This window comes from Drosophila grimshawi, unplaced genomic scaffold, assembly GCF_018153295.1.
Source record: "Drosophila grimshawi isolate 15287-2541.00 unplaced genomic scaffold, ASM1815329v1 contig_848, whole genome shotgun sequence".
NCBI classification, from domain to species: domain Eukaryota; kingdom Metazoa; phylum Arthropoda; class Insecta; order Diptera; family Drosophilidae; genus Drosophila; species Drosophila grimshawi.
The window spans coordinates 20,873,453-21,011,628 of record NW_025063692.1 but is presented as its reverse complement, the minus strand read 5'-3'; the positions used below and the strand labels follow the sequence as shown (position 1 = coordinate 21,011,628).

The 138,176-nt window shown below is 41.7% G+C and overlaps 23 protein-coding genes and 1 long non-coding RNA gene across 28 annotated transcripts in view; 11 read left to right on the top strand and 13 right to left on the bottom strand.

The window, feature by feature from the left end:
* LOC6565376 (carbonic anhydrase-related protein 10) overlaps positions 1 to 16,703 on the top strand; it is an 18,889-nt gene extending 2,186 nt beyond the window's left edge. For both annotated transcript variants that reach the window (XM_043216264.1, XM_001991275.3), the window contains 7 exons: positions 9,713 to 9,760; positions 12,158 to 12,294; positions 12,402 to 12,593; positions 12,720 to 12,882; positions 15,071 to 15,225; positions 16,102 to 16,233; positions 16,487 to 16,703. In XM_043216264.1, the coding sequence (XP_043072199.1) occupies positions 9,713 to 9,760; positions 12,158 to 12,294; positions 12,402 to 12,593; positions 12,720 to 12,882; positions 15,071 to 15,225; positions 16,102 to 16,233; positions 16,487 to 16,573 (914 nt within the window). In that variant the 3' untranslated portion in view covers positions 16,574 to 16,703. The remainder of the gene's footprint in view (positions 1 to 9,712; positions 9,761 to 12,157; positions 12,295 to 12,401; positions 12,594 to 12,719; positions 12,883 to 15,070; positions 15,226 to 16,101; positions 16,234 to 16,486) is intronic.
* A 14,244-nt stretch (positions 16,704 to 30,947) lies between these two features.
* On the bottom strand, positions 30,948 to 32,233 carry LOC6565377 (mitochondrial carrier homolog 2). The gene has a single exon (XM_001991276.2). The coding sequence runs from the start codon at positions 32,164 to 32,166 to the stop codon at positions 31,021 to 31,023; it is 1,146 nt and encodes a 381-aa protein (XP_001991312.1). The 5' UTR covers positions 32,167 to 32,233; the 3' UTR covers positions 30,948 to 31,020.
* Positions 32,234 to 37,272: 5,039 nt separating this feature from the next.
* LOC116804936 (mitochondrial import inner membrane translocase subunit Tim16) lies at positions 37,273 to 37,896 on the top strand. The gene has a single exon (XM_032738299.2). It carries the CDS (start codon positions 37,384 to 37,386, stop codon positions 37,792 to 37,794), a length of 411 nt encoding a protein of 136 aa, XP_032594190.1. The 5' UTR covers positions 37,273 to 37,383; the 3' UTR covers positions 37,795 to 37,896.
* A 5,594-nt stretch (positions 37,897 to 43,490) lies between these two features.
* On the top strand, positions 43,491 to 44,184 carry LOC6565378. The gene is made up of 3 exons (XR_004365233.1): positions 43,491 to 43,566; positions 43,625 to 43,703; positions 43,777 to 44,184. It is a non-coding gene; the product is annotated as an uncharacterized LOC6565378 (long non-coding RNA).
* Positions 44,185 to 45,693: 1,509 nt separating this feature from the next.
* On the bottom strand, positions 45,694 to 51,114 carry LOC6565379. 2 transcript variants are annotated; one of them, XR_004365230.2, is made up of 5 exons: positions 50,981 to 51,114; positions 49,141 to 50,090; positions 48,678 to 48,935; positions 46,605 to 47,900; positions 45,694 to 46,160 (listed from the first exon to the last, which is right to left on the bottom strand). XR_004365230.2 is itself a non-coding variant. In XM_001991278.2 (4 exons), the coding sequence occupies exons 2-4, from the start codon at positions 49,981 to 49,983 to the stop codon at positions 47,037 to 47,039; spliced, it is 1,965 nt and encodes a 654-aa protein (XP_001991314.1). In that variant the 5' UTR covers positions 49,984 to 50,090; positions 50,981 to 51,114; the 3' UTR covers positions 46,536 to 47,036. The 2 variants fall into 2 exon arrangements, 1 of the variants encoding a protein (XP_001991314.1); XM_001991278.2 differs by lacking the exon at positions 45,694 to 46,160 and having other exon boundaries at positions 46,536 to 47,900.
* A 41-nt stretch (positions 51,115 to 51,155) lies between these two features.
* Positions 51,156 to 58,226, bottom strand: LOC6565381 (defective chorion-1 protein, FC125 isoform). 2 transcript variants are annotated; one of them, XM_001991280.2, is made up of 5 exons: positions 57,902 to 58,226; positions 55,241 to 57,500; positions 54,909 to 55,186; positions 53,662 to 53,777; positions 51,156 to 51,948 (listed from the first exon to the last, which is right to left on the bottom strand). In XM_001991280.2, exons 1-5 carry the CDS (start codon positions 58,220 to 58,222, stop codon positions 51,222 to 51,224), a joined length of 3,702 nt encoding a protein of 1,233 aa, XP_001991316.2. In that variant the 5' UTR covers positions 58,223 to 58,226; the 3' UTR covers positions 51,156 to 51,221. The 2 variants fall into 2 exon arrangements, with proteins under 2 accessions (XP_001991316.2, XP_032593753.1); XM_032737862.2 differs by lacking the exon at positions 51,156 to 51,948 and having other exon boundaries at positions 53,709 to 53,791.
* A 1,364-nt stretch (positions 58,227 to 59,590) lies between these two features.
* Positions 59,591 to 62,406, top strand: LOC6565228. The gene is made up of 3 exons (XM_001991281.3): positions 59,591 to 59,639; positions 59,744 to 60,846; positions 60,903 to 62,406. The coding sequence occupies exons 2-3, from the start codon at positions 59,953 to 59,955 to the stop codon at positions 61,929 to 61,931; spliced, it is 1,923 nt and encodes a 640-aa protein (XP_001991317.1). The 5' UTR covers positions 59,591 to 59,639; positions 59,744 to 59,952; the 3' UTR covers positions 61,932 to 62,406.
* A 226-nt stretch (positions 62,407 to 62,632) lies between these two features.
* Positions 62,633 to 64,540, bottom strand: LOC6565229. The gene has a single exon (XM_001991282.1). The coding sequence runs from the start codon at positions 64,538 to 64,540 to the stop codon at positions 62,633 to 62,635; it is 1,908 nt and encodes a 635-aa protein (XP_001991318.1).
* An 845-nt stretch (positions 64,541 to 65,385) lies between these two features.
* Positions 65,386 to 67,297, bottom strand: LOC6565230. The gene is made up of 3 exons (XM_043216229.1): positions 66,968 to 67,297; positions 66,482 to 66,910; positions 65,386 to 66,405 (listed from the first exon to the last, which is right to left on the bottom strand). The coding sequence occupies exons 1-3, from the start codon at positions 67,295 to 67,297 to the stop codon at positions 65,386 to 65,388; spliced, it is 1,779 nt and encodes a 592-aa protein (XP_043072164.1).
* Positions 67,298 to 67,859: 562 nt separating this feature from the next.
* LOC6565231 lies at positions 67,860 to 68,609 on the bottom strand. Its single transcript, XM_032738103.1, has one exon. It carries the CDS (start codon positions 68,607 to 68,609, stop codon positions 67,860 to 67,862), a length of 750 nt encoding a protein of 249 aa, XP_032593994.1.
* A 473-nt stretch (positions 68,610 to 69,082) lies between these two features.
* On the top strand, positions 69,083 to 69,397 carry LOC122322849. The gene is made up of 2 exons (XM_043216265.1): positions 69,083 to 69,100; positions 69,180 to 69,397. The coding sequence occupies exon 2, from the start codon at positions 69,219 to 69,221 to the stop codon at positions 69,393 to 69,395; it is 177 nt and encodes a 58-aa protein (XP_043072200.1). The 5' UTR covers positions 69,083 to 69,100; positions 69,180 to 69,218; the 3' UTR covers positions 69,396 to 69,397.
* A 625-nt stretch (positions 69,398 to 70,022) lies between these two features.
* Positions 70,023 to 71,758, bottom strand: LOC116805559. The gene is made up of 2 exons (XM_043216228.1): positions 70,162 to 71,758; positions 70,023 to 70,069 (listed from the first exon to the last, which is right to left on the bottom strand). The coding sequence occupies exons 1-2, from the start codon at positions 71,756 to 71,758 to the stop codon at positions 70,023 to 70,025; spliced, it is 1,644 nt and encodes a 547-aa protein (XP_043072163.1).
* An 803-nt stretch (positions 71,759 to 72,561) lies between these two features.
* LOC6565232 lies at positions 72,562 to 74,515 on the bottom strand. Its single transcript, XM_043216227.1, has 3 exons — positions 74,186 to 74,515; positions 73,700 to 74,128; positions 72,562 to 73,623 (listed from the first exon to the last, which is right to left on the bottom strand). The coding sequence occupies exons 1-3, from the start codon at positions 74,513 to 74,515 to the stop codon at positions 72,604 to 72,606; spliced, it is 1,779 nt and encodes a 592-aa protein (XP_043072162.1). The 3' UTR covers positions 72,562 to 72,603.
* Positions 74,516 to 78,531: 4,016 nt separating this feature from the next.
* On the bottom strand, positions 78,532 to 80,443 carry LOC6571007. The gene is made up of 3 exons (XM_043216226.1): positions 80,114 to 80,443; positions 79,628 to 80,056; positions 78,532 to 79,551 (listed from the first exon to the last, which is right to left on the bottom strand). The coding sequence occupies exons 1-3, from the start codon at positions 80,441 to 80,443 to the stop codon at positions 78,532 to 78,534; spliced, it is 1,779 nt and encodes a 592-aa protein (XP_043072161.1).
* A 645-nt stretch (positions 80,444 to 81,088) lies between these two features.
* Positions 81,089 to 83,350, bottom strand: LOC116805560 (ionotropic receptor 21a-like). The gene is made up of 3 exons (XM_032738108.1): positions 83,003 to 83,350; positions 82,435 to 82,936; positions 81,089 to 81,982 (listed from the first exon to the last, which is right to left on the bottom strand). The coding sequence occupies exons 1-3, from the start codon at positions 83,326 to 83,328 to the stop codon at positions 81,089 to 81,091; spliced, it is 1,722 nt and encodes a 573-aa protein (XP_032593999.1). The 5' UTR covers positions 83,329 to 83,350.
* An 857-nt stretch (positions 83,351 to 84,207) lies between these two features.
* On the top strand, positions 84,208 to 85,865 carry LOC6565233 (thioredoxin, mitochondrial). The gene is made up of 2 exons (XM_001991286.2): positions 84,208 to 84,586; positions 85,185 to 85,865. The coding sequence occupies exons 1-2, from the start codon at positions 84,398 to 84,400 to the stop codon at positions 85,479 to 85,481; spliced, it is 486 nt and encodes a 161-aa protein (XP_001991322.1). The 5' UTR covers positions 84,208 to 84,397; the 3' UTR covers positions 85,482 to 85,865.
* Positions 85,866 to 86,018: 153 nt separating this feature from the next.
* On the bottom strand, positions 86,019 to 89,445 carry LOC6565234 (5'-AMP-activated protein kinase catalytic subunit alpha-2). Its single transcript, XM_001991287.3, has 2 exons — positions 89,113 to 89,445; positions 86,019 to 88,495 (listed from the first exon to the last, which is right to left on the bottom strand). Exons 1-2 carry the CDS (start codon positions 89,389 to 89,391, stop codon positions 87,005 to 87,007), a joined length of 1,770 nt encoding a protein of 589 aa, XP_001991323.1. The 5' UTR covers positions 89,392 to 89,445; the 3' UTR covers positions 86,019 to 87,004.
* Positions 89,446 to 93,188: 3,743 nt separating this feature from the next.
* Positions 93,189 to 96,976, bottom strand: LOC6565235 (sex-lethal homolog). Its single transcript, XM_043216225.1, has 7 exons — positions 96,902 to 96,976; positions 96,193 to 96,313; positions 95,515 to 96,105; positions 95,179 to 95,286; positions 94,308 to 94,489; positions 93,730 to 94,027; positions 93,189 to 93,669 (listed from the first exon to the last, which is right to left on the bottom strand). The coding sequence occupies exons 2-7, from the start codon at positions 96,256 to 96,258 to the stop codon at positions 93,400 to 93,402; spliced, it is 1,515 nt and encodes a 504-aa protein (XP_043072160.1). The 5' UTR covers positions 96,259 to 96,313; positions 96,902 to 96,976; the 3' UTR covers positions 93,189 to 93,399.
* A 1,484-nt stretch (positions 96,977 to 98,460) lies between these two features.
* Positions 98,461 to 99,973, top strand: LOC6565236. The gene is made up of 2 exons (XM_001991289.2): positions 98,461 to 98,756; positions 98,829 to 99,973. The coding sequence occupies exons 1-2, from the start codon at positions 98,742 to 98,744 to the stop codon at positions 99,855 to 99,857; spliced, it is 1,044 nt and encodes a 347-aa protein (XP_001991325.1). The 5' UTR covers positions 98,461 to 98,741; the 3' UTR covers positions 99,858 to 99,973.
* Positions 99,974 to 105,873: 5,900 nt separating this feature from the next.
* On the top strand, positions 105,874 to 107,874 carry LOC6565074 (hornerin). The gene is made up of 2 exons (XM_001991291.3): positions 105,874 to 105,915; positions 106,188 to 107,874. Exons 1-2 carry the CDS (start codon positions 105,904 to 105,906, stop codon positions 107,742 to 107,744), a joined length of 1,569 nt encoding a protein of 522 aa, XP_001991327.1. The 5' UTR covers positions 105,874 to 105,903; the 3' UTR covers positions 107,745 to 107,874.
* A 4,411-nt stretch (positions 107,875 to 112,285) lies between these two features.
* LOC6565075 lies at positions 112,286 to 114,251 on the top strand. The gene is made up of 2 exons (XM_001991292.2): positions 112,286 to 113,101; positions 113,178 to 114,251. The coding sequence occupies exons 1-2, from the start codon at positions 112,286 to 112,288 to the stop codon at positions 114,201 to 114,203; spliced, it is 1,842 nt and encodes a 613-aa protein (XP_001991328.1). The 3' UTR covers positions 114,204 to 114,251.
* Positions 114,252 to 115,034: 783 nt separating this feature from the next.
* On the bottom strand, positions 115,035 to 118,056 carry LOC6565076 (heparan-alpha-glucosaminide N-acetyltransferase). The gene is made up of 6 exons (XM_001991293.3): positions 117,739 to 118,056; positions 117,504 to 117,640; positions 116,908 to 117,029; positions 116,525 to 116,699; positions 115,795 to 116,456; positions 115,035 to 115,691 (listed from the first exon to the last, which is right to left on the bottom strand). Exons 1-6 carry the CDS (start codon positions 117,880 to 117,882, stop codon positions 115,210 to 115,212), a joined length of 1,722 nt encoding a protein of 573 aa, XP_001991329.1. The 5' UTR covers positions 117,883 to 118,056; the 3' UTR covers positions 115,035 to 115,209.
* A 430-nt stretch (positions 118,057 to 118,486) lies between these two features.
* LOC6565077 (TBC domain-containing protein kinase-like protein) lies at positions 118,487 to 122,231 on the top strand. Of its 2 annotated transcripts, none has more exons than XM_001991294.3 (6): positions 118,487 to 118,755; positions 118,828 to 120,258; positions 120,554 to 120,760; positions 120,914 to 121,185; positions 121,260 to 121,556; positions 121,823 to 122,231. In XM_001991294.3, exons 1-6 carry the CDS (start codon positions 118,542 to 118,544, stop codon positions 121,925 to 121,927), a joined length of 2,526 nt encoding a protein of 841 aa, XP_001991330.1. In that variant the 5' UTR covers positions 118,487 to 118,541; the 3' UTR covers positions 121,928 to 122,231. The 2 variants fall into 2 exon arrangements, with proteins under 2 accessions (XP_001991330.1, XP_032593754.1); XM_032737863.2 differs by having other exon boundaries at positions 121,257 to 121,556; positions 121,823 to 122,123.
* Positions 122,232 to 122,671: 440 nt separating this feature from the next.
* LOC6565078 (syntaxin-binding protein 5) overlaps positions 122,672 to 138,176 on the top strand; it is a 25,362-nt gene continuing 9,857 nt past the window's right edge. Inside the window, 16 exon segments of the mRNA XM_043216262.1 lie at positions 122,672 to 122,761; positions 128,327 to 128,824; positions 129,156 to 129,253; positions 129,403 to 129,591; positions 129,689 to 129,823; positions 129,989 to 130,052; positions 130,109 to 130,316; positions 130,376 to 130,451; positions 130,540 to 130,694; positions 130,764 to 130,945; positions 131,118 to 131,282; positions 131,362 to 131,670; positions 132,595 to 132,734; positions 133,580 to 133,757; positions 137,390 to 137,611; positions 137,614 to 138,176. The exon segment at positions 137,614 to 138,176 is cut by the window's right edge and continues 179 nt beyond it. Coding sequence (XP_043072197.1) covers positions 128,702 to 128,824; positions 129,156 to 129,253; positions 129,403 to 129,591; positions 129,689 to 129,823; positions 129,989 to 130,052; positions 130,109 to 130,316; positions 130,376 to 130,451; positions 130,540 to 130,694; positions 130,764 to 130,945; positions 131,118 to 131,282; positions 131,362 to 131,670; positions 132,595 to 132,734; positions 133,580 to 133,757; positions 137,390 to 137,611; positions 137,614 to 138,176 — 2,807 coding nt within the window. The 5' untranslated portion in view covers positions 122,672 to 122,761; positions 128,327 to 128,701.

Here is a 138,176-nt window from a genome sequence, read left to right as displayed (position 1 = left end):
GGAATAAGCTCAAAATACTTGAAAACTGGTAACCAGTAGATTCTTAAACCGCTGCTTAACCTTCTAGTACCCCTCTAGCTCCGTTTCGCCGAATTTTTTATTTGTTTTTGTCTAACTTGGAAAGACTCTAAAATGATTAGATTGATAATTGGTGAAATTGAAATAAATGCAAAAATTGCCCACAGTTGATCATAAATATGTTTGTCGTGCTGCTGGGAGTCTTCAAAACAAAAAAAAAAAATGGTTCTGACGACATTTTTGTAGGACGTTCAGGATAAGCGAGTAAACGTAAAAAAAAGAAAGGGTTAATTGTAGGAGCAGTATATGCCAGAGCTTGTGGCTCGCCTTTTGATTTTTCTTGATTGTGATTGAGTTTGCTTTTTGGGCCAGCTTTTAAACGAAACCATTTATTAGCATAATACTGTAATTTAAAAAAAAAAAGGACTCAGCTGCACATACGTTATGGGAACTAGAAGAAGAAGTTTTCTTTTAAGTTTGCTTTTACGCATTCGAAAGTATTTTGTACATTTTTTTATTTTGTGCTTGAAAACATTGTTGTTAATTGAAATGCAGTAGTTTTTTTTTCAGATAAAAATCATCTAAAATGTAACGTTTCAATATGTTTTTCAAAGTGGAAAAATGCTTTGATTGTAAAATCTCTGGCCTATGTTTTTCTTAAGTCAATAACTGCTTATATTTTAGAGTTTTTACGAAAAATTGTGGTAACACATTGACAATAAATGAATTTACGGAATTTACAATCAACATTTTAATCAATTTACAGAAATTGCGCAGTTTGTGGTGAGAATTACCTATGATTAAATACTTACTTTTAAATGATTGAATTAAAATCAATACACACTTGCAACAACAGAGAGTGGCAAATAGCATATAGCTGTAAGTAGAAGGATTCATTACAGTAATATTTGTTCAGGTATTCTACCTGTATGCATTTTGCATCAAGTGCATTTTTCTCTGTATATTGTTGTTAATAAAGTGCAGTCATCACTTGAAATTGACCAACTGCATTTTTGTTTATATTTTATTGAGCTAAGTGGCTGTTTGGCTGGGTGGAGGAAGGGAAGAGCAAATGCGATTTCAGAAATCATAAACACATTTTGTGCAACACACAATCACCTTTTTTTGCACAATTGTAATCTGAAAACCAATTAAAATTCGAAATAAAAGTGTCAGGTTTCATTTTTTGTTATACAATTTCTTTTTCATTTAACTTTCTGATGAACTTCAGTTTGTGGCAAGCGTTGACGCACTCTTATCTTATCTTATCTTATATCGCTATTTGTTGACATAATGAATGCGACTAAAATATAATACTTAACTTTGTTCATATTCGAAAAAAATGAAATGAGTTTTGAACATTGTATGCACATACAATACAAGCAAATACAATATGTATGCCACATGCCACATACTTATAGGCAGGCCATGTGGCAACATTATTTCTTATAGAATATCGAAATAGAGCGATGAAGGCGTTACAGCAAACTGCACGCAGCACAATCAAATTGTCTGGCTGGCTGACTCTTTGACTCCTTGACTCTTTGACTAGGTTGCTTCTGCTGCTTTGTGCCTTTTGCCTTCTGCTTGCTGTTGTGGTTTATGATACCATTAAGCCCGAGGGTTGGTTTGACAAATTGTGCAAATTATTGTGTTAAATTTGCCCTTGAGGTGAAAAATCACTTTGACATGGCGCAATGCCATGGATTATATTTTTATTTTTTTCCCCCCTCCTCTATGATGATGTGTCTGGGTGTTTAGCTGATTGTGCACACTCTCTGTGTGTGTGTGTGTGTGTGTGTGTGCTTGTATGTTAGACAGGCCGTGGGCCAATAATGGCGTCTGACAATCGACAAATCGACAAATGAGAAGCTTAAAGGCAGTTGTTGTTCTTGTTGTTTTGGCTTTAAAGGCCAATGCCACACACTGAATGTTGCATGCAACGCCACCAATTGAGCCGGCTTTTTTGGCTAGCCACTTAATCCGCGTCGAGGCGAGCTCGAAAATCACGGCACATACACTCAACGAAAATAATCTGCTCAAACTTAGTCTCTCACTTTATTTAGAGAAGTATTCGTATTTTCTCTTTTATTAATTGAATGCATTTCTTTTCCTCCCTCCCTCTCTCTCTCTCTCTCTCTCTCTCTCTCTCTCTCTCTCTCTCTCTCTCTCTGTGTTCCATAAATCGGGAACGTTTCGTTTGTTTTCGCTCAGTGTGGTATTTAGAAACTTGTGAAAACTTCGGCGATTCTTTACAACCATTTCGAATGCAGCGTTGACGTGACTCGCATTACATTGCACACGTGTGCCACGCCCACAAACGGGGCCCATCCTCTCCATCTCCGTTGGCTTCCAATGCGCTCTGTTGCTTATTATCGAAATTGTATATGCCACAAACTGCAGCGCCAACTTCCTGGCTCACTTCCCCTCTCCCTTAGGCGTCTGACTACCAAATATTTTTTTGTTTCCCCACCTTTCTTGCCAAAGTTTTTGCCAGCAACTTATTAAGATAGTTGGATAGTTGGTTAGTTGGCGCGTCTAGACGGTTTTTAGTCAAATTATGGTTTTCAAACGTTTCGGTGTTTTTTCTAGCCGCATCGACTCACAACCTCTATTGTCGCTCACTAACAAACTTAAACTTAACATGAGCTTTTTGTTACCACAATTATTTGCATATATGTATGTGTGTGTGTGTGTGTGTGTGTGTGTGTGTGTGTGTGTGTGTGTGTGTGTGTGTGTGTGTGTGTGTGTGTGTGTATGTGTGTTTACTGGAATGTCAAGGAATTGGCCATTAGAGTGTCGGCCGACAAGCGGCTCGAAGCCCTGCAATTTGCCACTGTAAATTATGCTACCAGAAAGTGTAGCACGCTTGTTGCCGGCACCTAATGGATGGGGGAGGAGGTTGGGGAGGTGGCTGAGTTTTGTTTGTTTTCGGCTCGTTTTTTTTATGCATTTTCTTTTTTGCCATTTTGCTTGGCGACCTTTGAAACCACAAATCTGGTCAGCTTTTAAATATTAATACCAAAACTTCTACACACATTGCCCCCAAACCCAAATGCATGCTTAATTTTAAATTTATTTTTCAATATTTGGTGTGCAGGCAATGGCCCAAATGGTCCCTTATTATTATTAGAATGTCATCCATATGTCTACTTAATCATGATTAACTCAATGAGCTCAGCAAATAGTACAACCCAATCCACAATCATTTCTGTGCCTTTTTTTTATATCTAGTTTATACTTTCTAGATAGGTAATTTAATTAAATCTAATATCAGAGACTGAAAATGACACCATTAGAAAAATGTGCAATGTACGAAGTAATAGTGATTTAGTTTGTATGAGAGCTGGACCTATCAAACATTTAAGATCGACATCTCAAATCGATGAATGGGAAACTCAAATTCTAAATCCATGTGGGAAATGATGGCCAGAAGTGAAACGCACTGCAAATAGAAACCATGCTAAAGCACTAAGCCGCATACACAAAAAAAAATTTATATACATATTTAAATATGTATATATATATATATATATATATATATATATATATATATAGGTAGAGTGAAGGTTTGGGAATATGCATAGCATAAACTTTTGCTGCTAACTCATCGCGTGAATTGCACATTTTTTGTAGCCCTATGTTTTATTTACTGTTTGTTGTTCCCTCTACTTTTCTAGCCTGGCGCGGGTATTTCAATTCTGGCACAAAAATTGTTCAAATCAAGACAGCAATCATCCGGTACTCGTAACTGAAGCTAACTAAATCGTCTGCGATATATTGTGATAAGACATGATAAACATCTTAAGGTTTTTATATGCCAAATATCAATCGACAACAAAGTTGGCATTAGAAATATGCTGCAAACGCTGTGTGCAAGGGTATTACGTCTTTGGCATATCTTAAATGACTGTTCCCCTTATTTTTTAGTGTTTTTCCGTTTCTTGTTTGAGTTGTTGACCTATTTTTTAATTTACTTGGCGCACAGCCGACTAACCGCCTCTTAATCCTCGTCCCTCAGATGAAATTGGAGTTTTATTTGAAAACCCACAAAAGTATTTCTCACTTTTTTTTTTTTCAAATTGCTGCCACGCACACAAAATATACGCAAAAAAAAAAAAAATAACAACAATAAATACTTTTGATATCATTGCCAACAATTTTGAGTGGATTTTTGTTTCTTTTCTTTTTGTTTGAGTTCATTTGTTACTTGCAGAACACAAAACAAACTGTAAACATAAACCGTCCAAAAGTTTTGCGAAAACGTTCACAGAAATCGTGTAATGGCTCGAAAATTGCTGCTGTTGTTGTTAATTAAGTGTTGAGTTTAATCGATATATAAATTTCAGCTGTTCAAAGATTGATTGAAAGGCGAAGAAAAAGATTTTAAATATCTGAAGCAAGTTAGTATGTACAACAATAGAAACTGTAATTGATATGTGCTCAAAACTGCCGCAGTTGTCGACATTTATAAAATAACATAAAATCCAAACAATAAGGCCGACAGTGGTCATAATCAATATACTCATTCTTTCGAGCCGTTTTCGTAAAAATGTTGATTTGTGGAATTCGAAAGATTGCTGAATAACCAAACATCTACAGCATTCTCACAACTGCACCGGTTTGTTGCAAGTTTTATAAATTTCTAGATATTAATGAAATTCAACTGATGAAGTCATGCCTAAGCTCTGTATTGATTTGTCATTAAAATCAACTGATGAAATCTTGCTGGCATATTTTTAGGCTCTATATTGATTTGTTATAAAAATCGAATTGTTTTTGTTGCAACACTTTTTGTACATTTAAAAAACAATACAAAAAACGGCAATGCATTCAATTGTGAGTAACAGCTATTGTCAACTTCATTAGCACAAATTAACCCAGTGGCAAAGTTTCAGCAGCAGCAAGGAGTCAACAAAGGCCGCCAAAGTGCCAAAACATCGAACCCCAAACCGGAGCAAAATGCCAAAGCAAAACCGAAACCGAACCCAAGTGAAAACCAACCCATTGGGGAGCTCATGTAGAGATAAGTGTGTGTGCTTATGTGTGTGTGTGTGTGTGTGTGTGTGTGTGTATGGAGTATGTGAGTGGAGATAGAGGTGAAGATGGTGATGGAAGAGGGTACCAAAGTTATGCCCGTCAATCTTCGCGACGAGGCGACAGTTTGATAAACTGAGACAGCGCCGCTGACGATGGATCCCTTAGATACTCAGATACTCAGATACTAATCAGCGTTCGTTGAGCGCTTAACAGGAAGTCATAAATTTTGCCAGGACATGCCAGCGACTGTGTGTGCGTGTGTGTGTGTGCGTGTGTGTGTATTGCTAGATGTTTGTGTGCGTCGCGCCCTTGTCTAGAAATTTTAATTAAAAGCGATGACATAGCGAGTAATTCGATATCAGAATGTCGCCTATTAATTTTAAGGACATTTCCTTTATTGATTCTTTGTCAATATTATATTGAGCCCATAATTTACACATAAAAGGGCTGACAAAATACACATCTAAGTGATGTTTGTGTGTGCGTATCTGTGTGTGCGTGTGTGTGTGTGTGTGTGTGTGTGTGTGTGTGTTTTGCGGTTTGTCCATTGTCCTTAACTTTCCGATTTGACTTTGGCTTTCGGTCGCCTTTGTTTGACTCGGCTTTAGTGTGCGTGTGTTGCATCCATTTCAAGTAAGACTGAATACAGAATCAGGAGCGGATTTGGATCGTCGCCAGTGCTTGAGAACAATATGCATACATTATATAATTATTCTATTTTTGTATCTATTATATTTAACTTATACAACCAACTTTTTGTCAAACGAAATTTCACTTTATATTAATTACTGAGGACCCAACAAATTTTGTGACGGCATTAAAACCAATTCCCTTGAATACGAATCAATATTTAAATTTAATAAATTACTCGCAATTTAAAAAATGATCAAGAAATGCTCTAAAATATTTATAATTGATCCAACTTGTCTTGGAATTTGTATTTTTATTTATACCACAATATATATGTGCCCTGCTTGGGCCCGAAATCGGGCTAAAGTTCGCACCTGGCGTAGAATTAGTTACTAGGGCGTGTTATCTTTTGATGCGCAACGCCATTATAAGCACCCACACCCACACACCCACACACCCACACACACACACACACTCGATACAAATGCAATGTGCTTGTGTGTGTGTGTGTGTGTGTGTGTGTGTGTGTGTGTGTTCGTGTGCGTGACTTTTGTTCTTGTTGTCTTTTCATAGCCACTTTCCATTTACATTGAGACTCTTGATTCCTCATTATTTTGATTTTGATTTAACGTTCGTTATTACTGCAACAACAACCACAACAACAACAGCAGCAACCACAACAACAACCACAACAACAACAACAACAACAAGACTAACAATAGCAATAACAGGAACGACAACAACAAATCTGACTTAATTTAGTCATCGCTGCGCGCTTGTCAACGATAAACCCTTACAATCTTTAAGGGGTGTGCACACAGGGAGGGGTGGCAGGTGTCATTGGGTTGGCATTTTCAATATGCAGAAACCATAAACCTTTGTTTATTGACCTCATTTCAGGTGAGTTATTTAATTACATTTGAGTTTTGAATGAAAGTCCCAAACTGATTTTGAAAATGTGTTTGCAATACGCAAACAAAACTTAATGCGAAATACAAATAAATTGTATTTCTTATATGATCTCAATGAAAACCTCACAGTTGAAAGTATTCTATATATTTATAAATATATACATATAATCTTGACTTACATTGGTATACGAGATTATATATTTCACAATTCTGCAGCTCTTATAATTTCTGTGATGGACTTTTCATACAGACAGACAACTTTTGATGCTGATCAAAAATATATATGCTTGCTTCTGCCTGTTGTACACTTTTGCACAACTTCAACTTGTACCCTTTTTCCCGGGATATATATATTTTAATTTATATTAAGTAAGTCAAACGTAAGCACAAAAATATGTTGAGAATTTATAATCGATTGGAGTCTAATTTGAAGTTTGGGTTCATTTACAATGTACAACAGCGTTGCGCAAATTAAGATACAAGTCTAAATCAGCCCGATAACAGTTCAAGAGTTCAATTCGCAACAACAAAAAAAGGGAGAAAGATACCCTCTCAATGAATAGCATTTGAATAGATAATGAAACTTCGGCAAATCTCTTCATAAAACATCCAACAAAGTGGCGACACTCAGTCCGGCCATCGAAGCGGAGGAAGAGAAAGACAAAAAGAATAAGAACCCGGAATGTGGCCCCAAAAACTGTTATAACAATAAATTAAGTTGCTGTTGCAGCATAAAACCAAATTGCCAAATGAACAGGGGGGACTGGGTCGAGAAATGTGCAATCTGTTGACGAATCATCAGAGATGAAACGAATCGAATTGAGACCAGAAACTACGGACAGAGACAGAGAACAGGACTACGGGCTTCAGGCTACAGGCTGCAAACTGGTGCCAGCCAGCGAGCCAGCCAGCCAGCCAGCCAGCTTAACGGAGGCGTCGGTGGCGGGGGTGGGCGGGTGAAAAGCGACCCTTGCGAAGTGCCGTAAAACATTCTCAAATGTTTTTTATTGAGGGCTTTGTGCCATTTCTCGGTTTGACTCCGTTCCGAAGCCAATTTAATAGCATATTTTACAGCGCTAAGCAGGCAACAACAGCAACGCAGAAGCAAGAAGTAGTTGTAGCTAAAGAGAAAAATAAGTTATAAGAATCGAGGAAAGAGGAAAGAGGAAGAGTGAGAGTGAAAATCAGAGTCAGAGTCAGAGTCAGAGTCAGAGTCACCAACAACTATACCACAAAATACGCGACAAACAAACAAAATGAAGTGACGGCAACTTGCAACACGCGAATCCAGCCAAACGGACGTTTATTGTTATTTTAAGAAAAGCAACACGACAAACCGCCTACCACAACCACAACCACAACCACGTACACCCACTCACCCACTCACCCACCAAACCATCCACCCATCCTCTTTCACAAAGCTCAAGCTATCTTACTATCTAAATAGTTGTAGCACAGCATTGATACCCTATCTTCATCATTGTATTCAAAGTGTTGCATTAAGCATAATGTGTATTATTATTCGTATAACAAATCACGATTATAAAATAAAACAAAGCTTTCTGTTTCACTCAGCTATTGAATAGTGATAAACATCAAAGTGTTTTACCAGCACTTGAGAATTGAGAATTGAAAATTCTCTCACCTTAGTAGCTGGTGGATGTTGTTCAACATGTGCGAAGCGAAAGAAATTACGAAGTTTTTCAAATAAAACACTTGTATTTCTTTTTAATATTTTTATAAATTGTATCAATGCTTTGCTGTTGGCTATGCATTTAACTTCTGACAGTCAATATGCCCGCTGAGTGGGGAGTATATTGAAAAGAAGACATAGCATAACTCTGGTAGCTGCAGGAAGCAGCAACGATTCCAACGACTCCCGTTCTTAACTTCCGCTTTGGCTTGCAGCAATTTCTTTTGGCTTTATTGCCCCAACCCCCCACCAGCACCCCCTCGCTCCCGCTCTACAGTGTGCTGTGCTACTACCCGCTGCGGCTACGACGCATATAGCATAAATTTTGAATACGCTCAAAAGAGGGTTGGGTTTTGTGTCAGCAGAAAAAAAAAAAAAGCGAAAATTGTCTGTCGCTTGATAAAGCGGAAGCAGAACTTGCCCATAAACGAAATGTGGCAACTGAGTGTAAACTTTATTGGCGCCCGACCGACTGGCGACGTCGCTGTCGCTGTCGCTGACGCGGACGTCGTTGCCGATGCTGACGGCGACGGCGACGGCGACGCCAGAGCATTGGCGACATTATTGCCAGGAGTCAGCCGAGTAGCCAAATAGCATATCCACAAATCCACAAAGCAGAGCAGAGCAGTAGCATGCTCAGCCGTTGACTCATGTGGCACCCAAACGCATTTGCCGAGGGATGCCCCCAGACTTTTGTCGGCGTCGGCATCGGCGTCGGCATCGGCGTCTCGATGGCTGCCAGCGAGCAGCGATGAGAGAAGCTGCACTTTGTTTGTTTTGTCTGCCTCATTTCTCACTCTATCTGTCTGTCTGTCTGCCTGCCTGTCTGCCTGCGTGTCTGTCTGTGTGCTTCCTCCATAAGGGAAGTCTTACATTAGTTGATTTCATGCGCTGTTTACATTGGCAGCGAATTATGCGCATTGAAATTCCAAAGATTTGGCTGCCAAATGGGTTCTACGCAAAAAAAAAAAAAAACAGAACCGTCACCCGGTCAAAAATCTAAACGGGGTCTATGGCCTCGCTGTTGCCGGGCATTCTCAGCTGCCGTAGCAGGCTCAACGGCGTCAACTGCCTCGACTGCCTCAGATGCCTCAGTTCCTGTTTCCGAGTATCAGCGATGCGCGCCTTACACATCGAAATTTTGCATGTGTCTTGTTCGCTTTCTCTACTCCAGCAGAAGTACAGCATGTGTAAAATGGGACTTTGCCAGACAAATTTCTACAGTTATCAATGCTAAGGAAGGGGCAGGACCATGAAAGTGCTTTTATCAGCTGTGTGTGTGTGTGTGTATGTATGGCATTGGCTTAAAGCCCTGGCACATTAATGCATCCTTCATTCTGTTATTGTCTCTCTTACAACTTTCTTTTTCTCATTCTTTCTCTTTTGCATTCCATTCGATTTGCCTGGCACATTTTCGCAGAGGTCCTGTCTAGCTGGGAGGAATGGTGGACATACGATGGCATATCCGGTAAGTTTTAAAAAAAATACTCTTATAAATGAATTTAAAGAGGCAAAAAGATTCAATCAAAGCACAAAGGAAAGCCGTACCTTAAGCACAATATTATTCATTTGCTAAGCATTCCTCTCGCTTACTCGTTAACAAATGTAACGTGTGCAAAATAGTCGCTACATCAAATCCAACGATTGCACAACAAATGTACACAATGATTATCATTTAATAATTCATTTATATCAGGGGATGGAAACGGAAAAAATATAAACAAACATATAATCACTAATTTATCATATTCATTAATATACACATATATATAGAAAGGAGATGTATATCGACAGAAAAGAAATGTGGACTAAATAGAGGGACGAATAAGAACGGAAATTACGTCAAAAGACTGACACAGTTGGAGCAAGAGAGGGAGAGACGAGAGAAAGAGAGAGAGAGAGAGAGAGAAAGAAATTTAGAGATGCTACAGAGCCAAGGGACTTAAAAATGTTTACCTAAATTTTAGTTGAAAGTTAGAAAATTGTATAAACATAAACGGAGTGTGTGTGTGTGTGTGTGTCTGTGTCTGCTGCAGGCGCTGCAGTAACCATTTGTGTTATTATTATTATTCCGCACAGTTGCAGGTTGCAGGTTGCAGGTTGCAGGTTGCAGGTTGCAACCGAACGCAGTTTTATTTATGCGCTTTAACAGCAACAGCAAGAACAACAACAATGGGCAGCAGACAAAACAGGAACAAAACGGGCAACAAAATGAATGAATAAGTAAATGAATGCAAACACAAAATAAACATCGGCAGCTGCAGCAACAGTAGCTGCATCAGTGGCAGCTTCACAGGCCACAAGCGTTGCACTGACACGAAGCGTTTTTTAAACTTTGGCATTTATTGCCTACTGTTTGGTGCCCGAGTGAGTGTGTCTGTGTGTGTGTCTGTGTGTGTGTGTGTGTGTGTTTATGTGTATTGTGTGTATTTGCGTGTGTGTGTATGTAGTGGCGCGTGCCATCAAAATACACACACCAATAACACACTCAGATGCATCCAGCATATTGGTTTTGTGATCGACCTTCTTCTTTAAAAGGTGACAAACATTATGATGGTAAAATATAATGATATATAGATATATATGGTAAACTTATATACATATATATATATAAAGATATTTATCTTCTGGTGTTTATTTTATAATATAATAACATTTTAGCTGGTTTCCTCGCCGGGCTTATAGAGAAATATAAGCTATCTTTTATATTGATCGAGAAAAGTCATTGCATCACAACTAGTAACATTTATCACAGCAAATCTGTTTATGTTTCAGAGATATTGTTTTAAATGAATTATTTGCCACCATCACTTTTTAATCAACAAATATAGACAAAAGCGCGATTAGAAATTAGTTCGTTCGTATTTCAATATTTTATCTATTTCAAGTGTGATTTTTTCTAAATATATTTCTGGGATTTGACACAAAATTGCAGAGCATACAGCATAACGCATACGTTCAACACAATTTGGCATTTTTCATTCTGATCGACAGCAATGCAGTAGCAGCAGCAGCAGCAGCAGAAGCAGCAGCAGTAGCAGTAAAAATATATTTAATTTTTCCATATGGCTGCTGCATGCAACACTCCCCACTCTCCCCACTCTCTCCCTCTCCCTCTGTCTCTGTCTACCCCACTGCGTTCCTTTCCCAATCAATCCCCTTAACAAGGATGAGGCGTTTGTTTTGAAAAGTTTCGACAGTTTCTGTCTGTCACATCGAATTGCGCACACTGGCAAAACAACGTTCGCAGACCAGCGACAACTATCGCTTACATGGGAGGGGTGTGGATGTCAATGGCGAAAGAGGCTCTCTCTGTTGGGGGCGTGGCTACGCCCTTTGGGATATTTTAATTGCAATTTAAACTGACAGACAGATAGCAGCAGCAAGGGGACATCGCGGAGACGAGCGGAGCTTATGAAATTGCATTTGGTTTTTGAATTGTTTACATTCCATGGACTAGGACACGTTTTCCATTTGCCAGGCAGCCAATACAATCGACAATCGACAATCGATAACCGACAACCGATTGACACTCAGCTATCAACCACTGCCCATTAAATTATTGTTTTATATCTTACACATTTAATGACCTAAATACCCTGGGTTAGACAATTGAAGAGAATCGATTTAAAAAATAATATAAAAATCATTTAGCTAAAGTTGATAGGTTTCTCACATAACTCCTAAAATAATAATAGAAAAAATAATGGCATTTTAAACGAAGGAAAGTGCCAAGCAAGTGTATAGCACATACGCTAATAAATACACACAAATGCAGGGCATCGTCGAGCCGAGCCGTCTCACCAATTATAATATTTATTGTGTATTTTTTTTTTTGGTTTTTGCTGCTGTTTGTTTGTTGCAGGTCCAAGCTTCTGGGGCCTCATTAATCCGCAATGGAATATGTGCAACAAAGGACGCCGCCAGTCGCCAATTGATGTGGTGCCCGATAAGTTGCTCTTCGATCCGTACCTGCGACCGTTGCACATTGATAAGCACAAGGTGAGTCCAGTTGTCTCCTCTCTCTCCCTCTCCCTCTCCCCCTCTCTCTCTTTCTCTCTCTGTGTGTCTACCCGTAGTTAACCGAATGTCATTGCTATCGTCTACAGGTTTCCGGCACGCTGCACAATACGGGTCAATCACTCGTCTTTCGTGTCGACAAGGACACAAAGCAGCACGTTAACATATCCGGTGGTCCTTTGGCCTATCGCTACCAGTTCGAGGAGATTTACATACACTACGGCACCGAGAACAGTCGCGGCTCCGAGCACTTCATACAGGGCTACAGTTTTCCCGGCGAGGTTGGTCAATCAGCGAACGATGGGCGGGCGGGCGTGCATAACACAATAATAACAATATTAATGTTGCCCCTATTCTCTCTCTCTCTCTCACACACAACACACGCACACACACACACACACACACAGATTCAAATTTATGGCTTCAACAAGGAGCTGTACCACAACATGTCCGAGGCGCAGTATAAATCTCAGGGCATTGTCGGACTCTCCTTAATGGTGCAAATTGGCGAGACGCCAAATCCCGAACTGCGCATCATAACAAGCACATTCAACAAGGTGCTCTACAGAGGTGAGTTTGTCAGCAAAAACTAATAATAATCATAATAATAATAATAATAGTAAAACAAAAGCAGAACGTTCTTGTTCTTATTCCATTTTAATCCATTTAAACATGTCGCATCCATCTTTAGTTTAGTTTCAATGGTATTTCGAAGAAGAATAATGCTCACTAGAGATCTATAATGAAAGATCGCTTTCGTAGGTGTTTTCTCAATTTCACTTAGGTGAATCTTTAATTCGAAATTGAAATCGAAGTTGTTGTAGATAATCCTCTTTAACCGGCTCTTCATATTCATTTCCTATAGATAGCGTCAGAGCCCTTATGCTTTCATCCTAACTCCGCTCGGTTGATTCATGTTTTCAAGTCGTGTCACGACTCTGTGTGCATCTCTAGTTGGGTATTTGTATGATTTCTGAGCGTTGTTTTCCATACAGTTGAGTTCATTTGCGTTTGATGAGTTCTCCTGTTGGTTTTGTGGGGGCAGGGAGGGGAGGCGGGCAAAATCATTTCCGTTACGCAAAATGCACCGGAAATGTTGCAACGTTTGCCTGGCTCTGTGGTTCCTGGGGCTCTGTGGCGAGCACTTTTATGATGTCATTTCACAGCAGCAACAACAATCCCTACAACTGCAACAATTGTGCTGTTGCAACAACAAGCAGCATAATTATGTGCGGCAACGTCCTAAAGTGAGCCATAAAAATTCTCCGACAGCCGTTGGCCGCGAAATTGGCGCCGCGTCGCAAAGTGACGAAAATGAAACCTCGAATTACACTAAACCGACACTTAATAATTCCCCCTTAACCCCAATCCAACGCAGCAAACCCAAACCGGCCACACTCTACCCCTTGGCCGACCCAGTTTAATAGCCTTTTTACAGGTCGTACAACTTTATGTGGCCCCGTGCAAAGAAAGAATGAAAGAAAAAAATAAATAGAAGGCAGACAGAGCCTCCACCGTCTCCATCCATTCCATCTTGGCTTGGTTCCGACTTGGTTTTGGCTTGTAAAAAGCACAAACTGCACAAAATATGCGGCCAATTTCTGTTAGCCAAACAACAAGCCAAACAACTTGAAAGTTAAACTACTTAAAAACGTTGGCTTTCCACTGTTATGCCACGAATGCCAAATACACTTACAAATGTCACCAAATGTACTTTAACAATTATTGATCGATAGGTGAGTGATCGATCAATATCGATATGTTACACCATCGTTGGATGGTGTGGTAAATTTGAGATACTCCATTTTATGGATAATATATCACAAAAACGGAAGATACAATTCAATATTGGATGAAATTATTGTTAGGTTATTGCTCGATAAGAGACTGGTCGATCAATATACATATGTATCTTAACTACCGAAATGGTTGTCCACTTTATAAGTGGTAAAGTGTAGGGACTCCATGTTGTGGTTAATGTAGCACAAGAGCGGAAGGTAAAAACTAACAATTCTGATGCATATAATTTTTGGAATGCCTTACAACATACCAACTCGCTCCTCCTCCATTCTCCTCACCACTCCTTTATACCCTATTCATTCACTTGCCTTCCCTTCCGTTTGCGCTCTCAGTTCGTCGTCTCACAAACCGCGAGGCGATGTATTTCCGGCGGAGCATAATGATTTGTATGAAATGAAGTCGAGCTCCGTCGCGTCGTTCAAGTGACCAACAAGAAGGCAGCCAACAAGTCGCCAACCAACCCAGTCACCCTATTTGAGCTCCCCCCTCCACCCACTCTACGAAGCTGGTCTGGTCTGAATTATTCATTAGACATTTTCGAACATTTGGTTTTGCATTCAGATATTTTATGCGCATAAATAGCAAGGCATACCAAATAATGCTGCCCCAAGAATTGAAGATGCACCTTGAACTTTGAATTTGGTGACCAGTGTGGAAAATTGGAGCTCGCTTTCAGACCAAAACCCAAATGGATCGATCTATATACTTGTCTATCTATATATATGTCCAATGCCTGATTGCTCTACATCTATGCCTAGCTAGAGCTAGCAACATTTCTTATGTATTGCTCTCATATATTATACCCTCATAATAGTGAGTAACAGCTCTCGAGTATTTACGTATGCATTCAATTGGAGTCGTTTCTTGCTTAATTCTTGGTGACTCACTGTCTCTCTTTCCTTTCCCATATATTAATATTTTCATTGAGATTTCATTTTCTATTTTTGTTTTGCTCTAGGCTTCACGACGCCCATTCGCCATATATCGGTGAGGTCCTTGCTGCCGAATACGGATCATTATATCACATACGAGGGATCCACCACGCATCCGGGCTGCTGGGAGAGCGCCGTCTGGATAATAGTTAATAAACCCATCTATATCACCAAACAAGAGGTAGTTCAAGTACCTATACACATGTATATTTACATATATATATATGAATATATATGTGAAATGCATTTGCTTTTTATCGCTTTATTGTTTTTTTTTTCTATTTGTAATATAAAATAATATCAATGCAATTATAAACATTTCTCATCGATTGGTCACCGGTCTAGGCGCGGTTCAATTGCGGTCTATGCAATGCTCTGTGCATAATTAAAACACAATATTTGGTTAGTTTAATCAATTTGTATGCGAATTGAATCGATAGCAGATAGCTGCGGTTGTAACTAGCAAAGAAAAAATTAAAAAAACAAAAACAAAATAATAAAAAAGAAGGAAAGCAGGAGGAGTAAATCAAGTAAAACATATAAAATGTGTCAAATAAGCCAAACAAAGCACTTCGTTTATAATTGAGTATAATCTGTAACAGAGCGCACTTTAATCGATCAATATTGTGAACATCGATTTAAGATTTCGAAGACCCAGCTAAGTTTCTCACTTATAGCTATTTGTATTATATTTCTTTCTTTCCTCAATTCAAGGGCATATTTATCTAATTTCAGAAAAACAATGTCCAATTTGCAGGGTGCCAGTATGGCAGGCATAACTTACTAACTAACCGATTCCAATATAGGAGATATATTTGACATATATCTGAATTTTAGAATGCATTTTTTGTTGTAATAAAAGCTGAGCATTTCTACATTTAATACAATTAGTTGGAAATACATTTCCAAATAACTAAAAATATATCTAACAAAAGTGAGAAACTTTTTAAATTTTAAAGAATTTATTTTTCTTATTTTTAGAAATTATTGCAAAAAAAAGCAAAAAAAAAAAAAACAAATTGATCGTTTGATGAACTTGTTCGCCATTTAATTGCAGTTATATCAACTCCGACGACTGATGCAAGGCTCCGAGAGTACACCGAAAGCTCCCCTAGGTAATAATGCGCGACCCGTGCAAAGTTTACACCATAGAACCGTAAGGACGAACATAGATTTTAAGCGTCATAAGGTGAGTGTTGAGCGAGTGCCCCAAAAATAACATTACCACCATACACATATCAATCAAATTTATATCTATGGATGCGCTTAGGCTGCCAACAGTAATAAATTTGACAAATCTGAATCGATTGCGATTAACGGGTACAAACATTATATATATATATATAGTCCCCAGACAGGCTACATCAATCACTTTACATAAACGTTTCAATATGCATTGCAATCAATTGTAATATGCCCATCTATCCATATAATACGTACAGAATCAAAACGCATGTCCTTCCATGTACAAGGATATGTACTATCGAGCGAATCGCTGGTCACCAGATACGGGACTTCTGATACGTTGACGACAACGACAACAACAACATCGAAATCAACAATGCACAAATGCAAATGCAAATTACGCTCAAATAATGAGCATATTATCTACAACAACAGTAAAAGCAACTACAACAACTACAACAACAACAACAACAACAACAACTGCAACAGAGGCTGGCAACGCATTTGGCATTTTGAATGCCGCATTCAATTTTTATATGAAAGTTTTTAAGTCGAGATCCGGATTTGTTTGGCTTGCAACATTCCTAAAATGCAAACAGCAACAAAAGCGACAACAACTACAAAATTCACATTAAGAATATATATATTGTGTCCTTATAAACTCGACAACAACAACAACCACAACAACAAGGTAAAACTGTTTGCCTCGGCTTGCCGAAGCTTTAATGCCCTTGCTGATATACATATTAAATGACGATATAGTTGAATAAGGATATGCATAAATGTATGTATGTATCATGTATCTGGTGTTCGCTGATCCGACAAATCTAATCTAATCTAATCATTGAGCTAAAAGGCCTGTAACTATTTTGGCAAGGGTATTGCATGTGGGCAGCAACGAACTGGCTTAAAATACGTTAGGAATAATAAGCAAGCAAGCAAAAAAAAAATAAATAAATAAATAGAGATAGAGATAAAAAGACAATTAATGCCATAATAGCAGAATTCCATTGAAGCTAACTGAAATGAGTACCATTCAGTTTAAATGTAAGTGCTATACACACACACACACACAGACACACACACAGACACACACAGCTAAAATGTAATATGGCTGCAAGAGGCGGTGGGCTTCTCAGCACACGCCCCCTCACCCCCTTGTCTATGTGTCATAAATTCGTTTCTGCCTTATCGCAATTATGCAATAATATAACAAATATTTTCGAGCCTAATATTAATTTAAATATTTTATACAAAGCACACACACACACACACACACACATACATATTCAAACAAACAAAAATACAACACATTTGTTTATTAACTGCTTGGCGCTTTGTGCATTTTATTTATTTATAGAAAATAATTATTGCAAAATTTATTTGTGTTCTTCATTTGAATTTTTAATGCCAATTTATTTTATAGTATACGCCGTATACGCAGATTACCGATTGAAACACCAGCTGAGCCAAATACCATTATCAATCCTCATATTCGGCTCACCGAATTGTAAATACCCTTGCAGTCTTTGCCTTAGCTTTGTTGGCCGCATTAACTCCATGAACTCACATGAAGCGCCAAATGACTCAGATTTATTTTCTATTCAAATTGAAATCAAATTGCATACAAATAATGAAAATATAATTCGTTCCTATATCAGCTACATGGATAAGGTAAACACACACACACACACACGGAAGACAGATGCAATAGGTGAAAAGAGTTAGTTTGGCAAACACACACAAAAAAGTTGTTGTCGACCGATCGTTCCTATGATAACTATATGATATAGTGAAGCGATTTCGTAAATGCTACCAAATTATATATATAATATCTGCCACCGATATGCAAGCAGAAAATGTACCAAGTATCATGAGCATAGCTTCAAATGGAGCCTAGTTTGACTGACTGCTTCCTCTTCTGGTCAAAGGGATTGAAAAACTTACTTAGTAGCCTCAGTCTCCATTAAATTATGATTGATAATACTTCTGTATTCACTTCAAGGGGTATATGAAAATACAAAAACGATACAAGAATTTCCGTAAACTGGATGGGTGGACAATAACTAAAGAAAAGAAAACGAAACCTAAATGAATACATATACATAAATATATATATATATATATATACATACATATATAATGACAAAAAGAACAGAAATTAAAGCATAACTAAAATAAAAATATTCATATAGAGCATACAAAAGGTATCTAATAAAGCTATATATGAAGAAAAAAAACATTAACATACATGAAAACTATAGAAATGCATAAATATTAGATGAAAAATGCTAAAAACTCTCTCTCCCCATTTCAAACAAAAAAAATAAAAAAAAACAACAAAAGAAAGAAAAAAATATAATAACTAAAATATGAAGCGATGCAGCAGGAAGTTGAAAAAATTGGCATACCATAGAATACTAAATATATATGCATAGATATAGCTAAAATGTGTATGTACATTATATTAAGAGCCATATTACAAGGCAAACAGACGTCTAGGGCCGGCCAGTAAGTAAAGCCATACCAACAAATGTAGCTCCATAAATACAATTATATATACATATACATATATAATATACATATATACAAACATATAGCCTATAGCAGCTTACATAGTCGAAACTGATGTCATGAGTGGTGTACTCAAGTGCTACGAAACGAGTCATTAACGTTATCATTATCGTTATCGCAATCGATGTCGTTATCGATATTGATAACTAAACTTAACTGTAGATTAGTGCGTTAAATGCATAAACAACAATTTTAGGCTTATCTTAAGTAGGTGCAAAGGAATAAAATCAAAACACAAGCATCATAATTTTTTTTTTTTTTTTTTTTGTGATATATCGACACCGATGTATGTAAGTGTAACAGTGCTGGACAGCGGACAAGTAATGAATAGCGCTTAGTTTAAATAGTAATAACATAGCTTTCCGTTTGTAATATATGTTATTTAGTTATCAGCGCCAGTTCAAAATTCGTGCAATTATCATACGTTTCCAGGAACGTTCTCCCCTTTCCCCGGTCTCCTCAAAAACAAAATAAGAATGGAAGAAAAATAATAAATACAAGAATTAGGCGTAGTAGAAGAAATTGTCTATTTGTATAAAGGAAGGAAAAAACAAAAGCGATTGGATAAAGAAAACACATACGACGACTGTAAGTTACTATTGTGTTGCCATATACGACTACCTATATAATATATATATAATATACAATATATATACATATATATATGTATATATATTAAACATATACTATACATACAAGAAAAAATGAAAACACATATACTACAACTATAGAACAACTATAAAACTAAATGAAAACAAAGAGACAATTGCAAGCAAATATGAAAGGAAAAAAAATCGAAAAAGGAGAAATAACAAAAACAATTGACAAAACTTCAGTGCAAAAAATTATAAATGCATCTCTCTATTATTTTGCAATGCATAACGATTTAACGACAACAGCAAATATTATGACTAACAAATTGAAAATGAAATGCAAATTAATACAAAAGAGCAGAAAACAAAAGTATTATGAGACAAAAGAAAATAATAATAAAAATGAGAAAAAAAAAACAAATTTAATTTAAAGCGCATTTTTTATTTAGTTTGGATAAGTCGATTATTCCACGGCAAATGAATTGCATTATACTATTTCTGGTCAACCTCCGAAAGGTAAGTAGAATCGACAAAAACTAATCCATTTTCTGTTGTCTTCTCGACAATGTCCATCTTCAACTGTAAATGAGCCAGCTAACATGACAAAAGCTAAGAGTCGATCAATATCCGGTTTTGGTAATCAGTCCAAATTCAAATGGAATTTGAAATGTTCGTTCATCTTCTAGGGGGAATGTGGAGATAAACTTGATGTTGAAGATGATAATGACTGACTCCATCCAATGAGACTACAAATATTATTCATGAAGATGTGCGATGGCACAAACAGTTACACGACTGCACCACACACACAGTGGTGCCAACTGACCTACTTAAATATGCAGTTTCAATTTCCGAAAAATTCAACAGAATGCGTGCCACACGCAGCTCAGTCAACTGTGCGTGAACACCCACTTGGGCGGGTGGAGAGTTGAGGGCGTGCGAAGGGGGCAGTGGCAGTGGCAGTGGCAGTGGCAAGGGCAGAGGCTAGCTAACAACGAATTATGTAATCGGAAATGGGTAACCGCATGTTTAATTGGACGCAATTGAAACTAAACTAGCGTAAAATCGAAATAAAAACACACACACACAAATGCCAAAAACTCAACTCATTCTACGAATGTGGTAATAGAAATTCATTTCATAGCGATCCGTTCCGTTCCATTCCATTCCGTTCCATTCCGTTTCATTTGGTCTCGTTTCGTTGCGCACGAAAAATTAATTACAAATTAATTTACCATAAATTGAAATTGCGCACAAGACGATAAAGCGAATTTTGGCGGGGTTTATGGTGCTTGTGGTGCTTGCGCTGGTGGCGGCGGTCAGTCGAGTGGTTTTCTCTCAAATTTAGCTTTGGGTGGTTCGTGTGGCCTTCAATGCCGGTTTATTAGCACCACAAATCGCAATAGCGTACAGTAAAGCCTGCACTCTCCGTCCTCCTCTTATATGCGACCCAATTCATAAAAGACAGAAACAGTTTTAGGTAGGTGCGAAGTTGCGTAGAATTGAAAATTCTCAAAGTATCAAGTTGCAATCTTAAAGTCACGATTTGTCACAGTGTTGGATTGAGTAAAGGGCATCAGCTAGTTGGGCAACAATAGCCTTCTTTTTTTTGACAAACTTATACCAAGTGCATTCCATTAAGCCAATTAGGCCTGTAAATAAATTGTAATTTTTACATATTTTGTATTGTTTTAACTGATGGGAGAATGTGGGAATGGAATCCGGGATTTAATGCCTTCAAAGTTTCAATTTAGAATTTGCAACCGCATTTCACAAAACGCGGTCAAAAGTACTAATTATACTAAACAGTGTAAAACCGCAAAAACCACTTAGCCAGCACGGATGGAGAAAGCAAAAGCCACAGCACTCTATGCCACCTGCACTCCCTTTTCGGCGGTGCATACCCCTTCACCTCCCTTCCATTGCATGGACATCTTTTTCTGATGCGATAAATCAAAAATTGTACGCGCAAAATTTCAATTCAACACACAAACACATAAATTTGTTGTAGCTATAATACAAAATGATTTAATTTAATGTCCAGAGTATGCCAACAACCAAAACATCACCATCTGACCGCCTCCCCCCAAACCCACACACACACACACACACACCGCCCTTTTCAGCGAAAGTTAAGCGGTCGCACAAAAAGTGTTGCCTACCTTGCAGCGCATTCTGGTAAAGGCAGACACACACCCTCACACACCCCCACACACACATACACACACACACTTGCATTTGGTATATGTAAATAACAGCAAAAGTTTTAATTAAATTTTAAATACAAGTTAATTTTGTGTATTTTCACGCGACACAACAACAAACGCCCCAAAATATCCATTTGTATATTTTATACCAAAAAACTGTCGGCATTTTCAGCTCTTTTCTCTCTCGATGTGTGTATATTTGAGTGTGTGTGTGTGTGTTTGCAGTTTTTCCATTATTTATAGGCATGTGTGTCGTTTTTGTGTGCGTTGCGTACACACAAAATGAGTTATAAATATTTAGTTGTAATTCAGGTTTTAGTTTGCATTGTTGCGGCCCCTGAACACCAAATTAATATTCATGGAACAATTCAACGATGTCGGCGCCGAAATCGCCAGTAACAAAAATAGTTTAATTATAAATAAAATGTGGATGAGTGCAATTCAATGGACGGGGCAAATGGGCTAGCCAACTTGTTGCAAGATGTGCAGCAAGCCAGTCAAAACTGGCACTCGCTGAAAGCATGGGTGTCTAAAATAAAGCATGAGAATGAATATTCCCCGATCAGACAATAGACCCGACAGGAAACGGAAATGCTGTTGTCACAGCCCAGCGAAGGTAAGTCACTGGTATACACTGGATGATACTGGATATTTGTTTATTGGCGAAGCATATTTCAAATTTTGTTTGGTATACTCAGAAATGAAATCGTCCTGAAATCTAGAAAATTGTTATACTTTCTCTTGTCATTCAGTAAGTTTATTTTTACCACTGTTTATCTTTTCGTAATTCCAATTTTTTTTTAATATTTAGAAAAATATGTCTAGTTTCCAGGTGTACCCACAGAATTCTTAACATTACTTTTCTTGTGAATTTTATTAATATTAAACATAATTTTGGAAAATATTTTATATAGTTTATAAATTTATATAATTTAATTGAAAAGAAACTTACGAGCAAATTTCACTACTACTTTCGGAAGACAACAATTTCACCTCCATCAAATCGGAAGTAAGTCACATCAATAATTATACGGATTATAATCTAATCTATAATCTATATAATACAGACTTGAGTTCGTCATGTACACAAATAAATAATAATAATTACGAATCATTTGATATATACGGGGTGTTGATCAATAGCGCAATGGAATCAAATACAAAAGAAAGGATATATGTATATATTTGCTCGCATCCATTGTGCAGCATATCCGGCAATTTTTGAAGCGGCAACAGCATAATCTCACGCCCACAGTGTGTGTGTGTGTGTGTGTGTGTGTGTGTGTGTGTGTGTGTGTAATAATCACAATCACGTGATTTGCAAGTAATCATGTTGTACAACAGCAGCTCACACATCGCATATTGATAAGCACAGTCGACAGACACTGATAGTCGGAGTGAATTGTATCGCAGCGTATCCGGAATCCTTAACCGTAACCGTGCGCCATGGTTACACCAAAGAGCTGGGAATCGAAGCCCCAACCAGTAATAAACGTGCGTAATCAAGCCTCTAGCCGAGTCAGAAGAGTCAGTTGCATCTAACCAAGCACAACACAACACAAAAGGCAATAAGAACTGTAAAGATGCATATGGATGGATGTGACTGGTGTCCAGGGTTGAATGCCTCATGACTCATGATTCATGCCGCATACCACATGGCTTTCGGCCTGCTGCCTGCTGCCTGCTTGCCTGCCTGGCTGGCCTGCCTGGCTGGACTGCCTGGCTGCCTGGCCTGCAATATGGCAGACCCTGGATAAAACTCAAACATGGAAGGAGCGAACAGAAGGTGCAGCTGGAGTTGAGTCTTAGCAGGCGGTTCCCCATTGCCACAGCATGTAATATTTGATTTTGATTGAAGTGCAGCGAGGCATGTGGCCAGAAAAATCGCACGAAACATGCACTGAATTTATACGAGACAACAAAATGAGGAGCGTCCAGTTTGATGCCTGTTGCATTCGCCCCGACAGCGGGCGTTCCGCCCTCCCATAATAATACGTGCAACACAAGGCAAAAAGTAGAATCAGTCGTAGTCGGAGTCGGAGTCGGAGTACAACAAAAGTATGCATTATAATGCTCACAGCTCCAGAGACTTCCATTGAAGGATGCATGACTTGCAGTTCTTTCTCATGTTTTATATGAAACATAGAGCTGTCGTCTGGGTCAGTTGGATCAGTTTGCAGTATGCTAACTGATTAAATGCAATATTATTTAATTTGTTGAAAATACGCGAAAAATCGAGAAATCGTTCAATTTGATACATCGTGTCTGATGTTGTTGTAGTTGCTACAATTAACCTGAAAATATTATTAAATAAGGAAGAGTCTTAAGTCTTATCTGAAGTAATATATTGACTAAAAAGAGTTTAAAGCATATTTTTGCTAACGATAAACTAAAATCAAAACAAATTACAATTGCCTTTGCAAAGTTTGCAAAGTTCGAATGCAAAAAAAATAATGAATAGGGAAACATATTTTGGAAACCGTCCGCTTGACACAGATTCTCGCATTCGTGCCGGAATAGAAGAGCTACCGGCTCAGAGGGGTGGGGCACAATAGATCTAACAGATCGCAGTGCATGAGGCATGCCACATAATACAAAATAACAATCAATTTCAATCAACGAGCAGCATTGTTCACCTGATGTGAATGTTTGATCTTAACTCGAGCCATCGAAACTGAAGTGTATTCAACTCTAATTTCGGGAATTTTTTTGCTAACCAACTCAACGCTACTCTTGCTGCGTTTCTCTTGATGCCACTTGACAGGATTGCATCGAAACACTTTGAGCTGCTGCCATTTGGGGCACTAAGTTAAGACAGCCGATGCTCTGGCTCTGGCTCTGGCTCAGACTCTGACACAGGCGCCGGCTCCGGCTATGACTCTGGTTCCGTCTCTGGGTCGAGTTTGGCCCTTTGGGCACTTTCCCTCCTACATTTTTGGTTGTTCAACCTTACCAACTTTACGTGTGTCTGTGTGTGTGACTCGCCTGTTTTATGGCGCTGCATAAATCAGAGGGTGCCACAGCATCGTACCGCCCTACTTTGCCGACACTGGGGGGGTGGTTCAGAAGGAGGCGTGGTGTTGGCACTTGAAAGCGCATTTATTGGCCGAATATATTGTGTACTCGGGCTGAGATGATGAGCATATTACGACTATTTCACATAGTTGGCTCAAGGGGTGCCACCTACAAGAGAGGATGTTCCTCCTCCCGTTTTAGGGGACGCCGCTGTAATTGCTTTGCTCATAGCCCATGAAATTTTCAGCAACGCAACAAATGAAAATCATTCCTTTTTTTTTGTAATTTGTTGCCTGTTGAGGTTATTATAACTTACTCATAATTCTTGTAACGCATTGAAGAAGATGTCTCCGGTACCATAAAGAATACATATTTCTGATCAGCATCATCACTGTTGAGCTATCTTTTTGAAACTTGGCATATATCCGTATTCTACTGTCACTAAGGTGGAGTATTCAGTTTACAGACAGTCGTGAAACAGAAAATGTATAAATAAAACTTGTTTAGAATGTACAAAAACATAAAAGTATCTCGTAATCCGCACTAAACTTTAGATGTCAGCAGATTAACTCCGGTCTTGCAAGGGTATGCAATCTTCGACGTGCCAAAGATATGCATTCTTTGTTTATTTTCATTTTTCTGAGGAGGCAACTTAGGTGGCGCAACCCCCCTCCCCCATCACCCCCAGTGATGGTCCCCCAAAATATTTGTGTTGGCTTATAGTTTTTATTTGGCAAGTCTGGAACAGGCAAGTGCCTGGCGCAAAACATTTAGGCAGCTTGGCCCTTTGAAGGCTCGTGGTCATAAATTCCGTTCTCACCACATTTTCGCTCTGGCCTCACCCTCCTCTTGTTTTTGGTAAGTGTGTGTCTTTGCCTCTGTGTGTGAATGTGTTTTTTTTTTTTTTGCCAGCAGCAAAAAGCATTTTTGACTCCATCAAAAGGTGCAAAAAAGCTGTGGGCAACGAAATGGCAACTTCTACAGTTCTCATCAAAAGCATCGAATTTGAAATACACTGACTAATAAATAAATACAATGTTTTGCAAGCATCTATGAGGATAGTTATCCAAAATTGAATGAATAAATAACTGGAGCGTAAATTAAATAAATTGCTATAATATTTGCTATATTTATTATTTGTTATAATTACGATTTGAAAGCAGTACATTTTAATTGAATTTTCCATAAATTATGTATGTACAGCATACGATTTTTGTACGTCTATTTCAAATTGAATAAAATATGAAAAGCGCTAATATTATTATGATGAATTGATTTTCTGTATTTGAAGATTCACCGCTTTAGCTATATGCACATCTAGGTCAATGAAAAAATGAATATAGCCAGAGCTAAAGGGTCGACTATTAAGGCAAACGAAAAACCTTAAAGCGAAAAACAAGAAACCAAAAAAACAACACTCAAATGCAAAGGCACATAAAGCATATTTTTGGACATGCTTTCGACTTGAGTTTGGCTTGGCTGAGCTGGCCCTGGCTTAGCCTCGGCTGACACTGCAACGGGGGGCCGAAATGGCTTGACTGCCACAAAGAGCGAGAGCGAGAGCGAGAGTGAGAGTGAGAGCAAGAGCCAGAGAGCCACAAAGGAAGAGAGCTGCTTGGCTGGGCAACAAAGAAATACGGAATCTAAAATGATAATAAAATATTCATATTAATCTGCTTGGCTCATAAAATATTCAGCTGCGTAATTGTTGGCATTACGTGAAGAAGACACGACACAGTCGCCTGTCTCCACCCCCACCCATCCCCACTGCTGTGCTAAAACAGTAACTTGAGTCTTGCACTCAGCTTCAGTTATGAGACGACAGGCAACGAGCTGAAAGCTCCTCTGCCGGTAGCTGGGCCCATGAGGAGGTTGGGCAGGAAATGCCAGGCAAAAATCTTACAAGTTTGTAATTTACACCTGGCTGCGTTTTTTGACTGCCTGCCATGCTTGGCCTGATGCTCAACTGCCTTACCTTTGCTTGCCTTGCCCCGACTTGCCTTATTTTCACTTTTCACTTTAAACAATTGACTTGGCTTTAAGAAATACACACACATACACACACATACGCACACACACATAATATACATGCATCAAAATACAGTTGAACTTCTCTGAATTGATGCATTCTTGACCAAGCTAGGAAAGTTTCACAGAAAATGCATATATGTATTCTCGAGTTGTGAAGACTTATAAAATATGATTTAATTTCCGAGCGACTACTATAGTATGGCTACATAAGCCCAGCTCAGTGTGTGTGTGTGTGTGTGTGTGTCACATTGGCAAATCCCATTAAGGTATTCATAATTGGTTATAATTTTGGTTGATTTCATTAGCATATGTAACATTTTAATTTGATGTGCGAAAAGTGAATGAAACTCTTTACACACACAAGCAGACACACACACACAAACCGCAACTCATATGCATAATCAACGATGGCTCATTAACTTGGCAGATGATTGTTGTTATTGTTGTTGCTGCTGTTGGTGTTAATTACGCGTCACATATGCGGTGATAATATACACAATATCATTCTCATCACTTGTTTTACATCAAAATTACGTCGATTAACACCTTTTCCGTCTGCCTGTTCATGCTTGTGTGTGTGTGTGTGTGTGTGTGTGTGTGTGTGTGTGTGTGTGTGTGTGTGGTTGTGTGTGGTTTATAGTGTGTTAATTGGATTTATGTATTGAATCCGCTGTCGCGTTGTCACCGGAAGTCGATTGCCCATGCGGCGTATGCTTAATTAACTTTAACTCATTTCTTAAATTAAAGCGGATTGCAAAAACCAATTCACTAAAAAATAAATAAACAATAAAAACTGATTAGCATATATGCGAGTGATTGCCAGATTTTGTATGTTAGAAAATCGAAAACTATGCCAATATCAACTGTTGATAATTCAAGCAAAAGTTGACTAATGCAACAATTCAAATTGAAAATGAAATCCTTTTTAATTTGTTTCCTATTAACGGGGTTGTTTGCAGAACAGTGGTTATAGTCTACTTTATATTTTAATTTATTGTTTTCTCAATCATTTCACAAATATTTAATTCCACACACAAACCAAACATCTTCACATATTAAATTAATCGAGATGCTTGCACGTAACTCGAATTGTATGCATATTTAAACAGTTAAATAGTTATACTTATATATATATATATATATATAAATATGTGTGTATGTATATATGTATTGGAATGCAGTAACAACATTTAGATTACTTTCCGCAATGACAAGCCATTCAAATTCCTTGCCACACCTGACGCTATTCAGGTGGAGTCCCAACTTTATCGTTTGCTGTGCAACACTTGCAATAAATATTAATATGTTCACTTTTTGTTGACTGAATCCATGTGAATTGGTTGTCTGGTGTTAATTATGATGTATGCATGTGTAAATTGTTGTTAACATTGAAAACAATCAAAGCGAAACGAGTCGAAGACACGAGTTGTAAACATTTTTTAGCTTTGACGTACTTGCTGTTTAAATGAATTACACATTCAATATTCAGAAATCATAACTCACAATTTGCTGCAAATTAATATTTATTATTGTGATATTTGGCCACACAACAGATTATAATAATTAAGTCAGAAACAAATCTCGAGTTAAGTCAATACACAGCAAATGTATCATTTGTTCGACATTTCTGGCCCACACGCAGACAATGCAAAATACATAAAAGTTTGTGTCTACCCGCATTCTATAAAATACACCGAAAAAAATCCAATGCATACAATCAATTTTCACCCAATCGATTTCGATTCAAATCGGAATTATTTTTTCATAAATTGTTAAGATTATATAAATAAAAATGGGTTTACGTAGTTGAATAATGGAACGGAAAATAGAGAAAAACTAAAGCAATTCATATTTTTCGCATACATTGTACATTCTACAGTAATGTAATATCCTGGAAGAGACGCAAGGAAAAATCAAATTCTTACAATGAGATTGAAGAATTTATTTATTTGAACTCAAATAGAGTAAATATTACAATAAGATTAAGTGGGCAAAGACGAACAAAGACAAAGAATTTGCTTCTACTTCCATTTCACTAAACGAGCCTGACAACAAAACTCAGTCGAAAGTTCAAATGAAATGATGAAAATAAGTGAAAATCGAAAATAAAAATATTATAAAACAATATAATTAATTAGATACTTATATAATTGTATTATTTCGATTAAGTAAATAATTAATTATTGATCAAATTTTTAGCACAAAATTCAGTTTATGAATGTATTTTTCTATGTTGCATGCTTAGCTGTGTTTTAATTTATTTTCTGTGTACTTCAACTGAAAATTTGTGCAAGGAGAGTTTGAGTGAAAAGGGAAGCTTCAAAAAGTGACCACAGAATAAATAAAAATAATACAAAAAAAAAAACTAAAGTAAAGATATAAAGTTGTGATATTATATGAAATGTAGACTGATTTATCTATGCACAAATTAGTCAGTTGATAGCTGAGTTTGTGCGTGCCAAAATCAAATGAAATCGCTGACAATTTTTTGATCGCATCTCGCAACGAATATGGGCAAAAGCTGTGTGCGCTTCGCTGCTTAGAAGAGTGAGGCGTATATTGTCGCCATCTCGCTCACTCGCACACAGTGAAAGTTAAAGACAAAATTGTGTTGCATCGTTAGCCTAATTGCATTTTGCAGGGCGGCACAAGCAAGACACAAGAAGACAACACGAAGACTGTGAACTGTGCAGGACGAGAGATTAAGGATATGGGATGGGCGATGGGCGATGGGCGTGAAGTGGCGTGGCGTGGAGACTGCGTTGATGATGTTGGGCATGCATGTTGCATGCATGCGTAGATGTCACAAGGCTGTCCAGAAAGTGACTACAGCTCGGATTTTTGGTAGCCGGTTCCATTCAGTTGGTCTGCTTGGTCACATTAGTTGCTGATTGCATTCTTTGGTGATTCAGTCAGTCAGCCCTATTTGGTTGGGTTGAGTGCAGTGCAGTATGGCAGTGTTGCTGGCCGGGCATTGTCATTGTCATTGCCATCATATGCAACTAAGTGCATTAGAGTTGCTTCAGTTCGTGACGCGAACACTCTAACTAAAATCAAGCCATTTCAAATGCAATTAGACAATAGTGCTGTCATATTTCTGTCCTTCTACTAACATCAAGCAACTAACTAACATACTTCATTTATGTATACACAAGCAAAGAACCAACAGCTCTTTGTATAATAATACTTGGCCCAAATCCAGACTAGTCACATTTTTAATAAATATTATTGGAAAACAGTTTTGTTGCTTAATTTTGGGTTCGTGTTCGTTTCGTGATTGTTGAATGCGGCACGTGTACATCTCATATGCAAATACATAGCACACCTAATATATTCAAACACACAGAGACACACACACACACAGAGACACACACACACACACAGAGACACACACACACACACACACACACAGAGACAGGCAGAGAGACACACATGTAATAACGGGTCGTTTATTTCATGAACTCTCTGCGGGCTGTGATCTAACTTCTGACTTTTGATATCTCTGGCCTAAATGAACCTGGCCAACAACAACAACAACAGCATCACACACACACACAGACAAATGTGGTGCATTTAGATGAAGCAAAACTGAATTTGGTCTTTAGCCTAACTTCTCCTCAACGTCTCTATTTGCCCTGACGTCCGCAAAAACACTGGACACATTTTGTTAAAGATTTTTGATATTTTCACTACGTGCAGCTGCCTGTTCTGCATTATCTTCTCTCTGCGTGTGTGTGTGTGTGTGTGTGTGTGTGTGCCGCTCTGCTTGGTATATAAAATCTTGTATATGAACTGATTTCCATCTCTTAATCTCTGTTGACATTTTGTGCAGCACCCAAGAAAAACGGAACGAATGAGTCCGCTTACAACAACAATTCCATTCCCCGCACTTGCCACATTCACCACACTTGCCACTTGCCACTTGCCACTTTCCACAATGCAGCCATGCATTCGGTCGCTTATGAATTAAAACAGGCTCGCCCAATGGAGACCACAAATGTGTCCTTGCATGTCCTTGTTTGTCTGAGTGTGTGCGAGACTTGATTTCTGTATCCTCGTTAAATAATTCAAATTAGTGCAAGCTGCCCCAACAACAAAAACCATTGAACTACTTACTCTAAACAATGGCACCCACTTCACGTCCCAAATTCCAAATGCAGATGCAGACAGACAGACGGACAGACAGACAGACGGATATGGCAAAATCGACACGGCTTTTGATGCTGGCCAAGAATATATACATATTTCTGTCCATTTAATACCCTTACAGAACTTCACCAATGAAAAACGAGTCTGCAGTTTATCTAACTGATATTTTAATGGTTAGCAACAAATGAAAATGTTCAAATTCAGTTCCATGAAATTCCTCGATTAGATGTTGCGAGAAACGACAAATGGATCCGAGTAGAAGCGCGGCATCTGGATTTGTGTGTGCATTTTGGGCAGTGTGCGTCGTATGGTGAAGGCGCCACGAAAATGATCACCGCGTGCCACCAGATCGACGAGACAGTCAACCCACTGGCCATAGATGGGCATAAAGGGTGGGGCACCAGCGGCAATGCCCGAGCCGGAGCAGGCCATGCAGGCGCCGACAACCTGCAACGGATACAGCAGCATAATGGCAGCGAACTGCAACAGAGCCGCATTGTATTCACGCTGGGCGGGCTGCAGCCAGAAGATGCGATTGCAGATGGCGGTGAGGGTGCTGGTGCAGAGAAGCACACCCATATCGCCAAGCAGGCGGGGCGCAAAGCCCGCATAGAATCCAGCCAGACCATCTTGGGCATAGATCTCACGCACACTGCCACAGATGCTTGTGTAGGCGATCTCCCGGCCAACGAACTGGGCCATCTGGCGCACAGCGATCACATAGAAGGGATGTGACACGGCCAGTCCGGTGGCAATGACAATGCCATCCCGCATCAAATTGCCGGCATAGTCGCGCAACGGATGCGTTGCCTGCGACACTTGCGGCACATCCGATATGCCCAACAGCCGGACAAGACTATCGGCGAAGAGAGCTGAACTGACGCTGGCGAGGATGCGCGGCGTCAGGCCGCGATAGAGGCCAATGAAGCCATCGGTATGCTTGATATACCGCATATACTGATGCACACCCGGCAGCACAAGCGTTGTCCGGCCCAGCCAGCTGGTTGAGGCCACTGCCGGCAACGGTTCGTATCCCAATTGCATCAGAACCTTGGCGTACTCATACGGATGCATTAGGGCTCCGAATCCCATGCGCAGTGTGAAGCGCAGTAGACCATTCGGTTTGTTTAACTCCTCCCTTTCGATATGCGGATTGATTATCAGCTCGACTGCGCCCACCGATTGAATCCCATTGCACCCAGCCTGATCGGTCACTGCGCCTCCGTCTGGCAGCAGCTGCTTCTCCTCCTGCTCCTCCTGCTCCTCAGCCTGATCCTGATCCTGCTGTAGATATTGATTGTCCGCATCAACGCTACCGCCGCACGAAGGAAAGATATCCCCTAATTTTAGCTCACGTTGATACTGCATTTTGCTTGTTTCCCCGAATCTAAACAATCCTCTTGCCTCAAGAATCAAATTAAATGAAATTTTGGAAAATTGTTGTCGATTTGTTTGACTTCGTTCGATCGTTCAGACTAAAGCAGACTGAGGCCGAATACTTTGCATGCCTACTAAGTGCAAATGCCTCAAATTGTTCTAGTGAAGAACACCCAACGAGCAGATACCCTGCTCCCAGACCTATACTGTGATACAAGTGATTGTAATGAGATCAATATGAGAATATGTTTTCGAATATAGCTTGGGTGATTCTTAACCGATAAAATCTTTATGTTGAATGTACACAGTTGATCAATCAATCAAAATGTCAATTGGAAGGCCATCAATTTCAAATTGCGGATTCATTTTCTAGCGCGAATTGATTTATACCAATATTGGAAATCGAATTCGCAATTATCGGTAACACAAAACAAACTTAATTTGCAAATGGTATATTAATTAAGTAATTAAGAAGAAGAAGTATATCTAAAGTCTTGATTGTAATGGAACATTTCAAAAGTTGATTTGGCTTTCACTCACAGTGCAAACAATGATAGACAATCTTTTGCAGAACTCAATTTGTGGCACTGTCTGTGGCTGTGTGAGAACATCGAAAGTAAGTTATTTAATTTCAAGTAATTGTGTAATTGTGTAAAGTGTGCTTTCCCCATTTTGATCAGATGTGTTGCAAACCACCGAGTTTTAGCGAGTCGCGTTGACTTCCCATTCACTTCTGCCCGATCCAATGCTGTTCGAATTGTCATCAGTTTACCCACTTATTTCAGAACATGAAATTTCAATTAGCCAGCTCTACTCTATTCTGTCTTGCTTGTCAATTAAATGCAACCATATTGTCAGCTGCACACCCATACATCAAATCACGTCCAAAGTGAATGAGTTGCAACTTCAGCTCTTTTTATTTACACGGCGCTGCAAATTGTACGTAAAAACCGACAACAGCAAAAGCAGTAACAAATGTTGGCAGCCAAAACTGATGTACGAGTCTATAATTAGTCGATACTCTATAAATATCGAAATAGTACATTTGGAGATGTAACGGAATAGACTAACAACAACATAATTATAATTAATCAAGTAATTGCCACTTGGTATATTAAATAAATAATTCTGTAATTAATGATAATTAGTTTCAATATAAGGAAAAAGGATTTTCAACTTAAAGAGTGCCCAACACGATCAGCAAACTTAAATTCTGTAGAGAATATGTGGGGAACCATTTCTCCTCAAGATTAGGCTAGTGCCTTCACTGGAATCGTGCAAGATGTGTATTGGCAGATATGCAGATATCACATTCATTGTGAAATTGATTGAAATGAATAGGTATTTCATATTACCGATAATTCGCATCACATCTCTGCATTTCCCTTTTCAGAAGCTACAATAATTTACCACATGCGTCCACACTCGAACAAAAAGTCGCTAATGTGTTTCTTTTCTCCTAATTCAACGGTAAATCTTACTAAAACGTAGAAAAAATATTTTAAAAAAATATTTATGAATATAATGCTACCAAAGCCAGCAACAATATGACATCTGATCTAAGAGAGCAGACGAAAACAGCAAATTTCATGACTTGTTTCGTAATTTTACAAAGTGTTGATTCTAAGAATAAGGGATTGCATTTCTAATTTGTGGAAATACTTTATAATATTAAAACATATATATCTGACAAAATAGAAAAAGATACTTTCTAATTTGAATAATTATTTTGTATATTATAATTTTCAGAGCGATTTTAATTTTCGGTTAACTCTCTAAATTGTAGAGCGATTGATTTTCTGAGTGTGCGTAAGTAAATGAGCAGCCCAATAGCCTAAAAGCCCACACAGGGAAAAGAAATGCAAATGAAATGTAAAACTCAAACTCAAATTCAAAATCAAACCGAATACCCAACTACGGCTCCAGCTACAAATTCAAATGCAGCCTGCGCGACACGCACAGTTGATTAACAATGTTGCAATTTTTGGAAGCGAACTAACGTACACCCCTCTCCCCCCCAACCAACCCAGCCAACTCCGCACGCAAATCTCTGAACCGGCTACAATGTGCCATCGAATCCAATTCGTAAACCACCCCACCACCTAACAAAGCTACCCCACACGATTATTGCACATCACTAATTAGTGATGTGAGCACCGCCTATGCTAAAATTTAACGTTTGGATTTTCCGAGGGAGAGAGAGAGAGAGAGAGAGAAAGTTAGAACCGTATACAAGTCTGACGCTGACATTCCACTAACAGTGAAATTGTTTTTCAAATCCTAAGCTCGCACGTTAGCCACAAGCTACAACAACAACAACAACCACAGCCACTGGCAATGGCAATGGCAAATGACAACCACGAAACGGCAGCAACCGAATGAATGGCTATGAATGCGACACCAGACACTAGGCCTAAACATTTTCAGCGTCATGCATCACCCACGCTCACATCCACATTCACATCCACATCCACATTCACGTTCTCATTCAGATCCCACGTTCATGTGTGGCAAATAGTGAACTGTTCGCTTTTGCGGACCCTCCTTCCATCTCCCATTTTGCATTTCGTTTCATCATTGCTTATACTCTGGCCAGGAGGGTTATATTAACTATGCTCTCCTCTTGACTCCATTGCAAAAAAAGAAACCAAAAAAAGCTTTAATTATTATTTTTGATTTGTGTCTGGTTCCACTTCAAGTGCTTTTATCGATAGATATCCCATTGCAATTCGAAATAAATGTTGACGTTTTTTAATTGAACTGCATAAAAAAGAAAAAGAGGTAAACAAACATAAACCAAAAAAAAAAAAAATGTAAACTTTAAGTTCATACGTTTGTTGTTAGTTGTATAACAAGTATTACTGTATAAGTAGAAATAAAAAATAAAAACAAAATGTTTCTTAAATTTCGCAAATGAATTCTTTGCAGTATGTGCAAGCTGTCGGCTGGTTGAGCTTGACAGCAACATGAACTTGGTGCATTTGCACTTCAATACTGCGTTAGTCTGTTTGTGTTTTTTTTTTCGTAGGCATATTCTGTCCAGGGATTAAAACAGCCGGATGCAGTGCGGAAATCAAAATGCTATAACGGCCAACAGCGACAGATCAGAGCTGGGAGGCGAAGCAACGAACTGTCGAGGAGCAAACGTAGCAACGTAATGGACACGACAGTAATATCAGTTTAAATGCCAGCTAATCGCAAAATGAGCGGGAGTCAGGCAGTTCAGGGATTTCAGGGAGTTCGTAGAGTTCGTAGAGTTCGGTGAGTTTAGGGAGTGGCCAGCAGTGCAGCAGCATGCAACGACAATGTGGAGGTGTTTGCATAATGAATGAGCTCACGCGCGAGCCACTCAACCAGACAGCCGCAACCAGTATCAATAACAACTAACCGTATCTAACTGTGGTCGCGGTTTTCTAATCAAATCAATTCTTCTATTTTGCTTTCTTTCGAATTGTAAATTTCCAAAAATGTTCATATGACCGTGTCAGACAATTAAATCAAGCGACAAGCCCAAATGTGATCAACTACAATGTTGTAAATTTGAACGGGACAATGGGTTAATTGTAAAACAACTGTTGTCCATTTGCGGCTAGACTGGCCACCCTGCGCAGATTGCCAATGTGACCCAATTTGGCACTGCTCGACACTTTGATAGCTTTGGTTCATTTTGGTTCGGTTTGGCTTAGACTCGCCGTCGTTTCAAAAAGACGGCCGTGCATTGAGCTCATGCAAATGCGAACTTGACTCTCTAAATTATGGCCACAAGTTCCGGTGTCCGGCAGCAAGTCATTATTGTAATTATGTTAATACACACATGACATCGGAGCCACATCCACACACACACCATCTCTATATTTTCTTGGTAACATGCTGTACGGTTAGCGGTTCACCTTCTACTCCAAAAATTCAGTCAATTTGCGCATAATTTGTTTACGAGCCGCACATATTGCGTACAAAGCAGAGTCATTTAAACGAGGCGAGTGCAACTTGTTTGACCATTTTTTGGTTGCAAGTTGCAGCAATAAGCCAACAGTGTGATTTGAAATTTTGCCACATTTATTTGCTAAAAAGATGTGAGTGAAAAAAGGTTTCTGCTCCTGGACAAAGAAAAGTTCGAGTTAGATCCAAACTTTTCACAGCTGTAAAATCTGTGGCTGAACCTAAGCAATACCAACTCTAAGACAGCACAATAAATATTGTCTAATTTATATGTTCAATGGGTAAATGGTAATGCAACTGCTATACAATAAATATCATCTGCTTCGAGGCAATACTCATTTGAATTATGTTTTGGCCTACATTTCAATTTGGGAACACGATTTGCGGTTGAAAATCACGAGCCGAATAGCAGATATTCTCTACCCAGCCCAAAAAAGATAATTTCCTTATTGAAGTCAAGTTGAATTTCAATGTAATTTACTCAACGGCAACATATGAACGCAACAAAATACTACTAAAAAATTCCTCTCTTGTTTGTGCCCGTTGCCTCCCCTCCGGAACAGCTTCAAATGAACAATTGCTTTCAGTTTACACTTCCCTGCAATAAAATACAACAATTAAAACATATTAAAAGCATAACAAGTAACAACAAAAACAAACCAAAACAAAATTGACAGATAATCCTCTGTTAAGTGGATTAGGCTGATCAGCTTCCAACGAACTGAAGATGCGCAATGGGATTATCTTGCTGGTGGACGTATGAAGAAGAAGAAGAAGTCAGGTAACATCTTGTGAGATTTAACATTTTTATATTTGCTTTGTTTTCCATAAGTTAAGAGTTATGAATAATTAAAGTTAAACTCAACAAGCACGAATCAACTCGTGTGAATTTATTCAACGCCAAGTTTTCTTGACTGATTGCATGTGAATAAGAATTTTCGTGCTGTTTTAAATCAAGTAGAAGAAAAAGATACTGTTGCAGTGCTCTGGGAAATATATATATGTATATGTATAGAGCTGGATCTATATTAGAACCAGGTATTTTCGTACATGCACAGCTTTCTTGATAGGAATGAGTGCGAATTAAATCTACAGTTTCGAAACGCTTTTCAACATTTGTCATACTAAGCAGAAAAAAAAAGTAAATTTACATTAATGTTATAAAAAAAAACAAAATCTATTGCAAAATTCTTGGAACAATACGATCCACACACGCAGCGGAGTGACCAGAGAGTAAGAGCGACAGCGCGTGGCAGTCGCAGTGGCAACATGGCCAAACATTTTGCACGCATCATCGTGTATGGTGCACAGTCTGTGGGGCGGGCCTTTGTCAAGGCCGTTCGCCAGGAGATCGATGCGTCACGCGCGGCGGCAAACCGACATCAGACGATCACAATTAAATGCCAGAGCACGGATACGGCTGTCAAGGGCATGACCCTGAACGAGGCCCAGCAGATACTCAACGTGACGGATCTGTCCAATATGGATGAGATCCGTATCAACTATGACCATCTGTTTAGCATCAATGAAAAGTCAAACGGTGGCTCCTTCTATATACAATCAAAAGTCTTTCGGGCCAAGGAGCGCCTCGATCGACAGCTGCAAAATAAAGAGCACGAAAATGTAATCAAAGATTGCCAATCTGTGTCCAAAGCAGCAACAAAAGCAAACCAATCTTAGGCTATCCAATAAGTCGAGCATAAGCATAATAATATTACGACCAGTTACCTATAGATAAAATACAATTCGAGTTTACCCCAAAATATAAATAAATAAATAACTAAAGATACAGAATCAATATCCGACATTCTACCAACCACTGTCAAAAGTAGTTCAAAAACATTTGATTGCTTAATTATTAATCTGTCTATACATAAATTCCTATCTATGATTTTAAAAAGATGGCAAACGTAATGATTCCATTTTGAATCCTGATTTCAATATTAACCTTTACCCATTTAATATACGAACTTATATATTTAGGGCTTTCAGATTTATTTTTCTTTTGGCATCTTGGACATCATCCAAATCTACTCAAAGTTATTTTACTAGTTCCTATTGCATTTGAAGGTTATCTTGCAACGCACTTTAGATATTCGGTTTATCTTCTTCTTTTTGTAATTCATCACGGACCTGCTGAAATTTTGATTTCCTGAGAAAATTGTGTCTTGCTGATATGCGAGACTGTGTTGCAACATTGGAATTAAAACTTGGCATATCCAATTTTTATGGATTCTACATACCGCGTGGGATTAATCTGTCAAATCGTCTGTAAACGAATAACTAGAGTCTGAATCGGATCCCTCCTCCTCCTCCTCCTGCTCTGATTGAGTGGGCACAATCATCAGCATGACTCAACTGCCATCGCCTGATTCGAGAAAAGCTATTAAACAAAATAAGCCAACAAATCGTGTAGAAGATCACAGAGAGCACGAGCAAACAGATACCCAGTAAAATGCTCAGATTGCTATCCTCATCGACCCATTCCCCTTTAGCGACGCCTGGGTGATGGAATATGTCCGGATTTATTCCGCCATCTACCACATACAGTGGAGACTCAAGAATATGGCCACTGAAGAGTTAAGAGTTAAGAAAAATCGATAATACAATCCATTTCTACACACTTTTCTTGTTGTTGCTATAAGCTTCTGCGCTTGAATTTAACTCAAAATCAGATTTCAGAAACTGAAAATGTTTTTGACTGCTTGCCAAAAGCTTCTGCATTTGAATCAGACAGAAACTTGGTTAATGTTAAGTAATATGAGTAACTGCAATGATAATTGTGGACTTGTCAAACCCAAGTTGTATACATATTATATATTCAAGTTAGTCCAAACAATACATATATAATGCCCATCAGAGGGTATTTTTGTCATATAATCATCACTAGCTATATCAATAGTTCATTTAAGACTACAAATCTTAGCTAAAATCCAATAAAAAATAAATAAAAAATTAATATAACAGTAAGTTTTTCTACCTACCTAATACTCGTATTATAAAACTTTTCCACTTAGGAGATAAACAAAAAACAAAAAGCGAAAACTTGACTTTGATGTTACGCCATAATCCAAATGGCAAACAAACAAAATTAAACTACAATCCAAAAATGATTTCAAATTAAATTATATTTAATTTTTCGATGAATATCAATTAAAAGTGTTCAACTGCTGTATGAAATTGTAAACAAATAAATGCCAAATATTTGGTAAATTTATATTTTAATTTCCATCGGCTCGTGAGTTATTATCAAAAGCACACCAATTTACTTACAAATTATACGGCCAGCGCAATTTGCATTATATTTTATATATATAATGTATATTTATAGATATGTATATGCATCATCATAAAGACCTACATGCACACACAAAGCAAACGAAACAGCTGACGGGCCTGGTGTTTATGGCCACGACGTACCCGCCCTTCCTGCAATGGGCTTGCACGGATTTGATTTGCCCATCGCCCTTAAATTGTAGTTGACGACTAATTTATTCCATGCTCCCGGTGATTCTCCCCTGTATTTAACTTACTCACAGATCATCGTTATTTCCTTACAATTTATTAACAAACATTATATGGTATAATGTAGTAATTACTAAATACTAATCGGGTATCTTGCCAAATCCGATGAAACCAAAATAAAAAATTGAACATATATGAAGATTACTTTAGGTGGCCCTCAATCCCTATCCTACCCTACTAGAGCTCCGATATAAGTATTCGGTGTGTGGGGGGCTCGTGCAAAAATGGATTCCCCAATTTGGGCTTGGCACTGATCACATGCGCGCAGTCGACTTGCACTCGACAGGGCGTGGACCTGATTTTTTTTTTGACATGTATTTCTCTTTGCCCTTTTTTTTACAATTTGTAGTTTAATTTGGATTCTGGGTCGATTGAGTTTACTGCGCTCGAACTACGCGGCTGGTTACTGAAGGCTTATCCTATTCTGATGGCACTTATTCCATACCGGAACGCACTCACCGGCTGAAGAAATACCGTCGGTGCGCTTGCGCGCTGCCAATATCAGGGGATGGTGTATTCGCCTAGTGTTTCCCTCGCAGTAGCGTATCCAGCAATTTTTGCACGACGGCCAGGTCGTTGTTGCGTCAACTTCAGAGCATATGACATAAATTATACAATTGCGGCGTGACCTGCCGTCGGCCACCTAAACATAAACCACAAAACTAGAACAGCACAACAAATATGCAGGGATAAGGCACTCCTAAAGGTACTTCAACATTTGCTCGTACAGCACAAAAATTTAAGCGCTATGGACCACGACCTGCCTCACTGCGTTTTTTCTTTTCCACATGTGTTACTTGACCCTAACCCTCAACGCGCCACCTTGCGGATAATGTCCTTACATGCAACGCTTATCTCGCTGACCCTGCCAAATTGCTCCCTCTTTTCAGCAATGTGGTCCTTTAAATTTCGCTTTTGGTTGTGGCATACGATAATTGAATATCGATATGTCTGCAAATGCAACATCTTGTACCCTCTGACTATTAAACGGGTAATTGGGGTCTATGGCCCAAGTATTCTAATTTGTAAGCATCATTTGAATGGCGTAAGCCAGTGTACAGGGTATTTCATCAGCAGTCATATATTCTCGCTTAGATCACGCTCGACTTTTTCTTATCTATATACATGCATATGAGTGTGTGCGTGCATTTAAAATGTAATTTGCATGACGCACTTCGCAATGTGATTTATTTATGCACATTATTGAAACACGCTGCTCTCTATGAAAATAAAATAAAAGAAAATTGGCCGCAATTATGGACAGAACAACTTTACTGCCAGAATGATAATCAAAATTTCAGAGCAGCAACGCAGAAGCGGCAGAGAAGAGGGCGAACAAAAAGAAAGGGAAACGAAGAAGCATAGGAAGAAAAAGCACTTAAGACGAAATGCATTCGAGCGAGAACGCGATTGGTATGCTGCAAATAAGTGTGTACACATATGCAGCATAATAAATTTGTAGGCAGAGCTTCGATTTCAACAATCGCACATGCAAAAGTCAACAAATCTAATATATGTATATATATATATATAAATTTTGCATGCATATATAAATCTTTCAAGCCAAGTTCAGTGAGGACAATAATAATAATTATTTCGCAATTTTAATCAATATTCGAATGCTATGCTTCCTTCCAATTGACGCGCCCAACCTGCATACCAAACCTAGTAAAGAACGCACCCACACATATGCACAGCAGCTGCAGCTGATAAGCAGCAAAGTCGACGCCGACGCTGATGCCGCTGCGATTTGCGTTCGTCGTTTTTTAGTATGTATTGGAAAACTATTCAAATCTAATGGCACGAAAGAGAATAATGACGCACAATACACTTCGACAGCTTAAGCGGATTCACATGATTACAAGAGGCGCACACACATACACCCACACCCACACACACACGCATATATGTACATATACCAATGCTGATGCATAGTAGAGTAATGATGTCTGCCGTCTGTCGATGTTTGCAGAAACTTGTTAACCATTTGAAGTCGACAAATGTCGTGCGCCCTCGAGCACTGTTATAAGGATGCGCCACTTGACTAACTTGGCTTGGCCTCCTCCAATTTGTGCTCTGAGACGCGTCCAAGTGCCGTTACTTATGCGCTTATTTGGATTTTGTTCTTCCATTTTCATTTAGCGACATTTAAATGCATCATACGCACTAAATCCAAATCCGCAATTAGTAAAGTAACATCATTAAAACAATGCGTGCAGCGTTTTTTCGCGGACAGCGCTGCCAGACCAGCCCAGCTAAAATCGTTCGCTTCAATTACATAAACAAACAATAATCGATGGACAAGGGAATGGGGAAGGGGGTGGTGGTAGTTGCTTTTTAAAATTGGCTTTAAAATATGCAAAGCATGCTGCATATGCACCGAGTGAGAATGACATGTTGCTGCACATGGCTATGCCCATGATTTACTAATTTATATTATTATTCAAATCATATTATTTCATCTTTACATCACGCACAGCGTGAACAAGAAAAAAACACAAATATAAATATATGAAGAAAAAAAAATGGAGTGGCAACATGCAAATAATCATATTACGCAAACACGCACGCCGCTTGACAACAACAATGATGAAGTACAACAATAAGCCACATAGACAGCGAGTGCGAGAGACATAGCGAGAGAGGGAGAGAGAGACTTGGTGCTCGACCAATCCAATTTGATGCGAAGATGACGCCGCCTGCTGTGCCAGCATTTCAGCACCCACAATGCTGCCATATCACGCTCAAGCACAGTCGCAGTCACAGCCAGAGCTGCTGCCGCCTACACACACACATACAATGAAATTTGTTTGTTTTTTTGCTGCTTTCGTTTTGCCTTCTTCATCTTGTTGTTGTTGGTGCTGCCCACACGCCGTTTCAACGTATCCTTCATTTGTCGTCAGTGCATTTGTATCATTGTGCTGCATATTAATTTGGTTAACAGCTTGTGACGTGCGCGTCTCTACAAAATTAGCCAACCATTCATTCTTTAATGCGCTCGCTGCGCGCTTTCGTCTGCCATATTGGCAGCGCTGTGGTTAAACTCACCGTCTGATGAGTGTCAGCGGGAGAGGGAGTGGATCAGGCTAACGAATGGACAGACAGAAAAATGGACGGGCGTATCAATTTACACAAAAGAACGAAATGAGCGGCCGACCGATGAGCTCAACAATTTTTACATGCATTCGTGTGTTCTGTGTGTGTGTGTCTGTGGGTGGGTGGATGTGTGTGTGTGTGTGTGGGTGTATGTACTTATTAATGGGTATTCATTGTCACATCCGGCGCGAGGAAATTATGTTCGCCAAACGCAGCGGGATAACCACCACCCATCCCCAGCCTCTTTTCAACCAACGCTGCAATGCTAACGATAAATTTGATGGGGTGGGGATGGGGTTGGGCAGATCAGAACATGGCTGGACATTTGAGCTGTTTTCTTTCTGGGGGTGGAGGACATTTCTTTTGTCGATTTAATTGAAATAATTGCGAAGAATGCAAATGGAATGAGCAGGAGTTGACACAGGATATTAAGCATGATGAAAATGTGAATGTGAACGATATTGATAAAGATTAACTCTTTTGAACAAACAACATCTTTTTTTCCTTTTCAATATCCAGCAGCAGTCATGATTTCATTAACAAATAAAAAAAGAACGGCGCTTTTTATTGTGACACTCCAATTAGCGAGTTATAGCAAGTGCGAGGAAGAGAGAGAGAGAGAGACAGTTAACGGGAACTGGTTCTCAGAACTGCCAAATTTGTAGTGCTGTAAAATATGATAATAGTTCCTTCTAATTTGTTTCCTTTCCATTTTCGCAGTGACAAGCAGAAGCATCAAAAATGATTGCACCAACGAACGTGCGTTCATATTTTGTAATCTTGTATAGTAAGGGAGATCATACCCCCAATTGCGATAGAAACGACGAACTGGTAAATGCATTTGCACAAATATCTAGTTGCCGTCATTATTTTACTTTTTTCTTTTTAGTTTAATAGTCGTGAATTTTTTTTCGTTTCCATCTTTGATGACGTGCACGTGGTCAACTGCATTGAGCAGCGTTTTGCTGGTAAGTGCTTCAACGAAATTACAAATATGTCACAGTTAACATAATCATAGTTGTTGTATTTTGTTTTGCACAGCTTACAATGCTGATCATTGCGTAATTCGCGTAGACCAATGTCATCCAGTTTTCTTGTGCGAGCCAACCAATCGTATTATTGACCTCACAACCGGATGTGATTTGGGAAGAATCGACGTCACCGACGGCTTCCTCTGGGAGTCATGGAGCGAGGACTACAGCACCAAATTTGTGGCATGGGTCTATGACCTCAAATAGATTCGTTATCCAACGAATACCCATACCGAATACGTGCATCGACAAAGCCTTTACCACTGAAGAATCATAATGAATAAAAAATAAAAAAAAACAGGAAGGAAAACAACAACGCTAAAAGCGTTTTTTGACAGGTTGGTTTTATTTGTGGTCAATTTTATTAAATGACGACAAAAATAATTTTGAACATAATTAAAAGAATGAAATTCGTCGATTTTTTGTAGTTTTCAACATTTGGCTGCTTTCAGTAAACAACTTTTGGATGCTTGGATCGGTTATGCGCGGTCCTGTGATGTTCTGTCCTGGCTGCTGTTACTTGGTCCTTTGTCGCTGGGGTAACATTTGTTACATGACCAAGTGGCGGATGTGTCATTGTGGCTTTTGTTGTTGGTAGCAGCCTAAAGTGGCAGGGGCAGATGTGTGTGTGTGTGTGTGCATGTGTTTGTGTGTCTGGTAAGCTTCCGCTGCATTTGGCTGACAAACTGCACGAAACTCGGCGTCTCTGAATCCGGGTTTGGGGCCATGTCGATGCCGGCGACAGTTACCATAATTGTGTCGATTAGCTAATTAGCTGCAATTCTGCGGCCGGAAATTGCCAGTTTGCCAGTGGGCCAGCAGTCCTTCCCTTATTAGCAGCAGCAGCGCAGCTAATAAACCTCAATCTCAGCCTCCACTCTTTTCACGCATCTCGCGGACTCAGGCACTAATTTGTAGGTGCATCCCCTGTCGGCTTGCCACATAATCTTGTCATGAATATATTTGTTTTCTTTTTTTTTTGTTCTAGTTGCCTTGTCTCGTCTCGTCTCGTCGCCGGCAATCGGTAATAGTTGCTGCCACGCCTGACTCGAGCCATAAAAATTCATTGGCACACGAGGCAAGGCATGGCTGCCGCTGCCACTGTCAATCGTCGGGAATAGTCCAGACGAGTTTTAGACGCCCCTGCCCCTGCCCCTGACTCAGGCTCTGACTCTGACTCTGGCTCTGGGTCTTTGTATCGTCATATTTGCCACTGCCTCTGCCGAGCATATAAAAACTGAGCAGCGAGTTTCATTCGGCACTGGGCTGGCCAGCAACTTAATAATCATTCATTCATTCTTTCCGCATCTGGAAATGCAAAGAATGCTCAGAATGTATTTTGATTCTCAATTTAACTTGATTTGATCGCTACTTACTTACAAACAAGCCATTAACTTTACTCGATCCTGAACTGGATCCCCGCAGTTATTTGGCACTCGACATGCATCACTCATTGGTTTTCTAACGAAACTGGTGGCTGCATCAAGATTTTACTTGACATTCTTGGAGAACACATTGACTCGTTCATCCACTTCTAGTTTGGCTTTACAGTCGGTTGGCAAATAATCGCAATTTAGTTACACAATTCGCTTGCTTAAACCCTGTTAATTAATGTAAAATCCTTTTACTAAGCGTGTAGAATTTCATTCGTAGTTGTTAGTTGCTTTCCAAATTAGATTCAGTTCGCTGTCTTTTCTTGATTTCATAGTGTAAATGATGCTGGCCAAGCATAAAAACTAAAGGAAAAAAAAAATAAAAAATAGGAAATATTTTATAAAAGGAATTGCATAAAGTTTTTCCTAAACAGCGCTGGGTATTAAAGGGAAAGCGAGCCATTAAGTTGAGGGGTGTGTGGGGTGGGAAAGCATCTACACACACACACACGCACACTTGGAAAGAAGGATGCGAATGTGTGTGTGTGCGGGGGATGGGAAGGGAGGACGAAAGCCGCTGTAAAGGACGACAATGCAGGCAAAGGCAATAAGCTTAAGTTCAATACATTTACTTGAATTTCCAGCAACGATGACGACGATGTCGATGTCGTTGACTACTTGGCTAAAGCTGAAGCTGCTGCTCCTACTCGTACTGTGACTGTTACTTGTGGTAGTGGCAGTGGAAGTGGTACTGTTACTGGTACTAGATATGCTGAATGCTGAGGCGACATCATGCCCATTACAGCAGTTTTGTGGCAAAAAAGTTCGCAGAAGCGCAAAAGTGCGAGGCGATAAGCAAAATAGCAGCAACGCCATCTCCAGCATTTGGGTGTGTATGTGTGTGTTTGGCGGGAGGGGTGTGGAGGCATTTGGAATGGGAGCAATCGGGTTTTTGGGTAACCAAGTAGAGTGGGGTCCGTGACAAGTCCTTTGGCAATCGAATGCAATACGTACACAAAAACTATGAATTAGAAATGGAAATATGTAATTGTAAAATATTTTGTTTATTAATATAAATATAAATATAAATATATATATATATATCGTACATATATATATATATATATCATATATATCCCACTAGGGAATAGGAAATAGTTGGCTCTAATGTAAAACTAATTTAAGCTTTTTTTAAAAGACTTTAGTTTATTTTATTTTTTGATCGATGATTCTAAAAAGAAAATATAGAAATATCATAATTTTTATTATTATATTCTCCTATATTCATGAATGAGAAAATGTATATTATTGGTATTATTGTTAGTATTATTATTACTTTTATTTATATTCTTCTTATTATTCTTATAATCAGTATTATTATTATTTCTGAGTAAAAGAGAAAATTAACAACAGTTTTTATTATTATTATAAAATTTGCAAAATAGATGAAATGTTTTCAGCTTACATTCAGAGCTGGTGTAATTTGAGCTTCTGGAAGAGTATCTGCTTGCCGGCAAGAAAACCACACAAGCACAATCACACAGAGATAGAGACAGAGAGGGAAAATTGATGGTGGGTGGGTGGTGTAGGATTGGGGTGTGTGAGGAAGTGCTTATTGCGGGTGGGGTCCGAGTGAAGATTTGGTGGCGCGCTTGTAAGTTTTTTTGGTTTTGCAAATTTATCGCTTTCAGATAAAACGTTTTGCGTTTTTACGATACGAGCAGAACTATCAGCAGCAGCAGCAGCAGAAGCAAAAGCAAAATTAGGAGCAGGAGCAGAAGCAGCTCCCTCCCAAAGGAGCAGCGGGTGGCGCTGTTGTTTTTGGATTATGAGATGTGCGATGTGGATTATGAAATAATTTAATTAAAACGTTTTTAGCACAAAATAAATTTGCACATTATTTATGCAGCAACAGTTCGAGGCCAAAGACGAGAATGGCAAACAGCATGCTCCACACTGTTAGATAGAACAAAGCGGCCAACTCCTTGAATGAGAGCACCCTCAGCGCCTCAGCGGGTGCCTCATCCTCCTCCTCATCATCATTCGCATTCGCATCCATATCCGTAATCGTATTCGTATTCGTATCCGTATTGTTGTCATCATCATTAGATACTTGTGTCGTGCTAGTCGTGCCGCCATAAGTGGGTATTGCCGAGATGCGTTCGGTGCTCTCATCAGAAGCATCGACAGCGCTAACATATTTCCGTGTCCAATGCTCGAGGAAGCCGTGCGAATGGGCCAGCATAATCTGTTTGTTGAGCACACCAATCAGATGCGAGTGGCGGCGCACATTGAACGCAAGCTGTTGGGTGAATATCCGCTCCCGCACCAAATGCAGACGGCGACTCATCTCGTGCACCTTGCGAAAGTAGCCAAAGTATTCGTACGGCGTTATGATTGCCAGTCGCTGATTGCTGCCGCTGCTCTCGGCCAGGCCGGCAAACGAATGCAGCTCACTGGCCGTCAATTGGCGCAACTGTTGCGTCCGCAGTTCCGGCAGGCTGGCCAGCCAGCGATCCCCATTCCCCTCGACCATCTGGATCGTGTAGCGCTGCTCGATGACCTCGGCAATTGTTTGCGGCGGATGGCGTTGCTTATCCTGGCGCAGCAGCTGATACATGCCCGACTGATAGGCACTGCGCATCACCCAGGACCACAGCAGCCATGTCACAAACAGCAAACGGAACGAGTTGCGTAGCGGCAACTCCCTGCTCAACAGATTGCCACCCATGGTCAGCACCAGGAACTGGTAATAGGGATGCTTGAAAAGAAAAGTTAAATATAGAGAGATTAAATTAACAATCCGACAACAGAATTCAATTTCAATTTCAACTAGTTGAGAAGGTTACTGACTGAGTGACTAACTGCCTGTCGAACTCACCGACTGTGATTCGTGATTAGCGTTCAGTCTAAACGGTACACTTAGGAAAAAAATGCAACCTGAATTTTAGAAATTCGTTATACTTTCATTGTCAAGCGCAACTAACAAGGATAATTCTACAAATCAGGGGTTTTCCTTCTTGAATTTCGGGGTACAATATTCTAAAATGTTTTTTTTTTTATATATGTGTACCAAAGAAATCTAAAATTGCCCTTTCTGTTGTTTATAATTATTAGTAAATAAAAAATATATTTGCACATTAAAAAATAAATTCACTATATTTTTGGAATTGTCAATTTGTCGGATTTTATTATAAATTCAAGTGCTGTACTATAACAAACGGCTTTCAGATGGAAACAATGTGTCTTCAGATATATAATTATTAAAATAAGTATATTAATAAAAATGAAAGCTGTTTCAATCAACGATTCTGGCTCATCAGAATGTACCCCTACGGTATTTTTGGGACAAATAATACATAAATAATATTGGGATTATAAAAACGATTGAATTATGTTCGGATTCCAATTACGATTTTTATTTTCAATCGGTAAATATGCGGTTCCGATTCCAATTTCGGTTTGAAATGCTACTTTTAACTACGGATCTTCATATGAACTATATACTCTCATTATATATATAAATAGTTGTATTTACATGAGGCAAATGCTTCCAAAATCGCTGCAGCAACCAGAGCGACAGACATCCGAGTGCCAAGACCAGACAGATGGCCTGCCAGAGGAGCGGGTGGAATGGAAAAGCCAACTTCTCATAGGGCGAGTAGGCGCTGGGCAGATTGGTTATCAGCATGATGTGGCTCATGAAATAGTACTTCGACTGCGAGTAGGGCATATCGGTGCCCTCGTTGGGTTTGTAGTGGAAACCGCCCAAGGCATATTCGGCGTTGGCAAAGATCTGTGCAAGTATGCAGATAATAATTTTTCGAAACACAAAATATATATCTAGAATAAGGAACAATAAATTGTAACTTATTTACTTACTTACTTACTTAATATTAAACTGATATTAAATCATTTAAAATAGAGAAAATTCATTTCGCAAATGGTCACAACCAGAATTCCGAATTCAATTTCGATTTGTGTATTTGAATAATACCCACCTGGTCGAATACCCAGCCGGACTCATTGAAGGTGTCACGCACCTGGGAGTTGTTCAGCCAGTAGATGCCGATGCTGAAGTTCAAATTGGCGGCCATGAACTGCAGCAGTTCGCCTTCGATGCCAACAAATTGGCCGTTGGGCTGCCGCACCAGATACGGCATATCCGGCCACGTGGCACACGTCAGCGTGCAGCCAAAGAAGTTGCTCAACTTGTCGGGGAAAAAGTCATCGTTGGCCCAGCGTCCCACAGCGGCGACATATTGATTCACAATGCTCGCCTTTATCACCCGACAGCCATGGGTGGCACTATATGGATAAAAGCTGAGCATCATCACCCTCTGCTGCTGCTCCTCCACAACCAGGATGGCAACATTGAGGACACTGCGCTGCCAGAGCAGCTTCATGGCCGCTGTCGGCTGTGGTCGCATCATGTAGATGAGCGTCAAGGATAGATCGCTGGTGGCGTGCAGCTTACGGTAAACGGTGCGCAAGGCACGTATATCGTCCACCAGCAGCAGCACCGCATGCACATACGGCCTGTACTCCATGGGGCGTTGCTCGAACAGACAGCGTGTCTGTGACGCTGTTGCTGGCAGAATGTCGAGCACACGTGCGAGCAACTCGAGCAGTTGTGGATGCGATGACGTCGCACTGAACTGCATATGGATGTAAAGTGTCTGGCGCTGTGACATCTCCGAGTGCTGCAGCACCTGGCCAAGTGCCTCGGCCAAAGTTGTCAATTGTCCGGTGTCCGGTGCTGGCAATAAGTCTATCGCCGTCAGCGCAGCTTGACACTGAACCATCAACAACAATATGCCGCACACAATAATCAAATGCTGCATCGCTTCCAACTTGTAGTTTCCAACTGACAACAACTGGTTCGCTTTCGGCCTTTTCTGTGCCCAGCTCAACTTAACACAACTCAGCGCACTCAAGGGAAATCTGTTTACTGTAAAAGGGTTAATGAACTGTACTGTTGCATTATATTATAATAAAAAATTAAGTAAGAATGATGAATGTGGGGTGACCTGGACTACGATACACCCTGAACTGAGCAATTAAATAAAATCCAGTTTTACACACTCAAATGTAAGCAGGTGAGCAAATGTTCACCTTTCTTGTGGTGTTTCTCATCCGATATAGATTAAATATGGGCAGTTGATCGAAAATGTGTCAATTTATAATATATATCTGCTTTGAAAATTGTGGCTTTATTTGTGAAACGGAGGCAAATAAATACAATTGAACTGCGCATCCAAATTTGACAGACGGACATTTCTATATCGACTCGGCTGCTGATCCTAATCATAGAGTATAGAGAGCTGCTCCGTTGTGCCAGTTACATACATTTGCATTAAGCCATTATGCCTCTTTTACCAATTTTCAATGGATTCAGGATATAAAAAAGGGGGAAAAAATAGCTGCAATACAGTTAAATACTCTGGAGACATCAAATTACGTACTCACAACTTATTTGGTCTAACTCGAAACTGCTCGATAAGTAAATTATCGTTGCTTTCATAGGTGTTTTCTTTCGAAGCACTCGGGGGAAATCGGTTTAATGTACATATGCCTAATGAGAATATCTATCCACAGATAACATTGCAAATACCTGGGTTATCAGTGGAAATTATGTATATAGAACTACATCAATTACAATCACCTAGCGATAACATATGTGTATTTTAAAATTTAAATTTAAAAACAAATTAAAATAAAAACAAATCGGAAAAAGTTGTTAAAACGCTTTTTCTACCACCACTAAAAGATTAGCTGTGCTTGCAAAGCGGCTTTAGGATGGTTTTAGTTCATCGACGACACTCACTTCCACCAGCTTACCCGAATCCTTGAAATCCTTGAATACCAATCAATAGTCCTGTTAGCTGTGAACTCAATATCTCAATATCAATATGTGTCCTTTCCGGATAATTACGGAGATGACGAGACGAGTTATAGCTTAAAAACGCATTAGAATCCCCATCAATTGATCTGATTTGATTTACGAATGCAACGCTTTTTGTTGTCATACATTTTTCATTTTTAATTTAATCTCGATGTTTAGAATTGAAATACCATTAATTTAATCATCAATAATATCAGTATCGTTATTGTGTTCGTTTTCGTTATTATCAGCGTCATCATCGTTATCCTCGAAACGAAAATAGTCGACATCGTCGTCGTGGTCATCCTCATTAAAGATACGCTCGCTAGACGCATCCTTCGTCGTCTCGGTGGTCGCCTCGGAACTGGTCTCCGTCCCCGGCTCCAGCATCGAGTCGTTCTCGTCCTCGAATAGGCCACGCTCGGCCGCGCCCAGCTCAAAGACGGGCATCTCGCTCAGCTTGGGCGGCCTACTGGTGTTATTGTGGGGCACCAGCAGCGGTGGCTTAACCACCACTCGCGTCCGATTCGTATGATGATTGAGCATGCCCTGGTAGAGATGGGGAAACCGACGCTGGAACTCGATCTTGATGCGCAGCAGACGCTGCAGCATGTCGGGCGTGAGCATCTGCTGGGTGCGCGCCATATGGGTGATGTGGGTGTCGCGACGTGGCCTTAGATACGCCTCATAGCTGCCACCACCACGATAGAGCGGATAGTGCAGATTGTAGGTTTTCTGATGCCACGGATCATGCGGCTGTTCCACCGGCAAGAGGCCCATATAGGGCCGCAACAGGCCCTCGTCGAAGTCCATAATGGAGCCCACTGCGGGATCGTCGGATGAGGATGTTGATGTATTGGATGCTGGTGCTGATGTTGATGCTGATGCGAATGCGGGTGATGATGACGCTGATACTGATGTTTGACTGATTTTATATGCAATGAAAACAATGAAACATGTGATCATCATTCATGAATGAAGCTGCAACTCGAAAATGGTAAATGTTTCAAGTAAATGGTTAAATGGTTAATGGTAAATGGTAAATGTTTCAAATCCATGGGTAAATGGTTAAAGTTAATGGTAAATGGTTAAAGTAAACGTTTATGTAATTTGAATTGATTGTTTGTGAATGTTTTATGGTCTTGGGCTGGTGCTTTTGCGCTGCTTGCGACGCCGCCGCCGCAAACGTTTCGACGATTTGCTATTGCTGGGTCTGGTTGTGGTGGTGCTCCTGCTTCTGATCCGGCTGCTGCTGTTGCTGGTTGTTAGCTTGGCGAGCGCATTGTCCCGCTGGAGCTGCAAACGTAGGAGATCGTGTAAGACGTCGATCAGTTGATCGAGCTTCGTGCTGCGCTCACGCAACGCCGACAGCTCGATCTGCTCCCTCGCCCTCGCTGGCATCTTCATTACCTTCGCTTGCCGTGTCGTACGCGTTCCACCCAATTGCGTGCTGCGCCTGCGCAGAAATTTGCCACGCAACGCATATGATGCGGCCGTTGTCGCCATTCTCGTCTGTGTGCCATCCCCATCCACATCCACATCAACACCCGCATCCGTATCCATATCGGTATCGGTATTCGCCTCCTGCTGCTGCTCAGCATCGCCAATGGCATTGCTGTGGAAGGCTGTATTCAGCATTTGTGCGTGCTGCAATGCCTCATTGGGTCGCTCGGTGGTTGTGGTGCTGCTCAGTTCTGTGGAACGCTTAGATTTGTTATCCAGATCGTACGGTTTCATCTCCTGGTAACTGTATTCACCCGAGTTGCTCATCTCGCCTTGTCCATACGTCTGCTCGTTCGACCTGGACAGGTATTTGGTATTGTACCCCTTGCTGGCCAGCATATGCGCCCAATCATCTGGCGACTCAGTCGTTGTGCTGCTGCTGCTACTGCTGGTTGTGCTACCGCTACTGCTGCTGGCCGAGGTGGTTGTGTTGGTGTTGGTGTTGCTGATAGGAGTGGTTGGCGTGGTGACAGTGACACTGTCACGATCTGCATGCCGGCAATCTTTGAGACGCTGCTCCGCATTCGTCAGCTGCTCCTTTAGTTTTTCGATGAGACCATACAGTTTCTTAAACTCTAAGCGCGTGGCAGCCAGTTCAGCGGTCATCGCAGCTCTGTCAGTCATGAGCGCATCCTGGGGCGGCGTCGATCGCTCGGTGGTGGTGTCTATAACTGGCGACATAGTGGTGGCCAATGGTTGCTGTGTCGCCGGCTCATTGGCATATTCCTGATCTGCGGCCTCTTCGGCGGCTGCCAACTGATCTCCGCTTATCTCCACCGGCTGCAGACTGGCACGCTCGAGTGCCTCACGTATGGAGGCGGCATTGTAGCGCATCAGCGCCTCCGTTGGATCCTCATCCGGACTGAGCGTGATCTCCTTGAGGCCCATTTTGTACTCCTTCCGCAATGCTTTGAGTGAACCGGCATCTATGGTCTCCAATGTGCCATATTCAGTGCTGCGTTTGCGGCGTCGACTTGCCCCGCAATTGCAGCCACTAGATTGCGCTGCTCCCCCCACCTCACCCTTGTCCCTACCGCAACGACAGCTGGTGCCGCAGGCGCAGTGAGCGCGGCCGCAGCCGCAGCCGCTTCCGGTGGCCAACGCTGTCGAAGATTTGCTGTAAAAATTTGCTAACCTTTTCTCTATACGATGGCTGTTGGTACTAATGCTGCTGGTGCTGGTCTTCGTCGGGGTGTTGGATGCTGTTGCTGGGTGGTTGGTCTTCGTTTGGGCATCGGTTGGTTTTATTGTCTGAAATGCGTCGCCTGTTAATGACATGAGCAAACAACGGGCGAGCAGAAGATGAAAGATTGTGAATGATATGGAGGCAGCTACTTCATGGTGTGCATATGTCTGTGCTTGCGTATGTGTTGGGTGTGCGTGCGTGCGTGCTCATGTGCGTATACTTAATCTACAACTTTCAAATGCCAACATAATAATAATCCCATTTATCCGTTTAGATATACTCAGAAAAAAATCGCCATGCATTTTAGAAAATGCTCTGAAAACTAGCAAGTTTTTCTTGTGTTAACAAATAATTTCTAAATATCAGAAACAAATTTCGAAAAAAATTAAAATAGCCTTAATTGAATATCCCACAAATATATATATTTTTTTTTAGAAATTATTTCTGTTATTAAGAAATGTGTGTCTAAGATGCAGAATAATCGAATCGTCTTAAAATCGTACATTTTTTCTAATTAAATTATTTGAATTTATAAACTATCTAGAATATATATTTTTTATAATATAAGCAACAAAAGAACAAATTTTATACACATATAAATAAAACTTCCTGAAAATGAGACAAATTTTTTACATTAAACTTGAGAAAAATGTATCGCAAAATTGAGAAAATAAAAACACTGATTTTCAAAAATATATTTCTGAATAATATGGTGATTTTCAATCTTTTTTCCGAGTGTAGTATTTCATTTTTTTTTCTTTGGCAAATATGCTTTAGCCACATAGGCTTTTGGCTTCAAGCATTTTTCCTTTATGATCAAATAAATGCTTTGGACTAGTTTCAAATAAAAATAAATCAATATTGGGCATTAGCAAGGATAAAATCCAAATGTGCTAGGCATACAGATAATGGATTAAAATATTTCAATAAAAAGATAGATAAATAAATAGATCTGAATAATTAAAGCGTTCAAGTTTCAGCTTGCAACTCATTTGCCCTTTAAAATTTCAAATTAACTGGCAAATACTGAATGCATTTTATTTGGAGCTTGCCAATGAGTGTTTTGTTTGTTTGCTTGTGTGTGTGTGTGTCTGTGTGTGCGAGCCTATGCCTATGCGTATGTGCGTGTGTGTGTGTGTGTGTGTGAATCTTGGTTGTTGTTTTGGTTTTGTGGTTAAGATTTAAACAGAACTTACCGCCATAGTGCGATGCTGGCGCAGCATGGAATCAATCTGCTCGTCGCCAACGGCTGCTCGATAGCCGCCGTAGGCATTGGAGCCTTGACCACCGTTGCCATAGCTGGTGCCATAGCTTGGCATATAGCTGGGCCTATAGCTGGGCCTATAGCTGGGCCTATAGCTGGGAGCGTTGCCATAGACGGGAGCGGGCGCACTCGGATAGTAGTTGATGATGGCGGGCGCCGCATGAGCTGTGGCCTTCTTGCGATGATCCCCGCCCAGGCCGAGCAAATCGACTGTGTGTGGCGAGAGATTAGAGTCGCGACTGCGGAATACCCCAAAGAGATTACCTTTATGCCGTGCCTGTCCACCAGTGGTGGGCATCTGTGGCTTGGCCTCGCCCAACATAGCGTCACCATCGGGCTTCTGCAGCTGCTGCTGCTGCATGGCTCTCATCTTTTCATCGAACCACTGCTGTTCGTCGGAGATGCGCTGCTGCTGCTCCATCTGTTGCTGCTCCACCTGCTTTTGCTGCTGTTTCACCAGTACTTGTGCCCTAACCTGCTCATCAATCCACTGGCGTTGCTTCTGCTGCTGCATCTGCTGTGCCTTGGTTTGTTCAGCCTCCCATTGTCTCAACATCATGCTTTGCTGATCCTTTGCCTGCTGCTTCGCCTGATCCTCCATCCACTGGCGTTGCTTCATCATGGCATCCATTGCCTGCTGGGTCTGTTGCTTCGATTGCTCCTCCGCCCATTGGCGCTGTTGCATTATCGCCTCCTGTTGCTGCTGCTGCATGCGTTTGTTTTGCTCCATGGTCTGCTGATCCGCCTGCATTTGGCGCTGCTGTTGCTCCTTGGCCTGTTCCGCCTCCCACTGGCGCATAGTCATCGGATTTTGTTGCTGCTGTTGCATCTTTCCTTGCTCCGCCTCCCATTGACGTTGCTGCATCATCTGTGGCTGCTGCTCCTTGGAGGTTTCCGCCTCCCATTGGCGCATACTCATTGGATTCTGCTGCATCTTCGCTTGTTCCGCCTCCCATTGACGTTGCTGCATCATCTGGGGCTGCTGCTCCTTGGTGTTTTCCGCCTCCCACTTGCGCATACTCATAGGCTTCTGTTGCATCTTCGGTTGTTCCGCCTCCCACTGACGCTGACGCTTCTCCTCATTGGCCTTCTTCTCGGCGGATTCGCTGGCCACGCGATAAGCATAGGCCATGACCTTGAGTATGTCCTCTTTGGACATGGACTGTTGCTCCATTGTCTGTCGCTTGTAATTCGTCTTGCGCAGCGCCTCCTTGTGCAGCAGGCGGCGCACATAGTCGTCGCGCAGGGCACCCTCAATGTCCGCACGGGTGATCTTGTGCACGGGCGTCCGGCTCAGCGGGTAGCGCAGCTTGAAGGTGGGCGTAACTGATGCTCCCTGCGCACTGGCGCGCATCTCCCGGGCGAGGCGCTCGATGTGCTGCAACTGCTGCAGCTCGGCAATCACCTGGCGCTGGAAGGCGTGCAGCCTCGCCTCGATCTCCATACGATCTCTGGGCTTATGCGGCTCGTCGGTCTTGTCCCCGGTTTCGGTTTTCGTTTGGGTTTTGGTGGTGTCTGTATCCTCTGTGGGCATGCGCAACCAGACCAACGGCATTTGCTGCTTATCCTGCTCTTGTTCCCGCTGTTGCATTCGCAGCGCTGTATTAATCCTAAACTGCGACAGCTGCGCATCCGTCTGCTGTGGCGACCTATAGCTCATGATGGGCTCACCCGCTGGCTTCACGCGTACCTCCGATATGTCGGAGGCCTGGGCGCTTGAGCCGGCTGGAGCGGGTGGAGCCACTACGCCGCCGGGGATAAATTGACGCAGTCCGGCCATTAGGGCGTCGGGTGGTCCCAAGAAATTATTGCCACCATCGAAAAGGCCACCAAATAGAGGCGCCGCTTGCGCCACGCTGGGCGCTGGCGGGCTCGGGTCATCAGATTTGGGTGTGGGGGGAGCGGCTGTTGTTGACGCTTCAGGAACAGGTGCTGCCTGGCCGAGGAAAGCCATTTGGCCAAGGTTGGCCATTTGGCCAAGGTTGGGCAATTGGCCAAGGTTGGGCATTTGGCCTAGGTTGGGCATTTGGCCTAGGTTGGCCAAGTTTGGTGCCATCTGGCCCAGATTAAAGGTATTTGGTATTGGTGGAATTGCTGGTATTGGTGGAATTGGTGGCATTTGACCCAGGTCTGGCATCGGTGGCATTTGGCCCAATTGGAAGTTGTCGGGCAGCCAGCCAGTGGGCAATTGTGGCATCATCTGTTGCAAATTTGCCGGCGACGGCATCTGGCTAAGGAACTGCTGTAACATGGCACCCGGTGCTGCAGGCGCAGCCGGCGTCGGCGCCGGTGTATCCTGACGCGTCCTACGCGACTTGTGGCCATTGGCCTCGTCGGCGAGCACCAGCACCACCTTCGAGGCGGCTGGCTGCAGTGTATCTGGCACGGCACCCAGCACAGACTGGGCGGGGAAGAGGCTGCCCCAACGCAAAAGGCTGCTCAACGCCGGAAACATTGAATAAAAGGCGTCAACCGAAGGAATTCCACTGCGCGTCTGCTGCAAAGGTGGCAGCTGGGAGAGTATCTGCGTGTGGAATAATGTCGTATAGAAAGGATTAAATCTCTGGTCATCAACTTAATTATAGAAATGTACAGCAAATTTAATATACTCGCTGCAATTGGAGGTGCTCTCTTTAAAACCCAAGCTTAAAAACTCTTGCAGATGCAAAAACTCTTTAAGTACTTCTAACTTATTATTATTATTAATATTATTATTATTATCTAGCAGAGTCATTTTGTAACACTCGAAACTATTTAGTTTGGTTTGGGAAACTGTTAAAAATAGATTCCGATTAGTATAAAAAAAGGATATAATGCTCCGATGTGCCCAATTTCGACAGAGCTTAACAAACGGACTACTTTAATAAATTTTATATAAAAAAAATATAAAAAAAACACAAGCTTAGCTTTAGCTAATTGATTTACCGAATCCTCGCTGGGAAACTTTGGCTTAGCATCGGCAGTGGCAGTTGTATTATCCGCAGACGTAGTCGCTGATGTATCCGTTAATCCTTTGACGGTGTCTGCCGCCTCATCGCCACTAACAACGGTGGCCGCATCCTGGGCGCCGCTCAGCGTGCCACCCAGCAGCAGCAGCAATAACCACAGCAATCTCATCTCCTTGTTTATATACCCTATTTGCACACACACACTTCGCACTTTTCGCACTGTTAAAGATCGTCGAGAACTGGCCGTTGTTGAGCTCAAACGGTGACTGACGCCCCATTCGATCAGACGCTGCCCCATATAGAATTCTTCGCTGCGGCGGCGGCACCAACACCAGCAGCAGCAACAGCAGCAGCAACAGCAGCAGCAGCACCTCCAAAACTGCGAACAACAACAACTGATTCAAAATTGTCAACGCTGCCAAATCGTGCCAAAGAGCTGAGCTGCATTTTGCACGCACTTCGAGGTTAGGGCTGCCCGCCACGCTTGACACCAAAACTTCCATTGGAGCGTTACTTTCATTTCGTTTCCGTGTGTGTGCCACAAAAAAAAAAAAAAAAAAAAAAAAACAACGAAACTAAATGAAAATATTTAAAAAAAAAGAAAATATAAAACAAATTCAAGACTGCAGCAGCCGGCATAGCACACAAAACAATTTGCTGATGAGCAATTTTTCATGGAATCAGCGCAAAATGCTGCACTGAAAAAAATTAAATTCACACAAACAGACCACATAGTTATCAATTGTTATGGTTTGGCCATCGTCGTATCCGCATTTGTGTATTGTTTTCACCAAAATTGCACTACTATCCGGAAGCTGGAAGCTTCTTTATACGTTTCTTTACTTTTTCCGTTGAACAGAGTGTGACCCTATAATGTCGAATAGTGTTGCACTTCTATTTTTAATTGCCGCCGCTACGTGCCGATATCAAATTCTTGATAGAGATGACAGCACGCCCAGCACGAGCTTCAAGCACGAAGCACGAACTGACAATACGAAGCACGAACTGACAATACGAAGCACGAACTCACAACACGAGGCACGAACTAATTTTTCAATATAATGTATATATTATAATTTTGTAACTCGTGCCAAATTCTCGCAGCGTAGACTGGCTTACTGCGAATCGGTGTCATTGAGAGAAGTGCATCAATGCTGAGCTAAGCGTAGCCCTGCCAGCAAATGGACTTCGACTCTAAAGTGGTCGCTTGTCCCATAAAACATTAAATATTGATATGTGTTCACATGCACAGACATATGTATTCAATAATTATTTGATTTTTATTTTTATTTTACATATTGTTAAGTGCTTCAGGGCAACAGGGCTGGATGCTTAGGCCAGCACTAAATGCAATAAATGTTTTGTTTGTTTTTGTAGATGTATGTATGTATGTGCATAAAATATAGTCAGCGATCTTGACAGTGTGTTGCAACATGCACCGCTGATGCATCTGTTGCAATTTATTTGGCAATTACTCATTTCAAGATAAGCTTGGAAAGCAGCCATGTCCAAAAAATAAGATAAACAAAAAAAGCTTATTCATCATTTTTCTTTTGTTTTCTTTTTTTGCTTAGCAATTTTGGGGTCACACTGACCAACTGCCTATGTGTGTGTGTATTTTACAGTGATCAATGGTAGCACTGATGAGTTTATAATTCACTCGAATTATCAGTTGATATAAGCAAATGGAAAAACATAAGATTTTAGCTAAAAATGTAATTATTTTTGTGTTTTATTTATTTTGTTTTGGCATTATAGACTAACGAGCCGTTTGCAAATGATATATAAAAGAACATATAGTTTGATGCCCTTTTTACAGATGTGTGGCATGTGTTGCATGCGGCAGGCAGGCTGTTAACTGATGGCACATCCATTTAAATGCAATTTGACCCGATAACGAGCTGCGATAAGCAAGCGCCGCACATGCAACGACTAAAAGCCAAATGAATTTGCTATTTACTTGGCTCACTTGTCCACTGGCTCCCGGTTGCCCGGTGGATTCACTCGCTGTCTGGTTATCGTCTCGTCATGTTGTCCAGCGATACGCAGCAAAAAGCTTACAACATTACATTGATGTACGCTATGGTCTGGACTATTAACAGCCACTATGCCAGAGACTCGGGCATGCCGCTGAGCATTGTGCATTATGCAACGAAGAACGAGAGTCGCGATTTGCACAACGATCTGATTGATGAAACGTTGGGCTTGGCATCTGGCGCTGAGCGCGTCATATTTCTGCTGGAGAACGAACACATTGAGGGCGATGAGGAGACACCATTGGATGCACTGCCCCCGTCACCAACTAGCGGAATAGCGGGAAGGGAAACGGCCATTTTGCTGCTGGACAGCATGCGGGCGTACATGCGTCTGGAGCAGCGTATACTTCAGCCGAATAGCTTTTTTAAGCGAAATGGCTACTACTGTATTGTGTATACGGGCCAGGAGACGCATCGACTCACTACAATTGCGAGGATCTTTCGACGTTTGCTCGCCATCTATGTGATCAATGTGAATGTGCTGCTGGGTGGCCGGGAAACTGGAATAGTTCACGTCTACACCTACTATCCATATCAATCGGATGGCCAATGTCAGTCGTCGAAGCCCGTCCACTATGCCACCTTCCGGGGTGGTTTGGGTGCACAGCCGCAGATTCACGTGGACAATAGCGTGGACTACTTCGATGAAAAGGTGTACAATATGTATAGCTGTGAGTTAGTCACCGCCACCTTCGAGCATCTGCCCTTTGTCATCATCGAAAGGGATCACAGTCTGGCCGATGGAGAGCGTATTCATGGCATCGAGGGAATGATCTATCGCTTGCTGGCTGAACGCATGAACTTCACCATTAAGCTCATCGAAGAGCCGAATCAGAATCGTGGCTTTTCTTTACCCAATGGCACCTTAACGGGCACCATGCAACTGGTGAGTCATCAGAGCAGCTTTTATTCTTTTATTCATATATATATCACTCTTTGCAGATCGTTAACGGTACGGCAAATATAACCTTCGTCTCATCGATGTACAATAGGGAACGCGCCAAGTATATGCTTCCCAGCATCTCGTATACCAGTTTTCCCATTGTGCTGTGCGTGCCCGGCGGCAGCCAGTTGACGCCGATGCAGCGTCTGACCAAGCCGCTGGGCTATTTCAGCTGGCTATGCACCGTGCTCAGTGTGCTTGTTGGCTTTGGGGTAATTGGTATGCTGCAGTTGCTAGCAAGGCCACGACTACGTCGCTTCGTGCTCGGCGATCACAACCGACTGCCCAGCACACAATTGTGGTCCACGTTGCTCGGTGGCATGCACCTGCATCCGCCTCGTCGCAATTTTGCGCGTTTTCTGCTAGCAATGTGGCTGCTCCAGACGCTTGTCCTGCGCGCCGCCTATACGGGCGACCTGTATATCCTGCTGCAGGATGGACGCGTACGCACTCCGCTCCGATCACTGGCCGAGGTGCTCGAAAAGAAGTATATATTCTATTTGGTGCCCGCATTGCTGCCCATATTCCGTGAAATGGTGCCGGATAATCGGATCGTTGTGGAGCACAATATTGGTCAAAGGCTGAGGCAGTTGCGCGACAATAGTGATGTGCAAATGGTGATACCATTGATCCAGCCGAGTGTCGATAGTTTTAACATGGCCTCCGGTGCCGAGAAGAATCGCCTGGCCGTGCTCAGAATTCCACTGATCACCGCACCGATTACGATGTACATGCGACCGCATTCGTATTTGGAGCACCGGATCAATAAGCTGCTCATCAACATGATGTCCTCGGGCCTGGTGCATCGGTTCCGTCGCATGTACCTTGATCGCATCGAGCATATCCCCGCTCATCGCAATCGTGCACCAACCAAACTTAGTGCCTGGCTACTGGGCGGACTCTTCGGCATATTTGTCCTCATGCAACTGCTCGCCTCCATCGTTTTCCTGCTTGAACTCGGCGCCGCCCAGCCACAGAGATTTCGCCTGCGGCGACTGATGAATGCAGCCAATCGTTATTTGGTCTAAGCCGGTCGAAATTTAACTCGATTTCTTATTTATGCTTTCCGTAACACGGGTCTCGAGCCGGCTAGTATACCTTCTGGTATACAATATAATCAGTTTTTTTTCCAGTATGCTTCAGTTCCTTCTAACATAAATGCAAACTGGTACTCAGAAATCAAGAGAAACAGATGCGGCAGCAGAGCTGGTGGGAGGCATTTGGACAACGGCAAGCCAGATGTCTCCTAGGTTGTTGTAATCTTAAACGATTTAAGTAGATTAACCATGGGAAAGAACAATTTTAGAATACTTACCGGTCTAATGACGGGACACTGTAGACTAAGAAGTCACTTAACTAGACTAGGTATATATAGTAACGAACTCTGCAGGTTCTGTGAAAAAGGAATCCTAGCAGAATGTGTCGCACTAGCAAGAAGAAGATGTAGCTTTCTATCGTAGTAGTCAAATTATCGTATTTCATCCGTATTTTTAAATTAAATTTTAAATTTACACAAATATAAAAAACTAAAATGTTATGTGATGAAAACAATTTTAATTTTTTATTTTGATTTATTTATTTTATAATTGCATATATGATAATACAAATAAAAACCTTTCAGATCGGTTTCTGTAGTGCAGCATAACACTCAAGTGGGAGTAAACTATGTTTCAGGATAAGTAAAGGGATTATATTGTTATTTCATCATATTTATCCGAAACTGTCGTTCCTAAAGTTGCCGAAAGATTGAGGATAACCAGCCACGTGGCCAACGCTGACTAAGCAGCTCCAAAGCAAAGACGACAATTGTGAGAGCCTCAACCAGCAAGAGGCAAAAGAATGCGGTATAGATAAAGCTCATGGACTTATCATGGTCGAGGACATTCGTCTGCGATGTGCTGCTATGCATGGGATTCAAACGTGACCACTTGGTCCGATCGGATATATGCTGGGTAATTCCGGAACAGCGCATATTGAAGAGCATTTGATTAAAGACACCGGTCATATAGAAGGACGGTGGAAAGTGCATACAGACCATACTATTCCTGAACTTTTCTTTCACCTGCACAAGATGCGGATCGTCAAGCCGCTCACCAGTTGCTGTAGTGGCAAGATAGTAGCGAAAATAATGCTGAGTGCTGATGATAGCGGTGCGTCTCTGTCTATCTGCGGGCATGGCTAGCAGCTGATCGAACATGTTCACCGGTTTGCCTGGCAGAATGGTTGTGCGCGATAACAGCGAGGGCATATGCTGCACTACGTGATAAGTTCTGTGTGGCACAACTAAGCTATAATCCAGCTCCAGTGCCTGCTCCAGTGACTCGGGCAGCGGTCGCATTGGTCTATTTTGCACAAACATAAACACGGAGCTCTCGTAACAGATGCGGAACAGAAATAGACTGTAGAGCCAGCCAATGTGCAGCGGCGATATCAATTGCCAGCCCCGCAGCCGACAAAGCAGACGCAGTCCAACCATGGCGACCAACAGCAGCCAGACGTTGGTGTTGAAGGGCATCAGCATGATCTCATAGGAGCTATATGATTGCGCCCCATGCACCACCAGTACGAACTCTAGCTGGTTGTACGGCTGAGTGCTGGCCAAATACTTGGAACGTGCTGGCTGGCAGGCAGTGAAACCGATCGTTATATTAGCGCGATGCTCTGAGAGCATGAGATAAGCACCAGTCATCGTGCCGTTCCAAAAGGTTTCGCCACCAATCAAGTCGGGCGGCTCGTTCCGCATCAGCACCAAGCTAAAGTTTAGCCTGCTCGCCAACACTTTCAGTATCTCCGCGTCAAAGCCGGCAATCTCTTTGATGGCCTCGTCGCTCTGCGGATACACTTCCATATACGGTGGCACGTGCCACGCAACGGCGGACAGCGGACAGCCGTGCAAATTGTGCAACTTATGTGGATAGAGATCGTTGAATTGGGCATTGCGCAGTGAAACGCGAACTGGCTGGGTGGACAGGCAGGACTGTTGCGATCTATACGGCCAGAAGGTGTACGCATCCAATGTGGCCAGCTGCGGGTCCACGAGCAACAGCAGCGCATTAACATTGTAGCGTCGATGCAAAAGAAAGTCAAAGATTTGGCTCATCTGCGCCTGTTGTTCCTGGGCATCATCCGTTGTTGTTAGTAGCACAATTAAATTATTGAATTTGTACCTGGCATCGCCGCGTGTATTGTGCAATGCTGCTGTTGCCAGCTGTTGTGCATCCTGGACAAAGAATACCAGTAGCCTGATATTCAATCTCATATCGGAGTGCAGCAGAGTGTCCATCACAATGGGCAGAGCAGCATTGCTGTCGAAACTCAACACTCGTTCCAGCACTTGTTCCACAATATGCTGTTGTTCCAGTGGCAGCTGCTCCCTGTACCGGGTGCTCACAAAGACGCTCATGTTGTGCGCCGCACAGATGTCCATCAGTATTAGGTGCAGTGCATCGGACAACTTGCTGACGATCTCCACTTCGTTGACCAGCAGACGTTGCTGGTCAGGCGTCTGCAGTGCCAGACAGCTAATGCTGAGCCAGCTGACCAGCAGACCAGCTAGATGACTTGACGGTTTCATTTCGTGGCAGCCACTGAAATGGAGCAGACGATAAAATTGCAATTGCACTTGCAGCAATGCCATATTGATTGCATATCGATTGTGCCCAGGAGAAATCAAGCCTCAGCATGGAGTGCTAATGCAATTTTAAACATTTATTAGTGCCCAACCAGGGAATACCCTGCTATCTGGCCAAATCATCACTTCTTCCATCCGTAAAATTGATTGATAATTGAAAATGACTGAAATTTTCAAAATAAAATCAATTATTTGAACAAGATGTGCATTGATTTTTATTAAATGTTTTCGATTTTAGTACATTTGTAAGTATTTCATCTCAAACTTAATAATAGATGCTGTGGAAAAATCAAACATTGTCAAAAATATCTTTGATTAAGCCTGAACAACAATCGAATCCTTTTTGTCGCATAGGACTATGTTAAGTGAATTAATTTAAACGCTGTAATGCATTAAACAAATCTGTGTTCATTACTTAAACTAATTGCTGCTTACGCGACCAGACATGATATGGGATTACCCCTAAATCACCACCACCACCAAACCTCCCGCGGCAGTGCCAAATGCTGAGGACAGCGCAGACACAGTTCGGCTCGGCGTACCATAAATTAACACCACACACAACACACACACTAGTCACAGATCCACCTAAAACGAAGCGTAGTCTTCCTCCGCTAGGTTGTCGTCTGAGTTGAGGCTGTGGCTAAATCGAAGCTACGCTTGGATAGACATATATATAGATAGATATATTATAAGGCTTGTTAACTTAACGGGACGAGATGTCATTCAAACCGTTTAGGTGACCAACAACCACTACTACTATAAGTGCACTGAAAAGTGAATTGAACTGAACAATATTCTTACTCCGATTCAGGCATTAGTTTAACCTGATTATATATTCGGTGGATGCTTTATCGATGAAACCAAATTCGAAGTCGCACAAAGTGCAGCGAGAGTAATTCCAGGCCAAAAATAATCGTGCTGAGCATAAATCCAAATAGAACCACAGCAAATATGATCTGCAGCTCCAGCAGGTCAAGCGACCTGACGCTGGATGGCTTCGTTGTATGCGAAACTCTGTCATCCAGCTCCCAGTGCGTCCAAATCGACAGGAGTCCCACGGAGCGCATCCACATGATCTGCTCGTTGAACTCATCGAGCAGGAATGAGTGCTTCCTCAGGTACATGCACATCTGCAGGTTGATCACGTCCTGGGAAATTATCTCGAATTGATTACAATTCCGCTCTTCATTAACATGAGCATTACAGCTTCTCATGCGATTGAATAAATGAATTATATCCACAACATTGGCGACTACCTGTCGCTTGACTCGAGGATGCTCTGCTATATAAATTAGGGGTTGCATTAGGGTGGTTTCCGTTTCCAATCTGTGAAATCGCACGTGCTGCATAGAGGGAATCCCGGATAGCACATCGTACATCCCGATTGAAGTGATCACTGTGTAATTGTCGGTCACCAGCTCCTCAATGGACTGGGGCAGTCGGTTCAACTGGTGGGTGCGTATTAAATGGTACAACATTCCCTGATAGGCGGTGCGTATGAGCAGCGTGTAGACCATCAGCATGATGCAGTACAACCGCTTGCACCTAAAGCGTGGAATCTGCTCCATTGGCATGCCTACGAAGATTAGCTGCACATTCAGCCAGAGGGAGCCCGGATCGCTTGCCAACACTCGGTCCATGGCCAACAGCAGCAGCAGCGAGAGTGCAAAGACCAGCGAGATGCCAAGCCAAATGATCCTTGGATATGGATAGAGCAGAGTGTCCAGGGAGCTCAACTCATAATGGCTGCGCAGAACAGCAAACCGAATGCTTGTCTGATAATAGTTGTGCGACGATGTCGCCAATTGGTTGTAGGCCACCGTCGGCCGAATGGCACCCACGGTAAGATCCGCTTCGTCGCGATGCAACTGCAAAAGGAGACGAGATGCAAACAGTCAAATATTGTCTGCATTTAAGAAGAGATTGGAGTATTTAGTCACTGACCATCTGCAGCATTCTTTCGCGAACTGGCAACCGTCCTGGAGGTGGCTTACGTACTTGGATGCTAAAGTTGAGTCGATGGCTGATCGTGTGAAGGAGGCGCCCTTCGATGCCGCCAGTGATGCGAGCAGGATCAGAGTCAGAGAGAAACCAGTATGGAGGCATATGCCAGAGTGCGATGCGGAGTGGACAGCCAAAGAAGTTGGTCAGTTTGCGGGGGTAGAGCTGTGGATGCAGCATGTGGCTGCCATTGTAGCGATTGATCAGCTGTGGCGTCATATTGGCGCAGCTGTGTGCTCCAAACGGTTGATAGGTGTACACCAGGATGTCCCCGTTGGCCCGCTGCACCTGAACGTTGCAATTGATGAGCTGGTGGCGCCAGCAGTGCTCGAAGATGCGCCCCATTTCGGCAAACATTAGATGATCCCGCGCCTGCAGAAAGATGTAATAGTGCTCATTGTATGCGTAATCCCGGGAATATGCCTCCACCTCGATCTCCGCAAAGGCCGCATACGAGTCCGTGAATATCAGATTGAAGTGTCGGCGACCGGGAATATGCCGGCCTCGCATCCCCTGCATCACGTTCACAATCTGGAGCGGAGCTATGCCCCAGCTGCGGAAGAGTATGATCATCATCTCGTTGTAGAAGTTGCAGGTGTCCTGGTTGCGGCAGCAGAGAATCAATACCAGCGATGACGTCATGCTCATTATGTGCGTGTGCACCACGTGCAGCAGCGACCGTGCCACATACTCATTGATGTGGCTGGCCTGATCCCCGGCCAGATTCTGATACGAACGTAGCAGCTCCGTTATGTTCATATTCCTTGCCCGCAATTAACTGGCAAATGCACCACAAGTTGTGCTTGAAATTGCTGATTGATTCGAGAGGCATGCATCGCGTTTCTGTTTATCATTCAAGTTAATTGCCCGCCAACTGTATGCTGATTGTGATTGATGATATAAAACAAATGTTACTAACTAGTGTCGATACTTTGTATTTCCTGTAATTACTGTGGACTCCGTTTAAATTCCAGTTTTACACTTAATTCACAGCTAAATGAATTTAATAAAAAAAAACAATAAAAAGCCGTTGAGAATTGAGTACAGCTTTGGTGTTGCCAGATCGCAGAAGTCACAGGAAATTTAATAGCCTAAGTATACACGACGCCAGTCAGGTCTCAATATGATTACGATTTGGCGCCACCTAGATCTCGTTTCATATTAAATTAGACTTAAATTGAAAATGATCCAATTTGTGATTCTTGCAATTAAATGTTGATAACATATTGATTTATTGATAGAGAGAGATAGCAGCTTATAATATATATATTTACATAATAGATTCAATTAAATTATTATGATTTTATAATACATTTGTACTTCAAACAATGGTCAGTTGATGGCAGAGCAACTCGGCGCCAAAAATCAACATGGAGAGAGCATAAAGAGCGCCCATCACGATGTAGATGCCGTCCAGTTGGTGAACCTGCTGTTGATCCTGCCCACGATTACTGGTTGTGTGACTCCTGTGGCTGTACTGCGTCAATATGTGATATTCACTCTGGCGATTCGTGGCCCACAAATATGCGTTGGTCGTGTCCAGGCCGGTAATGGCAAATAATCGAGTGTCGCCCCTTTGATGCAGGGCATCCAGCACAGCCTCATCGTACGGTGAGCTGATGCTCTCAAAGCTCTCATAGATGCGCTCCAAATGCGGCACCTCGCGCAGCATACCCAGCATGCTGGACGTGCACAGGCCGCGAAAATGCTGATCCAGCAGCTGCTCAAAGGAGTTGGGCAGCGATTCGAACAACTGCAGCCGTATGAAGTGGAACAACAGCGACTGATAGACGACACGCAATGGGATGCTGCCGTACATCCAGTGGGCATAGATGATGCGCTGCATCCAGGTGCGAGGCAGACGCACCACTGTGACACCCAGCAACAGCTCCAGCACCTGCAGCCCATTGACCCGCCAACGCCACACGTATACAACGCCATGGACGAGCAATGCCGCCAGCAGTGTGACCCACACGCCCCACTGGAACGGGAAATGGAGCAGCTTGAGGGAGCCGAAGCGAAATTTATCGATGGCCACCGTTGCCACCAGTGGCGCATAGTAGTGCGCCATCGGCGAGCTGAGGATTCGATTGTGTTCAGCTGTTTTCCACAAGTTACCAACACTCAGATTGGCCCGCTGTCCCTTTAACTACACGGAAAAATCGAGAAAATCAAGTAAGAATACTGAATGTGGAGTGACCTGGCCTACGATATACCCTGAACCCAACTGTTAAATATAATCCAGTTTTATTGGCAAATTTCCCTTAAAGAGTGTTGCACACTCAAATGAAGCAGGTGTGGAAATGCTCTCATTTCTTATGGTGTTTCTTATCCGATCTTGATTAAGTTTTATGTCTGCTCTCAAAATGTAGGCTCTTATTGTTTTCGGAAACGGAGGCAGTTATCGATACTTATATTATTCTTAGATTATATTCCAAATTGGAACTCTCTAGCTCTTATAATCTCTGAGAGCCGCGTGTTCATACAGACGGACAGACGGACAGACGGACATGGCTATATCGACTCGGCTGTTGATCCTGATCCATTTCGAATGCGTTCAAGGTATAAAAAGAAGATCTAAAAGTTTGTTCTAGTGAGTCATCAGAGCAGCTTTTATTCATTTATATATCACTCTTTGCAGATCGTTAACGGTACGGCAAATATAACCTTCGTCTCATCGATGTACAATAGGGAACGCGCCAAGTATATGCTTCCCAGCATCTCGTATACCAGTTTTCCCATTGTGCTGTGCGTGCCCGGCGGCAGCCAGTTGACGCCGATGCAGCGTCTGACCAAGCCGCTGGGCTATTTCAGCTGGCTATGCACCGTCCTCAGTGTGCTGGTTGGCTTTGGGTAATTGGTATGCTGCAGTTGCTAGCAAGGCCACGACTACGTCGCTTCGTGCTCGGCGATCACAACCGACTGCCCAGCACGCAATTGTGGTCCACGTTGCTCGGTGGCATGCACCTGCATCCGCCTCGTCGCAATTTTGCGCGTTTTCTGCTAGCAATGTGGCTGCTCCAGACGCTTGTCCTGCGCGCCGCCCATACGGGCGAGCTGTATATCCTGCTGCAGGATGGACGCGTACGCACTCCGCTCCGATCACTGGCCGAGGTGCTCGAAAAGAAGTATATATTCTATGTTTTATTTTGATTTATTTATTTTATAATTGCATTTATGATAATACAAATAAAAACCTTTCAGATCGGTTTCTGTAGTGCAGCATAACACTCAAGTGGGAGTAAACTATGTTTCAGGATAAGTAAAGGGATTATATTGTTATTTCATCATATTTATCCGAAACTGTCGTTCCTAAAGTTGCCGAAAGATTGAGGATAACCAGCCACGTGGCCAACGCTGACTAAGCAGCTCCAAAGCAAAGACGACAATTGTGAGAGCCTCAACCAGCAAGAGGCAATAGAATGCGGTATAGATGAAGCTTATGGACTTATCATAGTCGAGGACATTCGTCTGCGATGTGGTGCTATGCATGGCATTCAAACGTGACCACTTGGTCCGATCGGATATATGCTGGGTAATTCCGGAACAGCGCATATTGAAGAGCATTTGATTAAAGACACCGGTCAGATAGAAAGACGGTGGAAAGTGCATACAGACCATACTATTCCTGAACTTTTCTTTCACCTGCACAAGATGTGGATCGTCAAGCCGCTCACCAGTTGCTGTAGTGGCAAGATAGTAGCGAAAATAATGCTGAGTGCTGATGATAGCGGTGCGTCTCTGTCTATCTGCGGGCATGGCTAGCAGCTGATCGAACATGTCCACCGGTTTGCCTGGCAGAATGGTTGTGCGCGATAACAGCGAGGGCATATGCTGCACTACGTGATAAGTTCTGTGTGGCACAACTAAGCTATAATCCAGCTCCAGTGCCTGCTCCAGTGACTCGGGCAGCGGTCGCATTGGTCTATTTTGCACAAACATAAACACGGAGCTCTCGTAACAGATGCGGAACAGAAATAGACTGTAGAGCCAGCCAATGTGCAGCGGCGATATCAATTGCCAGCCACGCAGCCGACAAAGCAGACGCAGTCCAACCATGGCGACCAACAGCAGCCAGACGTTGGTGTTGAAGGGCATCAGCATGATCTCATAGGAGCTATATGATTGCGCCCCATGCACCACCAGTACGAACTCTATCTGGTTGTACGGGTCAGTGCTGGCCAAATACTTGGAACGTGCCGGCTGGCAGGCAGTGAAACCGATCGTTATATTAGCGCGATGCTCTGAGAGCATGAGATAAGCACCAGTCATCGTGCCGTTCCAAAAGGTTTCGCCACCAATCAAGTCGGGCGGCTCGTTCCGCATCAGCACCAAGCTAAAGTTTAGCCTGCTCGCCAACACTTTCAGTATCTCCGCGTCAAAGCCGGCAATCTCTTTGATGGCCTCGTCGCTCTGCGGATACACTTCCATATACGGTGGCACGTGCCACGCAACGGCGGACAGCGGACAGCCGTGCAAATTGTGCAACTTATGTGGATAGAGATCGTTGAATTGGGCATTGCGCAGTGAAACGCGAACTGGCTGGGTGGACAGGCAGGACTGTTGCGATCTATACGGCCAGAAGGTGTACGCATCCAATGTGGCCAGCTGCGGGTCCACGAGCAACAGCAGCGCATTAACATTGTAGCGTCGATGCAAAAGAAAGTCAAAGATTTGGCTCATCTGCGCCTGTTGCTCCTGGGCATCATCCGTTGTTGTTAGTAGCACAATTAAATTATTGAATTTGTACCTGGCATCGCCGCGTGTATTGTGCAATGCTGCTGTTGCCAGCTGTTGTGCATCCTGGACAAAGAATACCAGCAGCCTGATATTCAATCTCATATCGGAGTGCAGCAGAGTGTCCATCACAATGGGCAGAGCAGCATTGCTGTCGAAACTCAACACTCGTTCCAGCACTTGTTCCACAATATGCTGTTGTTCCAGTGGCAGCTGCTCCCTGTACCGGGTGCTCACAAAGACGCTCATGTTGTGCGCCGCACAGATGTCCATCAGTATTAGGTGCAGTGCATCGGACAACTTGCTGACGATCTCCACTTCGTTGACCAGCAGACGTTGCTGGTCAGGCGTCTGCAGTGCCAGACAGCTAATGCTGAGCCAGCTGACCAGCAGACCAGCTAGATGACTTGACGGTTTCATTTCGTGGCAGCCACTGAAATGGAGCAGACGATAAAATTGCAATTGCACTTGCAGCAATGCCATATTGATTGCATATCGATTGTGCCCAGGAGAAATCAAGCCTCAGCATGGAGTGCTAATGCAATTTTAAACATTTATTAGTGCCCAACCAGGGAATACTCTGCTATCTGGCCAAATCATCACTTCTTCCATCGGTAAAATTGATTGATAATTGAAAATGACTGAAATTTTCAAAATAAAATCAATTATTTGAACAAGATGTGCATTGATTTTTATTAAATGTTTTCGATTTTAGTACATTTGTAAGTATTTCATCTCAAACTTAATAATAGATGCTGTGGAAAAATCAAACATTGTCAAAAATATCTTTGAATAAGCCTGAACAACAATCGAATCCCTTTTGTCGCAGGGGACTATGTTAAGTGAATTAATTTAAACGCTGTAATGCATTAAACAAATCTGTGTTCATTACTTAAACTAATTGCTGCTTACGCGACCAGACATGATATGGGATTACCCCTAAATCACCACCACAACCAAACCTCCCGCGGCAGTGCCAAATGCTGAGGACAGCGCAGACACAGTTCGGCTCGGCGTACCATAAATTAACACCACACACAACACACACACTAGTCACAGATCCACCTAAAACGAAGCGTAGTCTTCCTCCGCTAGGTTGTCGTCTGAGTTGAGGCTGTGGCTAAATCGAAGCTACGCTTGGATAGACATATATATAGATAGATATATTATAAGGCTTGTTAACTTAACGGGACGAGATGTCATTCAAACCGTTTAGGTGACCAACAACCACTACTACTATAAGTGCACTGAAAAGTGAATTGAACTGAACAATATTCTTACTCCGATTCAGGCATTAGTTTAACCTGATTATATATTCGGTGGATGCTTTATCGATGAAACCAAATCCGAAGTCGCACAAAGCGCAGCGAGAGTAATTCCAGGCCAAAAATAATCGTGCTGAGCATAAATCCAAATAGAACCACAGCAAATATGATCTGCAGCTCCAGCAGGTCAAGCGACCTGACGCTGGATGGCTTCGTTGTATGCGAAACTCTGTCATCCAGCTCCCAGTGCGTCCAAATCGACAGGAGTCCCACGGAGCGCATCCACATGATCTGCTCGTTGAACTCATCGAGCAGGAATGAGTGCTTCCTCAGGTACATGCACATCTGCAGGTTGATCACGTCCTGGGAAATTATCTCGAATTGATTACAATTTCGCTCTTCATTAACATGAGCATTACAGCTTCTCATGTGATTGAATAAATGAAATACATCCACAACATTGGCGACTACCTGTCGCTTGACTCGAGGATGCTCTGCTATATAAATTAGAGGTTGCATCAGGGTGGTTTCCGTTTCCAATGTGTGAAATCGCATGTGCCGCATAGTGGGAATCTCGGCTAGCAGATCGTCCATCCCGATTGGACTGATCACTGTGTAATTGTCGGCCACCAGCTCCTCAATGGACTGGGGCAGTCGGTTCAACTGGTGGGTGCGTATTAAATGGTACAACATTCCCTGATAGGCGGTGCGTATGAGCAGCGTGTAGACCATCAGCATGATGCAGTACAACCGCTTGCACCTAAAGCGTGGAATCTGCTCCATTGGCATGCCTACGAAGATTAGCTGCACATTCAGCCAAAGGGAGCCCGGATCGCTTGCCAACACTCGGTCCATGGCCAACAGCAGCAGCAGCGAGAGTGCAAAGACCAGCGAGATGCCAAGCCAAATGATCCTTGGATATGGATAGAGCAGAGTGTCCAGGGAGCTCAACTCATAATGGCTGCGCAGAACAGCAAACCGAATGCTTGTCTGATAATAGTTGTGCGACGATGTCGCCAATTGGTTATGTGCCACCGTCGGTCGAATGCCACCCACGGTAAGATCCGCTTCGTCGCGATGCAACTGCAAAAGGAGACGAGATGCAAAGAGTCAAATATTGTCTGCATTTAAGAAGAGATTAGAGTATTTAGTCACTGACCATCTGCAGCATTCTTTTGCGAACTGGCAACCGTCCCGGAGGTGGCTTACGTACTTGGATGCTCAAGTTGAGTCGCTGGCTGATCGTCTGAAGGAGGCGCCCTTCGATGCCGCCAGTGATGCGAGCAGGATCAGAGTCAGAGAGAAACCAGTATGGAGGCATATGCCAGAGTGCGATGCGAAGTGGACAGCCAAAAAAGTTGGCCAGTTTGCGGGGGTAGAGCTGTGGATGGAGCATGTGGCTGCCATTGTAGCGATTGATCAGCTGTGGCGTCATATTGGCGCAGCTGTGTGCTCCAAACGGTTGATAGGTGTACACCAGGATGTCCCCGTTGGCCCGCTGCACCTGAACGTTGCAATTGATGAGCTGGTGGCGCCAGCAGTGCTCGAAGATGCGCCCCATTTCGGCAAACATTAGATGATCCCGCGCCTGCAAAAAGATGTAATAGTGCTCATTGTATGCGTAATCCCGGGAATATGCCTCCACCTCGATCTCCGCAAAGGCCGCATACGAGTCCGTGAATATCAGATTGAAGTGTCGGCGACCGGGAATATGCCGGCCTCGCATCCCCTGCATCACGTTCACAATCTGGAGCGGAGCTATGCCCCAGCTGCGGAAGAGTATGATCATCATCTCGTTGTAGAAGTTGCAGGTGTCCTGGTTGCGGCAGCAGAGAATCAATACCAGCGATGACGTCATGCTCATTATGTGCGTGTGCACCACGTGCAGCAGCGACCGTGCCACATACTCATTGATGTGGCTGGCCTGCTCCCCGGCCAGATTCTGATACGAACGTAGCAGCTCCGTTATGTTCATATTCCTTGCCCGCAATTAACTGGCAAATGCACCACAAGTTGTGCTTGAAATTGCTGATTGATTCGAGAGGCATGCATCGCGTTTCTGTTTATCATTCAAGTTAATTGCCCGCCAACTGTATGCTGATTGTGATTGATGATATAAAACAAATGTTACTAACTAGTGTCGATACTTTGTATTTCCTGTAATTACTGTGGACTCCGTTTAAATTCCAGTTTTACACTTAATTCACAGCTAAATGAATTTAATAAAAAAAAACAATAAAAAGCCGTTGAGAATTGAGTACAGCTTTGGTGTTGCCAGATCGCAGAAGTCACAGGAAATTTAATAGCCTAAGTATACAAGACGCCAGTCAGGTCTCAATATGATTACGATTTGGCGCCACCTAGATCTCGTTTCATATTAAATTAGACTTAAATTGAAAATGATCCAATTTGTGATTCTTGCAATTAAATGTTGACAACATATTGATTTATTGATAGAGAGAGAAAGAGAGAGAGAGCAGCTTATAATATATATATTTACATAATAGATTCAATTAAATAATTATGATTTTATAATACATTTGTACTTCAAACAATGGTCGGTTGATGGCAGAGCAACTCGGCGCCAAAAATCAACATGGAGAGAGCATAAAGAGCGCCCATCACGATGTAGATGCCGTCCAGTTGGTGAACCTGCTGTTGATCCTGCCCACGATTACTGGTTGTGTGACTCCTGTGGCTCCTGTGGCTCCTGTGGCTGTACTCGCTGAAGGCGGCACGCCGCCAGTAGTCAATGAAGCCGCTGGCATCTAACTGGCGCAGCAGATCGTTGAACTGCTGCTTGAAGTAGGAGTGCTTGGGCATGTAGATGACCACCTGCTGCAAGTTGACGTACTGCGTCAATATGTGATATTCACTCTGGCGATTCGTGGCCCACAAATATGCGTTGGTCGTGTCCAGGCCGGTAATGGCAAATAATCGAGTGTCGCCCCTTTGATGCAGGGCATCCAGCACAGCCTCATCGTACGGTGAGCTGATGCTGTATATCCTGCTGCAGGATGGACGCGTACGCACTCCGCTCCGATCACTGGCCGAGGTGCTCGAAAAGAAGTATATATTCTATGTTTAATTTTGATTTATTTATTTTATAATTGCATTTATGATAATACAAATAAAAACCTGTAGTGCAGCATAACACTCAAGTGGGAGTAAACTATGTTTCAGGATAAGTAAAGGGATTATATTGTTATTTCATCATATTTATCCGAAACTGTCGTTCCTAAAGTTGCCGAAAGATTGAGGATAACCAGCCACGTGGCCAACGCTGACTAAGCAGCTCCAAAGCAAAGACGACAATTGTGAGAGCCTCAACCAGCAAGAGGCAATAGAATGCGGTATAGATGAAGCTTATGGACTTATCATAGTCGAGGACATTCGTCTGCGATGTGGTGCTATGCATGGCATTCAAACGTGACCACTTGGTCCGATCGGATATATGCTGGGTAATTCCGGAACAGCGCATATTGAAGAGCATTTGATTAAAGACACCGGTCAGATAGAAGGACGGTGGAAAGTGCATACAGACCATACTATTCCTGAACTTTTCTTTCACCTGCACAAGATGCGGATCGTCAAGCCGCTCACCAGTTGCTGTAGTGGCAAGATAGTAGCGAAAATAATGCTGAGTGCTGATGATAGCGGTGCGTCTCTGTCTATCTGCGGGCATGGCTAGCAGCTGATCGAACATGTCCACCGGTTTGCCTGGCAGAATGGTTGTGCGCGATAACAGCGAGGGCATATGCTGCACTACGTGATAAGTTCTGTGTGGCACAACTAAGCTATAATCCAGCTCCAGTGCCTGCTCCAGTGACTCGGGCAGCGGTCGCATTGGTCTATTTTGCACAAACATAAACACGGAGCTCTCGTAACAGATGCGGAACAGAAATAGACTGTAGAGCCAGCCAATGTGCAGCGGCGATATCAATTGCCAGCCACGCAGCCGACAAAGCAGACGCAGTCCAACCATGGCGACCAACAGCAACCAGACGTTGGTGTTGAAGGGCATCAGCATGATCTCATAGGAGCTATATGATTGCGCCCCATGCACCACCAGTACGAACTCTATCTGGTTGTACGGGTCAGTGCTGGCCAAATACTTGGAACGTGCCGGCTGGCAGGCAGTGAAACCGATCGTTATATTAGCGCGATGCTCTGAGAGCATGAGATAAGCACCAGTCATCGTGCCGTTCCAAAAGGTTTCGCCACCAGTCAAGTCGGGCGGCTCGTTCCGCATCAGCACCAAGCTAAAGTTTAGCCTGCTCGCCAACACTTTCAGTATCTCCGCGTCAAAGCCGGCAATCTCTTTGATGGCCTCGTCGCTCTGCGGATACACTTCCATATACGGTGGCACGTGCCACGCAACGGCGGACAGCGGACAGCCGTGCAAATTGTGCAACTTATGTGGATAGAGATCGTTGAATTGGGCATTGCGCAGTGAAACGCGAACTGGCTGGGTGGACAGGCAGGACTGTTGCGATCTATACGGCCAGAAGGTGTACGCATCCAATGTGGCCAGCTGCGGGTCCACGAGCAACAGCAGCGCATTAACATTGTAGCGTCGATGCAAAAGAAAGTCAAAGATTTGGCTCATCTGCGCCTGTTGCTCCTGGGCATCATCCGTTGTTGTTAGTAGCACAATTAAATTATTGAATTTGTACCTGGCATCGCCGCGTGTATTGTGCAATGCTGCTGTTGCCAGCTGTTGTGCATCCTGGACAAAGAATACCAGCAGCCTGATATTCAATCTCATATCGGAGTGCAGCAGAGTGTCCATCACAATGGGCAGAGCAGCATTGCTGTCGAAACTCAACACTCGTTCCAGCACTTGTTCCACAATATGCTGTTGTTCCAGTGGCAGCTGCTCCCTATACCGGGTGCTCACAAAGACGCTCATGTTGTGCGCCGCACAGATGTCCATCAGTATTAGGTGCAGTGCATCGGACAACTTGCTGACGATCTCCACTTCGTTGGCCAGCAGACGTTGCTGGTCAGGCGTCTGCAGTGCCAGACAGCTAAAGCTGAGCCAGCTGACCAGCAGACCAGCTAGATGAGTTGACGGTTTCATTTCGTGGCAGCCACTGAAATGGAGCAGACGATAAAATTGCAATTGCACTTGCAGCAATGCCATATTGATTGCATATCGATTGTGCCCAGGAGAAATCAAGCCTCAGCATGGAGTGCTAATGCAATTTTAAACATTTATTAGTGCCCAACCAGGGAATACCCTGCTATCTGGCCAAATCATCACTTCTTCCATCCGTAAAATTGATTGATAATTGAAAATGACTGAAATTTTCAAAATAAAATCAATTATTTGAACAAGATGTGCATTGATTTTTATTAAATGTTTTCGATTTTAGTACATTTGTAAGTATTTCATCTCAAACTTAATAATAGATGCTGTGGAAAAATCAAACATTGTCAAAAATATCTTTGAATAAGCCTGAACAACAATCGAATCCCTTTTGTCGCAGGGGACTATGTTAAGTGAATTAATTTAAACGCTGTAATGCATTAAACAAATCTGTGTTCATTACTTAAACTAATTGCTGCTTACGCGACCAGACATGATATGGGATTACCCCTAAATCACCACCACCACCAAACCTCCCGCGGCAGTGCCAAATGCTGAGGACAGCGCAGACACAGTTCGGCTCGGCGTACCATAAATTAACACCACACACAACACACACACTAGTCACAGATCCACCTAAAACGAAGCGTAGTCTTCCTCCGCTAGGTTGTCGTCTGAGTTGAGGCTGTGGCTAAATCGAAGCTACGCTTGGATAGACATATATATAGATAGATATATTATAAGGCTTGTTAACTTAACGGGACGAGATGTCATTCAAACCGTTTAGGTGACCAACAACCACTACTACTATAAGTGCACTGAAAAGTGAATTGAACTGAACAATATTCTTACTCCGATTCAGGCATTAGTTTAACCTGATTATATATTCGGTGGATGCTTTATCGATGAAACCAAATCCGAAGTCGCACAAAGCGCAGCGAGAGTAATTCCAGGCCAAAAATAATCGTGCTGAGCATAAATCCAAATAGAACCACAGCAAATATGATCTGCAGCTCCAGCAGGTCAAGCGACCTGACGCTGGATGGCTTCGCTATATATGAAACTCTGTCATCCAGCTCCCAGTGCGTCCAAATCGACAGGAGTCCCACGGAGCGCATCCACATGATCTGCTCGTTGAACTCATCGACCAGGAATGAGTGCTTCCTCAGGTACATGCTCATTTGCAGGTTGATCACGTCCTGAGAAATGATCTCGAATTGATTACAATTCCGCTCTTCATTAACATCAGCATTATAGCTTCTCATGTGATTGAATAAATGAAATACATCCGCAACACTGGCGACTACCTGTCGCTTGACTCGAGGATGCTCTGCTATATAAATTAGAGGTTGCATCAGGGTGGTTTCCGTTTCCAATGTGTGAAATCGCATGTGCTCCATAGAGGGAATCCCGGATAGCACATTGTACATCCCGATTGGACTGATCACTGTGTAATTGTCGGCCACCAGCTCCTCAATGGACTGGGGCAGTCGGTTCAACTGGTGGGTGCGTATTAAATGGTACAACATTCCCTGATAGGCGGTGCGTATGAGCAGCGTGTAGACCATCAGCATTATGCAGTACAACCGCTTGCACCTAAAGCGTGGAATCTGCTCCATTGGCATGCCTACGAAGATTAGCTGCACATTCAGCCAGAGGGAGCCCGGATCGCTTGCCAACACTCGGTCCATGGCCAACAGCAGCAGCAGCGAGAGTGCACAGACCAGCGAGATGCCAAGCCAAATGATCCTTGGATATGGATAGAGCAGAATGTCCAGGGAGCTCAGCTCATAATGGCTGCGCAGAACAGCAAGCCGAATGCTTGTCTGATAATAGTTGTGCGACGATGTCGCCAATTGGTTGTAGGCCACCGTCGGCCGAATGGCACCCACGGTAAGATCCGCTTCGTCGCGATGCAACTGCAAAAGGAGACGAGATGCAAAGAGTCAAATATTGTCTGCATTTAAGAAGAGATTAGAGTATTTAGTCACTGACCATCTGCAGCATTCTTTCGCGAACTGGCAACCGTCCTGGAGGTGGCTTACGTACTTGGATGCTAAAGTTGAGTCGATGGCTGATCGTCTGAAGGAGGCGCCCTTCGATGCCGCCAGTGATGCGAGCAGGATCAGAGTCAGAGAGAAACCAGTATGGAGGCATATGCCAGAGTGCGATGCGAAGTGGACAGCCAAAAAAGTTGGCCAGTTTGCGGGGGTAGAGCTGTGGATGGAGCATGTGGCTGCCATTGTAGCGATTGATCAGCTGTGGCGTCATATTGGCGCAGCTGTGTGCTCCAAACGGTTGATAGGTGTACACCAGGATGTCCCCGTTGGCCCGCTGCACCTGAACGTTGCAATTGATGAGCTGGTGGCGCCAGCAGTGCTCGAAGATGCGCCCCATTTCGGCAAACATTAGATGATCCCGCGCCTGCAAAAAGATGTAATAGTGCTCATTGTATGCGTAATCCCGGGAATATGCCTCCACCTCGATCTCCGCAAAGGCCGCATACGAGTCCGTGAATATCAGATTGAAGTGTCGGCGACCGGGAATATGCCGGCCTCGCATCCCCTGCATCACGTTCACAATCTGGAGCGGAGCTATGCCCCAGCTGCGGAAGAGTATGATCATCATCTCGTTGTAGAAGTTGCAGGTGTTCTGGTTGCGGCAGCAGAGAATCAATACCAGCGATGACGTCATGCTCATTATGTGCGTGTGCACCACGTGCAGCAGCGACCGTGCCACATACTCATTGATGTGGCTGGCCTGCTCCCCGGCCAGATTCTGATACGAACGTAGCAGCTCCGTTATGTTCATATTCCTTGCCCGCAATTAACTGGCAAATGCACCTCAAGTTGTGCTTGAAATTGCTGATTGATTCGAGAGGCATGCATCGCGTTTCTGTTTATCATTCAAGTTAATTGCCCGCCAACTGTATGCTGATTGTGATTGATGATATAAAACAAATGTTACTAACTAGTGTCGATACTTTGTATTTCCTGTAATTACTGTGGACTCCGTTTAAATTCCAGTTTTACACTTAATTCACAGCTAAATGAATTTAATAAAAAAAAACAATAAAAAGCCGTTGAGAATTGAGTACAGCTTTGGTGTTGCCAGATCGCAGAAGTCACAGGAAATTTAATAGCCTAAGTATACACGACGCCAGTCAGGTCTCAATATGATTACGATTTGGCGCCACCTAGATCTCGTTTCATATTAAATTAGACTTAAATTGAAAATGATCCAATTTGTGATTCTTGCAATTAAATGTTGACAACATATTGATTTATTAGAGACAGGAAAAGAGAGAGAGAGCAGCTTATAATATATATATTTACATAATAGATTCAATTAAATAATTATGATTTTATAATACATTTGTACTTCAAACAATGGTCGGTTGATGGCAGAGCAACTCGGCGCCAAAAATCAACATGGAGAGAGCATAAAGAGCGCCCATCACGATGTAGATGCCGTCCAGTTGGTGAACCTGCTGTTGATCCTGCCCACGATTATGGTTGTGTGACTCCTGTGGCTCCTGTGGCTGTACTCGCTGAAGGCGGCACGCCGCCAGTAGTCAATGAAGCCGCTGGCATCTAACTGGCGCAGCAGATCGTTGAACTGCTGCTTGAAGTAGGAGTGCTTGGGCATGTAGATGACCACCTGCTGCAAGTTGACGTACTGCGTCAATATGTGATATTTACTCTGGCGATTCGTGGCCCACAAATATGCGTTGGTCGTGTCCAGGCCGGTAATGGCAAATAATCGAGTGTCGCCCCTTTGATGCAGGACATCCAGCACAGCCTCATCGTACGGTGAGCTGATGCTCTCAAAGCTCTCATAGATGCGCTCCAAATGCGGCACCTCGCGCAGCATACCCAGCATGCTGGACGTGCACAGGCCGCGAAAATGCTGATCCAGCAGCTGCTCAAAGGAGTTGGGCAGCGATTCGAACAACTGCAGCCGTATGAAGTGGAACAACAGCGACTGATAGACGACACGCAATGGGATGCTGCCGTACATCCAGTGGGCATAGATGATGCGCTGCATCCAGGTGCGAGGCAGACGCACCACTGTGACACCCAGCAACAGCTCCAGCACCTGCAGCCCATTGACCCGCCAACGCCACACGTATACAACGCCATGGACGAGCAATGCCGCCAGCAGTGTGACCCACACGCCCCACTGGAACGGGAAATGGAGCAGCTTGAGGGAGCCGAAGCGAAATTTATCGATGGCCACCGTTGCCACCAGTGGCGCATAGTAGTGCGCCATCGGCGAGCTGAGGATTCGATTGTGTTCAGCTGTTTTCCACAAGTTACCAACACTCAGATTGGCCCGCTGTCCCTTTAACTACACGGAAAAATCGAGAAAATCAAGTAAGAATACTGAATGTGGAGTGACCTGGCCTACGATATACCCTGAACCCAACTGTTAAATATAATCCAGTTTTATTGGCAAATTTCCCTTAAAGAGTGTTGCACACTCAAATGAAGCAGGTGTGGAAATGCTCTCATTTCTTATGGTGTTTCTTATCCGATCTTGATTAAGTTTTATGTCTGCTCTCAAAATGTAGGCTCTTATTGTTTTCGGAAACGGAGGCAGTTATCGATACTTATATTATTCTTAGATTATATTCCAAATTGGAACTCTCTAGCTCTTATAATCTCTGAGAGCCGCGTGTTCATACAGACGGACAGACGGACATGGCTATATCGACTCGGCTGTTGATCCTGATCCATTTCGAATGCGTTCAAGGTATAAAAAGAAGATCTAAAAGTTTGTTTTCTCTGGCAACTGCTTACCATTTCGAGGGATCCCATGGCTCCGCTATTGGCCCAATTCTGAGGGTAGTCGAAAATGAGGCTAAAGTTGAGACGCTGCGCCAGTCGCTCGATGAGCTTGATCTCGAAGCCATCGGCCCGCATCTGTGCCGCCCGCTCATCCCAGCGCAGTTGGACAAAGGGCGGCGCGTGCCAGAGGAGAGCGGTGAGCGGACATTGGTGCAGCTGGCGCAGCTTGTGTGGAAACATCGGTGCATTCACCATTCGCTCGCCATCAAAGCGATTGATTAGCTTTGGCTGTGCCGTCTGGCAACCTTGCTCCGTATACGGATAGTAGCTATAGACTAGCACCTCCACCTGGGCCGTTTGCACCATAACGTTGCAGTGCAGCCAGTAGTTGTGCAGGCAGTGCTCCAATATCAATTGCAGCTCGCGCTGCATGAACGCATCGCGAGTCTGCAGAAATATGAAGTAATACTCGTGATCATCGTAATCTGCATTGTCCTCGGCAAGCCGCGTAGAACTGAGCAGCAGCAGCAGAGAGAATCGATTAGGAGTGGTCATCACTGAACAGCAGATCTGTACTCACCACAAACTCTCGTAGGAGTCGACCAACAACAGATTGCTGTATTTGCGTCCGGGCACATGAGCCGTACGATTTGTTCGCAGCATTTGTACGGGCACCGTGCTCCAGGTGCTGATTAGGTTGGCCAGGACTTGCTCGAACCAGCCAAGTGTGTAACTGCCGGACGATATCGTTATCACCAGCGTGGCGCTCAGCTGGGCGAATACATCGTGGATGACATGCCGCAGTGCATCCACCACATACAGGTTCACCTCCTCTGACTGGATGCCAATCAGTTTGCTGTCCACATAGCTGGAATAGATTCCGCTCACGTTCATCGCTATCAACATGGTACAGGCGATTGCTCCACCACCGCCAACGCATTCGCTCCAATTAAGACCCAATTCGATCGATAAGATCAGCGTGGTAAATGTGACATTTTCAGCTAATTAAAGACAAACATTGCCGTTAGTTCAAGTGGTGAATTAACACTTAAACTGGGTCGATTCGCCCACAGTTTCCAATACTTTCTATAAAACAAAACATTTGATATTATCTACGTGTCAATCAACTTTAATACACATACACACACATACGCATGCACACATATTGTGAAGCATTTTCCTTTGTTTTTTATTGATTATTTAACGTAAAACATCACTTGTTCCGCATATCAAATTCAAACATTTTTATCTTCAACTAAAATCTTCAGTTTTCCGACTTATTTTCAACGTTATGCAGGCCTTTTTATATAAGTATTCTAATTATGCTTAAAAGCTTGAACTACGTCTTTCTGTAAAAATCCCGAGAAATTCATGTTTTAGCATTTTTTTAAATTAATATATCATACTCAAACTGCTTAAAATGACCAGATTTCCGACATTATGCAGGCCTTTTTATATACATATGTACATATGTATGTACGTATGCTAATTCAACATCAAAACTTTAAAATAGGTCTCTAGAAATTCACGTTTTGGCCGTTGAAATTCAAAAGCGACAGGCAGTGCTATGAAATGTATTGATTTGAGTTGGCCACACTGGACAAATAGGTGTATGCTTCATCTTTGTCATACTTTTTGCATACTTTTTTACATAATTAGCAATTTTGTGTATTTATAGTTAAATGAAATTGAAGAACAAATGAATTGACAGGCTCACCATTGTGAACGACAAAAAATATGCCAACCATCTGGCAGCGCTCAATTTGCCAATTAGCGTTGCCAGACAAACGTAAAGAGATGCCACCCCGGTGAGCAGCGCTCACCCCAATAACGCAAACAGTAAGTGAACAGTATTTGGACATTTATTTATCTTATCGCGGCGTCTTCAACTCGACCGACTGCGTCCGGCTTACAAATCCGCTTACACGCTCCACTCGACTAGGATTCACTGTGCACTCTTGTGCCACGTTGTAAAATGCTGAAAATTGCAGCGGAGGGCATTGTGCCACGCCTGGCGGCCTGTTGCCTTATTAACAGCAGCGCCCACAGCAGCTGCCATCGAATGGCGCCACAGGCGGCCAAAGCAACACAGAAATGCCTCTCACAATCCCAGATGCACTACAAGATGCTCGCCATCAAGGATCACTACGAATTTGATCAGAAGGTGAGCGACATATACACATGCATGCACATATCTATAAGTATCTATTTTATTTGTGTATTTACATTTATACGCACTCACACACACACATATGCATTATGCAATGCGCTTGGTTGGCCATTTGGCGTACGTGAGCAGTTCCGGCCGTAAACCATGACGCATTTTGGCTATTTATGCACATATGTCTGTGTGTTTGGATCAGTTTGTTTATGCGGCTCACTAAATACCCCGCACAAAGAACAGAACCGAAAGGGGTTGACAGGCCTACCTCTCTCTCTCTCTCTCTCTCTCGCTGGGAATATAGAAGAACTAATGCAACACAAATGAGCCTAAGATACAAATATTTGGCATATATCTATTTCTTATACTTATATAATTACCAAAACTAATTACAGGGCATCGCTAGTCGACTATTTGGCCACACACAGCTACTCGTGTATGTGTGTGTGTGTGTGTGTGTGTGTGTTTGCGCGTGTATGCAAATAAGCCAGAATATAGACTCGAGTCGAGTCGAGTCGACTGTTCAACATAGATATGTACATGCATAGTAAATGCTCCTATTAAAGTTTGTGTCTTTTGTTTGTTCAACAAAACAAAACAGGTCATTAACAGCGATAATCCGGTGATTGTAAATTTCCATGCGGAATGGTGCGATCCCTGCAAAATACTCACGCCGAAGATGCTTGAACTCTTGGAGAACTCGAATGAGATCGATTTGGCCATTATCGATGTGGAGGCCAATTTGGATCTGGTCGAAACGTTTGAGGTGAAGGCCGTGCCCGCTGTGCTCGCCTTTCGCAACGGTGTCGTCGTGGACAAGTTCATCGGTCTGGTGGATGCAAACAGCATAGAGACGCTCATCGATAAACTGAAGCGGAAGCAGCAACAGCATCAGTAGCTGCCCTTAGCTTGCCACAACTGAAGCACAACTTGCACAAGTGTCTTAAATATTGAATATATTTAGTACATCAGCATGTGGATATTATTAATATGTATTTGTATTTGCGGCCTTAAGAATTTAATTGGTGCGCGACGCACAACGCTCGACGCGACGAGTGCGTAAACAACAATTTAGTAATTATGATTAAAGTAATGATGATAATAGATTGAACAAAAACCATGTCGAAGTTAGACATTAAGCAACGCTCAATAAAAATAAATGTGTGTTTGTTGCGGCTCTGCTGACTGAGAATGACACATTCACTTGTCAATCGTCGTCAATCAGTCAGTCAGTCAGTCAAGCAGCGCAAGAAACATTCATCTAATTTCTGATTAATATGAATTGATTTCAGCACTGTTTGTATTGATAACATTTGGCAAATGGATTTCCTTGAATAGTCTTTGTTATCAATATTGTTTATACAAATATCTGTATTATTTTACACATGAAAATTCCCATTCCGATGTTGGCGATAAAAGAAAACACTCGGAAATATCAATATTTGCTGGCAACTTGATATTGTTTTGTTTATATATCGTATATATTTAGTTAGTTTCACTTTTTCTTGTTACAGATAGAATTACGAAAACATTTGCTGCAAGCATCGTATTTCAGCTATGCCTTATACCATATACAAAATTTGTTAACAATTATTATTATTTTTGCCAAGAGACCAAGAAACCAACGGCCAGCGGATAGAATAGAATAGATTAGCCAGCAAAGGCGGAAGTGGGGAAATAGTCGATTATTGCATCTTCAAGTTAAATCGTTAAATCAAATACGTATTGCATTATTATTATTTTCTTCTTTATCAGCTGTGTGTGTTTTTGACTCATTAGCAATTAATACAATATACAATACAATACTATAAGAAAAATAAAAAATCATACGCGACTCATCAACCAATAAAAAAAAAAAGAATTAAGCGCCAAGCGTAGCAACACAATTAAAAAACTAAATGGATTATGAACTGCACTGCAAAAGAATATTCTTTTTTTTTGCGCATTTTGCTCAACAGTTTGCTAGATAATATATAATAATAATAATAATAATAATATCATGATGTGGCTGCCAAATGAATCTGTTGTACGAGAAAATCGCTCGACAATTCTGCGTTCTTCATATTTAAATATATATCAACTGTTTGCGACCAATATTAAACATAATACAATCATTTGTTATTTGTGAACTTTAAGCAATTAAAGATGCTGACAAATTTCGAATCGTCATTGAAATTAAAAATCATATTTTCAAAATTGTTGGGCTGAATTGAAATTGGCAAGCAAAATATAGTTTTCATTTTCCTCATTCATTTGGCTGCTGTATCATGATGTGTGTGTGTGTGTTTGTTGTGTGTGTGTATATTTCTGTGTGTGTGTTTGTTGTGTGTGTGTATATTACTGTGTGTGTTGTATGTGTATTTGTGTGTGTGTGTGGGGAGGGTGAATTCAAAAAATAGGTGTGTTTTGGTAGGCGTGTTCTTAACGCGCCAGCTGTATGATGAGTGCGGCACACATCTCAAAGAACTCCATGGTGTGGTGGCCCGTTGGCTGCATGGGCATTGTGCCGCTGACGCTCATCGGTGGCGGCGTTAGGCTCTCCATGATGACATCGTCGCCCTGTTCGACCTCATCGTTGGTCAGCGACTTAAAGTCAAGCAGATAGCTCTTCGCATCCACTTGATAAAGCTGCAGCGACATTTTCGAAAATTTGCCAGTCTTCACATTCTGGCGCCGGACACGGACATGATACGGATTGATGATCTTCCACTCGTAGTTGAGCGCCTTCATCGCCCGATATACCTCGAGCATGATGTCGTTCGGCTTGCTCTGCGATCGTATGCCTAGATGCCATTTGGCCCGCTTAATTGGTGTGCCGCCGCGCGCTGTCTTCTCGGGAAAGGCGGCGCCACCCGTATTCTGCACAGACATGGCCAGCTGGCGTTCGCGCATCGGTGCTATCCGTTCGGGATGTGGCCGTATGGTTGGCACTGCAATGCCGCTGGTGGCAACGCTGCCACCCATTGGACCGTTGTGAACGGGCGTTGCACTGCCCGAACTGGCAGCTGTGCCGCCACCAACAAAAACGGTGGCGATCGGCTCAGCGCCGCTGGTGCGCGGCTCGTGGGTGGAGTGCGTCAATTGTGTTGCCGGTGGCGGTGAGCCGGCCACAAAAAAGTTATTTATCTCGCTAATTTGTGTGGCGGCATCATCGGCGAAACGTTTATTATCGATGATCAGATGATAGGCGATTGCCAGCTGATCGTGCGGATCACCGCTGAGCAATGAATTGTGCACCTCGGACTCCTTGACGCCAAATTTGGTGCAGACCTCGGAGACGGCGTACGTATCGATGACATTCGAGTCCTGCTCGATCGATGAGGGGAATAGATAGGCGGGCAGCTCCTTTTGGAACCACTCGTGCTTCTTGATCTCCTCGATGGTGGCACGCTTCAGCGGATCCACCTGCAGCATCTGGCACACCAAGTTGACCACCTGCTTATTGAGATATTCGGGTATCGGAAAGATGCCCGACTTAATCTTGCGGAACAGCGATGGCACATGCTCATCATCGAACGGCAGAGTGCCGCACAGCAGCGCATACAGTATGACGCCACACGACCAGATGTCCACCTCGGGACCGGCATACAGTTTGCCCGATATCACCTCGGGCGCTGCATAATTTGGTGAGCCGCATGATGTGCGCAGAAACTCACCGTCCAGCATCATATTGGACAGACCGAAGTCGGCAATTTTCACGTGCATATTGTGATCGAGCAGCAGATTCTCTGGCTTCAGATCCCTGTGGACGATCATGTGCCGATGGCAATAGTCCACGCCCGATATGATCTGCTGGAAGAAGCGTCGCGCCTGATGCTCCTGCAGCTTTCCATGCTTCACAATATAATCGAACAGCTCGCCGCCGCTGACATACTCCATTATCATGAATATATCCGATGGTGTTGAGATGACCTGTCCGAAAGAAAATCAGTGCTTTCATATAGTAAAACAATTATAGATTTTTCTACTCCAAAGATCACATGTATCTATGTTTGATCCTATATATATACTAAAAAACTGCTGGCCTTATCTTAATTAAAATGCACACATTTCTATACTTTGTGTAGTCTTCAAATAGTCTTATCTGAATTGAGAAAAACTCTTTTCCAATTAAGATAAGACCATTTGTATTATATCATTTGGGAATAGGAATAAAATAAGTGAGTTTCATATATAAACAAGTTAAGAAAATCATAGCAAGGCTGATCGGATGCGGACCAAATCGCAGCAATTCCAACAATTCCCGAGTGTGCCCCAATTTATTGGGGGGGATTGAGATAAAGCGAAACCCATTTTTGGCCAAATCAGTTTCAAAATGCAACTATTACATTACAGTTACAGTTATTGATTGAGTCAGCAAAATGATTGAACACACACATACGCAAACACACACACACACACGCACACACGCACACACACACACCAGTCTGATATGTGGGCTAATATAATAAATAAACGGCGCACGTTTTCATCTTCAATGGCACTTTGGCAGGGGGGGGGGGGGGGATGTATTTGGTAGATAACCTCACCTGGTATAGCTTAATGATGTGCGGATGCCGGAAGAGTTTGAGATTTTGGATCTCTCGCTTGATTTTGGAGACAACATCGAGACTCTTGATCTTCTGGCGATTGAGTATCTTGACGGCGACCTTCAGCCGTGTGATTTGATGCTCGCCAATTTTCACCTTGCCAAAGGTGCCCGTGCCGAGTGTGGCACCAAGCAGATAGTGTCCGATCTTCACCAGCGGCTGAGGGTTCGCATTGCCCGCTGCAGCCGCCTCAGCGGCAGCGGCTCTCATCTGTGGCATTCTCAGATGCTGCGACTGCTGCTGTTATCGCTAATTGTTATTGTTCTTCTTGTTGTTTTTATACTTTGTTGTTTTTTTGTTTGTTTTTCTATTCTTTTTTTTTTTTGCTGTCCCAATTGTACTTTATTCAATTGGCAATTGGGTATTTGGTTTCTTTATTTTGTTTTGCTTTTATTTTGTTATTGTTCTGGGTTTTCCTGGGCGCTTAGCGCGCCGCTTGCCCCGCTGCTCCGCTCGCTTGCCTTGCTCGTCAATTAGGGGAATGGGGAAGGTCGATTATCATTTATTGCGTATTCCGTTACGTTCCCACTGCATGGGCAAAAATAAATAAATAATTTGCGGCCTCGTCTGACTGTCTGCGCTTGCTCTGCAGTTTACCCTGTACTCTACAAGGTGTTCGCTTGGGCTGTTTTGGAATTGTCTCAGGCACTTGGATATAAATCACGTTTTGGTTTCGTTTTTTTATGGTCCTGCTATTGTTTTTCAGTTGCTTTATTTTTCTTTATTTTAGCGCTAATTGCCATTGGAATGTGGCTGGTATTTTCCACACGGTATTTTCCAATGGCAGCCATGGTGGCCACACACTGCGGCGAAATACCATTTATGGATAGACTCTAACATTACAGCTGTGACTATGTTAATAACATAGCGAGAACTGTTGAAAGTGGCGCGCTGTTTAAATGGTTTGAAACGAAATAAAAGTCATATTTACGCAATAAACAAATGTGAAATTATATTGAATGACTTTCAGTGATTGTTTGCAAATAGAAATAGTATATATTCGTATATATTATATATGTATATGTAAAACTAGCTGCTGCTAACTGTTGATTGTATATAAAATTCAACTATTATAATTTGCGTCCATTATCAATTACAGGGTGCAAATACACACAAACAATTTAGATAAATCTTTAAAGCTCCAATTGTCTGACTGTACTTGGCTGCCGCTCTGTCTCACTCTGCCAATGTTTGCTATCTCGCTCGATAGCATGTCAGGACGCCATTTTGTTATATAGTTGCAACTGCTCTGATCTCTCTCTCTCTCTCTCTCCATTAAACGGATACAAAATCTTTGTTTTTATACAAATTTTAGCGTTTAATTTATTTTTTTTTTGTTTTCTTTTTTATTTTTATTATTAGTACAGTTTATTTTTAATTGTTTCTATAAATTTAGTTTCTTGCAAAAAAAGTCTTAACTATTATAATGCTACAAGACTAGTTTTTTAAAATGATTAAAAAAAAGTCTGTTTAGATGGATTTATTTCTTCATATATCAATTGTTTCTTCTATTGGATTTATTCTCTCTTTTTTTGTATTATTGTTGTTTAAGGTATTTTATATATTACATTATTACAGTTTAAACAGACCTTTTGAAATGTGGTTGGGTTTTCTGACCGATTTGGCTTCGTTCCCAAATCATGAAAAACAAAAGGGCGCGAAATGTACAATTAGATTGTGAGTGAATATAAGTAAATTTAAGTTTCTCTTTTTGTTTATTCTCTTCTTTTTTTATTTAATTGTACAAATTCAAATTCAAATTGGAGTGTGGGTGTATGTGTGTGTTAGGTGTGTATCTTTGTGTGTGTTTGTGTTAAAAAATTAAAGATTTTGCACATGGGCTACGAAAAATGAGTCAATTATGTATAATAATCATATAATACAAATAAGAGTGTGTGTGTGTGTGTGTATGCTGTGGATGTTGTTGTTGTTTAAGGAGTGTGCTGTGTTGGCTTAGGCTCAATTCATTAACTTGAATGCTTTGCTTTCAGTTATCATGTGTTGTGGTGTTTTGTGTGTTGCCCTTTTTTTCGGTTTACCTTGCGCAAAAAGTGTTGCCAATTTCTTATTTTTTTTCGAGTTTAGTTTCGATTTTCGTTTTTCTTTGCGTGTAACCGAAAACACATTTTAATTTTCTCTGGCGTTTTCAGCCCGCGTCTCTTTTGCTTGGCTCACAAATAAATTTCGTGGGTGGGCTGACATATATATATATATATATATATATATATATATATGTATACATATATTTATGTTTTGTATATATATTATAATACACATATATATATACATATTAAGATGAATTTATATTATATATAATCTATCTATGTATATGTTTTGGGTTATCTTTTTTACATTCAGCACATAGATTCATTTGGGTTTTAAAACAACAACTTTTTATATATATGTCGACATATATATGTGTGGGCGTGACATTTTCCACCTTTAATCAAAGAAAACTATTTTTTTCGATACCTCTTAAATAGCACAATTTTCTTTCTATTGCAAATGACAAACTATCGTTTTGCTGGTTCTAAAATATTAGCAAAACAAAATTCAAATTGGAACTTATTTTGTTCATATTTTGGAATACTATTCGAGTCGACCTTTTGCGCCAAGGATTGTGCTGCTTAAGAGCTTGCAACAAAAAAAAAAACAAAAAAAAAACGAAAAAAAAAAGTGTGGTGAATGGAAAATGTCAGTTTTGCGAACATGGAATTGTCCGACAATTGATTGTATTACAATTAAATATTACATCTGAGTTTTCGGTGTGTGCTGTAGTAGTTCAAATAGCATTTTATCTTTTTCAGTTGGTGCCACCGCCTCCGCGTCTGTTGTTGCGGCTGTGAAGTGCCTGCTTCTGTTGAACTCCTCCTTCTGCATCAGCGCCAATTTCAATTTGAGCTTCTGCTTCTGCTTCAGTTTCAGCTTCAGTTTGAAATTCAGTTCGTGCTTGTGCCAGGATATTGTCGCTGATTGGTTCGGCTGCCGTTTCGTGGCTACTATTGTAGCCGTATGCGGTTAGGAACATGTCCGTATTGCGATCGATATAGTTGTTGATGGCATTCAACTGGTTGGCACTGGGTGGATAATGATAATAGACACAGGTGCCACCCGTTGACGATTCCGATGTGCTTGTTGTAATCGGCATCCCATAATGGATGGGGGGCATTAGGGCGTGTACATCATTTTGTTGCAATTGCGATGATATCGATTGCAGGCAATGATGCTGTTGCAGTTGCAGCAATTGTTGCATTTGTTGCTGTTGATGATGTTGCCATTGCAATTGGAGTTGCTGTTGTTGTTGCTGCTGCAATGCTTGTTGCTCTTGCAATTGAAGTTGCTGCTGCTGCTGCTGAAATTGGAGTTCTCGATGTGACTGTTGTTGCAACTGCACATATTGCTGCTGCAGTGTTTGTTGCTCTTGCAATTGCATTTGTTGCATTTGCTTTTGTAGCTGTGCCACCAGTTGCTGTTCTTCTTGCAGTGCTCTTTCATTTGCTGACGCGTAGGCGGTGACCACTCTATATGCTCTAGTTGTTGTTGTTGTCGTTTCGAATATATTTGTTGCAGTTATTGTTGCTGCTGCTGCTGCTGATGCTGCTGTTCTCGTTCTTGTTATTTCCGATGATGCTGTTGCTGCCGTGCTTGTGCTTGTTGTTCTCTCATCAGCTGCTGCTGCTGCTGCTGTTGTTGTTCTTGTGTTAATGACTGTTGTTGCTGTAGTGGTAGCTGCTGCTGCTGCTGATGTTGTTGTTGTTGTTGTTGTTGTTCTTGTTCTTGTTGTGGTAAAATTACTGAAATTACTCTTGTTGCTGTTAATGCTGCCGTTGCTGTTTTGGTTGTTGTTCTTGTTGTTGTTGTTGTGTTGTTGTTGACCGATGCCACCGCCATTGTTTCTGATGCATCTGCCAGAGCTTGTGCCGCCGAGGACGCTGCTGCAGTTGCATGAGCATCGCTTGTGCGACTGCCGCTGCTGCTGCTTCGACGGCCGCTGCGACTGCTGCTGATGCTGCTGAAGCTGCTGCTCAGTTGAAGTTGCAGTAGTTGCTACTACTGCTGCAGCAGCATATGTTGCTGGTACAGTAGGCACTGCCGCTGCTGCAACAGTTGCAGCTGCTGCAGCTCTGCTTGTGGACGGGGCATTGGCATTACTGTGATAGGCAATGGCAGCATGAACACTTCACCTGTGAGATGCAGCTAATATTGTGTAAAGAAATTAATTTTGTTTTAAATAAATTTCTGTACATTGTTAGTATATGGATGCGGTTTTTGAGATCGTGTTGTTCTATTTGATCTACCTCTGTTGGCCATATTGGGGTGATAGCCACCGCCGCCACCACCACCACTGCCGCCGCCGTGCATCGGCTGTGGCAGACCGACGCCGACACCGATGCGGCCACCACCTCCGTGCGGATGGTGATGCAACTGTTGCATGTGGGGCGGCGGTGGCGGCAAACTGTGGTGATGATATGGATTATGTTGCTGCTTTTGTTGCTGCTGTTGCAGCAGATGTTGTTGGTGTTGTTTATGCTGCTGCTGCTGCTGATGTTGGTGCTGCTGATGTTGATGGTGCATCTGATGCTGATGCTGCTGCTGGTGGCGTGGATGCTGCGTCGGACGTGGAGCCAGCTGCATATGCGGTATCATTTGATGGTGATGCGGCGGCGGCGGTTGCTGTTGCTGTTGACCCATATGCGGACCGCCGCCACCACCACCAACTTGTGGCATAAACTGTGCGGCCTTCGCCTTGCCATGCTCCTCGGCCAGGCGCACCCAAATCGGTGATGATGCACCCTCGGGCACGGTATTATTGAGCGCCATTATTGCTTCCTGTGCTTCCTCACGCTTGTTGTAACTGCAGCGAACAAAAAATAAAGAGTTGTTAATTGAATAGAGACACAAATATTACAATATTATTGCAACAACAATTTAGAAATAACATCAGCTTAATATACTCTATAGTTATTCATATTCATATTAGAGGGGGTACAACTGAATTATCCTGCGTGACATAGTTTAAGAGACGCCAGCCGACTGTTGAAGTTAATTGGAATATGATCCCAGACCATTCCCAGTCATAAAGCTAAGCTTTCATCGCCTGTCAACTTATACGTGGAACTATCGTTGTTGCTTACCGTACGAATGCAACTCCTCGTGGACGACCAGTCAGCTTATCCCGTAAGATGTTGCGTTGAACGATCAAACCGAATGGCGAAAATATGCGATCCAGCTGATCATCGTTAATGTTACGTGATAAATTGATCACGTACAAATTTGTGTCCTTGATCGATTGCCCGCCCGGTCGTGCATAAGATACCTGCGAATGCAAAATAAATATTAGAGATGAATGAGTCAGTCCAAGATCCAATTCAGGTAATTGAAACGAACAACACGAAACGATGAACAATGAATGATTCTACAGAATGAATATGATAGCAACAGATGGATATTGGACACATGCTTGATGTTGACTTAAGGTTTCAGAATTCAGCATGCAATCCTCATATCAACAATACACAAATGAATGACACCGTTTAGCGAATGAGTTTAAAAACTATTAAAGTAATAATCATTTGATGGAATTTAGTGAACTTTGTGCAAATTTCAATTAATTTAATAAATGAACAGGAAAATGTAGCCAATTAAATATCAACGGAGGACACAAAATGTAGCCAATTTCATATTAAAGTAAACCTTGGGTAAACCTGGATTACATTGAAAACACTATCAAAAGCAGATCACAACATGTTATTAAATTAAAGTGACAATGAAGGATATAAAGTGTTTAATTTCTGATATTATTCCATTGACAATTGGCAATTGATTAAATACCAATATTCAGAGACAGAGACAGATTCAAGTCGATTATTCTGGCAACTGACAATGCAAATTGTTCGATTAACTAATAAGTGGTCTCTTCTATTGTAAATATTAGGGTAAGGCGAAAGAAAATTAGTTTTATGTCTATGATTTGAATACGGGAATCATCTGGATGCGACTGCTCACCTTCAAACGTTTGTTGCGCACGAGGAGTCCATTGAATTTGTGTATCGCCGCCTCCGAATCCGTCTCGTCATTATAGTCAACGAAACCGTAGCCGAAACTGTATCCCGTCTGCGATAAACAGAGATGGAAATATATAGTTGGTCGTCAACATGGATTATGAATAACACAGATGCTGATCCCAATATAGGCCGCCCTCCTCCCACGGTGAGGAAAAGGGATAACATGCATTCTGTATGTATAACTGTCTTACACTGTGCGAAAGGGACAGTCACACAAACATATCATGGTGAGATGCTGCTCCTCTCCCCTCCCATGACCAATATAAGACACACTCACCTTATAGTCTCGCATTATTTTGCATGTGTTGATGGAGCCGCAACTGCTGAATAAATTGAACAACTCACGATCTGTCATGTTCTGTGGCAAATAGTTGATGATCAGATTTGTGGCGCTTGTGCGATCCTCGCTATTGCTAGTTGGACAAGCGCTCTCTTGCGTATCGGGCGCATACCCGCCACCTCCACCGGGATCCTCTTGGTTTGGATGATGCTGTTGTTGTTGCTGCTGTTGTTTTTGTTGTTGTTGCTGTTGCTGCTGCTGTGGCTGATTGCCTTCAAATTGATTATCGGCATAGCCGACAAAATTATTGTCCGTATTGTTGTCCGCGTTGCCATTGTTACCTCCAGTATAATGTGGTAATTCGGGTTTGACATCGTCCTCACTGCTTTCGGCATAATGTGGTGATTCTGGTTTGCCATATGCCTCGGCACTGTCTCTTCCCTGATCAGCTTCGCCGCCTCCATCATCGCCCTCGGCATCGCCATCATCATTCTCACTGTCATCCGAACTGGAATTGTTGTCGTTGGTTGGATTGCCCTCCACGCCATCTCCTGTTGCATCCAACGCATCGTTTTCATCAGAGTCCTGCTACAAATAGGAATAGAAAAATCCGAACGACAGAAAGCATTTTAGCGCCAGTTTCCAATTTGTATTTTGCAATGCACAAACACTTACGCTTTCGACAATATTTTCGTCTCTCATTGTCTTGTAGGACATCCGCGCCTTTCTCTTATACGGCATGGTTGTTTTGTGGGATGCTCGTTCTGCCCGCCACGAAAAGTTTGCTCGTCGCCGTCTGCAACATAAAAACAATCGAAACGCATCAAAATCAAGGCACTGAAAAATACAGATATTTATTCTTTTCTTTTTTGTTAGCGATGCATTTGCTTTGTGCTCATATTTTCAAAATCCCCTTTTTCAAGGATTTTATGTACCTGCTAAAAAAAAAAATATATAAAAAAATCGGCTGCCTTCGGCTTAGAAACAACGCCGATTGCACTTGGCTGTATTCGTGAATTCTGCATGTGTATGTGCATGTGTGTGTGCGTGTGTGATACATACGTGGTATGTATGCGTTTGTGGAGGGCTAGCGCTGCTTTGGCCACCGGATAACTGTAATGTAACAAACTATAGCGTGGAAGCGGCAGGAAAAGCCGCTGCGGCAGCACCAGCACCCAACCAACAGCGCCAGTTGAGTAGAGAAAATACCAACACAAAAATTTACTACACATATACACACAAACACAAGCACACACACACACACACATACAATAAGCCGAAATGAAAAATATGAAAAGCAAGAGGTGGCCGTAAAAAGAAACGTTTTTGCTAGATCACACAACAATGTCACAAAGTATGTTAAACAATTTATGTTTGTACTTACTTCAACTACACAATAGATGTAATTATGAGAAGAAAAAAAAAGGAAAATTTTCTACGCTCTTCTCCGACAAAACAGTTTCAAGCGTCGACTTCACAGCGCTGTAGTGGGAATGAAAAAAATCGATATTATATGGCGACAATTGAAATATTGATTTTTGGCAGACGTACTGGAATGTCTATCGATAGGGTTGCAACATATCGATATGATGTTTGTTATGCGATAGAATGTCCGACACATATATTATTTTTTATGCGCAATTGTATTTTGTAATTAGTACAGTGATGTAATCAATAAAATTATGTGACATATTCTGAGGACGTTTACTTAAAAAAAAAATTAGGCATATGGTTTGCAAACATGAATATCGATGGTTTTGGTATTGGGCTGTACGGTATTTGGCCAATAAGCAAAAATACTAAATACTAAAATACCAGAAATACACCATACAATTAAATATTATAAACATTAGGTATAAAACTACTGCAAATTTGTCCCTGCAAATGTTAAATTAACATAGCAAGTAAGAATATTTATTTTCTTCAGAAATATGATACACATACGAGTATATGCCAAATTTGTACACATATATATATTTTTTATTTATTTGTTACATTAATCACAGCGAATCACAGCTTTCAAAGTAGGCTGACAATTTGTGTGTCATTGGGATTTTTGCAGGTCCACTTAACATTTTTTTAAATATTTTTTTTTATTGTTAGTACAAATAATTGATGTGCCCACGCACCTATCATTCAAACTCATTTATTACGATTGTGTAATCCAATGAACGCAGTCAATACCAAAGTAAAAGTGCTGTCCACACAGCCATAGTCATAGTTGATATCGGTTTTTTAAACTCCAACTGAATTGCATTTCCGGCAGTTGGCAGTTGGCAGTTGGCAGCTGGCTGCAGCTGCACATTGTGCATGAATGGGTCAAGTGCATTTATATTATGCTTTGCGATAAAAGCATCAATGGACAAAGAAAGTAATTAATACACACGACCGTCGTTGCCACGGTCACGGCCGGTCTTGACAATTTGATGCCAAAATGTCGCGATATCTGCCGCGTGAATATCTCAACAAAGTCTGTAGAGCCATTCGCAGCGATTATGAATATGCGATAATAGTTGTGTCTGTCTTGCATACAAAAAAAGTTATTTTGTACTATATACGTTATACACATTTTTCATAAATCGTAGCAATCAATTCAAAGGGGTATGGTAAACTGGAGCAAATTGATGCAACAGACAGCTAGAATGTGGAGCATGGGCGTAGAATCTTATCTCTTAAAGGGGACAATTAACTGTCATTTCCATCAATACTTTTAATTTTAATTTTATTTTTAGAAGAAGAAGCATAAAAATGCAGTTCGACTTAGATTAAAATGGATGAAATAATCACAGGCCCCCTTCACGAATAGAGCAACCACAACGACATTTTCAACAGAGATACGATGAAAATGGGGGTATACCAAGTACCTCGGGTTGAGGGAACAGGGTGTCTACAAGTGCGGAACTCTCAGTTAGCGTTATTTCTATTTTTTTTTTGTAGCACACATTTTGCCATCGCTCTGTGTCAGTAGGCACAAAGCGTGATTGAATTGCTCTTCGAGCTGCTGCTGCTGCCAACGCTGACAAGAAAATACACACACAAACACGCACACACTGACACATTAGAGATCTTAGCCATTGATGACAAATCTGCACCAGAGCCAGATGAGCAGCTGGCGCTATAAAAAGCAATTGTAACCGTTGCTTGGCTTGCCACTATTCCAGTAGCGTTCAACACACGACAGCCAGGCAGCCAGAGAGATAGCCAGAATTGGACAGGATATTAATATGCTGCGATACACTGTGAGTAGACGGACACGCACATGCCTGAGAAATTGGATTAATCTTTGGCTAAAACACACACACTTTTCACAGTCAATTTTAGTTAGCATCGTTTTGGCCATCGCTGGACCCAGTGCAGCTGTTGTCCATGGCATCCAGTCGCTGAGCAGTGGTCGCTTTGAGTCATCTGATGGCAACCGGAATGGCTATCGATATAATGGACCCGCACACAAATATTTGCCGGCGGCGAGCGAGCCCACCACAGAGGCTGTGATCACCACCGGCTACTGGCAGCCCAATCCCCTTCCGCCATCCTATACCCAACCCAGTTTCATACAGCAATTGCCCTATGAGCTTAGCTATAACAGCACACCAGCAACTGGTCGCCCATACCAACAGTCTAACTATAATGGACCCTACAGCACACAGCATTACGAGCCCGAACCTGAGCAGCAGCATCACCATCAGTTGACATCCTCATACAGCACGCCCTCATCGTCCAGGCAGCAACATAACAATCATAACTATATAAATCACATGAATACATTTCAATATGCCGCCAATCATCAGGCTGCTGGTGCGCCTGCAACTGGCATTGAGTTTAGTCAAGCTTTCGGTATTTCTGCTGACACGCAGCATGATCGCCATATGGAGCCTGGTCAGCGAGCTGCTCCGTTGATTGGCCAGGCGCTGCCGGAGCGCTATCAACGGCAACCGTTCGTCGATGAGCAGCAGCCAGCCAGCAGCTTTGTGCAGATGCAATCGCATTCCTATGAACTGCCGCCCACATACAATATGCAGGCGGACGAGTGGCTGCAGCATTTGTCTGCTACTCCACCTGCACCTGCACCTGCACAGCAGGAGTATCACAATCGCGAGCTGGAGCAGGCAAATGAGTATGTTGTTCCGTATCCGGATCAGGGTCAGGCATATGGGCAATACTCCCAATCCTCACCATTCTCGACGTCCTCATTTCATCCCAGCAGCAGTGGCAGTGGCAGCAGCAGCAGCAGCAGTTTTTTTCATGCAAGCCACGCCCACTCAGCAAGCGCCGCCTCCACTGCACCACAAACATCTTACTTGACGCTGCCCAGTCGCGAGTTTCAAGCACCCTATTTCTGATTCCCCCTTTCAGGCAACTCCACCAGACTCCCGACTCCCTGAGTCTTGTTCGAGGTCCCATCCAGCAAACCAGATCCGAGCATTGAATATATTTGCTTTTTTCATACAGCAAAAGTATTTCGTATGTAATTTTTTTTTTTTTTTTTTCATACTAAGTTAAGTAAATAACTTTTTAAATTATTTAATATATATATACAGATCTTGTTAATAAACTTTAGGCGTAGTCTAAGGTCCTGAATTCCATTAGCTTTCAATTATTTGCTAAAGCCAATTTCAAAACAGTTCAATAAGAATTAACTCTAGTTGAGTAAATGTATCTCTGCTGAATATTCAAAATAAATAAATTTAAATAATTAACAATGTTGAAATGCAGTGTTTAGAATTTGCAAGCGGTGTTTTGGAATCCGGACGCTGGTTGAAAAATCTGAGAAATTTGCTGTTGTGTTGAGCCGCATGATCTCAGGCTTGACGAAGTCTAAGTTCTGGCCAAGAGAGCGACCTTGCCTCTCTGAAGTCTACAAAAATTGTGTAAAGTAGACAATTATAATCGCAGCTAATTTGATTATGCTAGCTGTTAAAGTAGCGTCAACAATTTTCTCAGCCCCCCGCCTAGGCTCAGATCCGGCCAAATTAGTGGATCAACTGGCCATGTTTCCGTATTAGTTATATTTTACTCGCTAATTGCGCGAATTGTGTAATTTGAACTTGAGAAATGTTTGCTGTGTGTGATTCATCTTATTGTTTTTGGGTGGGTTCTCAATTAATATCTATTTAAATGTCCAAATTAAACATAATTTAATTCATTTTTTGTTGTTGTTTTTGTGTTTTGTTTTGTTGTTGTTTTTCTTGTTTTATGCTTAACCAGCTGAAAATCGCACGCATTGAATGCTTTACTTCCGTTTTGCAGAGCACACTTAATTTCCACTCACATCGGACGTGATTCGCAATGCAAAGTGACACTGGGCGGAGGAGGTGGCGGTGAAAGACGAGATGAAAAGTGAAGGTAAAGTAAATAAAATCAATGTATAAGCACCCACCAAAAAAAAAAAAGAAGAAATTATAACAACAGCAACAGCGGACCAACAGGAGCGCATTTTAGGGCCCAATCGGGAACCATTTGTACATTCACTAAATAAATTGCAAGCATTTGAAAATCTATTTGAAAATGTCTTCTCTACGTTTTAATGGAAAACAACAAGTAAATTCAGTTTTAGCTGTGTTGAAAGGGTATTTCAAAAATATTTGTTACCACACTTCCCCAGATTTTTGCTCGTTAAACTATAACCGAAATTGCTCTTAACTATTTCGAGTCACATTTGACTTAATTGTGATCGTCTTACAAAGGTTTCTATAATTGAATAGAAAAACAAAACAACTTTCTTTTATGTAAGACACTCTATTGTGGGTCCGCTCCTGGCAACTTTCATTGCTGCTGCAGTTGGCGCAGCTGCAGCTGCAACTGCAACTGCAACTGCAATGGGCCGCAGGAAGTCTAAGTGCAATCAAACATTTCTAATTTGCCACATTTTGCGTTGGCTTTAAATAATAAACGATGAAAAGTAATTATTCTTTTTTCCGCAATTTTAATCAAAATCATTAATAATAGTTTTGGAGCAACTGTTCAATTTCATTTGAACAAAAATATTTGGAAAAGTGTAATAAAAATGAACAATTTTATTAGCTATTGATAAAAGTTACCGAATAAGTAACTATTTCTTGGCAATATGCAATAATCATTAAGTAACTTTTATTTTCCATCCTAAGCCAAGCTATTTATATAGTCGTATGCATATAGTTATTATGTAATCCAAAAGTATTTAATCCAACCAATTTTCACAAACTGCAAATAACCGTTTCGAAGAGATTGCCACCCACCGCCCTATTCCAGTTACACGGTTAGTTGAGCAATTTTATTTTAACTTGTTTTTTTTCTTTCGTTTTTTTATCATTATCATAATGATAACCATTATCTTGTTATTTGGCAACATGATTTGCGCAAGCGTTGAAAGCAGCTTAGAGAATTATGCGGATTTGGCTTCAGAGGCACAAATTCAATTTAGCCAATGAATCAGTTAAAACTTTGCCAGTTGCCAGTTGCCATTTGTGCATTACGCAATTGAGGAAGTGGCGAGTAACGACCTCAACTGGCACTACCAATTGAAACTCAAATCTGATATACATTTGGACATATATCCCTATGCCACATTGTGATATCGCTTACAACGGAACTGCCTGGATCATCTTACATTTATCTCTCTCTTTGATGAGCTGGTATATAAGTTGACATGGTCAACGCCTGGGCGCAGACGCTCTACGAACATCAGCGAAAATGAGTGGTCTCATCTGGGTGACACTGCTCCTGGCTGTCGAGGTGCGTCAGTCGCCTGTTTACTATCAGAGCTGGCTCTATGCGACACCCTGGCGACCCCTGATTGGACGCCAGACACCATTGGACCTGCAACAGCTTAGCTTGGGCTATACGGGTCCACAGACCTTTCCGGAGCAGGCTCAGTCACAGACTCCAACGCGGACGATCAGACTTCCCATTTTGGTGAAGGGCTTATTTAGGGCAGCAGCAACGAATGCTCAGTTTACTCTGCCCTTTAGACCATCACCCTTTGTCGGCTACACCAATGATGAGGAGAAGGTGCAACAACAGCAGCAGCACCAGCAGCAGCAGCATCAACAGCAGCAGCACCAGCAGCAGCAGCATCAACAGCAGCAGCAACAGCAGCAGCAACAACAACAGTTTGAGCCACCTTTTCATGCGCCCGGCAAACCGCAAGATGAGAAACCCTCAACTCAAAGAGTTCCACAGCATTATCTCTATTTGTCAAGTGGCAATACGTATAACCTCTTTAGAAGCTAAAAAAAACTACATTTTTATCATTAAATACTGATTTCAGTTTAAACAAGAAACAAGTAATGCTGATTATATAACCCTATATGTCTGGGATGGATCAAGACAAAGTATACATACATATATAATACATATAAAACATAAACATTATAAATAAATAGATTATGCCACATGAGATTCAAATTCAAAATTCAATTCGTTCATAGGCATTATCTGCCCACATGGCCTATATGTTTCTTCCACCGCTTTAATGGCTCTGACTTACTTTTACCCGAGGGCGGTGACGCTCTCGAATTGTCTGTCTGTCTGCCTGTCTGTCTGTCTGTCTGCCTGTCTGTCTATATGTCTGTCTGTCTGTATGTATGTATGTACTTTCCAAATGCCACAATAAAGCGGCGGCCAATTTGGTGAAATTATCTGGTGCTTTGGCTTCGCTTAACAGCTGACCTTGGCAGCGACGCGTTGCCCATTGCGCAATCTGTCTGCAACAAGTAACAACCAAAAAACAAAAAAAAAAAAAACCAAGCCAGCAGTTGAAGTTGTAGCCGTCAAGTTGGAGTCAAAGTCGCTGCTGTTGTGTATGGGCCATGGTAAGGGACGAGGTCGCATATGAAGATTGACAATGGCACTGCAAGTGGCCTGGCAATTACATCAACTAAAAGCTGCAACGATACACTCCACACGCCACACGCCACACGCCGCATGCCACATGCCAAGAAAGACCGTTCAAAAGCAGAAAGGAGAGGAGCATAAGCCAAAAAAAAAAAAAAAACAAAAACAAACAGCAATAATTGGTGTAATTGCAGACGAATAGATGACTTGCAGATGCGCTCACTGCCTGCAAAGATATTCAATATTAACTACATAAATGTGCCAAGAAGAAAGAAAAATAATAATAAAAAAAAGGAATACAACCTAAAGTCAGGCATAGATTTTTGATTACGATAACTTGTAATCGAGTTTTTCCTTAATATGTAGCTATAAGATACAAATCGGTTTTGACAAATACTTAACTGAACCAGTTGCAGTATCAATTTTGTGCACCATTTTGCAGTAGCTTCTATGATGAGTTGTCACTTTGCAAGCAACTTGGTAATTTAAAAGGGTACAGCTTCATTTGCACAATTTTTGTGGCTTTCCACGGCACTAGTCTGTCATTGTATTTAATCAAGTTTATGCCACAAATTGAACCCCTCCAAATTGCTGGTGCTGCTAATCGTTACACTTTATCACTTGAATTGAATTGAATTGAATTCAGCAGATAATGAGCATAATTGATTGGCCACAATTAATATGAATACATACAAATCTGCCAAAAACTGAAACCCTTTTTGGTCTTTTGGTCCCATGTGGCTTCCAATCAGCGAATACGCCGCATTTAAATAAAAATTGATGGCATGTAATGCTTATGACCTCATTAAGTATTCAACTTTGAGCGAATGATAAATATAGATAATGATGTCCTTATTGATACTAAGATCGTCCAGTTACTGTTGCGGATGTGAGAAGTGGATTACGAGGCATGGTTCAAATGTTATTACGAAATTGCTGAACTTAATTAAAGAGAAAGAAGAAAGAAAGGTGACTTTAGTTCAGCAGCCCAACTAAGTTGTAATTGAAACGTTGACACGGCAAACGGCAAAGAGACAACAATTCGTTAAAGATTTGCGACAGCTGGCAAAACAAGTAACAACAACAATAATCACAAGTAACAATATCATCAGCAAATGGACAACTAAGAGATAAAAGTGGTTCCGTGAATGAGTTGTCCACGACAGCGTCGCCGTTTTGCTCTTACCAAGAATAGGAAAGGGGCTGCAGCAGGGGTAGCATGAAAGGGGATGAGGTTGAAGAAGGGAGAGGGGAGGGGGGAGTGGTTTGTGGAGTTGTGCCATGTCATCTACATTCACATTCATCAAAATGTTACACGGAATTAATTGCATATTACGCACAAGCCGAATCGACTTGTCGCAAAACGCACTGGGAAAGCTTGGAAAAAACCAAAGGAACAATAAAAACTCAAAAAATATATATATATATATATATAATAATGGGGTGTATTAGTGAGAGGGGCTGGAGTTGGCTGTGCACTGAGACATGCGATATGGCAAAAGTGTCACTTGAACTTGAAGCGAGCGGCAGGCAACGCAGTGCAGTCAGTTCCATTGCACAGTGGTGCGAGAGTGCTCCATAATATCTAGAAAAATGTATGCGCGATTTAAGTTTGTAATACGCTCGACTCAATTTACAACTCTCAGTTACACAACTAATGTAAACAAATGCATAAAGGCATACTTACATTTGAAACTAAAATTTCGAATTTTATACTGAAATTAAGATCAAGAACAAGAAAACTTATTCTTGAATGGTTTTTCGGAATACCATAAGTATTATGCTTATGAATTTCGCTTATTAATCTCAAATTAAGATCAAGACTGGTTTTTCGGAATATGAATTTCTATTTTTAAATACAAATTAAGATGATGAATGGCTTTCCGGAATATTTATCGTCTGATTATCATGGACGAACTACAATTTCGATATTTAAACTCATATTGAGATCAAGAAGAAGAAGAAGGGTTGGAAGAAAACAGTTGAAATGGTTAACAGCTGTGCCACTGTGCCAAGGCAACGTGCCAGAGACATGCCGCCAGAGCGTGCTCCCCACCAGCGACAAACAATCGTGAGAGCGACAGTGACAGTGACAGTGAGAGTGAGAGTGTGAATCAAAGCCAAACGGTAAACCAAAACAAAACCAAAAATCGCTTTGGTTCATATGCAAAATAGCAACAGCAACAGCAGCAACAACAGCAGCAACAATAGCAACAGCAACAGCAGCAACAACAGCAGCAACAATAGCAAAGCTCAACTGTTAACTGCGTCGAGTTGGCGCTTTTCGCATCGCTGCTGCTGCTGCTGCTGCTGCGACTAGCTGGCTAGTTGGCAGAGACGATGACGATGACGTCGACGTCGGCGTTTGTTAGCAGAGGCCGCGTATAAAAGGGTTGCTCGGCGCAGAGGTCGTCAACACTCGACGCGCAGCACTTGTCGAACATAAACGCGCAGTGAAACCAAGCAACAAAGATTGCCAAGAAAAAAAAAGACTTCACAAGGATAAACCCAAATTGTTTGGCGTTTTTTTTTTTTCAATTTACTATTTTTTGACGTGCCCGTTTTTTGTTGAAAATGCAGTTCGCTGTAAGTGTGTGAAATGGATGTAAACTGCTTGCAAATAAAACGCGTGCATGCAATTTGTAATTTGCTTGAGTCCTTGTCGATCAAATAGTAAAAAAGCGTACAAAATTTCAACCTTTATTGCAAAGTGCAACGCGCTGCACACAATTAGGAATTTGTTGCTCCTCGGAACAATTAATTCATTAATTCACACTTTTAATTGGCTTACAAACAATTAGAAAAAGGAGAAGAGAAAACAAATGTTTAATCAAAAATCAATTTCAATTTTCATGCAGGTGACAAGAACGCTGCTCGTCAGCGCTCTTCTGGGCACCATCGTCTTAGCTGCCACCAGCACCAGCACCAGCACCAGCACCACCAATACCACCACCAAGCAACAACAAATACAACAACAAAAAGCAATTGCTGCACCGGCAAAGCTGAAACGCGATGCTGGCCTTAGCTTTGGCAGGGGCCCGTATCATGGACCCTCACATAAATACCTGCCGCCGCCGGCTGTCTCCTTGGGTGGCTATGAGAGCACATATGGATCGCTGCATGGCAATGGCTTGGGCTCGGGCTCGGGCAGTGGTTTTGATTTTGCCAGCCTTGACACGGATGGCGACCATCACCATCAGCATCAGTCATATCCTCATCATCATCATCACCATCACTATAGCCATCAGCCACAGACGCATTATCAATCGCTTGCCTCGCATCATGGACATGGACGTCCTGTTTATATTAGTTCTGGTGATGCAGCCGCTCATGGTGGCTACCAACAGCAGCATCAACATCATCATCATCAGCAGCAACATCGGCCGCAAAAGGTAGAGACATACATTGTGCAGACGGCTGGCGGTTCGTTGCATGGACACCAGCAGCAGGGGCATGACATTGGAGGTGGTGGTTACAAATATGCGGGTCATGGCGGCGGCAGCAACTTTTTGAGTTTACTTGGCGGACTTGGCAGTGGTCACAAGCAGCACGGCAGTGGTGGCAGCAGCATCAGCAGCAGCAACACCTACTCAATCGCCAGTCCCTCCTACATCAGCAGCAGTCATGGGCCAGCAATTGGTTTAGGTCATGGACTGGGACATGGTCAAGGACATCATGGCAGCATTGACAGCAGTCATGGCTTGGGATTGGGCTCGCATCACTTTGTGTCCGCTTTGAATCACGCTCTAGAACAGGAGCAGGTGCAGGTGCAGCAGCCTACGGGCTACAACTATGAGGCGCCCGTTTTGCATTTAAAGCAGCCGCAGCCGCAGCAGCAGCAGCACCAACTCCTAAGCAGCTATGGCGTTCCACTGCTGCCTGGTTACGAGCACGATTCGGCTGCTGAGCACCACCACCAGCAGCAGCAGCAGCAGCAACATCATCATCATGAGGTGATTGAGGAGCAGCAGCCGGAACATGTCCAGCATAAGTTGAACACGGAACAGCAGCAGCCACCAGCATATGCTCTGGGCCATAAGGGACTTGGCCATTTTAGTTATACGTCCAGCAAACCGTTGGCACTGAATACGGACATTCATCAGATTGGCAGGCATGAGGATCACAACGAGCTGGTCGCTGAGCTGTCCAAGGCGCCCTTCAAGCCCAGCGCCTTTCTGGGGGCCAAGCATGAGTCGAGCACTGGCTATGATTATGCCACGCCCACAACCACACAGTATTTGCATGGTACGCCCACCGCACAGGGCTATGATTATTCGGCGCCATCGGTGCTTTATGGTGCACCCGGACAATCGGGTGACTCGGCCACGCCCATTTTTGAGGCACCAGATTCAACGTATCTGCCGCCAGTAAGCAGCTACGGTCCACCAGCCACGCCCACACATAGCTATCACTAAATTATATTCCATTTAGTCCATAAGTAATCCATCGATGTGTTATTTTTGTTTTTTTTTTTCCTGTAATATCGATAGTTGTTTTTAAGATATATATTTTGACTGTCCGATCTCTGCTGAGATTGGGCAAATAAAGCTCATCGAAAAATAGTTACGATTACAACCACAACCACGACCACGACCACGCCCACCTCTCACCTCTCACTTTTCACTTGGCAGCTGGAGCGATCACGCCCTAAAATCAACATCTTTGTCGCTTTAAAATGCACAACTCGTCGCCTGCTCGTTGACTCTTTCTTGTACTTTGTTATTGTTGTTTGTTTGTTGGCAATTTGTCGACATTATTCGAATCGATTGGGTCCGTTACGAATTTCGCTTTTATATATATATATATATATATATATATATATTGAAAGCGTGTGAAGATACTGCCCGATTTTTTTTTGGAGCAAATCCGAGAAATGTTTTTTTTATTAAGAAAACGCGAGCAGCATTTTCAATTAGACGTTTAATTAAATACAAAGTGCAAGTGGAATACTTAAAGTAGATAAATGCTAATTGTTCATTTCGACATGACAGACACTATATATGCGTATCCCATCATGATAAACCCAACTGATAAATGCATATATATATATATATATATATATATATATATATACTATGCAAATACATACAAAAGAAGGCGAAATTTTACAAATTGAGTTCAAATTTCTACAATTGGAATATTTCTTTTACTACTATATTATATTTATATATACAATGTGTATTTATATTATAGTAGGTTTTGAAAAAAAAAATACTGCCTTTTGTAGAGTTCTGTTGATATTTCCGGGCCAACTCATCTTTTAAGCATTCATCGCCAACTTTCTTATGGCATCATCGTTCGCATTGTAGCATTGTAATAATCTTAAGATTGATGCGTCTTGGCGTGCTGTAAAATTATGTCACTCTTTTGGCGATTATAAATCTTTCTTTTTTTTTTTATTTATTTTTAGTTGGTTACACAATGCAAAAAATACCAGTTGGGTATTTCAGTTAGCTGCTGCATCTGTGATCCTGTCAAGTGTTGACCCACTTGGTATTGCACACCAAAGTGAAAGGATGGGCGTTATTTGGGTTGGAGAGGGTCGGTTGCAGCGATTTAAGTTTATTTTTTTTTGTGTCGAAGGAGGAGGGGGGCGGGGTGTGGTGGTAAATAAGATTTGCAGTCCGATTGCCGTTTGGGTAAAAAAAAAACGAAAGACTTAGGCAACGAACTTGACAGCCATATTAATTTACAGCGGTTTAGCTTGATGACGAGCACTTCACTTGGCACTGCTGTGGTGTGTGTGATGTGGTCAGGTGGTTGGGTGGATGGGTGGAGTGCAAACAAAGTGCGAAAGTTGGCACGCAGATGCAGTTGAATGACCAGTAAAACGATAAACTGCAGATTAGTTTGCTGGAATCAGTTCCAAGTTGCAAAGACAGCCAGGCAATAACCTTGCCATCAAATTATTCATCATAATCATAATTCTCAAACAAATATCTTTGGCATCACGAATATTGCACACTCTTCTACACAGCAGATATCTGATATCTGTAAATAATTAAGTAATTTCAATTTGAAAACTAGACTCTCAAAGTTGCGGCTTTTATTGCTATCGAAAATCGATGTGCATCGATACAAGCGAAATACGGGGAAATATCGATAACATTGACTTGTTTTGCGCTTGGCTTTCGAGAACTTTTATTAAAAATTCAAAGATCGCAGATCGCTTCCTTCTGCCTGTTACATACTTTGTAGTTTTGGATTTTAATTAAGGGTGCAACACACAATCTTTCGAGTGTGCTCAACTAGCAAATACCCTATACCAGAGCCTATCACAGTTTTGTCACTCGCATAATAGGACAACATTAAAATGCAGAAAGAATATATTTTTTATCGAACTGAGTCCCTTTGCAATATGACAGGACTCGCGAAAGTCCCCAGCTCTTTGTCCTCTTTGTCAATGCACATTTTTCATCTAATTTCGATTACAACAGCGTAGCGAATAAAGCGAGTCAGTATAAGAAAGTTTGTGGCATCAATATGTTGCACCACTTTCTGATACTGATATTGAGTTTAAAGCCAGTCGTGAAACAGAAAACATATAAATAAAATTGTTTTAAACTCAAAGTCTGGGCTAAAATGTAGACGCAGCCTGGTTAACTACGGTCTTTTATAATTGCATCTCAAAACTGGAATCATATATTGGCAAATTCCTGGAAATTCCCCTTTGTCAATGTACATTTTTCACCTGATTTCGATTACAACAGCGTCGCTTGCATCACATTTGAGCTGAATGTTTTCATCTTTCTTTCTGGCTTATTGTCAAAAAAAAAAAACTAAATCAAATATCGACAAATAAAAAGTGTTTTTGTGTGTGCCAACCAATTTGCTGAGGCACAATAGCCACACCCTCGACCCCCCGACCCCAATGGCAATAAATTAAATGATTTAACTCAAGCGTTAAGTCAATATGACAGCTATAACAATGCCCAGCTGGTAAAATATATAAAATATGTTGTTAAATATCGAATGCTTTTGTTAATGGCCACTCAATTAGACAAAAGATCCGATAAATTATGTATTATGTATTCCTTTTTTTTGTTGTTATATATTTCACATGGTTAAGTGTTGATAACAAATTTACATTGTTCGCTAGTTAGCTACTTGCCGCATGCTTACGCACCTGTACTCTGTGGCATGCACCTTGCACGCACACACAATCGCTTATAAAGAGGTGTTAAATGATTTGGTATTGTTGTTGTTGTAGTTGCACTCACTTGCCAACCGCATTGTGCGCTGTGTTTTGACCTCTAAGCGCCAGGCTAGTTAGTGCTGTCGATATCTATGAATCTGGCGGACGACTTGCATACCCTGTAAATGAGCCAAAGTGATATATAATAAATTGTTATGGTATCTACAAGTATACTACTCATAGATTGCATTTATTTTTAATATTTATTAGTCCATGCATTAATTAATTTAATATTCTTTTTTCACACAACTGATCTTCACTTAAATATTCTATTTTTGATCTTAAATAAAAAACTATTTCCTTCCCCATAAAGTATGTATATATATTTGTGATCAACATCAAAAGATGATTCGATTTAGCCATGGCTGTCTGTCCGTCTGTCCGCCGATCCCTGAGACTAGAAGAGCTACAGGCTCCAAATGTTGTATTTAAGTTCCAGAATAAGATCAAGTTTCGTTCATTTAATCGACAGCAGTAGTCGTTTCACGTATATCGATACAAATCGATTTCCCATATGAGGGCTACAATTATGAAGATATAGCCTTCCAATCAATATCAATATACATATATTGATATCAAGGCAATATCTTCATAATTGCAGCTTTTACATGAGAAATCGATTTGTATCGATATTCCATAATTTATTATTTATCAATTGTACAAATTTTATTAAGTGAGGCAAGTCTTGTATTTATTTAACAATTTAAATTAGAAAGTTCCTCATTTAACTTGCTTTTAATTTGGAATTAAAATGACATTAAAAACGAACAACATTTAAGATTTCGAGAATATGTCAACAAATTAGAGATGCTCTTATCTGAACTGCAGGGCATTTTCTTATTGGGTTCACCCAATTAGCCTCATTGTTAATCTCAGCTTGTTGTTAGGACAAAGAAAGAGCGAACAACATTTCATTTATCACATATCGTATATCGTATCATATATAAATACGTGTGTATTTGTGTATTTGGTGTAAAAGCGCAGCTACAACTGCCTCACATTCACATTCACATTCACTTTTTACTCTGGTATAGGGTATTCCCATTCGGAGCACATGTTCATTTGCCGAGATTGAAACCGATGAAATGGGATGGACTACTTTGTGGAGGGCATTTGGCTGTCGAAATGCTTTTGCCTTTCTTTTGTTGCGTTCTGTTAACAGTCCATTGGATTCCGCCCCAAATTCATGCAATGAGAGTTCGGTTCAAGTTTTGGCCACATTATGTAATGGGTCAGGTGGCCGCAAGGGCCAAACTAAATGTTATTCACTCTGTATCGGTCAATATAATTAGCTTTGAAAAGTCTGGAAAGTTTATGAAAATTAGTTGAACATTAGAGACAGTTGCGATGACTTGAATTACGGTAGGTCATGAAAATCAATAAAATGCAATAAAAACAAAAGAAAAACATGACACTTAAAATAAGCAAGAGTCGACCGGCAGATACCCTGTATATATATGAATGTAAGTCTTGACAAAATTAATCAAGACTTTAGAGACTTGAACTTTGCATTAGACACACTCTCAAATAGTATTCAAATGTATTAACGATTTGTTGACGGTTCACTGACTGCTATTAATTGAAGTCGAATGCACAAAACAAACAAACAAACAAAGCCAATATTTCAATTGGACACCACCAAGTTTTCCCATTATATCATCAATCACAAACTAATTACAGTCAGCATATTGAGGAGTGGCCAGTGGCCAGTGGCCAGTGGCATTTGAGATTGGGCAGTATGTTAGAGAGATTGGACAGATAATGAATATATCAGAACTGGTACAGTCGTATCAGGATCTGTCCGGGGAGCAGGCCAATCACATCAATGAGTATGTGGCACGGTCGCTGCTGCACGTGGTGCACACGCACATAATGAGCGTGACGCCATCGCTGGTATTGATTCTCTGCTGCCGCAACCAGCACACCTGCAACTTCTACAACGAGATGATGATCATACTCTTCCGCAGCTGGGGCATAGCTCCGCTCCAGATTGTGAACGTGATGCAGGGGATACGAGGCCGGCATATTCCCGGTCGCCGACACTTCAATCTGATATTCACGGACTCGTATGCGGCCTTTGCGGAGATCGAGGTGGAGGCATATTCCCGGGATTACGCATACAATGAGCACTATTACATCTTTTTGCAGGCGCGGGATCATCTAATGTTTGCCGAAATGGGGCGCATCTTCGAGCACTGCTGGCGCCACCAGCTCATCAATTGCAACGTTCAGGTGCAGCGGGCCAACGGGGACATCCTGGTGTACACCTATCAACCGTTTGGAGCACACAGCTGCGCCAATATGACGCCACAGCTGATCAATCGCTACAATGGCAGCCACATGCTGCATCCACAGCTCTACCCCCGCAAACTGACCAACTTCTTTGGCTGTCCACTGCGCATCGCACTCTGGCATATGCCTCCATACTGCTTCCTCTCTGACTCTGATCCTGCTCGCATCACTGGCGGAATCGAAGGGCGCCTCCTTCAGACGATCAGCCAGCGACTCAACTTGAGCATCCAAGTACGTATCCCACCTCCGGGACGGTTGCCACTTCGCGAAAGAATGCTGCAGATGGTCAGTGACTAAATACTCTAATCTCTTCTTAAATGCAGACAATATTTGACTCCTTGCATCTCGTCTCCATTTGCAGTTGCATCGCGACGAAGCGGATCTTACCGTGGGTGCCATTCGGCCGACGGTGGCCTACAGCAAATTGGCGACATCGTCGCACAACTATTATCAGACAAGCATTCGGTTTGCTGTTCTGCGCAGCCATTATGAGTTGAGCTCCCTGGACACTCTGCTCTATCCATATCCAAGGATCATTTGGCTTGGCATCTCGCTGGTCTTTGCACTCTCGCTGCTGCTGCTGTTGGCCATGGACCGAGTGTTGGCAAGCGATCCGGGCTCCCTCTGGCTGAATGTGCAGCTAATCTTCGTAGGCATGCCAATGGAGCAGATTCCACGCTTTAGCTGCAAGCGGTTGTACTGCATCATGCTGATGGTCTACACGCTGCTCATACGCACCGCCTATCAGGGAATGTTGTACCATTTAATACGCACCCACCAGTTGAACCGACTGCCCCAGTCCATTGAGGAGCTGGTGGCCGACAATTACACAGTGATCATATCAACCGGAATGTACGAAGTGCTAGCCGAGATTCCCACTATGCGGCACATGCGATTTCACACATTGGAAACGGAAACCACCCTGATGCAACCCCTAATTTATATAGCAGAGCATCCTCGAGTCAAGCGACAGGTAGTCGCCAGTGTTGTGGATATATTTCATATATTCAATCACATGAGAAGCTATAATGCTCATGTTAATGAAGAGCGGAATGCTAATCAATTCGAGATAATTTCCCAGGATGTGATTAACTTGCAGATGAGCATGTACCTGAGGAAGCACTCATTCCTGGTCGATGAGTTGAACGAGCAGATCATGTCGATGCGTTCCGTGGGACTGCTGTCCGTTTGGACGCACTGGGAGCTGGACGCTAACAACGACTTTCCTTCGGATCAAGTATTCCATTTTAAGATGCTCGGCCTGCAGGAGCTCTACGTCCTGTTTGTGCTTGGTATGCTGGGGATGGCAGTCAGCACGATCATATTTATATTGGAGCTGATCTCGCAACGCTCGACGCGACTTCAACGTTGGTTCGTCAACTCCTAAGCGATCCCATTTCCAAAACGAAAACTTATTTGAATATAAATGCGCCAATGTAAGCAATTTGTATAATCTACAAAAAGCTTTAAAGCAGGCTTCTCCATGGTGAACTGATTATCCATATATATATATATATATACACTGCTCTTTGGGATCTTGCATAGCGAATAAAGAGAGTCAATAAAAGAAAGTTTGTGGCATCACTTTCCGATACTCATATTGAGTTCAAAGCATTAAAATATCTCGAAATATGTACAAAAATTTAAATATATCCCGATTGACTACGGTCTCTTATAATTGCATCTCAAAACTGGAATCATATGGTAGTGAATGAAGGAACATGTAAAGAAAGTGTAGATGGATATATAGCTAACCGTTTTGGATCAGATTTTCTTGATGAAAAGGAAAAAGAGTGAAAAACAAAATGAAGCTTGCCACAAGCTGCAGCAAAACAATTATTAGAAAAGTGCAAAGTTGGAATATACATATTGAGAAATGTTTGTGTTCGTTGGCATTTGTGCCTTTGTTGATTATCGCAACAATCTATTGAAAACATCAAATCAAATAAAAAATGATCAGTTTTAGGCACATCTCAATTTACTTACTCCGTTCTAATTCTGTATTTATGAAATGATAAAAATCTGTTTCAAAATTGATATATTTTTTAACTTCAGTGAATAGTTTACATTTATTTTGTCTGTCACATTTTCCAAAGCCAAAACAAATTTAAAACGTTCAGCAAAAAAAAAAATGTAAAAAATAATATTAGTTTTTACAAACTGTAATATAAAATTATAAGCAGAGATGCGTTTTTTATACAGAAAGATGCTCAATTCATTTGCAATTTGATTTTGATGACTGTGGATGCTTTAAACAATCCAACTATTTATTTTACAGTGTCGAACCGTCTTTGAGCGCAAAATCACAATATCCTGTGCGTAAAAAACACATATATATATATATAATATAGGCAGTAAATTATAAGATAAAAAGTGGCAAATCGACCAACAGTTTAGAGACTATAGTACAACTCTCTGGTATCCAGATACAGGGCAATGCCGACCCAGAGTAGTGTGTTCCACGTGGACTCCAGCAGGAGCAGAAAGTGTGTGTTCATCGAACCGATGCGCCAGTGCCAGGGCAGCATTTTATGCATAATGGTGTGTCCCACATACATGATGATCGCATTCATGCCGCACTCCTTGAACGGATAACCGGACCACAACTGCCGCACATCCACCACATAGTAGATTAGGGAGAGCAGCACCAGAGCCAAGGCGGCGGTCACAAAGACAAACGACAGCGACCACAGATTCTTGTTGATCGGAATGATGCCGTTCTCCTTGGAGAAGCCGCACAGAGCGCCGCCGAGTAGACCCAACACTGTGGCGACCAGCAGCCAACGTTTCAGTCGACCCTGCCAGGTGCTGTGTACCAGCAGCGTGACACCAGCAAAGGCGCCCAACAGTGTCTGCACCACGCTCAGCAGGCAGCCTACAAAGAATGAGTGAGAGTGAGAGAGATTATGGAACTGGATAAATTTAATTTATATTTATAGAATGAGCCCATCAGCTTTATTAAATCAGCGTTGCCTTACCGAAGATACCCTCTGGATCGAATGCGGTGGCATCGTAGACATATTTGGCCGTGGGATGCTGATAGATGTGCGCATTGCCGAGCACCAGGAGATCAATGTAGCCAGCAGCGCCGCCAATGCAATTGGGATGGGCGGCATTGTTATGCTTGCCGCCAGGGCCCAAATATCCGACCGGGCAGCCCGGCACGCGTAACCCGAATGTGAGACCCAAGTACGTGGCAATTAAAGCCAAGAGCACGGCAAACTCTCCGCTAAACAGACATATGTCATAGATGGCCCGCTGCCAGGCACGCTGCGGACTGAGCTGATCTCGTCGGCTGCACACCGTGTGCAAGATTGCGACAAGCAGATAGGCAATGCCAAAGCGCTGCAGAACGCCCATCAGACGCAGTTGCTCCAACTGCGGCCCATTCACTGAGTTGAGACAGAGACCGATGGCAAACAGTTTGCAGGCGCGCCACACAATACGCAGGCAAATGCGTGTCTTGCTGGTGCCGCGTGCCAGTTGCGCCTTAATCGAAAGCGGTATGCAGACGCCCATAATCCAGAGAAAGCTGGGAAATACGATGTCAGCCAGATGGAGGCCGTTCCAGGCGGCATGCTCGATCCAACTGTAGCCGCCGCCACCGCTGTTCACAAATATCATCAGCACAATGCACAATCTGTTGTAAAATGATGCAAATTATAGACTGGGTGACAACTAAAAATTCGCTATGGAATCCAAACTTGCCCACGAAACGTGTCCAGGCTGCGCAAACGTTTGCGTTGCGTCGCCTTCGCAGCGGCATCCCCAATGCTGTCCGCAACGGCAGCGGCTTCATCGTAGCGATATCGTTTCCAGGCACAGCTAACCAGCTTCAGTAGAATTAGCAGCGATGCCACCAACACAAATACGGACAGAAATGCTGTGGAGCAGTATTGGAAAATATACATCAATCAACAAAGTGCTGCAAGTTCAAATTTTGAGGAGCAGAGAAGAGTTCAAGGAATCAGTGAAAATGCCCGCTCTAAAGCCAAATTCATCTGTACAACAATCTAAGCTGTCGGATCTAGAAAGTCAGTTTTGATTCTAGGCAATAGATTGGCTGGCCTAAAGACCGACTGAACACTTACCGTAATTAATGGGAACGCCGGGCTTGTCCACGGCAAAGTTGCAGCTGCCGTTGGGCAGCAGTGTGAGATTATAGACGCCAAATTCTTGAAGATCGCTGCGACGCAGCGCACACAACGATGAACTGAAAGTGACATGGAAATATTGATTGATTTTACAAATAATTGAAACAAACGCACACAAAAACAAAAACATACAAATTAAATGTTTATAGCTTATCAATTTAGAAGAGATCGCATGATAATGATTGCAATATCAATCATATTGCTAAATCGGTGCATATTATTATTGTTAGAAATGCAAAAGTATTGTTATTTAAAATTAATGTATATTTTTGTGCATTATCCGCTTTTGATCTATATGAATATCACTTTTACAAATTCGAATCAATCTTGCAACTGAAATATTCGAATTTGGAAGCGACAACTCTACTACTGCATATGCATATGCGGATATAGTCTGTATATATACTATAAACCAAATACACAGCGACAACTCTACTACTGTATGCATATGCGGATATCGTCTGTATATAATATAAGCCAAACAGACACACAGACACACACAAACACGGATGATTATTGCAAAAGACACATACACATTCTCGTAGGCATAGTGACCCTGATCGTGTGCATAAATTTTGAAACTCAAAGCGTTTGCAGTGCTGAGCTTTAACGGTTCCAGCGTAGTCAGCGACGCAGCAGCGGGCAGAGCTTTCACTTTACTGTACGGACACTGCAACAACAACAACAACAACAACAAAATGAACAAAAAGCAATAAGAAACAATAAGCAAAGCTTTTAAATGCAATATGGCGGGATTGATAAACATACCGTATAGCATTCATCGGATAGAGCATAGAGATAGCTGCGTGCGGCATATTGCGTGTGGAGATACAAATAGGCCTCGTCGGCGCGCAATGCGCGCATATCTAAATCCCGCCAAAGGGGCTCCGTGTACTCCACCAGAAACGACATTACTGTTTGTGACTACCTAACGAGGTCAATGAAAGCCAATTCAATTCACTTGTCCACTGTCCAGTGTCCACTTGTCCACTTGTCAATTGTTTGCAGTGCAATGCGCGCCGTTGTCGACTAACTGCGCTCAAGTTGCTGCAAAATTGCCATATCGACGCCTCGTTTTTGTTTGTTTTTTTGTATACAATACGAAACCGAAACTATTTCGAGTGCGCAATAAAGACAACAGCAACAAGAGTAGCGCATGCGAAAAAAAAGAAAACAAGATACAACGGAAATGATAATTAATGCAACAATCGAATACCCTAACAAACTGATCTGCCGAATAAATGATGTGCGCATATAAAAAAAAAAGATTAAGCAATGTCGAATGTGTATGCACTTTTTGTGCTTTCTTTTCAATTATTTTATTTCAGCTTACTTTTTACGTATTGTGTTACATTGTTACTAAGAAAGTCTCATTAGCTATATTATCTTAGAGTACAACAAAACAAACTTGTTGCAGTGTTGCGCAATGCTCAGTCAGTCAGTTAGGCAGTCAGTTAGTGTTGTTAAAATTGTTTTAAGCGCCAATCGATAAGCGATAACACTGAACCAGCTGATTGCTGCCGAGTGGCAAATAATTGTTGCTGCTCGCTGGCTGCGCCCTGCTCCATCAAATGGCTGCTGCCGGCACAACGACAGCCAAATTGGAGACACGCCGCCTCTGCGCCATCACATTTTTTGCCAAGCTGCATCCAGGCGACGTTTGCGGCAGCAATGGTCTGCCCCTAACGCCCAATTCGATAGCAATTTTGGGGCGTTCCCAGCGATTGAAGGAACTGCAGCATGAGCATTTGTGTCAGTACTTGGACGTGGTTCGCGGCAAGCATGGTAACAACAAACAATCCCCATCTTCTTCTACCACCCATATATATTTATATATGTTTTTATTTATATATGTAGAGCGCACCATTGTTGTCTCGGAGTATGTGGGCTGTACACTGGAGGAGCATGTCAAGCGGCACGCACATGCACCGCTAAGCCACACACAAATCTGGAGCATTTTCTATCAGTTGGCCAGCGGCCTGGATGTCTTACATGCGCACAAGTTGGTCGTGCATAATCTGGAGCCGCGTCACATACTCCTTGATTGCCGGGCTGGCGCTGATGGTGCTGACGGAGCTGTGCGCGTCAAGCTCTTCAATTATGGGCTGCATCACATGACAAAAGGCGGCGCCTATGTGCCCTTTCCCATTGGCAATGTACGCTATATGGCGCCCGAGCGTCTACTTGGCGCCAATGGCAACATCAAAAGCGACATTTGGTCCTGGGCCATGGTAATGCTGGAACTGCTGTTGCAAACAGAACTCTGGCCGCGGCTCAAGCTCAGCAACATTGCGTGGAAGTTGCTGGCGTTTACTCGAAACGCCGGCACTAGCATTCTGGAGAAAATTGCGAGGGAACATCAGCGACTTGAGCGCTATCAGCAAATGCCGCTGGATGTGCGTGAGCTACTCGAGCGTTGCCTGAGTGTGCGGCCAGCGCAGCGTCCACTACCCGCCGAGTTGCTTGCGCACAAATCCTTTGCCCAACTGCACTCCAGCCAGGAGCTGCTGATGGCGACACCGGCGCAAGCGATTCCACTATTGCTGCGATGCCCGCTCGCCCAGATCTATCACCTTTGGCAGTTGGCCGGCGGAGATGTGCAGGCGGAGCTCAAGAAGGAGGGCCTCATACGCAGCGAGGCGCCCATTTTGGCTCTGCCACAAATTGTGCGGCTCAGCGGCGAAAGCGTTTGTCCGCCGCGTAGCCAATCGCATCTGATGGATGAGCGTGTGGTGCTGCTGAAAATGCAGCCACTTTTGCAGCGGCTCAGTCGATTGCCTGCCAGTGTTTATTTCCCCCTGTTGCATATGCCACGCCAGCAGCTGCAACACCAACGGCAGCAGCAACACCAACAGCAACAACAGCAGCAACAGCAACAGTTGCCTTTACTGATACGGGAACGCGACATTGAGTATCAGTTTCGGCGGGTGCGTTTATTTACACGCCTGTTGCACGGCTATCCGCACACTGCGGATCAGCTGCAACGTGAGGCAGCCATCGATATACCGCCCCTGTTACGCGGACCCATTTGGGCGGCCCTGCTCGGTGTCCTGCCGAACGCGAGCTATGCGAAAATCGATAAGTTCACAACGACGACAACGGATCGCCAGATCGAGGTGGACATACCGCGTTGTCATCAGTACGATGAGCTGCTCTCCTCGCCGGATGGCCATCGCAAGCTGAAGCGGCTGCTCAAAGCCTGGGTAACCGCCCATCCGCAGTACGTCTACTGGCAAGGCCTCGACTCGCTCACCGCCCCATTTCTCTATCTCAACTTTAACAATGAGGGTGCGTACTATTATTATCAGTTCTAGATAATTGAAAAAAGTTAGTTTGAATTAGTTAATGTATAAACATGCAGATATATATTTATATATATAATATTATTTACATATGATACAAGACATTAATTTTGTGTATATTTAGCTTAAATTATCTAGCTTGTCAGTGTACTTAAATTTAATTAATTAATTAACATAGCTAATGTATAAACATACAGATATATATTTATATATATCTAATATTATTCACATATGATGCAAGACATTTTAGTTAATTTCAATCCGTTTCTCTTCACTTTCAGAGCTTGCATTTCTGAGTCTGTTCCGATTCATACCGAAATATCTGCAGTGGTTCTTCCTGAAGGACAACTCGGCTATTATTAAGGAGTATCTGAGCAAATTCTCACAGCTGAGCGCGTTTCATGAACCGCTGCTGGCACAGCATTTAGCGAGCATTAACTTTATACCGGAACTGTTTGCGATACCCTGGTTTTTGACCATGTTCTCACGTACGTATAAGAATAAGAATATATATATATATATATAAGCAAGTATATGTAAGTATATATAAAAGAGTTAAATTATTTAAAATGTTTGTAATACTTTTTTGTATGAACTTATTTAAAAGACAAAATTGTTGATTAGTTGATTTATATTGGTAGACGTGTTTCCGCTGCACAAGATCTTGCATCTGTGGGATAAACTGATGCTGGGAGACAGTTCGTATCCGCTGTTCATTGGCATCGCGATACTCAAGCAGCTGAAGAGCACGCTGCTCAGCTCTGGCTTCAACGAGTGCATACTGCTCTTCTCCGATCTGCCCGACATTGTGATGGAGAGCTGTGTCATCGAATCGCAGAAGATGTACGAGTGTACGCCAAAGAGCATAACGCATCGCCAGCACGCTCTGCGCACCCAGCTGCCACATGTATTGGTATGTGTCCCGCCACTCTCCCACCCCTTGGGCCTGATCTCTTAGCTGCATTTCTAATTCATTCTTTTAAGCAGGACATTGGACAGGCGGATGTGGAGCTAAAGCATCTGCAGATGGAGCAGTGTCCGCGCATCAGTGCCAAGGATGTGCATCAGCTGCTGATGCATGCACCCGATCAGCTTGCCCTCATCGATCTGCGCAGCGTTGTGGAATATTCGCGTGTTTATGTGCCGCATAGCATCAATATACCGTTTGCGACGGTGCTGCTCGGCGAACAGCGTCTCGAAGCGCTCAATGTGCCCCATCTTGAGCAGCAGCTGCGCCAGCGGATTGTCGTATGTGTCAGCAACATTCACCAGCATGCCGTCGAGGTCGGTTTAACTATCGAATCTGTATAATCTATATACGCTTGCAGGGGCCATTCGATTGTGATTAATCAAAAATTTTGAACCTGATGAAATGTAATTTACACGTCAGAATTCGGAAGGCGACTTAGCTCGAGATGATGTTGAAATCGAGTTGGATTTTTAAGATATCTTGATCAAATCCCACCTGCAAGCGTACTTGGAATCTTTGTTATTTTTCAGCTTATCTTATACAGTCGATTCTCATCATTAATCCCTTATTTTGCTTGCAGTTCTCGCATTTTTTGGTCGCCTGCGGCGTTCTGCGCACCTGCATTCTACACAAGGGCTTCAATGTCCTGCACTCAATTGAGCCAAATATACTCATCTCGAATTGACGAGAATTCCTGTTTCTGTTTCTATGAATCTGTCGCGGAGTCAGCGGAGTCAGCAGCATCGCACTGCTCCTTTTAATCTATAAATCGCTTTGCTCGTATATATGTATGTGTGCCCTTAGCTCATTTACATAAATTGCACTATTTTACAACAGTGCATACTCTATAATTCTTTTTATAAATATATATATATATAGCAAGCAATTTATAATTATCATTATTATTATTATTATTGTATATACATAAGCATAATAAGTGTATTATCACAGTTTTATAAATCTAAATAGTACTCGAATGTGCTCGATAATTTCGACATTAGTGAATTTATTTTACCATTGTAGTTTTTAGGATAAGAACTGGTTTCTTATTGAAAATTTTGAAATATAACAATTTAAAATTGATTTCTGATCTTAACCGTAAGTATGCTTTACAAACTGTTGTAGCCATTAAATTATTACTATCATCAATCATACATTTTGAATACCAAATTTGCATTGCTTTCTTTAATATATGTACGTTAGTTTTTTTGATTGCATTTTTAAAATAAAACTTATCTTTTAACAGAGACTGTGTCGCTTACGTATCTATGTTACTCAGTGTGCGCTAACGCTGCGCATTTTTAGCTGAATTGCTCCGATTTGCGTTTGCAGGGCTGATTTTGCACATTACGCCACTGTTAGGTATATAACATATTATGTTAGCTTCACGTTGCGCAAATTACGTTTGTTTACTTGTCGTTTTCAGTTGTATGAAGAAGCTTCACGCGACACGATTTCTCTGTGTGATTTGTCAACTATTGCTGAAGAGGAAAAAAAAGTTCTGCACGTTGGAGTCCAGGTGCGAAAGTTGCATTACGCCAAAAAATAAAAAAAAAGTGTAATTACGACGCATTGCATTAAATAATTTGGCCACGCGTGCAGTTGTCAACGTTGAAAACAACGCAATGAAACAGGTGGGCGCATTTTGTGGGGGTGTCGTATGATGTGGAATTTGAGTGGCATTGTTGTTCCCGTTCCCGTTGCTGTTGTTGTTGCTGTTACTGATGATGTTATATTTGACGTATTTGTGAATTGTGCAAGGCAGAAACGTGCTGACCGCAGCAGCGTCAGCTTATTGCGCTTTTTCTTCTTTGTTTTTTTTTTGTTTCGTAAATTTTACAATACACAATCTATATCTGCGCATATGCGTGTATGAGTGTGTGTGTATAAGAATATGCATATGGTGATAAAAATGACAACATGTTTGCTCAGTGTGTGTGAGTGTGTTAGTGTGAACAGAGCAGAGCAGACGTCGACGTCAGCGTCAGCGTCGCAAAAAAACTATTAAGATGATTTCAGCTATTTCAGCTCAATGAATCACTTAAACTAAAATGATGAATTCTTTTGTAATCTCACTTAAATATGTATGTATACACACACACACATATACAAGTAATGGTGAGGAGGGGGGTGAATACCATCATCGCCCTCTTGTTTATGGCGCCCTCATATTGCTATCAACAGACCGCCAACTGCCGCCGACTGCGACTGCGACAGAGGCTGCTGCTGCTGCTGGTGGATGACTCGACGCGTGCCAGCCCAACAAGTTTTTTATTGGGATGATAAAGTGTGCGTGTGAGTGTGTGTGTGTGTATGCTTGAGTGTGTGTGCGTATTTGCAAAACACGATTCCAAGATGATTCCTGGGCGCATATGACGCAAGAGCTTGTGCCATTTTTTTATTCTCTTCTCCTTTTTATTGCATACTTTTCTGTGTGTTAATGGGTCGAGTGTATACATACACAGCTCAGTATGCGTGTGTGTGTGTGTGTCGGTGTTTGCGAGAGTTGTTATTAATATGGCCGCCCTGCCTGCCTAACTGTTATTATTAGACAAGGCAAGGAGAGTGTGGAGAATTGTGGAGAGCACGTTGAGCACATTTTACGGCATAACTCATTACAATTTCAATGCAAATTTTTTTTTGTATTATGATGAGCTGGATGTGTGTGTGTATTTACATTTGAGTTGATTAAATTTTTCGATGTGTACGTGTTGTGTGTGTGCGCGTGTGTGTATGTGTGGAGGACAACAAGTATTGATTCCAGGCCATGGCTTCACAGGATTGCCGATTGGCCCAAATTCCGCACTAGGCCTAGGCCCAAAGGAAACGCAAATCAAAGCTCTGCTCTGCGACAACCCTAAAACGACGCGACGCGAATCGAGGCGACGCTGCTTTGCATAACTGCTGCCAAGCTGACCAAGTCTCTGTGTGTATGTGTATGTCTATGTGTGTGTGTGTGGGGGGGGGGGGTGTATTGTATTGGGCATATCCATACATACACATACATATGTATGTATGTACGCGCTCAAACTGCGCGGTACGTATTAGAGATGGGCGCGTGTCGCATATTAGCGTCAACACGTCACGAATGAGAAGATTTTCGCTTTTTTCTTTATATTTAAATTGCAAATTTCCATAGCTCAATTTTAATAAAATTTTACAAAATGATTGATAATTCAAACATTAAAAAAAAAATTATTAATTAATTAATTGTTTCATAATATATTTTTTAGAAACATTAACTGCCGAAAGTTAAAAGACTTTTACCCTTGTATGAATTGCCAAATTATTTCCAAGGCATAATAGCTTACAATAATTTTATGATATGATCCAAATTTATAGAATATTATATTATTATTATTTATATATACATTTTTTTTAAAAATATAAAATACAAAGTCGACACGCGCTCAACTCTAACACATACACACAGCAGCCGTAGCAGCAGCAGAAACAGCAGCAGCAGCAGCGGAAGCCGCTGTCGCAGCAGCAAAAGTGTTGAGCGCAACGCGGATGTTCAGTTTCGACTTTCCTTTTGGCCAAATAACGTGCAACGTTTCCTTCTTCTACACAAATGTTTCGCAAACGTAAACGAATTTAAATAGTTCATGTATGTATGGGTGTGTGTCTGTGTGTGTGTGTTGGATTAACAAATGTGTCAACTAATGCAAAGCATGCACATAAATAATTAAATAAAAAATCATAGCCTACTGCGAGGCGTAATGGCAGCGATTCGGTTAGTTAGAGGGAGGGGGGAATAGGTAGTCTTTGTTTGCTTTCTGCTCGCTACCTCAACAGATTTGTATATACATATATATATATACATATATATATATATATATATATATGTGTGTGTGTGTATGTGTGTAGGGGACTCGATTCGAGTCATGTGACCGCGCGCAAAACAAAAAAAAAACAGTTTCACCACGAATCACATTGTATTCGTCCTGGCCTATTAGCGTAAGCATGCGCATTGGCCAACTACTACGTATACTAACACACACATACACACACACTTGCACGCCCGACATACGTTTGCGTACACATGGTTAACGATACAAAAAAAAAAAGAAAAAGGAAAGAAAAATGAGTGCACATAAATTGTAACGGAATCAGCATAAGCATTTCGTTGTAACTGTAAATCAATCAGAAGCCCTCAAGCTATGCAACAGTAATTTGATGTGTTTTACTGTCAATAACAGCTCTCAAATGTTAACCACCTACAAAATAGAGAGAGAGCGAGAGATAGAGTGTGTGTATGCGTGTGTGTGTGTGCGCGTGCCATGCTGTGTGCAGCTGTTGTAGCTGACAGCAGGGCAGCATAGCGAAAGTGAGAACGAGAGATAGCGAGAGCGAGAGCGAGAGAACTCAAACAAGCTCCAGGGTTGGCACACTGACAAAAGTTTCTCGTCCTAGGAGAGAGAGAGAGAGTTTCGTTCGCTCTCGTGAATTTGCTCGCGTGCGCCAAACCAAGGTGCAAAAAAATGCTTTTACACAAACGCACACACACATTCACATACACACATTCACACACACACACACATTCACATACATAGAGACGACAAAAACGACGCCACTCAGCAGCAGCTTCAGGCTCAACTTGAACAGCAGCAGCAGCAGCTCCAGTAGCCAACTAACCAGCTAACCAGCAGCATTTTGTCTCGTCTTACATATCCCCGTGTGTCCGACATTTGAGTTTCGACTTCGTCTAGGTTTTTTTTTTGCCATTTGTCTTGTTGCCGTTGTCGTTGTCGTTGTCTCCGTCTCTGTATGTGTATGTGTACGCGTATGTGTATGCGTGCTCTTGTGTGTGTATTTTTCTAGTGAAAAATCAATTGATATACATATTTTTGTTTATTTGTGCAAAAAAACAAACTTCAACTTGAATATGCAATACAAAATAAAATTCAAAGACTAACAACAAAATTATAATAATAATACATTTATGCATAATATATGTGTGTGTAAAAGAAAAAACTATTTATTCCGCAGTTCTTTTTTTTGTATTTTTCTTTTTTTTTATGCAATGCTAAACAGTTAAATTGAGCACAACTTTGCAGATAAAAAAGTGTAGTTAGTTTTCTCAACTGCTTTTTTTTTCGTGTGCTTCTTGTTGTTGTTGTGCAGGGGCCGGGGCGCGGGGGGTGCAAACATAAGGCGCCAAACGAACAAATAAAAATGTAGTAAATCCAAGTGAGTAGCAACAAGCCAAATGAAAGATGAAAGAAGTGCGCAAAAAAAAAGAAAGAAAAGCTCTTTGCGTGTGTGAAAAATCTGTAAATCGAGGTTATCTCGCACACACACACTCACATATATATATATATATGGCTGGGAAGACAAAATCCCTCTCTCCATGCACACACATATTTATATATATAAACACTCCCACACACACACACACAAACATACACAGAGAGCGTCATTAAAAACAAAGCAGCCAGCTAAATTACACTCTGCCGTCGCCCAGGCGCCGCCATGTGTATGTGTGTGTCTGTTTGTGCTTTTTGTTTGCGCAAATTAAATTTAAAGTATGCCAGCGATTTGCTTTTCACTTTTTACTGTTGCGCGCGCTCGTGTGTCCTGGCTACACATACACACACACGTTTATCGGCGCTTTTTTGTTTGCTTGTGTGTGTGTGTGTGTGTTTGTTTGACAAAGCGTAAACAATTGCAAATAAGAAACAGCAACATGTCGACAACGATGTGTGTGCGAAAAATCGATTTGTGTGCCATCCCAAAAATAAGTGCAAATACACACACACACACATACACACACACACACACACACATATGTGCACACAAAAATATAGCCCACATATTTGATGTGTTGCCATAGGTCTCCATTGTGTGTGCTTGTTTGTTTGGTTGTGCAACATAATGTGGCAACAGCGATTTTCAATTAAATCCATTTAACATTTGACTCTTGACACGACTACCCCACAGTCATCAGCACATTTATCGCATTTACAGGCCAACCACACACACACACAGGCGCAGAACAACCTCATTACCATCCCCCATTGCCATTTGTTTATTGCCAGCTCGCTCGCACTCAAGCACTCACAGGCAGCACAAAGCAGCGCCGCTGCTCGTTTTATAGCAAGCACCTTTTCAACGGCCATTGCATTGAGAATGAAGATGGCACTTGAGCGCGGCTTGTGCCTCAATTAATTTATCGTCGTCGCTGTGGCCAGGCGACAAAGCGGTCGTTAACGTTAACGTTAGCGTTATTATATTATATTATATTATATTATATTATCGCTGTATCGATAGACGCTTTAATAAGCTGATCTTTTGATTGCATTCGGATGGAACCAATCTTTTGTTTAGCCAATTTGCGCATAAAATATGTTAACACACACATAATACTAGCTTAATATGTGTTCACGAATAACTTCCAAATATATATAAGGCATAAAATATATATATATATATATTTCATGTATATATAAATATATATAAACTAGAAATGAATATAATTTACTGAATATTGGGCATAAAGCAACAAGTTAATATTAAAACTGAACAAATCATTTATGCTCTATAATCCACTTTTGCACAATTCCAATTTCCAATTTTTTTTTTAACTATTTACAATACAACTAGGACTCTAATTTCTGTGCTATAATTTTTGATTTTATGCTTGTTTTTGATCAATTTGCTACAAAAGTGAATTCCATATGCTACACAAGCTGTCGTAAATCGTATCTTTGTATAGAAATCAAAGAAAATTGCACTTTGATGGCTCCTAAAACGGATGGAGGGAGAAGATGGGTATACGCTATTTTGATGCGCCCTAAAAACTATGCTAACGATTTTGTGCAATTCTGTCGGTGTGTTTTCTTTTATATTCTCTAAAGCGAAATGCAATTCCGCTCAATTGTTTCACATGTGTGTATGTGTGTGTGTGTGCATGTTAGTTGTTAGTTGGGTTTTGCTATTGCATCATCATCAGATTCTTAAATACAATGGGGTTGTGGTGTGCGTGTGTATATGTGTGGCCACAATCCATTAAGGCCATATGCAACAAAACTTTGCAACTAATGCGTTTTGCTATTTTTGCCTGTTCTGATTATGATTGCAGCTCTTAATTGGACTATTACTAACCTAGTTTCACTTCCCCAAACCAACAAAAAACAATCCGTTAAAAGTAAAAACGACGAAGAAGAGACAAAAACTAACAGCAAAGAAATCGAAAAATTATTTCACAAATAAGCCCAGCTCGATTTGACCGGATATCGACGGAAGTCGCTCAATATCTCAATATCTCAAAACCAAAAATAAATATCAAAATCCTTTTAAATACGACTAGTTAAAAGACAAAGACGAAGAGCGGTCATCGTTAGGACTCAACTGCTATCAAAACTCCAATCAATAAACTTTTGAGAACATTTGAAAGTAGTAGCAGCAGCAGCAGGAGCAGCAGCAGAACACGCGGAGGACGACTCATGTTAGAAAAATGAAAAAGTTCACATTTAAAGGAGTTCTGGATGGATTTCGACAAACCGTTCAGCCGCAGGCCATTCGCCAGGAGCAGGAAATTCTCGAGCAACTGAAGGCCGATCATTTCACCCTAAAGAAAGTAAGCAAACATCAAACATCAAGCATAAAACATCAAACATACAACTTAAAGCTAGCTATCCAGTAGAAAGTCTGCCCAAAAAATTGACGTCTGTTGTAGCCTGCGTATGTTTTATTTGGTAGTTGTAACTAAAATCGAATCTATCATAAGACACACGCGGCTATCACAGTTCCGTTCAACAATCAACGTACCATTACAAGTAGCATAATAATAAAAGTGTGCTTAATTATAACACATACATACATGCAATACATACATACTACATATTTATATATATATATAAATATATATATATATGCTTCGATTCAAAATACCCAATTCTATTTTACAGACCTTTCGCCATGGCTTTCCATACTCACCCACATCCTTTGCCTTCGATCCAGTACAAAAACTATTAGCGATTGGTGATAAATCTGGCTATATACGCATGTAAGTTTCTCAAACTGTTTCATTTTGCGTTGAGAGCATTAAAAGGAAAAAAAAAAAGATCGTGCATTGCATAAATGTAATTAGAGTTTTACATACAATTAATAGATTTATTTAAATTGTTTTCTGTTTTTGTTGTTGATGTTTAATAGATTGGGCCGACCTGGCGTCGATGCGCATGCCAAACACGAGGGTGAATCCGAGTGCGCTGTCCTCTTTGCCCAATTCTTGGTGAATGAGGGCGCATTGGTCACTGTCACCGCCGATGATACGATTCACTTGTGGAACATACGCCAAAAGACGCCACGCATTGTGCAGAGCCTCAAATTTCAGCGCGAGCGGTAAGAAGAATAGATTGAACCTATATATATATATATATATATATATATATATATATTTGAATAGAGCTTAAATAGTATTTCTCTATCGATATCGCAGAGTCACTTGCATACATTTGCCGGTTGGCAGCAAATGGCTGTACGTCGGCACCGAGAAGGGTAACATACACGTCGTTCACATAGATACATTTGCACTTAGTGGATATATTATTAACTGGAATAAAGCAATTGAAGTGTGAGTACACAATTATCATTTGAAATGCAATCTTAAACAGATCACACTGTTATCGCAATCAGAAATATATTTATTGCAAATCAAAAGCATTGCATACTTTTCGGAATTCCCAGAATTGCCCGAGATGTAATACGGTTCCTTTTTTTGTAATTTTCTTTCTTATAGGGTTAGAACTAGTCATCCAGGTGCTGTGATTGCGTTATGTGATAATCCATTGGATGCAAACAAGGTAAGTGGCAGCAACAATAGCAACAAAAGTTCTCAAATGCAACTTATTGTTTACAGTTGCTTATTGCATTTGAGTGTGGGCTGCTTGTGTTGTGGGATCTGAAAGTGAAATGCGCTGAAATACGATGGCAGGCAGCCGAGGCTGTTAAATCTTTGGCCTGGCATTACGAGGGCAAATATTTTGTATCATCGCACACAGATGGCTCGATTTGCTCTTGGCCAACCAAGCCACAGCCCAAGCCGCAGTCGCAAGTTTGTCCGCATGGTAAGTGATTTTATTACTATTGCTTGTAAATTTATGATGATGAATCTTTGATACCACAGCGAAAATCAACAAGGATGGCAATACGGATAAATGTAAACCGATTTATAAAGTTGACTTGAAGTCAAGCGCAACTGGGTAATTATCTTTCTCTTAAATTCTCTTCGAAAAAATATATATATTTATACCTCTTTTTATCATGTTCTCCTTCTACTCTGTCGCTTAGCGAAACCTTCACAATATTCTCAGGTGGCATGCCATCGGAGAAGGGCTCAAAGTCGAATTGCATCACCGTTATGGTTGGCAAGACTACAACCGTTTTGGAAATGGAGCATGCCGTTTGCGATTTCATTACACTCTGCGAGAATCCCTGGCCCTGCGGTACGATCTTATTTGAGGTAGCATTTTTCAAGCTTAGCTTATATCAACTTTTGTCTCTTGGATATACAGAAACCCAGGAACCGTACGCGATAGCTGTGCTGCTTCAATATGACTTAGTATTAATAGACTTATTAACGCCCGGTTTTCCATGTTTTGAATCGCCTTATCCAATGGACTTACACGAATCACCTGTTACATGTTGCACATATTTAACCGATTGCCCATCGGACTTGGTTCCTGCTTTCTATTCCGTAAGTGCCAACATCTATATTAAATTGTTCAAGTGGTAGATTAACTTTGACAGACACTTTGAAGGGATCCCCATTTTAAGATCATATCTGCTGTGCTTCTTCTCAACTAATGTTCTCTCTCTTCTTCTATCTATCTCTCTCACTCTTTTTGATTTGTTTGGTTCTATCGCAGGTTGGTCGCACAACGACAAGTAAAAAGACAGGCTTCTCGGAGCGTGAATGGCCCATATCGGGGGGCGAATGGTCACCAGCCTCGTGCTCATACTCGGAGATTGTCATCACTGGCCATCAGGATGGCAGCCTCAAGTTCTGGGACTCTGGCGCTGGCACACTTCAGGTACATATCCAATACAACCACAAAAACAATTGAGCAACTATAGTAAATAAAACTTGTCATTGATTGATCGAATTCGTAGATTTTGTACAAATTAAAGACGGCGAAGATGTTTGAGAAGCCGCGTCATGTTAGCCACTCGGACAGCGATAATCCGCTGGCAGTGCATTTGATATTTTTATGCTCGGAGTCGCGTCGCTTGTGCGTCGCCGGCGCGATGGGTCAGGTAATGTTGTTCAAATTTCGCAAGGTCGAGTCCACATCGGATGTTCTGGTGCTGGAGATACCAATACTCTATGAGAACTTTGATGACATCTATGGCACCAGTCCCGAATGCGATTTCCTTACCGGACACCAGGTGCAGAAGACCGAATCAAGTGATTCGGATAAGGTACAAATACACTTCCTATTCTTCATCTTTTGTGGGCATTTCGAAAAAACTATTAAAGTCCCAGAAATCCTTATAACCAGTTTTGTCAAACCGAAACGAAATTTAGGTTTCAATTACCACTTTTAGAAACGAAGAAAGACAGAGGCGACAACCGAGCCGGGCAGAGACACAAGGACTCCGACAAGCCAGATGTCTTTTGTGTGGTTATAATCTTAAACGACTTAAGCAAGTAATAAGCATGGGAAAGAATAGACTTAGCCGAAGAAGTCACCTTACTAAACCTAGGTGTTTATAGTAGCGAAGTTTTTGCAGGTTTTGTGAAATTGAGGAAGACCGCTCAATGCACATCCTAGCATAGGTGTGTCTAGATTCAAAGACAAAGATTCTAGCATTCGTGTATTAGCTTGGATTGATGGAGAACAGTAGGCTCAGTAGGGAGCACAATAGATCTAGAAGGTCGCAGAGCAGGTATCCCAATTATTACATTTTATATCTCTACATAAAATTTGTATATATATTCACACATGTATATATATATAAAATTTTAGGTAGAGATATAAAATATTATAGACATATAAAATATTATACATATGTTCTTGATCAGCACCAATAGTCGAGCAGGTATTTTGATTTAGAAAATAATAATTTGGACTCTGATTCCGATTTCGAATTCCAATAGGTAAACATGCGGCTCCAATTTCGGTTTCGATTTGACACTCTGCTTATAGCTGATATCATCGAATAAGTGCAAGAAATACAAATGTAAAGCAAATATCTCAATGATATCAAAGATCTTATTGAACAGCATTTCCGTTTGGTTTTTTTTCTCTGTTTTTCTTTGGAAATGCCCACATATGTATTTATTTAAATGTTGTCTTTTGTTGTTTAGTTTTGTACTTTTTAACATTATGTCTAATTTTGTAGACGGAGTGCACGCTTAAGGTACGTTTTGGTGCTCAGCGCAAGCCGCCGGGCTTTCAATCCCAATTGGTTTGTCTCACAACGGGCCCGAATCGTCGAACCGTGCAGGTTACCTCGTTGTGCATCAACTCTAGTTATGGCCTGTAAGTAGCTCTAGTTCATAGCCTTAAGCCATACACTTTCCATAGTCGTACACACACACAAACACACACACACACACCCTGACACGCCCTCACACACACATTAAATTGACACACGGACACACGCGGACTATAATAAGAAAATAGAAACCAAAAAAAAAAAAAATAATTAGTGCAGTATTTGTAGTTTGTATTCGTATATTGTGCATGACGTTTTATGAAAGCGCCTGACTACTAAGTACTACTAAGTAAAGCCTAGTCGAAAGCCAACCCACAACCCCCAATTCCCCCGTTTCGAAAACACGGACTCAACGATAGCTCTGCGCACCTGCTTAACTGTGCTTTTTATTTTCTGTGTTGTGTAGAACGAGTGCCACTCGTTGCTCGACTCTCGCCACTCGTTGCTCGACTCTCGCCACTTGTTAGAGTACGTGTTCATATTATTTGATTATAGTTTTGCGTTGTGTATTTGCAAGAAGTAGTTGCAACAGTTGCCAGCTAGAACGGGTATAAGCAGTTACTCGTTACTCGTCACTCGCTAATCGTCACTTGTTATTCGCTACTCGCTAGAGTAAGATTTAATTGAGCTTTAGACAGAATGACAAACGGCATGACTGACATACAGACATACGGACTTTAGTGCCTGCCCGCGTGTGTGTGTGTGCGTGTGTGTGTGTGTAAACGTTGCGAAATAAGATATAAAATGTATGGTATTTTTATAATTTATTTATTTTCGATTTTTTTGGTTTACTTACTCGTTAGTATTGAGATTTGTTGTATGGTATTTTCTTTTGGATGCCGTTGTTTTTGTTGACATGATGGCGTGGTCTTTTCTTTTCTGTTTTTAGAATGGCTTATGGTACCGAATACGGACTTGTCATAATTGATATAATCCAAAAAATTTGCCTATTGAGTGTTGCATGTCCCGATCTGTATGGCGCACACGATCCTTACTCGCGAACACCAAAAAGTCCAAAACGCATTGAGAGCAAAGAGGAGCAAAGCCGTTCGCCCAGTTCAGATCAGGTAAGTGCTGATTGATCATAATTGATAATAACAATGATTGATAACGATTGATGATGATGATGATGATGATGTTGGCTCTTAACTGCTAAACGCTAATAAATGATTATTAATCATCGCTGATTGATCATGATTGATAATGTTAATTGATCATGATTCATGATGACTGATGATGTTAATAATGATAATGCTGTTGCCGCCTTCAATCAGTGACACGCACACACACACACACACACACATACACAGAAATATACACAGATACACCAATACACACAAGGTGACTGACACAAACAAACAAACACACACACGCTCACACACACACACACACAGACAGACAAATACACACACACACACACATCAAGTGTTAGACAAATAGCGCTTCAATTTGATGTATATAACAACCAAATTGAAAATTGTATTTGAGCCAACAAATAATTAATAAAAACAACAAAAACAATGCCATTAACTATATTTTAATCAACTTACATCATTTAATATTTATATATATATATATGCATTAATAATTGATTAACAACGAAGCAAGCTAATTTATTGTAGCAAACGCATTTTTATTAGTTAACTAAGCTATATTACTTATAAACCTACCCAAGCAAAGAAAAAAAAAAACATAACTTATTTGCATTTGTCTGGCATTTTGATTGAAGTGCAGTATTTTGTTTTTTTTTTTTATAATAAAAATTGACTATCACACACACAAATTACACACTTCCTTTGATTTTGCTCCCCTCATTTTTGATAAAATAAAACAAACAAAAAACATCCAGTACCATACACACACAGACACACACACAAACAAACAAACACACACACACATACATGCAAGCAAGCTACATACAAAATTGTTAAGCCCAAAAAAAAAAAGAAACAAAAACAAAAACATTTAGACACACTTTTCTATAGCATCTAAGTAATTTATATACATATACTTATATATACATATATATGTATATACATACATTTAAATATAAATATCTACGTAGCTTAAATTTATATATTAGTAGTATTCTTAGCATACTCTTCCTTATAATTCTATATGTTTTTGCGTATTTCATTTCGTTCGCGACCAGACCGTTCCCAAAACTAGCTAGCTATATATATATACATTTATATATATGTATATATAGATATATGTATATATATGTATACATATTTATATATATACCGAATATCGGTATTCTAATTCTTATTCTTCTTTGGCACTTGATAATTCCGTTTAATTTGCTGTAAGACAGTATTTTAGCATTAAAATTAATTTTGATTTGATTAAGTTTGTTTTATTATATGTTTTATGTATTATTTTTGACATATGTGCCATTTAAAGCAGTCTAGTTGCAGTTCCCAAACCATTTCGGTTCAATTTTCCACTTGGGGAACTCATAAATACGCGCTCTCTCTCTCTCTCTCTCTCTCTCTGTCTCACTCCGTCTATAAATACATACTTGTATACATCTGTCTCTCTCTTTCTTATTAAAATCGATATTAATTTTGCCCTGATACGAAAAAAAAAAAACTTAAACGGAACGCACAAAATGTAAGCATGGTAAATCATAATTGATTGATTGATTGTTGTTTTTTTTTCTTCATAAAAAATGAAATTTAAATTAATTTTTTTACATGCATATTATCTGTATGTATGTGTATACATAAATATATATTTATATATATATTTATATATGTATACATATATATTATGAACATTTTTCTTTGCACGCTGCATCGATTGACATTGATTGATTGATTAATTAATTGGTTTTTAATTGTAATACACGCTCTTTCATCTCACCGCTCGCAAATCACCACGAAACATCATTGATATGTCATTTGATTGATTGGTTCTGATTGTTGTACGTTGTTGTGTGTGTGTGTCACACCTGTTGCCTCTCTCTCTCTCTCTCTCTCTCTTTCTCTCTTACTATCTGTCTCTCTCTCTCTCTCTCTCTCTCTGTCTGTCTCTCTTTGTATTACTGTACCTCTACTCTGTCTCTCTCTCTCCCTCTGTCGCTTTCTATCTCTGTCTCTCTCTACGAGAAATCTTAGCCTTAAATCCAATACCAATTAACATCAACAATAAGAACATTTATTTCTCTACTCTCCACCTAGTAGTAACTATAACATAAAATCCAGACACGTTTCTTTGATTGATTGATTGATTGATGTGCGTGTTTAGTGTATGTATGTATGTAAGTGTGTGTTAGTTTGTTTTGTATTGTGAGGCCTGACGTTTATCACATACATACAGAAATAAATTTCTATATTTTTCGACTACAGCCAATACCAATCCACCAAAATGTACCATTTCTTCCTATTCATCTAAAACTAACCAACTAAATTAAACAAAACGTAACTAAACTAAACTAAATCTTAACAAAATTATAAACCAATCTTAAAAACAAAAAACCATACAGTCAATTGTTAGCGGTTCTGATTGATATTGATTGAGATTGATTGATATAAATACATATATATATATTATATTGATATACAATTAGATTTTAAAAATTATGTTAAACCGAATGAATTTTCATCGATTCTGTATTCTGCCTGCCTGCGTGTGTGTGTGTGTGTGTGGCATTACAATTATAACTGTTATACGTAAAACAGCTTCACTAAGCCGTTGACTTAACTCCAATTAAAATTTGCGTCCTAACCCTAACCCTTAAAACGCATTTGAATACTACCATTAATTGTTATATATATATATATATATATATATATGTGCGTGTGTACAGTTGGAATGATTCAACTACACATCTTCCCCATTCTCCATTTCCTGAATATATAAGTATATAAGCCTCTATAAAAAAAAACAAGAATAAATATATATATATATATATACCAGGGTATTAAAAGCAAACAAAGCAAAGCATAAATTAATATGAAAGTAAAAAATGTGAAGAACAACAGCAGCAACTAGGAAAGAGCAACTCTTAAATTGGAATAAACATCAATCTGAGCTTGGGTTCCCATATATATCTATACCTTATATATATTTGCAGTTTACAGACTGCACAATCAAACAATTAATTCGATATAGAATTGTACACTATTCCAAAACTTGACTTGGTAATAATAATATTGGAAAACGCAAAAAATAAACCTGAATGGAATAGATATGCGATTTTAAAAAATGTAATATTAAATTCTTCAAAGTAAACATTTTGAGTCTCTTATATTTATTATAACAAACATACGTCAAACATACATTTGTATATCATATTATCCAATCGATTCTACAACGAAATGTACAGGCGAGAATAATTCAAAGGCTCTAAGCCAGAAAATATGGAATGTCGTCATATAACACTATTTATTAATATATATAAAATAATCTGGTCATCAGTCATAGAATTGAGTTCAGGTCAGATCAGATATATTAGGATTCGTTCATATTTGTTGCACTGCTCTTTCCCTACTATTGCTGTTGCTTTTGTTCCTTATGTTTATTTTGGTTTTTGCTTTGTCGGCCCGCGCCCCACTGTGTTAAGGAACCATATATATATATATATATATATACGTATACGATAGCGGAATCGTAGTTAAAACTTGTGGCAACAATGCCCACTGCCCACATCCTCGCATAAATATTCTATATATGTACAAAAATATATATATAGCTGAACGATACGACTAGCCCGGACAGTCCATCGATTGAGTTCATACCCGAGGCAAATGAGGCGGCTGCAACATCAATGTCCGCCTATGTCTCAACATCAGCGGCACCCAATTCGACAGCATCGGCATCAGCTGAAACATCGCAGGGCGCCTCGCGACCTACATCGCCAGTGGGCGTCGCCGGTGAGCATGGGCCAATTATCAATAGCACCAGAGATTCACTGAATTATTGGTGCTGGGCGCCGCAACAGCATCGGCAGCAGCAGCGGCCGCCATTGCTGCAGCAAAGAGTCCGCAGCGAGACGAGAGCGTTGGGGGTGCGCCAAAAGAGTTGCAGGATCGCCGCAAATCGATGTCATGGAAAACGTTCAATTTGAAGCGTCAATTATCTAAAGTCAATATGAAAATAGGCGGTAGCCTCAATGTCAATACGGAGCTCGATTCCATACGGAACAGCTCCGCCATTTTCTATGCGCCCAAGGAGACCTCACCGGAATCGGGCCCTGGCGATGAACAACAGCAACAGCAGCCAACGCTGCCAACGGCCGCCGAGGCGCTCGAGTGCTGTGAGGACGATGTTGGCCTGGCTGCGGCCACAGCGATTCTCAATTGTGATACTGGCACGGGAGAGATGCAGACGCCGGCGACAACAACTCAAAAGCGTGTTGACTTCGAACAGCCGCCGGAGAGCGGCGAAAGGCCAAACAATTTGCCGTTAAGCGAATCACAGCTGCAACAGCAGCAGCAGCAACAACAGCAACAGTTGCCGCCATTAAAGCCGTCGCGGCA

Excerpts from the sequence above, each read along its gene's own strand:
- LOC6571007 (XM_043216226.1), bottom strand. The coding sequence starts at position 80,443 with ATGAACATAACGGAGCTGCTACGTTCGTATCAGAATCTGGCCGGGGAG. Across the intron at positions 80,057-80,113 it reads CGGCCTTTGCGGAGATCGAG|GCGCGGGATCATCTAATGTT; the intron begins GTGGAGGCATAT and ends ATCTTTTTGCAG. Across the intron at positions 79,552-79,627 it reads GCGAAAGAATGCTGCAGATG|TTGCATCGCGACGAAGCGGA; the intron begins GTCAGTGACTAA and ends CTCCTTTTGCAG.
- LOC6565232 (XM_043216227.1), bottom strand. The coding sequence starts at position 74,515 with ATGAACATAACGGAGCTGCTACGTTCGTATCAGAATCTGGCCGGGGAG. Across the intron at positions 74,129-74,185 it reads CGGCCTTTGCGGAGATCGAG|GCGCGGGATCATCTAATGTT; the intron begins GTGGAGGCATAT and ends ATCTTTTTGCAG. Across the intron at positions 73,624-73,699 it reads GCAAAAGAATGCTGCAGATG|TTGCATCGCGACGAAGCGGA; the intron begins GTCAGTGACTAA and ends CTCCTTTTGCAG.
- LOC6565381 (XM_001991280.2), bottom strand. The coding sequence starts at position 58,222 with ATGGGGCAGCGTCTGATCGAATGGGGCGTCAGTCACCGTTTGAGCTCA. Across the intron at positions 55,187-55,240 it reads TGGACAGGCACGGCATAAAG|TCGATTTGCTCGGCCTGGGC; the intron begins GTAATCTCTTTG and ends CGCCACACACAG. Across the intron at positions 51,949-53,661 it reads AGCCATCGTATAGAGAAAAG|TCAAACATCAGTATCAGCGT; the intron begins GTTAGCAAATTT and ends ATATAAAATCAG.
- LOC116804936 (XM_032738299.2), top strand. The coding sequence starts at position 37,384 with ATGGCCAAACATTTTGCACGCATCATCGTGTATGGTGCACAGTCTGTG.
- LOC122322849 (XM_043216265.1), top strand. The coding sequence starts at position 69,219 with ATGTACAATAGGGAACGCGCCAAGTATATGCTTCCCAGCATCTCGTAT.
- LOC116805560 (XM_032738108.1), bottom strand. The coding sequence starts at position 83,328 with ATGTTGATAGCGATGAACGTGAGCGGAATCTATTCCAGCTATGTGGAC. Across the intron at positions 82,937-83,002 it reads GACTCCTACGAGAGTTTGTG|TTCTACGCGGCTTGCCGAGG; the intron begins GTGAGTACAGAT and ends GCTGCTGCTCAG. Across the intron at positions 81,983-82,434 it reads CCATGGGATCCCTCGAAATG|TTAAAGGGACAGCGGGCCAA; the intron begins GTAAGCAGTTGC and ends TTTTCCGTGTAG.
- LOC6565077 (XM_032737863.2), top strand. The coding sequence starts at position 118,542 with ATGGCTGCTGCCGGCACAACGACAGCCAAATTGGAGACACGCCGCCTC. Across the intron at positions 118,756-118,827 it reads CGTGGTTCGCGGCAAGCATG|AGCGCACCATTGTTGTCTCG; the intron begins GTAACAACAAAC and ends TTATATATGTAG. Across the intron at positions 121,186-121,256 it reads CCCAGCTGCCACATGTATTG|CAGGACATTGGACAGGCGGA; the intron begins GTATGTGTCCCG and ends CATTCTTTTAAG.
- LOC6565075 (XM_001991292.2), top strand. The coding sequence starts at position 112,286 with ATGAATATATCAGAACTGGTACAGTCGTATCAGGATCTGTCCGGGGAG. Across the intron at positions 113,102-113,177 it reads GCGAAAGAATGCTGCAGATG|TTGCATCGCGACGAAGCGGA; the intron begins GTCAGTGACTAA and ends CTCCATTTGCAG.
- LOC116805559 (XM_043216228.1), bottom strand. The coding sequence starts at position 71,758 with ATGGCATTGCTGCAAGTGCAATTGCAATTTTATCGTCTGCTCCATTTC. Across the intron at positions 70,070-70,161 it reads GAAAGAAAAGTTCAGGAATA|CATATATCCGATCGGACCAA; the intron begins GTATGGTCTGTA and ends GGAATTACCCAG.
- LOC6565235 (XM_043216225.1), bottom strand. The coding sequence starts at position 96,258 with ATGCCGTATAAGAGAAAGGCGCGGATGTCCTACAAGACAATGAGAGAC. Across the intron at positions 95,287-95,514 it reads AAATAATGCGAGACTATAAG|ACGGGATACAGTTTCGGCTA; the intron begins GTGAGTGTGTCT and ends TGTTTATCGCAG. Across the intron at positions 94,490-95,178 it reads TGCGCAACAAACGTTTGAAG|GTATCTTATGCACGACCGGG; the intron begins GTGAGCAGTCGC and ends TTGCATTCGCAG.
- LOC6565228 (XM_001991281.3), top strand. The coding sequence starts at position 59,953 with ATGTTGTCCAGCGATACGCAGCAAAAAGCTTACAACATTACATTGATG. Across the intron at positions 60,847-60,902 it reads TAACGGGCACCATGCAACTG|ATCGTTAACGGTACGGCAAA; the intron begins GTGAGTCATCAG and ends CACTCTTTGCAG.
- LOC6565377 (XM_001991276.2), bottom strand. The coding sequence starts at position 32,166 with ATGCAGTATCAACGTGAGCTAAAATTAGGGGATATCTTTCCTTCGTGC.
- LOC6565230 (XM_043216229.1), bottom strand. The coding sequence starts at position 67,297 with ATGAACATAACGGAGCTGCTACGTTCGTATCAGAATCTGGCCGGGGAT. Across the intron at positions 66,911-66,967 it reads CGGCCTTTGCGGAGATCGAG|GCGCGGGATCATCTAATGTT; the intron begins GTGGAGGCATAT and ends ATCTTTCTGCAG. Across the intron at positions 66,406-66,481 it reads GCGAAAGAATGCTGCAGATG|TTGCATCGCGACGAAGCGGA; the intron begins GTCAGTGACTAA and ends CTCCTTTTGCAG.
- LOC6565234 (XM_001991287.3), bottom strand. The coding sequence starts at position 89,391 with ATGCCACAGATGAGAGCCGCTGCCGCTGAGGCGGCTGCAGCGGGCAAT. Across the intron at positions 88,496-89,112 it reads ACATCATTAAGCTATACCAG|GTCATCTCAACACCATCGGA; the intron begins GTGAGGTTATCT and ends TCTTTCGGACAG.
- LOC6565379 (XM_001991278.2), bottom strand. The coding sequence starts at position 49,983 with ATGCAGCATTTGATTATTGTGTGCGGCATATTGTTGTTGATGGTTCAG. Across the intron at positions 48,936-49,140 it reads CCGGCTGGGTATTCGACCAG|ATCTTTGCCAACGCCGAATA; the intron begins GTGGGTATTATT and ends ATACTTGCACAG. Across the intron at positions 47,901-48,677 it reads TTTGGAAGCATTTGCCTCAT|CATCCCTATTACCAGTTCCT; the intron begins GTAAATACAACT and ends TTTCTTTTCAAG.
- LOC6565229 (XM_001991282.1), bottom strand. The coding sequence starts at position 64,540 with ATGGCATTGCTGCAAGTGCAATTGCAATTTTATCGTCTGCTCCATTTC.
- LOC6565231 (XM_032738103.1), bottom strand. The coding sequence starts at position 68,609 with ATGGCGCACTACTATGCGCCACTGGTGGCAACGGTGGCCATCGATAAA.
- LOC6565233 (XM_001991286.2), top strand. The coding sequence starts at position 84,398 with ATGCTGAAAATTGCAGCGGAGGGCATTGTGCCACGCCTGGCGGCCTGT. Across the intron at positions 84,587-85,184 it reads ACTACGAATTTGATCAGAAG|GTCATTAACAGCGATAATCC; the intron begins GTGAGCGACATA and ends AAAACAAAACAG.
- LOC6565076 (XM_001991293.3), bottom strand. The coding sequence starts at position 117,882 with ATGTCGTTTCTGGTGGAGTACACGGAGCCCCTTTGGCGGGATTTAGAT. Across the intron at positions 117,030-117,503 it reads CACTATGCCTACGAGAATGT|TTCATCGTTGTGTGCGCTGC; the intron begins GTATGTGTCTTT and ends TGTCACTTTCAG. Across the intron at positions 116,457-116,524 it reads AGCCTGGACACGTTTCGTGG|ATTGTGCATTGTGCTGATGA; the intron begins GCAAGTTTGGAT and ends ATTTTACAACAG.